The sequence below is a fragment of the Cibotium barometz genome, chromosome 51, assembly GCF_041138505.1.
Source record: "Cibotium barometz isolate CiBa-2024 chromosome 51, ASM4113850v1, whole genome shotgun sequence".
Classification (NCBI taxonomy): domain Eukaryota; kingdom Viridiplantae; phylum Streptophyta; class Polypodiopsida; order Cyatheales; family Cibotiaceae; genus Cibotium; species Cibotium barometz.
In genome coordinates, this window is record NC_141096.1 from 31616231 (window position 1) to 31736679 (window position 120449).

General features: G+C 41.1%; 1 protein-coding gene across 1 annotated transcript; it reads left to right on the plus strand.

Annotated features, from left to right (window-relative positions):
• Positions 1-34981: 34981 nt before the first annotated feature.
• Positions 34982-84797, plus strand: LOC147609532 (uncharacterized). Its single transcript, XM_086787742.1, has 2 exons — positions 34982-35446; positions 84246-84797. Exons 1-2 carry the CDS (start codon positions 35267-35269, stop codon positions 84411-84413), a joined length of 348 nt encoding a protein of 115 aa, XP_086643868.1. The 5' UTR covers positions 34982-35266; the 3' UTR covers positions 84414-84797.
• Positions 84798-120449: the final 35652 nt, after the last annotated feature.

The window sequence follows — 120449 nt, forward strand, 5'->3', positions numbered from 1 at the left end:
GTTTCATACATTTTGTTTTCCCATGGTTCAATATTCATTATGGATACATTATACTACCTATCTAGTCTCGTAGACCCACTAGGTCTTATGCTAATATGTCTTTCTTTCTTTCTTTCTTTCTCCTGCCTTGGAGAGTCTTTCCTGCACCGTCCATTGGAGACATATTGTTGCACATTATTATGTATGGAATGCCAATTTAAAAATGTCTTTGTACTTTTGTTGAAAGTCAAATTCAATGACATAGTGCATAAGATTTGTCATTGATTTGTATATCCTACAAGTCCTATATGGAACCTTAATTTTTAGATAGCAATCAAACCTATGCTCTAGAAGGTTGCAATCCCTGCCTATGGAAGAAGATTCTCAAACCAAGGCTTCTTTATTTGAAACAAATACACTAGCAACAATATGTTGATCTTTATAAAGCCAACCATGAGGGTCTTTATCGATCACCTTCATCATTGTCTCTATATATGGTTAAGACTTATCAATTAAAAAAGAGGTAGGCTGAATATCATTCATTTGTGAGAGGACACCATCATCATTGCAATTCTTTCTTGATTGGATCTTTGGTCATTAGTACACATCATGAACCACAAGGGTTTATTATTCCCATGTTGGTATGGTAAGACAATGGTAGACAAACATGCTTGTCCTATCTATGGTATCTATGAACCTTGAATTATTTTGTGAGAAAGGTAGTAGTATTTGCATCATTCATTGGTATTGATGGTTTATCTTTGTTCTCTTCATGAGGATTATAAGCTTGACAATACAACCCTTACATTGGAAGAATAAGATAAAATGGTATGGTTAGTTTATAATAATAGAAGGACACATTAATATAGATAAAAGTACTAACTATAGTATTTATGGCCCTTGAATTATTTTATGAGAAAGGTAGGTACATTTGTAGCATCCATTGTTTTTGATTAATAAGGATAAAAGGCTTATCTTTACTCTGTACATGCTTGCATGTGTCGGGGTCTTGCCTTAGAGCCACAAGCTGTATCTTTCCTAAGTGGGTGCACGTCCATCGCATCCTCACTCCGTTTGTCACATTGAAATTATTCTTTGCCAATGGGGTGAAGCGAGAGATCTCTATACGTGGATGGAGGCAAAAAGAGATAGTCCTTCGCGATGGTTCTCTCTCACAAAAAGTGGGGAATGAAGACGAAACTAATTCAATAAGACAACCTACAAACAAACCTATTCAAGCAAGCATCAATCTTGCATGCATGAATCCAATAACATACAAGGAAGAAAGAGAAGAGAAGAGAAGAGCTCACAAGTAAACTATTGCAAGGGAATGATTGTGTATTGCTTATTGTCAAATATGACTTAAATACAAATGACTAGTTTTCACACTACGCTACGCAAACTTAAAACTGGTCTAGCATCTATTACTATTCTTAAGCAACTATGTACATGAGCTCCGTAGACTTTCCCTATTTGACATTAAGCAAAAGGTAGGGTTGTTTTATGTGTTTCAGTGTCGTCTTAAAAAGATGAGTGCCCATTCGAGTGGGTAAGATGGTAAAGTGCCTTACGGTAGGTCGGGCGACTGAAACCATGTTAACCTATGTTGTGGTTAACATACCTCCCTTTCTAATGGCGATCACATCCTCATGTTACCTAAGTCGATGGTTGGGGTGGAAAGTCAATGATACACCAAGAAGTATGGTTCGAGACTGATCTGCTAGAGAAGGCAAAGTGGTGGGAAGCTTTGGGTAGCCTTGATGGTAGTAGGCAGCTTGGTGAGGCAGCATAAAAGGTGATAGGAGACGTAGAGGTTATTCATGAGGCATCCATTGGTTGTGTCACATACCATGGGCCAGGCTTATGTCTTCCATGGTCCCCCCTATCTAGAGATGTACCTGATGTGAAGCTTTGGGTAGCCCTAATGGTAGGCGGCTTGGTGAGGCAGCATAAAAGGTAATAGGCGACGTAGAAGTTATTCATGCAAGGCCTCCATTGGTTGCATCATACCATGAGGCCAGGCTTACGTCTACCATGGTCCCCCCATCCAAAGATGTACCTAGAGGATTGGCATTGACAAGGTTAGTTGCAGGTGCGTGAGTTTGTGTGTGTTGTGAGATGTGAGAAATGAAAAATAGTAATGTAATGGTGCCCATAGTGAAATATGCATGTGATGTGCATGGGAAATGGAGAAGGTGTGCTCGTGTGTGTGTGCACTTCTTCGTACTACGAAGGCTTCTCTTATCGAAAGAAAACATACATCACATTGTTCTTGCAAAAACCATGTGTATATCATATGGCCACATCACATAACAAATATCTAGGTAACACATCACTGTCATCTCAATCAATAGAAATCTCCTCGCACCACAACCATGATCCTTAGACTAGGATAGTGCGCATCAATGAGCCCGAACACTCCCGACACCACCATGATAATCAAAGGAGCCCTATAATGTCTCGTATCTACCTTAACACGAATGTCAATAAATCATAGGAGTCACTTCTATTGTTCATCACCTATCCCAAAAGCATGACCACTCCAAGTGAAGCAATCAGGAGCCCTACGATGTCCAGTACCAACATGCATACTTAGCCACCATATACTACTCTATTGGTTTTAGTCTAGAGTTGCTTCATGTCCTCACACCAATCATGCCAAGAGCACAAGAGCACAACCACGTTCGACAAAGAGGGGTCAAGATCTTGGACGACTGCCGTTGTGTAATGCACCTTGCAAAGATGACACCCGCACGGTAATCCATAAACCTGTGTGGTACCTTCACATGCTACACACAAACAAATAATATAGTATTCCAAACAAGTAAAGAGATTTTCAATCAAAACATATCATAATCTCGTTCTAAAGCAGAGTAAACCATTATAAGCTCAATGAGACAATACAACTCTCTAATTAAAACTCAAACAAATGGAATTCCTCCAACCATAATATATCTTGGGGCACTCGTGTGAATGTAGAGGATGATGAGATAGATATCTCTTGAGGGATTCTTCTCTCTCTATATTTTTTGCATCAATATTAAAAAAGAATTATAAGAATTCTAATGGGAAATCTTTAATTGATCTAAGGCCTTCTTTTTTCACCTAATTTTCTCTATCTAAAACCCTAGTCCTAATTTTCTCTCTCTAGATCTAGGATTTACCCTAAAAAGAAATATTATTCAAGAGAAACTTGATTAAAATCATTCTAACCAAATTTCCTTTTGAAGGGGGTCATTTGTACACATTTATGTGCACCATGTGCACATTTATATGCATTCACAAGATACACATTTGTATGCATTCACAAGATACACTAATAAATCTATTTTAATGTACTTCACTAATTCAACCCTAATTAAATTCTAAAAATCAAACCATCTAGTCCCTCCTATCTAAGATACACACTTATGCATGTATTTTAATTTACTTCATTAATTCAACCCTAATTAACTTCTAAAAAACAAACCATCTATTCTCCCCTATCTAAGGTCCAGTCTCATAATTTTTGGAGTATCAATTCCTCTAATTGATGAGCTTTATCCTTAGACTAGGTTTTTATCATAAGATCATTTTAAATAAATTAAACCAAAGGTAGCTCCAATGGTCAAGTAATATTCTGTTTCTAAGGGTAAAGGCAAAAAATATTCCTTTCTCAAGGATTTAATTAATCCTTGTCTATTCAAAGCCTTAGAATCTACATGGTACTCATCTAACTGAATATGAGCAATACGCTTTGGGGCTTGAATTGGACTTGATGTAGATGCCAAATTTGATATAAAAGAGTCATGCACAATACTTGGAAATGCCACCAATTTTTTTGTTCTTCCCTAGGTACTTGCAGTGACAAGGTTTTGGTACATTTAAACAGGTTAAAGGGCTAGAAATGGGACTATACTAGTCTAGGGGGATTACTTGGCACATAAAGCAATAAAATGGACTCACAAACATCAAGAAAAAACTCATGGATTTCTCTTGAGGGAAGGGGGGTATTTATAATAGAAGTTAATAGCTAGAACCATTCACATTCTATTAGTCCTCTTAAGTTAATGTCATGCCACACCTATGATTGCAACTCATGCACACCATAGAAATTGGGGACTAAACTAAACCTTAGACTAACATGCATGCACTTTACCTAGAGTAAACTAATAGAAGGTGCATGACTCTAGTTTTGTATAAACCGTTTACCATAAAGCACCAACTAAATACCATGGGTAGATAAACCACCACCTACCACCCCAATCCACCTTGGTTTTTTCTAGACCATGGTTTTTTAAACTTTAGAAAAAATATCCTTAGTCTAACTAGTATAATTAATGTGCACACACATGGGTATATATATTAATTTAATTTACCTAAGAGGAAACGCTTACAATTTAATACTTGAAAGACTTATCCTGCATCCTTGAATCTCTAGAAATAGATGTTTTACATTCAGAATTTAAGGCGAAATGCACAGCAGAACTAAGATCATGTAGATGAAACATATTAACGTCAACCCTAATGGTAGACTTAAGTCTAGCAATGAATTTTCTTCATTGCTCTTTTTCCTTGACTTTTTCAATCTCTTGAACTTGTAAAGGAAAGTCCCAAAATTTGTCGATGTAGGCTTTGACATTCTCTTTCTCGACCTATCATTGGCGCGCTTTGATCTTATGTTGAGATGGTAGAAAGTCCTTCTTTAAGAGTTTCTAAAAATATTTCCACATTGAAGGTCGATGTTTACCCTGCTTGATCACATTCCACCATAAAGCAACACTTTCGATCAAGTGATTACAAGCACATTTGATCTCATCCTTTTTCGAGAACTTTTTGCCTGAAAAATAGTTATCTAATTAGCTAAGCCATGCAATAAGAACTCGTGCATCCTTCTTGCCATCATAATTCTGGAAAGTGGATGCCTTTCGGCTAATTTATGAATTTTTCTAGGAGGAAAGTGCGCCTAACATGATCACTTTCCTCCTTGTCAGAGTTGGAAGAATCACGTAGAAGAACTTTGTCTCCTTCCTTGAAGATCCTTTTAGACCTCTTGGTGTCAGCATAATGTTTGTCAATCTTGGGCAGCTTTAATATCCTTTTGGATTGCCTTGGTTTGGTCCTCCATCTCTTCGAGCATTTTCCTGGATGCCTCAACTCTTATGGTCGAATCAGAGAAATTTAGAGGGGACAAGCATTCTTGCCCATAGAGTGCTTTGAATGGTGACATTCCTATGCTCCAATGATGAGATGCATTGTAGGCAAATTCTACCAGAGGAAGGTATTGAATCCACCTTCTTGGTTCCCGTCCACAATATGCTCTGAGAATGTCTTCAATTACTTGATTGACTCTCTCAGTCTGGCCATCGGTCTCTGAATGATAAGCTGTGCTAAAGCAAAGTTGAGTTCCCAAGGCTTGAAATAAGGACTACCAGAACTTTGAAGTGAAGTCAAAAACCCGATCACACTTACTATCCTTTTTGGGAGACCATGAAGTTTGAGGACTTCCTTGATGAATATTCGAGCAACATCAGAAGATTTGAAGGTCTTCTTTGCTGGTATAAGGTGAGCTACTTTGGTAAGTAAGTCCGCTACTACTAGAATGGAGTCATATCCTCCTTGAACAGTGGGGAGACTTGTGACAAAATCCATACTAATGCACTCCCACTTCATTTGGGGAATATCCAAAGGTTGAAGTTTTCCAGGCATCTTGACCCTTTCAGCTTTGATCCTTTGGCATGAGAGACATTGCTTCAAGTACCGAAGAACATCATTTTTCAAGCCTACCCAATGAAAGCTCCTTCTTACGGCATTTAATGTTTTTGCATAGCTTGGGTGTCCTGCAGAGCAGGACTATCATGAGCTTCATGGAGGATTAGTTTCTTTAAAGCAGGATCCTTAGGGATACATAGCTTGTGATTGAAGTAGAGGCTTCCTTCATGAGTGGAGTATCCCTTGATTAGATTATTCTCTTTCTGTGAATTTCCCCCTTCTTCTACTAACTTCATCATCCTTTGATAATCTGGATCATGAGATGAGACTTCTTCCACCTTGACCAGTATGGGATTATTTGGCATTGAAATTACACTCAAGAAAGATTTGCAACTAAGTGCATCTGCTACCACTATCTTTCCCAGGGCGGAATTTGATGTCGAAGTCATTTTCTTGTAGAATTTCAATCCATCTTCTTTGCCGCATGTTGAGGTTAGGCTGGGTGAAGATCCACTTTAGACTTTTGTGGTTAGTTACAAGCTGGAATTTGCCCCCCAAGAGATAATGTCTCCATAATTTGAGGCAATGAACAACTGCTAAGAGCTCCAAATCATGGGTGGCATAATTTGCTTCATATTGCTTTAGCTTGCGAGAAGTATAAGCAACTGGTCTTCCTTCTTGGCCTAAGACACCACCAAGTGCTAGACTACTGGCATCAGTATAACCACTTCAAATTCCTTAGTGAAATCAGGAAGTTTCAGGACTAGGGTAGAGTAATAATGATCTTGAGTTGGTCAAAACTGTTTTGATGGATTGGCCACACTATTTTGCAATCCTTCTTAAGAAGATCCGTCAAAGGTGTAGCTACCAAGGCATAATCTTTGATAAAAACCCTATACCATCCCGTGATTCCCAAAAACCCACGAACTTCACGAACTGATTTAGGGGGTGGCCACTTTAGACCTTGGCGGGGTCTACTGAAATGCCATCTTTGGAGACGATAAACCCAAGATACTCAATTTGATGAGTAAAGAAGGTACATTTGCTCTTCTTGGCATAGAGTTTGTGTCTGTGCAACAATTGTAGAACTCTACGCACATGCTCCTCATGCTCTTCCATTGATTTGGAGTAGATTAAGATGTCATCAAAGAAAACAAGCACAAATTCGTCCAAGTAAGGATGGAATATATCTTGCATTAGGCGGTTGAAGGTTGCAGGAGCATTGGTTAACCCGAATGACATTACAGTAAACTCATAGTGGCCATAACGGGTATTGAAGGCTGTCTTGGTTGGGTATATCTGCTTCCTTGACTTTGATCTGATAGTAACCAGACCTCAAATCTATTTTTGAGAAGACTTTGGCCCCATGAAGCCTGTCAAGAATTTCGTCGATGCGAGGGATAGGATACTTATTCTTGACAGTGATGATGACTTGATTCAGCCCTCGATAATCTATGCAAAGGAGGAGAGTTCCATCCTTCTTTTTTTGGAAAAGGATAGGTGCCCCCCAAGGAGAGCTACTCGGGCGTACGAATCCTTGCTCAATGAGTTGGGAAAGTTTCTCTTTAAGTTCAATGGCTTCAGGAAGGGACATTTTATAGGGCGTTTTTGAGACGGGTTGAGCCCCAGGGATCACCTCGATTTCATGATCGACTTCTCGAGGAGGCGGTAGCCCTGTAAGCTCGTCAGGGAAGATGTCGGAGAATTCTTGGAGCCAAGAGGGTTTTGTCTCCTTACTAGGTTCGATGGCTTTATTGAGCTTGACTAAGAAAACTTGCTGACCCTTACGTGTTCCCTTGAGAAGATGTTTTGCCTTGACTACCCTAGATTTAGGTTTTCTTATTATCCCCTGAACGGATATTACTTGGCCATGCTCATTTTCAAAAGTGATACTCCCCTGGTTATTACAATGAATGCTAGCTTTGTTTGTAATTAACCAATCCATCCCAAGGATTCCATCATAAATTCCTAATGGCAAGACTCTAAAGTGGCCATGAGTTCGCTCATTACCCAGCTCAAAATCAAGGTTTCCTATAGAGTGGCGAGATACTACTTCTTTCCCATTGGCTAACTCTACAGTCATTCTTCTAGCTATTTTTTGACCCAAGTTTAATTTTTGCAAACACCTAGGAGAAAGAAATGAATGGGTACTGCCACAATCAATCAAAAGTTGAAATGGCTTACCGTGATGAGTGGCTGGGGTTTGGATTACACCAAATTGTTTATTCAGACCTCGGTGTTCTACTGCCGCATGGACGGTGGCGCGCTCTTCTTCAGCCATTTCCAAGGTCGGTTCTTCACTTATAATACAGGCGGTCCTAGCAACTGCTCCTCCGCGGCCTCTGCCATGCCCACCGCCTCTTGCACCTTGGTGGATAGGGGTTCCACGGCCTTGATTTCCTCTGCCACCTTGGGGAAATGATGTTGCCATCTTGGGACAGTTGACCCTAAAGTGTCGTGGCTCATTGCACTCAAAACACAGAGGGCCTTCTCTGGAAGAAGCAGCATACGAGCGGGGGACAAAAGAGTTGCCTTGTCGCCCTCTATTGTAGTAGGGGAAATTCTGTTGGGGTTTCTTGTAGGGTTGATCTTTAGGATTTGCCTTAGGGGTAAGATCTCTTTTGATGCTTAGGTTTGTCAGTCCTCATTTCTTTCACAAGGGGCTTTGCTCATATGAGAGCATCCTGTAATGTGCTTGGCCTCATTGCTTCAAGGCAGGAATCTAATGGTTCATTTAACCCTTGGCAGAAACAAGCCACTTGCTGGATAAATTCCAGTTGGAATCCACTGGCTATGTTGTTCGGTAAATGTAGTGAGCTGCATGTAAACCGTTAAAGAGAGAAGAAAAAGAGTATTTTTGAAGGTAGACTATAACCAGCCCACCAAAGGCACTATGGCTATGAGTCAAGCTCCAACCTCAATCTAAACAAGCAATTCAATCTTAAGACTATCGGCTAGAGGCACAGTGATAGCGAGAATTGTTTGTAGACTTTCCTTATCCTTATCTAGCTCAGCCAAAAGCTTAACCCAATCATTAAAGAGCAGGAGTTATAGAAGAGAGCCTTGTTGGCAGCACGGCTCTTGTCGAACCAAGGACATGATAATATCCTGTGCTTCTTCGGTCTTGATGCATGCCAAAACTTGCTGGTAGGCCTTTAACAGTGAATGGTCTCATAAGGAATCTCTGCCCCTTTGAAAAGGGGTAAAATCTATGAGACATAAAATAGAGTATTAGTCAAAGGAAAGGTACTATTGAAGCTAGACTTCCTAAAACCAACCAACCTAAGGGCACCACGGTTGTGAGCCAAGCTGCTCCAACCTCAATCAGCATACAATTCAATCTTTAAGACTATCGGCTAAAAGCACAATGATAGCGAGAATTGTATACGGCTGAGGTATAAAGAGTTTGAGTATGAGTATCTAGACTATCTCCGAAGAGAGTAACCCCTATAGCTAGAGTGTGTGTTTTCGTTTTAAACATAATACAATACCCTACACCTAAATACCAAATTCAAAAGACACTCTATACTCAAGATATGAATGGAAACATGATATATTTCATCATCTGTGCAATACATCATGTTTCTGGAGCACTGAGTCTCAAGTAAAACTTCAAGATGAAATTTAGATCTAGTGCGAGAGAAAAAACACAACAAGCCGAGGCAGAGAAACCCTTTTTCACACATGCAATCCAAAGAAGGTGAGTCCTATTACCTGCATCCATACAAACAGACAAACAAATGTGTTAGTTTGGATGTGTCTTGCAGGTGTCAGGGGACTCAGCCACTTGCATCGATGTCACTCAACATTACACATGTCATAGGTCTCTAATGTAGTAAAAAATCCCTAAAAGAAATTATATCAAGAGGCAAGCTATACCAAATCCAACTAGCTAATTATCTAATCAGGGAGTGTTGAGAGAATATCCCAGTAAAAATTTACAACTTCTTTATTATCATGCTAGGTCAAGCCTAGATATGCTGACTTAAATTTTAATTTCAAATGCTTTATAATGGTGTATGGACCAATGAATACCAAAGGTGTAACTGTAAAGTACACACATGCTTCATTTTTGTTAATGAAAAAGAATTTTTATGCTCTATACAAAAATCTGCCAATTGAGGCACAATTACTTTAGTTTTTTCAAAGTTACACTATATACTTCACCAAAAGGATCCAAATCTCAATATGCAAATTTAGACCATTATATGTGAACTCAACAAATGTCCATGAGTTATAATCATAATACTCTATTCATGTTTTTTCATTCCTTCATTATATCCCAAAATCAGTACTACAAAGAACATCACATTAACCCTTAGATTAAAGCATGTAGAGCCTATGTGTAGGCAAAAACTACCCATAATCAAACCAGTCAAGGGATGCCTCTGCTGTGTCAGTAAAAAGCAATATGATTAGGTAAAAAGTCTCATCATATGTCATAGCCCAATATGGAAATTTTCAAAAAAAAAAGCCAAAATCTTCTGGTACCAGTAGAAAAACACAAGCTAATGCCCACTGTATGGATAGAATTTACTCAAGATGATCACCAACTAGGAAAAAACAGAGCATGGGTAGAATCCATGGAGAAAAATTGAGGGTTTAGAGGAAAACCTCTCTATGAGGGTCAAACCAGTTAGAGGCAAGAAGCCCTGAGCCATAGTTTCAAGTCACAACCTTTTCTAGCCTGTAAACTAGTTCAAGAAAACCCTTCATTCAAGAACTCCTCAACATTTCTACTAGTGTATACAGACACCATTAACATTGTTATCTCAAAATGATACCAGGTCTTGTAAAAAGACCACTCCAAAACTACATAGCAAAAAGCAATCAGGTCCCAAGTGGAGTTGGAACCCAAAATAAATACCTCAAAAACTAAACAGAGGATAGAAGGCATCCATACCTAACCAATACAGAAGTTGCAGAGGAGACTTAGAATCTCATAGATAGACAGAGCAAAGGAGAAGTGAGTCTACTTCCCAAACATTGCCAAGACTAGGTGAAAACAACAAAGGAAATTTTTCCAATGCAGTTAGTCAAAAAAAGCCATGATGTGTTCTCTCAAGACCAGTATAATTCAGGTTTTGATCAGAAGGGTAGGCATTCCATACCTCCTAAATTTATTAGTTAAGAAACCTACAGTAGATGTAGAAACCTAAGAAAAACATAATACCTTACACCAAGAACCATTTACTTCACATTTTACAAATCTATAGGCAACAAATGAAAACCATTGATGATCAGAAGGTGACCCAGACAAAAATAGAGCTTAGAGGACTGCAAAATCTCAAGCAAGCATCAAGCCCATGCACTAAATATCCTAACAACAACCAACATCCATCATGCTTCTATCAGACCCAACAGATCATTAGCATCTGCATAATATTGCATCAACTTGCAATGAACCATTTAAAAATGTAAGCCAAGTTACATGAGAACAGAAAAAAGCACCTAGTTGAAAGGTCTCCCACCGCATGCAAGGAGTAGAGTCATGACAGCAAGACAAATGCAGACTAAGTGAGTGAATAGATCACTCACCTTAACTTATATAGGAGATGAAGTTCTTTGAAAGGTTTCCCTCCAGAATGTATGGTAGGATGTATCTACTAAATGCGCCAGTCCACAACCACCACAAAACAGGCCAGAATGTATGGTAGGATGTATCTACTAAATGCGCCAATCCACAACCACCACAAAACAGGCTAGATCAGCAAATCCAAAGCCTCAACCTCCAAGCCATGAAGTGCTAAACACCAAGCAGAGCCCCACACCCAGGACAGGGTATTTGTAGAAAAACCAGATATAGGGGATCCCGACTTCAAACAAGAGAGAAACATAACCACTAGTAGTTAGATAATAAATGACAATCCCAAAATGGTGTTCATATTGCCAACTATAATAGACCCCTCCATCACGGCACTAAATAAGTCATCTCCCCCTTAGTTCGGAGTTTATTTCTTAAAAAAACAAAAAGAACTCAATATGAGAGTTTATTGAAAAAAACAATTTGGGAATATTTAATAAAAAGGATTTTTTAGAAGAGAAATGTGTGTGTGTGTGTGTGTGTGTGTGTGTGTGTGCGTGTGGATTTTTTAGAAGAGAAATTCAAATATACATTGCACCTATGAAGAAGGCGTGCCGATCATAGTAAGCAATAGACCCATGATCAAAACATACCCAAAGGGCTAAGTGAGGGACCTAAGTAAGCAATACACAAGCAGAGTAGTGAATGTGTGCCACTCACCCCAAATTTGTCTTGATTTATAGCAAATCCTCAGTCGAGGCATCTTCATGCATCAGCAGCCCATGTGGCCTCTCATCATTACAGGCATATAGTGGAGCCTTAAATAGAGTAGTCCAAAAGCAAAAATGGCGCCATCATCTTCTCTATCTAGTGTTGCCTGTCTCCTCATTGTAGAGCTAGAGTTAGGTTTAATTTGAGTAACAATAAAGTTACTCAAATTGGGTTAACCAATAAGTTATATTTTGGGACTCCTTCAAGTTAAAGTATATAGCCTAGTGCCCACATTAAAGTAAAAAAAAGGTTATCCCAAGCAATAAATAGAAAAGATTTGACATTATGAGAGGTATGATGTGTGTTTATGTGTGTGTGTGCATTCTATAGCAATAAAAAAGCCAATTTCATTTATGGTCTCCAGATGAAAATCCAAGAGAAGCTAAAAAGAAATCTCAGCTCAGACAAGAAAATGAATGAAACAAAAATTCTAGCCTTTAGTCATTAAAAGTGACCCAATATTGGGTTAAAGAACATGTTCAACAATGCCCAGAAGTTCCCAAAATTCTCAAAGAAACAAAAATTCTAGCCTTTAGTCATTAAGTGACCCAATATTGGGTTAAAGAACATGTTCAAGAATGCCCAGAAGTTCCCAAAATTCTCAGAGAAACATGTTAAAAAATTCAAGGGTCCAATGAAAACCCTTAGTTTAGAGAAATTAGGTAGCAAAATTGTATAAGTTAAGAGAGATGTGTGTGTGTGTGCGTGCGTGTGTGTGTGTGCGTGCGTGCGTGCGTGTGTGTGTGTGTGTGCGTGTGTATGTAGATGTATATATATATATATATATATATATTACATGTATATATATGTGTGTGTATATATATATATATATGTGTGTGTGTGTGTGTGTGTGTGTGTGAATATATGTACACACACACACATACATCTATATATATATATATAAGCTTTTGCTAGATCTTTTCTCCATACAATAATATATATGCTTAAGATCACTCACTAAGCATTTGTTGTGTTTGTCAAATTTTTGTTGTTGACTAGGTCATTCATATAGAGAGCAATGACCATATGCATGCCATGCTCATAAAGACACAACACTTTGCATTTGAACAACTGCAAAAGATTAATACTAAAACAGTAAGCATCAATTTATTGTTATGCACTTGGCCATATTTAAGAACCGTGAATCTTGGTGATTTCTTCACATATACGTCCTCTTTAAGGTTCTGATTGAGGAAACTTAAGAAGGACCATGAATCTTGGGCATATTTAAGAACCATGAATCTTGATGATTGCTCCACATATGGTCCTCCTCAAGGTTCTCATTGATGGAAACTTAATTTTACATCCATTTTATAGGCATGTCCCTCCCCCTCTTTCATCACCAATGCTAACAAAGCTAGGATAGTGCAAACTATGGTCGGTCAAGCTGTAGGAGCAAGTCTCTCAAAAGCCAAATCCTTTGATATGTGCAAATATTAAGTAACAAGTGCCTTTTACTTACTTCAAAGTACCATCATTTTACTTTGTAAGCCTACATAATGATGATGCCTTTATGTTTCAAAGAGAATTCAACAAGACCCTAACTGGCTTTTTAAAATGGAGTCATATTTTTCTTGCATGGTTACCATCAAATTTGAGTTCCCTTGCAGTTTGTCGATGGTTATGAAGTCTTAAATCTTGAGTACCTCTAATAACCTCCTCGATATGCAAACTTCTTGAGCAAGAAAAAAAATCACGACCTTATATGCCATAAATGTACACACACACACACACACACACACACACACACACACACACACACACACACACAAACACACACATGTACATACATACATACCTTTACATGTATATATAATATATATATAATAAATGTACACACACACACACACACAAACACACACACACAAACACATACATACGTATATACTTCTATGTGTGTATATGTATATATAATATATGTACACACACACACACACACAAACACATACATACGTATATACTTCTATGTGTGTATATGTATATATAATATATATTTACACGTACATACATACATTTAATGTACCAAACTTAGAAAAACTTATTGGTTTCCAAGGTGGGTTTTTCCTTTGTAATACTCTTTTCCCCTTTAAAGCCAAATTTGTTCTTGCATTTGCAACATTGGTCAAGCACTTCTTAAAAGGAAAATGGTAAAACATCCTAAGATTTATGCCATGAGAGAGGACCACACACTTCTTAAAAGGTAAAACATCCTAAGATTTATGCCATGAGAGAGGACCACACACTTTGACTAGAAATAATCAAGCTATATATTCACAAGGTAATGGCGGTCTTGGGACCATAATAGTGTTGTGAAGTACACATATGTACTCCGCTGCAATTAAGTAGCGAAATAAAAATTGTAAGGCTACACTTCTCATTGTTGAGGGACAAACCACTTAAGTAATCAATACCGTTGGTGTGCTTTCCCTTTTAATGTAAGAGAGAATGTAAATATTTTTGTTTGGTTGCTAATAGGCCCACAAGTTTTGCATACTACTTCAAATATCTCAAGGTGTTGTATGGGATTCCCATCACTTGAGAATTTATGTGTCAGTCTCACTACATGGTTGAGCTTGACTAGTGTTGCCCTTTGTGGTGTTGGTGTGATACCTAACTCCCTAGCAACCCCCCTACCTATTTCTTCAGCCATTCTTAATAGGTTGGTAGGTGTTGTGACTCCCATATGAAAGGTCACTCTAATTGGCTCCCTTGGTGGGGCCTCATGCACCACCCTTCCTATGGGTTCTCCCCCCCTGCCTCAACCTCTAGTGGCTTCAGCATGTCAGTTTCCATGTATCCCTGGGTTAAGTGGTATTGGAACAACTCCCACGTGTCACATGTTTGTTACCCACATCATGGTGCATCACGAGGAGCCCCACACGCCCCCTATGGTCTTGTCATCGAGCTTTGTATCACCACATCTTGAGCCTTGGGAGGAGCCCACCCACGCCTCACATATCCTCACCATCAAGCAATGTATCTGAGCTCCCTCTTTCTCTTATTGAGGAGGATGTTTCCCCTACCACATCTTTTTTGGGCACACCCTTCACCTATGTGATTACTTGCCACCGTTCAAGGTGTGTGCACCACTTCCATCATCATCCACTACCCTCATGTTGCATGGTTCTCACTCATCACTTGCATTTGCAAGCATACTCGCTCTTAGCACTTACATTTGGGACCCAGGATCCTCAAGTGCAAACACTTTATCCTCACAAAGATTGACTTTTGAGGGGATTCTCACCTCCGCCCTTGTTACAACTTTTTAGGGGGAGCCTCTTCAACCCTTCCATTCCACATCATATTTGGAGACCTTTGCTCCACCTTCCTCCTTAGGCCTTAGTTCACATGGTCACACCATTCATCATTGGCCTTTTCTTGGGCACCTGCCTTGAGATACTTTGTGTGGGATCCTGGATTACTCTACGTTTACTTTCCATGGAACTCATCGATGCCACCTTCTACATCAACATACTTTGTGTGGGATCCTGGATTACTCTACATTTACTTTCCATGGAACTCATCGATGCCACCTTCTACATCAACATACCTTTCTTCTTGGTATTTATTAGCACCAACTCTAGCCTCACACATGTGGGATCTTGACATACACCTTTGGGATCATCTCGAGTTCCCTATTTACATTTGGGATTGTGGCAGATGGGATTAGCTTTTGAGGTGGGGGAGCACCCCTCACCTCCATGATCTACCCCCTTGAGGTGGGGGAGTTTCCCTCGCTTCATTTTTTGGTGCATGGAAGATCCTCTTCATCGACATTTCTTAGGCATGATTCTTCCTTCTTTTTGGGCATCATTGACATCAACTCTACTCCCCCCCTAAATTGTGAGAAATTGGTTGATGTTGTGTGTGTTTGCAGTGGAGTGTTTGTTCTTTTTTTATATGAATGAGCCGGTTGGTGTGTTGTTTTCTTTCTGTTTCAAAAAATCCATAAAAGTCAAAAACATAAGGGACCATTGAAGGTGCCAAGAACTTGCATTTCGTTTTTTAGGAGGGGCACTGTCGATTTGCTATCAATTGGATAAGTATTACGCACCCAAAGTCACCAAATTCGACGCAGGAAGTTTCACGTGAAAGTGCAAGAAAGTTGTTCACGCCGTGAAACGGTTTCCTGCAGTTTCACGTCGCTAATCTCTCACAAAATCACTATCGTAATTAATGCCAAAAATCATGGGATTCCCCTTCCAAAAATAGAAAATCTTGTCCTGACACCTTGCAATCTGCCAAAATTTTTGGGCACATGAAAGTTCAGGAAGGTGTTCACGATGTGAAACAATCTAAAGTTTTCACGGCGTGGAACCCTTACTATTTCATGACATTAAATGATCCGAGACTGTTCACGACGTGAAACCCTTACTGTTTCACGACGTGAAACGATTTTTCTACTGATTCACGAGTAGGCCAAAACCAATGATTGGACAAACCGAGGCCACAAGGGTCAGTTAAGGAAGGTGTATTATACCAAAAAGAGGGAATCCAACCTTAAGGGTACATAAATTTTTAAGCACGTGTGAAAGTGCAGGAGAACGTTCACGACATGAACCAGTTCTGGCAGTTTCACGACGTGAACCACTATCTGCAGTTTCACGGCATCTGAAACAGAGCAATAAAATCAAAAGTAAAATCAAATTAAGTTGCTTATCAAATCATATATACATGCACTTAAGATCCGGAAAACTCATCGGAGACGATCTTACACCTGACAATAGTGCATCGAATCATCTAGGATCTTCCTACTAAAGAAGTGTGGGATCATGACATTTTGCAAGCACACACCTGAGTGTCTAAGAAACCTGACCACCATTGAAACTAGTAGTGAAGAGTCCATGGAAGAAGGGTTGAGATACCCTGGGTTTGGGGAAGAGGAGAAACCACCCTCCCCAACCAGGTCTAGTGGTATCATTGATATCGCCCTGGGGATTTTTTGGTCTCCAAACCAGCCATGAGGAAGAAGTGCAATCTGCGGGCATGGGTCCGTCAACCAGCGTCGGACTTGGTCCACAACAAGAAGTGCCATTCCAATTGTTGAATTCTAGGCTGTCTAAATCGGCACCCCTCAAATAAGACGAGACATGGAAAGTGCGGCTAGGACGGGTCAAATATTATTCCCCACTACCGAGGAAGTAGAGTTAGACCTCAAACGGAGTGAGGTGGAACGACAACTACGAGAGTTGAGCTTAAGGAAACAAGAGCTCGACACTCGTAGGACGAGCTAAGAAGAAGGAAACGGGAAGTCTCAACCCACTTCAATCACAGGAGAAGGAACCAAAAATAGCTATGGGTAGAAGTGAGGGAGAAATTCCAAACTTGGAACCCATAAACGAGGAATCCAGAACATAGGAAGGATTTACAACCATAGAAGAAGAGGGTAACCTGGCAGGCAGGGTAGTTGAAGTAGAGGACCGACTCTGCACCAAAAAGGATATTTAGCAGATGATCAATAATCCTACATTCCTACAAGACATGGAACTCCTGATTCTACAAAGACGTACGGAGGCGACGAATGGGGGGTCATTCCAAGATACCGTGGACCATCCCTTGGACCCGAAATACCTAGAAGGGTCAATACAAGTAGGGGACATGGCCTGGGAAGGGGGGAAGAAATTCCCCAAGGACCTAGACATGGACCTTAATGTAGACACGAGGGCGGATCTACTGAATATGGCAACAAAGATGGGTCGGGGGATGGTCAGAGAACTAGGTACTACTCTTTAATCTCGACCTTCCCAGATGAAACCACATATCATTTCAAAACTTGTCCAAAAGTTCTCTGGGAACGGGGATCCTATCCATGTAGAGATTTTTGAATCCACATGTGAAACCTATGGGCCGGTAAGTGATGTGACCATGATACATGCCTTCTCACTGACCTTGGAAGGAAAAGCTCATGAGTGGTTCCAAACTCTTAAGCGTGAGGATAAAGTTAACTTCACAAGGCTAAAGAATGTCTTTGTGCCAATTTTGCCCGTAGTGGTGAAAGGTGGAGCCCTATGGCACAATTACATAATATTAAACAAAAGGAAGAAGAGTCAATGAGAGACTATGTTTCTCATCTAAAGCACTTAAATTTGAGATGCAAACTTCGGGAAAGGTTAACTGATGATCAGTTGTTGTTACCTTGTTTCCGGAGGAGTTTAAAAACCATAAAATGCACGATTACCTACTCTTGATGCATGCTGCAAATTGGAAATCTAATATGAAGACAATATGTTAGAATTGCCACAGCCAGAAGATGTTAAACATCTTCAGCAACTACGACTTCGCATGTCTCGAGCCACACCAAGAAATCGAAACCTAAAGCAAGCAAGTCGGAAACATGATGGTGGATGAGCTCAGTAATGCCATACTAGAAAAATTGAAAGTCAAGGAGGGAAGAGAAACATCTAGGCATGGGCATAATCACCTTTAACCCCGAGGGAATTGGTGTGGTGCTCTATGTGTAGATTAAATCACACCACCACAGTTGAGGAGCAAGGCCATTACTCTATTGTGCTCACTGTGTAAAATTAGGAAATCATGACACTTCAATGTGTAGATATACAAGGTTTCAAAATGTTACATAGCTATCAGCACACTCAGAGCCCCATTGGCTTTACTAGCACCACTTGTACAGATCACTGCCTAACGGCAGGACAACCCAACTCTTCTTACTTGCCTACTAGGGGAATGTTCCGGACGCAAGACGCTTCACCCTTGTCGCCACCAATTCCACCGCCACCACAACCACCACAGGTTAAGATCAATCAGGTGTTGATTGAAGAGCTGTCAGAAGATGTTGATATGGTGTGGGAAATAGAACTTAACGGAGAGTATTACGAGGATACGACGGAAGTTACACCGGAATACTACGTCCTATAGAATAACACGCCAGTACCTGTGTTTCAAACCACGATACAATGGAAGGCCAAGGACATGAACTCGAATTTTAGAAGGGGACCGCTCCAATGCTTTGGCTGTGGAGGGCTACATCGAGTAGTCGATTGCCCTAACAAGAATATGAGTCATACGCATCAACCACAACAAGTGGCGGTCTCGCCCAATGACATGCCAGTGCTCACCTGTACTAAATGCGGTACTGATCATTTAATCAAAGACTGTCCATATCGAGCAAGTAACCCTGCCCCTACCACCAATCAAACCGCCATCCAGACCATTAGTGTACAACCTAGGAAGATCACACCGCTCAATGTCCTAACAAGAGCTCAAGCTCAACTAGAAGACAAGGGAAAAAATCGAGCGGATGCAACTATTCCCAAAACTGGCCAAAGGAGAAGAGTTAAAAAAGTGGGTAAGGGTGAGACACGAGTCACAATCCAAGATGGATCCGAAGAAGATACAATTGATATCGTATCCACCCAATCGAAGGATGAAGAGGGTCAAAAGATCAATTATAGAGGATCAGATCAAGGGAAGCAAGGAGAGCAACGAACGACTCCTAAGAGGGTCGGTGAATATCCCAATGCCGACGAAGAAATAAGAAAGCTTAAAGATGCCAAGGCCTTAGTCGAAGAATACCAACGGCTTCATGATGCCAAGCTAAGAGCCAACAAGGTAAGGGATACAATTTACCCACGAAACGAGCCAAATCGGGATAGGGTATTGGACGTGCCAACCCCAATTCCAGAAGGAACAGAAGAGGAGTCCCAAGCAGACACAATGTCCAGAATGTTTGAAGAAAATGGGTTAGGGGAGTCCATCCATTCCTTCCCTGTGGTAGAATATGAGACACCTACATGGGAAGAGCCCTATGTCTCCACCAAAGAACCTAGAGATATAGGGAGTCTCGTGGCTGTGCTATCCACGCCTATCCAAATGCCATTGGGGCAACTATTACACAATTCACCAACCTTATGGACAGACGTAAAAGAATGGGTCAAAGGCGGCCTAAGGCCAGCTGATACTATAGATGAGACTCTGCCACCTCTGGCAGAAAGAACCTTGAAGCATATAAGGGAAACTCGAGTCGTCAAGATACTGGTTAACCTACTGGGATGCTACTATGAAAGCGATGACACAAACGCTACCATCCCGATTCATCATAATAGATACCAGGCATTGGCTATCGTGGATGGTGGGGCATGGGTTAGCATCATTACTAAACGTTGCTAGGAAAATTGGGAAAAACTTGATCTAAAAAGAGCAGATTTAATCGTTAAAATGGTTGATGGAACATCTTCAAGACCCATTGGGCTCTTGGAAAATGTTAAATTTAGACTTTTTATGTTTCGCTATCGTCATACATTTGTGGTCATGGACTTCCTACGCCAACCGGATACATATGACATAATATTGGGGAGACCTTTTATGAGGAAATCCAAATTGGTGCATGATTGGGCCTTGGATCATGTATATGTACGTAGGGATTCACAAATCTTGAAGATTGATCTAAGAGCATGGAAAGCACGGCCCATGGAAGGGCATGCTTTCCATGCTCTTAGATCAATCTTCAAGATTTGTGAATCCCTGTATATGTACGTAGGGATTCACAAATCTTGAAGATTGATCTAAGAGCATGGAAAGCACGCCCCATAGAAGGGCAATTGTTTGGCAATGATTCGGTCACAACGGAATGATCTATGTCCATACAAATATGCAAACCTGCAGAGGGGGAATCCAAGGATGAGGAGGAAACGAGAATGTATACGTCACTACCTCCTCTGGACTTCAATGAAAACTAGATGCATGTGTTGGCTACCATTGATGTAATATAGCCCAGGGGAACCCAGTATTTGGAATCTGGAACCGTCCCTACGACCTCTATCTGCATGGTTAATTGGCAGACTATGGATGAGGATTTAGGAGGGGAAACATCAAGTACTGTGGCATGAAGCCGTACCAGTGCTCAACGCCTCAGACGATGGCAGAGACAGAAACGATATATAGCCTGACAAAATGCCCTGCTTACAAAGCAAACCTACGGACACCCAGTGGTAGAGATACCTTGAGGCTACTAAGGTACACGATGAATTCTCAAAGGATTGGGACGAGGAGTTGAGTAAGATATCGTTGGAGGGGAGGCATAAAGAGAAGGTCGTCCTTCAAGTGCCAGACGCACCCAAGCTTACAAAAGCAGGATGCCAAAAACGCAATAAAGCCCTAGCAGATGCAGAACATGAAGCAAAAAAGATCATGGCAGACTTACTTTCGGTGCCTAACCATTTCAAGAACTACACTATTGAACGAGCGTAGGGTGGTCTAACTGACAGCTAACGAGGGTGAAAAAGGATGGGCTATCCGCATTATACGATAGCCTAGCAGAAGTCAAGGAAGTGGATATTGCGGGACCAGGGGAAGGAGCTCGACCCATATACATTGCTAAGGATTTGACTTTGGTAGAGAGAAGGAAGAGCTCATTTCTCTCCTTAAGGAATTTAAAGATTATTTCGCCTGGAATTACAATGAGATGAAGGGGGTACCGCATACGATTCCAATCATGGAAGGTTCGAGACCAACCAGGCAAAAACCATTCCAGATGAATCCTAAGTATGCGTCAATTGTAAAGGAGGAACTTGATAAGCTCACTACTGCGGATTTCATCTATGAATCGAACATACAGATTGGCTGTCACCAATCGTGATAGTGCCTAAAAAGAATGGAAAACTTCGGGTATGCGTTGACCTTAAAAAGGTTAATGCAGCCACTAAGAAGGATCACTACCCCCATTACCTTATACAGAACACATTTTGGAAAGAGTGGGTGGGAGAGAAGCATACAGCTTCTTGGATGGTTTCTCCGACTACAATCAGGTGTCCATAGCACCAGAGGATCAACACAAGACAACTTTCAACACAATGTGGGGGACATCTGCGTACAAAGTTATGCCGTTCGGCCTCACAAATGCCCCAACGAGACCTTTCAACGGTCGATGTGCACAGCTTTCAAGGACTACTTACAAAAGTGGTTGGAAGTATTCATTGACGATCTATGTGTACACTCCCAATGGGTAGACCATTGACTTGCTTAAGGAAAGTGTTCGAGCGATGTCGATTATATCGTATTTCATTGAACCCCTTGAAGTGTCAGTTTTGGGTCAAGCATGGTGTGATATTGGGACACATTGTCTGAAGGAATGGCATATCCACTGATGATAGTAAGGTCAAACTAATATTGAAGCTGCCAGTGCAAAGGTTTATGGGTCATGTGGGGTATTATCAACGCTTCATAATTTTTTATGCTGAAATAGCCAGACCTTTATACAAGCTTCTCATTGTCTTTGAGTGGACTCAGGAAGCTTATGATCATCTAAAGCAAGCATTGGCTAGCGCACCAATTCTACGACCCCCCAATTGGAATCTCGTATTTCACGTGCATATTGATGTATCAAATTTTACAATTAGTTGCGTATTAGCCCAGCTTGGTGAGTTCAAATTGGGCTATCTAGTTTGCTTCGCTAGTTGTCAGTTAAACAATGTAGAAGTGAATTACACCACCACAGAGAGAGAAGGATTGGCCATGGTTTAGGTCGTCACAAGAAATATCGACATTACCTCTTGGTCAACAAATTTATATTTTTCGTGGAACATCAAGCCTTACTATACTTAGTAAATAAACCTTGCACCATGGGGAGAATCACACACGATGGTTGCTATTGTTGTTGGAATTCGACTTTACAGTCACGGTGGTGAGAAAGGGAACACAACATGTGTTAGCCAATCACATGTCAAGAATTCCAAATGGGGAGCCAGCCAACTGGTGTTGATGATGATGATCTTCTTGATGCCTGTTTATTTAAGTTAGACATGGTACCCGAATGGAGTGAAGAAATCTTGGAGTATCTAGCTTATGGGTTTCTGCAGGAAATACCTTCTTTGAACAAAGACAAAATGTGATGGCTTATCAAGCTTGCTGCACCTTATCAATCAAGATTGCATGAGAGCTTTATAAGCTAGGAAAAGATAACGTACTCAAAAGATGCGTTAGAGAGGATGAGTTCGCCACCATATTGGAAGAAGCTCATTTAGGGATAGCTGGCGGGCATTTTGCTGGAGAAATTACAGCTTGAAAAGTTCTTCAAGCAGGACCATGGTGGCCTATGTTATTCAGAGACGCCATAGAATTTGTCAAAAGATGCGAAGAATGTCAACGTTTCACTATCCCACAACAAAGGGACAAGATGTCACTAACCCCCATCATTGTAAGACAACCATTTGAGAAATGGGAGATAGATTTTGTGGGACCTATTAGTCCAGCGGCACATCCATCCCAAGCCTGATATGTAATCGTAGCCAACTGACTATTTCACAAAGTGGGCAGAAGCCAGAGCCTCAAAGAGAAATAATGCACGAACAACAGCAAGATTTATATACGAGCAAATCATCTCGAGGTTCAGATGTCCATTAGAATTAGTCAGTGATTGTGGCTCACACTTTATCAATGAGGTGATTGATCATTTACTTACAGGGTTCCTAGTAATCCATCGAAAATCATCACCATATTACCCATAGGCCAATGGTCAAGCAAAAAGTACAAACAAGATTTTTTGTACTATCTTGACAAAGACATTGGAAGCAAATTGAACAGACTGGGAGCATAAACTAACAGCAGTCCTCTGGGCCTATCGCATATCATATAAGGTAGCGACGGGATATACTCCCTTTCGTCTAGCTTATGGGGTTGAAGCAGTTATGCCCATGGAATACCTAGTCGTCCCAAGCTTAAGAATTGCTATACAAGGGCGTCTAATAGAGAATGCTTTAGCCAAAAGACTAATTGACTTGGAAAAGCTGGATGAGACCAAGTTGATAGCATCACATGGGCTCATGGTTGAAAAACTACGCAGGAAACGTTGGTTCGACAAAAACCTCAAGCAAAAAGAACTGGAAATGGGGGATCTTGTCCTCATGTATGGTGTCGATAGCACCCACGAAACAGAAACTTAAATACTAAGGTCTGGGAGACGGTTCGGAGTGTCGAAAATCACACCTCAAGGATCTGTCCGAATTGAAACAATTGACGGCATCCAAATGGAGGGTTATGTCAATGGAAGAAAACTAAAAAAATATTTTGAACCACTGACTCGAGAGAACAACATTGCTAAGCACAGGTGAGAAGGTCATGTCCATATCCTTATGGAACTCAACAAACAGAGGGGAGCACATCATATCTGATAAAAGAACAACAAGTACACAGGCAACACATCAGGAAACAGCACCAGCACCCGTTCCAAGAAGCTCGTCCACACAACACCCAACATCTAAGGAGGGTATGCAGAATTGGGTGCCTAAGAACCTACTTAAGGGTCAGCCAGTCAAGAAGGACACCATAAATAGTATAAAAACCCAAGGAGGAACCTACACACAGTTCAAAAGTCTGACCTTGCCGACACGAACCAAGTGGAAGGACTTGAAGAAAACCCAAGGATTTCGTAAGCAATGGGTCCAAAAAGACTTATTACAAGCATAAGGCTACTATCGAGGCAATGCAGCAATATGGATACCTAAACCAAATCCATTGGTCAATACAGTTATTAGTTCGAATCATCAACAAGAGGGTGGTAAGAGTGTGCAACACCAACTCCCACCCCAAGTTAGCACCACACCACCTCTTCTGTGGAGGAAAAAGAAGAATCAGCCAATTGGGATGTGGAGGACCAAGGCTAGGACCAAGGCTACAGAAGTACCCACCCTAGCTATAGAGCTGAACAAGGAATTCAAAGATAAAGGCAAGGATGTTCAGCAGGGAGATGTAGATAGGAGCCCAAAGGTTCAGCAGCCAGGGAGATGTAGACAAAAGCCCTCCACAACCAAAAACTGAGGCAACATTGTTCAGTTGGTGCAAGAAACAATAAAAAACTCCCACATGGAACTAAAAAAATTGCATCAACAAATGCCCAACAGAGCCCAGGTGAACCCTTGGTTCTCATGGCAATAAACAAACAGGTATCCAATTTTTGCACAAATGGGTATAAGATAAGCTCTATATCATTCTCTCATCATGTGCATGATTGATTGCTTAAGCATAACAAAAAAAATGAGAAAAAATCGATCTTATGCACTCCAATGTGAAACTACAGAAAATGGTTTCACGCCGAAAAGGTCCAACGTGAAACTGCAGAAAATGGTTTCATGCCGAAAGAGTTCGACGTGAAACTGTAGAAAATGGTTTCACGCCATGAAAAAGTCCAAAACAATTCACGTCATGAAAAAACGGTAATTTTCACGCAGCGCCACGTGGCTTCCTTTAAGGTAGCCGCCCTGTCCGACGGGTGCGTTATAAAATCAAATTCTCTTTCTTCTTTCGTCATTTTATCGTTTGCGATTATCAGTCTTCTACAATCAATTGTGTGCGCATCTTCGAGCTCCCATCTTCCTTTATGATCTCCTCGCCCATTCCCTTCAAGGTGGGAGCTTAACTCTTATTTTCTTTTCTTTTCTTTTTGATTGTTTTTATCAATGGCTTCTATTATATTGTGGAAATCATCATCGTTTTTCATGTCATTCCAAAAACGCATCACATATACATAAGAAAAATCAAACAAGTATAAAGATTCTATTAAAAGATTCACAACCCACCATTTCACGGGTCTGTAATTTCACGAACAACCATTTCACGGCCCACCATTTCATGACCCACCATTTCACGGGTTTGTAATTTCACGAATAGCCATTTCACGGCCCACCATTTCACGGGCCTACAATTTCACAAACAACCATTTCACAAACAACCATTTCATGAACAACCATTTCACGGCCAACCATTTCACGGCCCACCATTTCACGGGTCTGCAATTTCATGAACAACCATTTCACGAGTCTGCAATTTCATGAACAACCATTTCACAGGTCTACATTTTCACAGCTCACCATGTCATCACGAGTGCACTTTCACCACACGGACAACCATTTCATGGCCCACCATTTCACGGGTCTGCACTTTCACGGGTCTATAATTTCACGGCCAACCATTTCACGACCAAACATTTCAAGACCCACCATTTCACGGGTTTGCATTTTCACAAACAACTATTTCACGACCCACCATTTCACGGGTTTGCATTTTCACAAACAACTATTTCACGGCCCACCATTTCACGAGTCTGCACTTTCATGGGTCTACACTTTCACGAGTCAACCCTCTTCACTCCCTGCTCTACTGCTTCACACCATATGCTTACTACTTACTACTAACATAAAATTAATTCTACACTAACGCACTCTCTAACCTATTCCACATCAAAAAATATATCTAAACATATGTATATACAAAAAAAAAGTATCAAGCCCCACCAGTCATGAGACTGATACCTTGTGACTGTACAGATGTCAGCCTCAGAGTCCGAAGCACACGAAACCCTGGCTGCATCACAAGCTACAAGTGCTATGGGATTCTTGCCCAGCCTTTAAATTCCCTTAAGATGGCCATGAGGGTATAGGTAGTCCTTAAACTCCCCTCAAAATGGCCCTGGGGGATAGGTAGGTCATAGTTTACGAGGGCAAACACCATGGTTGTATATCCTAGTATTATCAATTTAATTGGACAAAAGAAAGCACATATAAGTGTTGTGCCAACACAACACTTACATCAAGGTGTCTTCTCATATAGCACTATGATGTGGTCTACCACTTTTCCACATCTTTACCTTGTTTACTTGGTATAAATCTTTCATATGCTTAATTTTTATGCCAAAATAGGCATGGGTGTTTTGAATATTAGGCTTTCTTCAAGCTCACTTTAGGCTTTTAAATTCCTTGAAGATGGTCGTGAGGGTATAGGTAGTCCTTAAACCCCCCTTAAAATGGCCCTGAGGGGATAGGTAGGTCATAGTTTACGAGGGCAAACACCATGGTTGTATATCCTACCAATTCATACTCATATTGCACGACTCTTAGGTAAGAGGAGAAGCCATGGTTTCCCAACAAGGAAGACCCTTCAAGGTAGGCATGTATGCGTGTGTGTGTGTGTGTGTGTGTGTGTGTGTGTTTGTGTTTGTGTTTGTGTGTGTGTGTGTGTTTTAGATATTGAGAGAGAGAGAGAGAGAGAGAGAGAGAGAGGTGCAATGTGTGTGTGTGTGTGTGTGTGTGTGTTTCCATACATGAGAGTTGGATACAGAGGAGGAACGACATAATCATAAAATGATTAATCACAAGAACATTGTAAAGAAAAATTAAAAGAATAATAAAAAATAAGAAAAAAACACATTTTTGGTAAATATATTTTTTTAACTTTTTTACTTTTTTTAAACACTGAAGTTAAAGTGGTTAACACTAACCCTAACCCTAATATAAACGATAACATAAATGATATTTGGTAATCATTTATTTGAGACCTCCTAAACAAGTCATTCTCTCTCTCTCTCTCTTTCTCTCTCTTGCACACATCCCTCTCTATCTCTCTCTCACACACACATCCCTCTCTATCTCTCACACACATCTCTCTCTCTCTCTCTCTTTCTCTCTCTCTCTCTCTCTATCTATCTATCTATCTTTATTATGGAGGCCAAGCTTATTTTCCCCAACAATGAAACACGTGAGATGAGGGTGCCTTTGAGCAATGGCAAAGGCTTTGTGAACAAAGAATTTCTTATTCAAAAATGTTTACCATCACAATTTAAGGGTTTAGAGGCGATCACAATTACATCAAATAAAGAGACACGTGTTGCCCTTGTTTCACTACAAGATATAGAAGGTAAGGACCTCTACCTCCTTGATAACCTCATATCTCTTATATATGATGTATGTGTAAGCTCAAAATCCAATACATTAATTGGGACCTCTAATTATGTGAGCATTGAAAGTTCAACGAATTCTTATGATAGTCCACTACAAAAGACTATACACCCAGTTACCCAACCATGAAGTACTTTCACCCTTGAAAGCAAAAAGCATTGTAGAGTTCTTGTTGAACATGAGGAAGGAGAACACTTTGACAAAGCTGGTGAGACATATACCACGTGTGTTCAAGGTGAATAAGCTACCTAGATTCTATGATGGGGACATAGTATTTGAGTTTCTTGCCCCACCATGGGTTCTGGAGCAGGAATGGATGGCATGGATAATAAGTACAATGGTCACATGTGGACAAAGGCAGCTACATTGAGTGTCAACTTTCTAGGGGTGTGTAGGATAAGGCATTGCATTGGTGAAATGCATTGTTTACACACCACATGCCCTCGGTATTTGAACAATGGCTTCCCTAATGACATTAGTTTCAAAGGGTGCATAAAGAAAACTTATGCAGTTGGTGTCCTAGCCATTAATGATGGAAAGCTCATTTGTCACTATTGCAAAAAGCTAGCTACTTACAAACAATCTTGTGCATGTTATGTGTATTCTGTCATGCCTAGTGATGACAAACTAACACGGCTTCTGATACACACTGAATTCATTCACATGGTGTCCAGGTCAGAATATCAAAGGCATTACTTGATAAGACTAAAGCAATGGTTCAAAGAGTAATTAAAGTTGATGTAGGTGCAGGTCCAAGGAAGGTGCAAATGTGTGTTACTGCCAAGGAGTTGGTGCTTACTTCATTAGTCCGAGAAGCAGATCAAGGACATGAGCTTGGAGATCAAGAATTCAATAATGTACTAGAAGAGCTTGGCCCGCCAGTTATCAGCAAGTGGTAAGTTAAATTAGAGAAGCATTTGTTAAGGCCATATATACAAAGGGATTAAAATTTCATTTCTTGTAGGTTTCAAAGGTCAATAGCTCAGGCACGCCAAGGACAACCTTAGCCATCTTTTGGCTATTATGATGACTTGCCGTTTAAAGAGGGATTACAATTATGACTTCTTCCATGGAAGCCGATTTCCAGGTCAAGGTAATGAAACTAAACGTTGTTTTATTTTTAAGATGTCTACTAAAGAAATAGCCTTAGGTGTCAAACTCATCAATAGAATGAGGCGTTTAGGGAATGGTGACCTAAGAAGATCTCGGCTCCAATTCGACCACACTAGACGCATCATGGATTGGGTAACAATGGCTTGTCACGTTTATGATCCAAGGTAGTAACAATGGCTTGCTAGTAATAAAGGCTTTTGAAAAAATTATTTCTTTATTATTACCTCTTTTAGCATATTGACTTTTAGTTGTAGCTTACAGGAGCTTCTAACTATTGCAACTTGTGAGATGAAAGAGGAGGATAAGACTTGCATAAATAATGTCATGGTGACACATGAAAAGGTAGACTTCTTTGGTTTCATGGGGCAGATGAAGCCCAAGCAAATTGGAATGCCATTAGAGAAGTCTACAATGAAGGACAAGAAATGAAAGGTCGAGAATGCTCATGTTTATTTCATTGGGCGCACAACGCTTAAATATACATTCTGAAAAGTATGTTATAAAGGTCTTCCAAGGCGTGTATAAGAGCATGTGCGAGAAGTGGTGGACCGAGTCAACAAATAAGGCTACACTAGCTCAAGGGTAACTTATTCGATAATGGTTGCATAGTGGAAATGTAAGAGATTCAGATATACATGCCATGGACCTTTGGCTAAGTTGGTGGGAAGTGTGCATTGCACATTGGGGCAATTTAATGATTTTGATAAGTATAAGAACCATTGTCTTAAAAAATTGTGTCTTTAATGATGTTTTTAATATGTCTCTAACTATTGCTTAGGTGGAGAAGAGCGGTGATCAATCATGTACACCACGAACAAACTTGTCAGAGTCTATACGTGGAAGTTGGTTAGCTGGAGAGGGTTTCAAACAAAAAATAACACTCTACAATGCATGTGTATCAGACATGGCTAATGCTTTATTACAGAGTGCAAAGTAAAATTCATACATGATGGGAAAGCATATCGGAGTAGGTCTAAGTCTTGAAAAGCTAATTGAGAGGGAAAATGCACATACTCCAACCCCAACACAAGTTGTGGGAGGATAGTAAAGAGTACCACTTTAGGTACACCCATGTACAAGGCCCCAACTCCTTTGGAGGTGATTGGGAATCAGCCCAACACAAGAGATGACAATGTAATGTAATTGATGTGGATGATGATGCTAGTCATAGACCTGGGTATAACGTGCACGTGAGAGATAGAAAGTCTATTAGACGTCGTAGGAAAATACAATTCATGGATGAAGATATGGACATAAAAAATGAATCGAGTGACAAAATCATAATGGAAGCACCCATACACAAGACATTTTTGGGTAATTAGGAGAACTCCAAAGGGCAACAGAGTAAAGTGTTTGGGTTATATAGGTAGTAGTAAGTGTGGTGCATGATTGTAGGATGTGCAAAAGGAGTACCTGCACCATCATTTTTTTCAACAAGGTCCCATGCTGTTGGGAAGACTAGTCAAATGATGTGGTTTTGCAATAATGACATCATGCATACATGGGCTATGGATAAGAACATTGACCATCCCCCACACAATGTGCTTACTATATGGCCAGTGGGGGCTAAAGGCATAAATCTGACAGTTGAGGAGGTAAACACATTGGTGCTTGTTGCAGGCTACAACTTATACAGTAAGCCATAGGGAAGGGAGAAAGAAACTCCATTGAGCTCAAGTCAACCAAAAGTGCCTAGAGGAGAGAGACAAACACATTCAAAAATATAATGTCACAAGATGATCGTCGCACAAGATACATATGATGCATTTTTGAAGAAGTTGTAAAAAGGATCAAGAAAGCACTAGATATAAATGCACAAGTTACACAAGTGCAGATGTTTCAGATAAGCGAGACAAAAGAGAGAGAGAGAGAGAGAGAGAGAGAGAGAGAGAGAGAGAGATAAAAGAGAGAGAGAAAGGGAAAGAGAGAGAGACAGATAAAGAGAGAGAGAGATAGAGCAATAGACCGAGAGCCCCCCATTATTAAAAACCTGCTCACCATATTTGGGTTTTTGCTCGCCCGAATTTGCTCACCCAAAAAAATCCCCCTAGCTCCCTTATCATTCTATGAATTATAAGCAATAGTAAATATTGAGTCCCAAGAGTTGCATGTCCCTCTAGAGACAACTTCTAATCATGAAGGGGAGGAGTTCTATATACTTGAGGACTCTCTTTCAACCAATTACTCCACAATAGTTGATGCTTCGTTAAACTCAAACCCACAATCAATAGCCAGCTTAGATAGCCCGCCCATGGGACTTCTAACTCGATGTGATGTGATAGATTTATCCAAACCCTTACAAGACAACAACAAAATCGGTGCATCAGCCTCATCCATAGTTGCAAGAGGAGCTGGTAAGAGCATTTTGGAATACCTTTGGAGCATGAAGAAGGGAAACACACTAATAAAGATTTTGTTGAATGCCAAAGAGTTATGTATTACACCATAAATGACTAGAGTTTTCACGTAACGTGTAGGATCTTCTAACAATTGCGACATGTGAAATGAAAGAGGAGGATATGGAGGCCCAATGTCTATTCTAGGAATGCATTAATGAGGTGATGGCAAACCATGGTTGTGAAAGGAAAGATTTCTTTGGTTTCATGGTAGACGAGGCTCAGGCTAACTTACTCTCAAGGTAAGCACATAGGGAGAGAACCAAGCTTGGAGAGACTAAAATAACGGTTGTGAAAGGAAAGATTTCTTTGGTTTCATGGTAGACGAGGCTCAGGCTAACTTACTCTCAAGGTAAGCACATAGGGAGAGGACCAAGCTTGGAGAGACTAAAATAACGGTTGTCTACAAGCCCAGCCCAAGTGGTCCGAATAGTTAATACCCTTCTCACCGGTTATGATAAAGAAAGTGCATGTCACAAGAGACCAGCCACTGTGGTCATTGATATTGATGATGAAACCACGCATCAACCAGAGTATAACTTACATGTACTGTACAAGACTGCAAGTATGCTGGGAGGCCATGGAAGATCATTTTTAAGGAGCAGGATACAAGCAATATTCCAGAAAGAATAGGGAAAGTCACATAGTTCAATGTCATTGAGCACAAGGTGAATGAAGAAATGTGGGCAATTCAAAGGACATGCATTGGCAGTAAGGTCACATGCAAAGGAAGGCCTTGTGGGGGTAAGAGGTATGGGCAACACATAGCCAGATCTATGAAGGGTGTGCTTGCACCATCTTTTGAAGGCTATCGCAAGCACCCTAATGGTCTCATTAGACAATGGATGTGGTTTTGCCCTGACCATGTGCTTCATTACTATATTGTGGACACCAACATAGACCCAAAGCCCAATCCACCACCCAAGATATGGCCAGTTGCTACTCTATAGGAACTAACCTCACAGACAAGGAGGTATATTCATTAGGGAAAGAGGTGGAGCAGAAAAGGTGTTATGCCCACCCCACCTAGTAGTGGTGGGGCTACAAGGTTCTTTACAACTGCAACTTCCAAAGAACCACCATATGGGTCCACTACTAACACAGAGGGAGGTGGCTCAAGCATCTGAAATGGCATAAGAGTCAAGTATCGTACGTCGATATTAGAGGAAGTGGCAAAAAAATAAAGGCCACTTTGAAAATGAAAGCTTTGGTGGTAGAAGAAGTGCAGAGACTAGAGCACAAGTAAGAAGTTTTCAAGATCGAATCGCACGGGGATGATGAACACGTGGAAAAATATGATGTGCATGTGAAAGACTAACCATGTTGTACATGTCTACTAGATTTTGCAGATAGAGAATCTAAGAAGAAGCCGTATCTTCATGCAAGCACTTGTACTTCGTTTATTTATGTGTGCTAGGCTTGAGCCAAAATGAGAATATGTTCATTCACCAACCTATCCTATTGGACTTGAAGATTTATAATGCCTTGTCTCATAGGAGAACCTAGCCTAATTTAGACAATTGAATGCATGGAATATCACTTGTTCTGTAGTATTTTGGGACTTTTGTAACCTCAGTGGAAGCAACCTCATTGTAGATGGTTTGATTGTGCAATATCTTTCTCCCCACCCTCGCTACCTCTTCCACCTCTCGCTATGGGTTGTGCATTTTCAAGCAAGTATGGTATTGTAGAACATGGTCATCTATTGATGAATGGCATTCATGTTATTTGCATTAAATAGTTATAAATCTTAGGGAAATGAGAGGGGAACGATGAGTTAGAGAGAGAAGAGAGAGGAGGTGTTCCACAAAGCTCACAATCCCTTATCTTAAATTGCATGTATTAAAAAAGAATAATACATACTCGTTCTTCCCCAAAAAAGTACAAAAGATGCCTTTATTATTGTGGTGCAAAAATTCAAGGAAAGATGCCTTTATTATTGACATAAAAAAAGACAATATATGTTTTTATTTTGTTTGTTTGCAAAAGTAGAGTACACCTCTCCCACTACTATAAATATAGAGATAAGCTCCATAGCACTTTGTTAATCACCATTTCCAAGAAGCCTTGTTAGTAGAGTACACCATCCTAAACCCTCCTTCGTATTGTTTGTGATGGCCTCATCAAATAATAGCATTGAAGTTGTTGCAGTGCGTATTGCGAGGGAGGCCACCAACGTGGAGGTCAAGTAAAAGACCATAGATGGTGCACAAGCATGGAATCGTCTCACATCCTTTCCACTTCCTAGTAATGATGATGCTATTTCTCAAGTGAAGACCAAAGTGATGGGCTTAATTGCGATATGGCAAGCCCATGGTTTTATTGATGGATCATCTGAGCATGTCTTGCTAGAGGAAGTGCGGAGGAGTATGAACGTTGTTCACTTACTTTGTGCCTTCACCCTGGAGGACAAGTGAGGCCCATAACAGTAAGGATGATGGTTTTCACATTTCTGTATTTGGAAGTTGTACGTGAATGAACTTGGTTTTATTTTCACTTTGAAGCAATAACCTCGATGTAGAGGACATGATGTTATCATGTTTTACTTTATTTTCACTCCCTCTAGCTCTCTCTCGCCCTCTCCCTCTCAAATAATTATATCATAAATCTCTCTCCAACTCTCTTCGCCTTTCTCTGGATGGAGGGAATCTTTTTGGAATCCGCTCGTCTGATTCCGATAAAAGCGTTCACTAGAAAATGCTCACCAGAAAAAATTCCCCCTTTTGGGCATGACATGCTTAATCTTGAGCACTCCCCATGTGTGAGAGGCATGTGGTTGAGAGCTTGAGTGTGTGGTTGCCATCTTCTCGATGCCATGTGTGCTTATCACTTACTTAAGCTTAGGCTTGCGAGTGAGAGGTGGATATGGAGTGAGAGTGTGGTGTGATGGTGTGAGAGTGTGGTGTGATGGTGTGAGTGTTGAGTTGCTTTTCTTTTCCTTTTCCTTTTAGTTAGGTTCATTCATCTTGTTACCCTCTTCCTCTTTCTTAGATTAGCTTATTCATTATATATCCATTCGTCTAGATTACAATGGATATTAGCACAATCATTATTCTTTATTCTTTGCTTGAGGGCTTGGGTGAGAGACAAGCTCTTGAGCGTCTCCCATGGGTATTTCATCAACCTGCGCGCCGGTGGCTTAGAAAAGCTCTATCTACTACTTTAACATGAGAATTCCTCCCATGCTTAAACTTTTTATATTGTGAAGTTTATGGTTCATCGATGACCTTCGATGAAAATTGAGGATGGGCCCATTTCCCTTTGTCCATCTTTGATACACACATATACTACATGCCTATAAAAAAATACATTGAGATGGAAGGGGGTGTATTCAATGTTGCAAATGCGTAAGCAACATTGACGTATGAATGAAAGCTAGAAAATGATATCAAGAACTCCCACTCACCTCGTATTTTTGTTGGCTTAAGCTAATGACTCTTCTTTTACTTGGAATTTGGAACACATCATTTTCATTAGAATTGCCCTATTTCAATAATTGAGTGTACTCCTCGACATGCTACTTGATCCACCAAAACTATTAGGCAGACAGAGAGAAAAATACCTTAGATGGTTTGTAAAAGTGATCCAAACTCAAGGAAGGCAATGTTGGGCAATCAACATGTAGCCTCAAGCCATGCTTGGCAGAGGTGCTATCGTTGGGAGAGGCAACACCCTAACCTTTGCACTTAACAAGAGCATGGGAAATACTTAGTCACCACACATGTCACACGTGGGTATATGTGAGTGGAGCTCCACAAACATAGGTATATATATTGGGCAATACAATCATGATACTTGGGAAATGCTTAGACACCACACATGCTCACAAGGTTTAATCATCAATTAAAAGAAAAAGAAAAAGAGAGGCTGCGATCATCGGGCCAGTAATGTATCCACAAAGCATCCACTGCTCTTGCCTGCGAATGTTTCACCTTTGGATGCTGAACAGTTTTCTAGTTTCTCACGTGCTTCTGTACTATTTTGGGTTCCGATGCACCAGACATTTTGCCAGGGTTTCAGAAGCTGTTGGCATTCTTTAGGTTTCGAGATGATCCGTATAGTATCTTAGGGTTCGCACTAACAGACAGGTTATTAGGGTTTCTCTGGCCATGTCTTTGCGAATCAAGGCCGTGGTTGAGAAGTTCATAAAGGAGCTCAAGGAGGCGCTAGAGGCAGACTTGCAGGATCGCGTGATGAAGGAGCGAGAAATGCAGAGCTACATTGAGGAGAGGGAGCGTGAGGTTGCAGAAAGAGAGGCTGCCTGGAAAGCTGAGCTTGCAAGGAGAGAGGTAATTGTATCTATTTATCTTCATAAAACGGAAAAAAAATCTTATACTTGCAATGCACGAAGGAAACAGTCAAACAAAATCTTTGATGGTACCCAAGTTATGCCATCAAGTGAGCGTCAAATGCATCAGCTACACCACTCAGATGCATGTGTCATGCTAGGCTACAAGTCAGAGTTAGGGTTTTGCACAGGCACCAGCCTATGTTTTGAACCCTAATCAGAAAAGGACAAAAGAGGCTATGTGTGGCGCCTTGCATAGGCTGGAGTTGGCTGTGCACCAAATTGTAAATGCAGTTATTGCAAACAAATTAAGGTGCAAGTTGGCAATCCTGTCTACTTTTGGAGGCTTGCAAGTAGAACCGACTCTATGCATTCTACACATCTTCATAAGCCTTTTGGAATAGCTAGAAAGACCAGTCTTGAAGATCATCATCAACAGCAGCCCGAACTATAGCTGTGAGAATTGGTGAAATGGAAACAAAAACGAAATGGGTTTTGATGATGAGGTGGTTGAGGTCATTGATATACAGACACTCTCAATTGTGACCAGTGGATTCATGATGGAGGCCTCTACAAAATCGCCACTTTCTCCTCGTAGATTCCCTCATCTAACGATCTGACTCTCATATCCATCAACTATTCACTCCTCCTCATGCCTTAGTCTCCGTTGATGAGACCTCTTTGTGGCATTCACGCTTTGGTCATGTATTTGTTTTTGCTTTGCAGAAAATTTCTTCATAGCAATTGGTTCTTGGTTTACCTAAGCTCCAAGAACTACCACATATATACTCGTCTTGCATGATGGGTAACCATCACAGAGATGCTTTTCCAAAGGAGGCTACACATCGGGCTACATGAAAGCTCGAGCTTATACATGCAAACTTGGCTGGACCTATGGAGGTTGAGTCCCTTGGAGGGGGGGCTAACTACTTCATGCTTTTGGTGGATGATTTTACTTGGAAAGTGTGGGTATGTTTCTTTGCTCAGAAGTCTGATGCTTTTGCCAATTTTAGGACTTGGATAGCCATGGTTGAGAATCAGTCTCACTCTACAATTTCATTCTTGCGGACTGACAAAGGACCCTTTGATGAGTTTCTTACATCGAAAGGTATTCAACGACAGACAACAGTAGGCCATTGGTCGGGTGCCCGTCATCAAGTCTAGGATAAATGTGTAGTCCTAGTGTGTGAATCCTTTTCTTAAGGTACTAACAACACCATATTCTTGGGGCCATGGGTAAAAATCACCCATTGGGGCCATGGGTAAAAATCACCCATTTGGGCCATTTCTAGCCGATATTGGAGAGTTTTCTTATCTACCACAACAAGCTTCTTCTCTTGCAATGATTTTGATGTCTTTAGCACCAATTCAGCCCGTTGTACCCTTTGTTTCAGCCCTTGTGTCTCCTGTGTCCAGCCACTTATTAGAGTTGGATTGCCTCTTGCATCTTCTCGATGAGTATCTGAAGCCTCTCCATTATCTTCTCAACATTTGGTTGCATCTTCTTCATCCATTGCTGTCCTAGATGCATCCATTTTTGCAGCAGTATCTTCTTCTTTCATATTTGAGAGGAGTTATGGTCCACCCCCGTGGGTCCAAAAGTGTCACATGCAGAAGCTCTGGGAGTCTTCTTTCAGCCCTAAACACCATCTGAGAACATGCTGATGCAAAATGCATGCAGGAGAGAGAGAGAGAAGAGAGAGAGAGAGAGAGAGCAGAGTATTCAGGATATTCATATATGTACAAAGCAAGATCACCGTAGTGAAACGTTTCACTGCTAAAACGAAATGTTGTTGAAATGATTTATTTTGGAACGAAACGTTTCAACGCCGAGTAGGTGGACAATGAAACGATAGACCGAAATGATTATATACATAAAATTTGAAGGTTGGTGACCCAAATCCGAAATTTCACATTTGGGCCTTCAATTGGAGAGGAAAAGTGCAATTTTCTCCTCCAATTTAGGAAAAATTTCAGATTTGGGCACTTTTGCCCTCCAATTTGGGGACCTGAATCTGAAGTTCCAAACTTGGGCCCGCCAAAATGTGAAATTGCAGATTTGGGCCTTCAATTGGAGGGCGAAAGTGCAATTTTTTCCTCCAATTTAGGGGCCCAAAAATGAAATTTCAAATTTGGGCCTTCAAACTTATTTACAATTTTACTTCAATACTTCCATACAGGAAAACAATAGTACCAAAATCTAGTAGCAAATTGTCAGAATATGCAGCGGAAATGATAACCAAACTTGGGTAGACAAGAGCAAGTAGAATGCAGAAAATAGACAGCACAAGAAACACAGAGAGATAGGTGTGTAAACTCTTCTCTATACACAAGATCCCGCAGAAAACTGAATGAGGAAGCGGTGGGGGCATGGGGCCTATTTATATGCCCCTATGAGAGCAGTCGGCCAACACTGAAGGGCTCCCACGACTGCATGAGCAGTCGGCCAGTAGTGAAAAGGTCCACGATTGCATATGTCCAGTCGGCCAGCAATGCAGAAGCCCACAACTGATGTGTGAGCAGTCGGCCAGCCCACAGGACTGCAGTTGGGACAGTTGGCCAGCCCTGAAGTGCTCCTGCCAATCTCTGGCATCCCTCCCCACCATTGGAAAAAATGGAAAAAAATAGGGAAAAATACGGGGAGTGAGGAAAAATGATAAAACACCTTATACAGGGCGGGCACACCCACAACAGAGGCCCTGGTGTATAAATATAGACAGGAGATGACTACTAACACCCCCTCTCAGCTCTTGGCTGTGAAACCAACCCAAGGGAGCTGGAGTGCCGCCCGAGCGTAGCCTGAGGTAGAGACTTCGTGAAGAGGTCCGCCGCATTGTTCTCCGTCGAACAATAAAGTAGCAAGATGTCACCAGCCAAGATCTTCTCACGTACACAGTGATACTGTATCTCTATATGCTTGGTCCGGGCATGGAAAACCGGGTTCCGAGCAATAGCTATACAACTCTGGTTATCGCATTGGATGACTGTGGGCTCCCTCTATGGAAACCTAATCTTGCCTAGCAGCCTCCGCAGCCACACACCTCACAAGCAACACCACAAGCAGCCCGGTACTCTGCCTATGTCAAAGAAAGGGCAATAGTTGGCTGCCTCTTGCTGCTCCAAGAAACTGCTCCTGAGCCGAGGGTAAAACTGTATCCTGAAGTAGATCTCCTCGTGTCTGGATCTCCTCCCCAATCTGAGTCACTCCAACCTTGGAGCCTGACTCCATTCCCTCCTGTGTAAAAGAGTCCCAGATCCTTCATACTCTGCAGATACCGCAAGATCTGCAATCCTGCGTCCCAATGAGACTTCAATGGCGTCTGCATTAAAGAGCTCAACAGCCCCACGGAGAAGCTCAAGTCCAATCTGGTGTTCAGCAACCAGATCAATGAACCAACCAACTTTCGGTACTGCGAGGCATCAACTGGCTCACAAGGCTTTGTAACGGTTAACTTTGTGTTCGGGTCCATCGGCGAAGTAATAGGCTTGCAGTTCTCCATCCCAAAGGCCTCAAGCAACTCATGAACATACCGCTGCTGAGAGACGAAAAACCCCCTCTGGGTCTGCCAGATCTCCAATCCCAAAAAGAAGTAGAGTAAGCCTAAGTCGGTCATCTCAAACTCCTTTGACAAGGCAGCCTTCGTCACTCTAATGTGCTCCACATGACCGCCGGTGAGAATGAGATCATCCACATAAAGGATGATAAGCGTGACCATGCCATGTTTCCGAAAGAGATACAGGTTCGGATTTGCAACCGATCTCTGAAATCCAGTCCGAATGAAGAAGGAATCAATCTTCTGATTCCAAGCCCTGGGAGCCTGGTTAAGACCATACAAGGCCTTACGTAACCTGTAAACCATCCCTTCAGATCCTGGAACAATAAAGCCTGGAGGCTGTTCAACGTACACCTCCTCGTGCAGGTCACCATTAAGGAACGCAGATTTTACATCCATTTGATACACGGGCCACCTCTGAGAAGAAGCAAGGGCAAGAACGGTCCGAATCGTGGTCGTCCGTGCTGTCGGTGCAAAGGTATCCTCGTAGTTGATGCCTGGCCACTGAGCATAACCTTTAGCCACAAGTCTGGCTTTGTGTTTGTCCACCGACCCATCAGATGCATTTGGTCTTAAAGACCCATTTGACACCAATGACAGACCGCATCGACGGCCTCGGTACCAACTCCCAAGTGTGGTTCTTCTCGATGGCATCAAGTTCCACTTGCATGACTTTCCTCCAAGTATCCTGTGAAAGGGCTTCCTTTACGGAAGTGGGCTCTTTGTCCCGCATGATACGAGACATCAAAGCATAGTTCACCTGAAGAAGCTCCGCTGTGTTGCTTTTATCTCGGACTCTATGTGATCTTCGAGGGCCGTCCTCTGCTCAGAAAAACTCCCAAGATCTATCTCGAGCCTAGGGCTCTGATACCATGTCAGAATATGCAGCGGAAATGATAACCAAACTTGGGTAGACAAGAGCAAGTAGAATGCAGAAAATAGACAGCACAAGAAACACAGAGAGATAGGTGTGTAAACTCTTCTCTATACACAAGATCCCACAGAAAACTGAATGAGGAAGTGGTGGGGGCATGGGGCCTATTTATATGCCCCTATGAGAGCAGTCGGCCAGCACTGAAGGGCTCCCACGACTGCATGAGCAGTCGGCCAGCAGTGAAAAGGTCCACGATTGCATATGTCGAGTCGGCCAGCAATGCAGAAGCCCACGACTGATGTGTGAGCAGTCGGCCAGTCACAGGACTGCAGTTGGGACAGGCGGCCAGCCCTGAAGTGCTCCTGCCAACCTCTGGCATCCCTCCCCACCACTGGAAAAAATGGGAAAAAACAGGGAAAAATACGGGGAGTGAGGAAAAATGATAAAACACCTTATATAGGGCGGGCACACCCACAACAGAGGCCCTGGTGTATAAATATAGACAGGAGATGACTTCTAACACAAATAACCAAACAAAGTTTAAAACTACGATGCATTGTTGATTGTATCTATGGACAATTTTGAGCGATTTCTGTTAGAATTTATGCGTCTTAGTGTTTTGGGGTTGTACTTATTTTAGGGTATTTTATATATTTTTATCCTATTTATTTGTCATGTGCCAGTCGGCTAGCCCTAGAGGCAATCGGCCAGCTCTCACATGGACTATATAAAGAGTTTCCCCCATTATTCACTATTCCATTCATTCCCTTGCACAAGTTTAAACATTCTCTTGTTGGCCTATTGCCATTGTAAAGCTTCAAGCTAATATAAAAGCTGATCTTGTCCACAAGCTCTCTCTACTCTCTCTCGTCTTGTTTATGCTTCCACCTGTGCTCCACAAGCTCTCTCCTCTCTCTCTCGTCTTGTTTATGCTTCCACCTGTGCATTGCTGGTTTTCTCCCACAGAGGCAAGCCGGCTTGGTTTCTTGGCTGCGTTTTCTTCTACAGAGGCAAGCATTGGAGTTTTTTGGCTGCAAATTCTGCTCTGGCATTAGATTTGGTGAGTTCTCTTGCATGCGGAGTTGCTAGACAAGTGGCTGTACATTGCCTTCTTCCTCCACAAGTCCTTGCCCTTGCGGTAGGAGGTTCCCGGTGGTTTCTTGGATTGTTTTGCTGCCGTCCAGTCTCCTCCTCTCTCAGGTTTGAGAGGGGGCTGATTGGTTTTGGAGCCTCGCTTTGTTGGAAAGCACTTGAGAGAAGTGTTTGAGAGCTGAGATTTGTTCCTTGTTGCTGTGGATATGGCTCCCCCTGTACGAACAAGGATGACAAGTTAAAAGGACCCAACTATGCCCATTGGAAGCTTCAGATGCGGATCTGGCTCATCCACAAGGGTTCGTGGGATATTGTTCAGGGTACTGAAAGGAAGCCCGTGCGTCCTCAAAACTCTAAGAGGTGGACTCGGGGATCAGGAGGATGAATTTGCTGCGGAATTACAAGACTGAGAGAATTGGAACTCGAAGGCGCATTTTGTGCTTGTGCGGACCATCACAGAGGAGGTCTCATTGGCAGTGCAAACTCTCACCAGAGCTCATCAGGTATGGTCTAAATTGGAGGATCTCTTTGCTCGACATTCGCTGATGAGGGCAGTTACTTTGCAAGGGCAGCTCTACGGTTTGTTATTCCCTGAAGGCAGTTCCATGCAATCGTTGGATTTTGATGATCTTAGATTCCTATCTCAACACTCCAAGGACTTCCATCGCGAAGACTTCTGCTATCATCGACTCTACTTGCAATTGGTAAGCTTTAATGCTTAAATATGGAATGTGGACTAGATGGATAGATCTTCATCAGAGTTAGAGTGAATTTGGAGACCGGGCTGGGTGATCAGTGAAAAGGTTGCCCCAATAGGAAGGATGACAAAGAAACCCTGGGAATAGAATGGACAGTCATCCAAGAAACATATTGGAATCCCGTCATCAAGTTTAGCAAAGGGGGATGTCATGTGCAAGACATGCACAAGCATACCTCAACGCTAGTCCTGAAGAGGCAACAAGATAAAGACAGAGCAAAAAAAAATGTTTGAGCAACATTTTGCTGATTTGGCAAGGGATATCTAATGTAGGACCTTGGGTTTGCTGTCGGCCAATTTATGAGAGTAGGAGGACCAGTCGGCTGCAGCATATGAAGTGAATTCTTGTCCTGGACATGGCCAACCAGCAGTCAGCCACTCCATGTGGTTATTCCCAAGCCTATAAAAGGCATTGTTGTTCATCGTTTTCAATATTCAGCCCTAGCTTGGGGCTGGGTCTAGACATAGGCTTAGAGTAGGTTTACACCTTTTCATTGAAGGCAGCCAAGGGCTGCAAAACAGACTACCTTTTTGTACATATATGAATATACTAAATACTTAGCTCTCTCCCTTCATCAGAGTTAGAGTGGATTTGGAGACCAGGCCGGGTGTTCAGTGAAAAGGCTACCAGAGTAGGAAGGATGACAGAGGGGACTCCGAAAATAGAATGGGATGATGACAGTCATCCAAGAAACAGATTGGAATCTCGTCATCAAGCTTAGCAAAGGGGGATGTCATGTGCAAGACATGCACTGGCTAATCCCAAGCTAATCCTAAAGAGGCAACAAGATAAAGAATAAAGATCAGAACCAAATTTTGGAGCAGATACTGTTGTTATTAGCAGAAGTACCTTGTGGAAGGACACAGAGGGCTGTCGGCCAGTCATGACTAGGAAATATCCCTGTCGGCTGCAACATATTATGGATTTGTTTGTCCAAGAGCTGGCCGACAGTAGGTCGACCAGTTCATGAGAGATTCTAGGGGCTATATAAAGCATATGTGCTCATCGTTTAAGGTATTCAACCCTAGCTTGGGGCTGGATCTAGCCATAGGCTTACACTAGGTGTTATACCTTTTCATGGAAGGCAACCAAGGGCTGCAAGGACAGTTGTACCTTTTTGTACCATGGTCACCATGAAACGTGTTTCGTTGCTACTGAAACATGAAACGCATTTCACTATTGGAAGTTTCATGTCATGAACGTGAAAGAATGGGTACTATGCTGAGATACCCACTCTGAAATGCTGCAAGAACTGTAAAACACTGTATATGGACAGCAAGCATAAAGGAGAAAAGAAGATCACTGTTGAATATCACCAGAAAAGGTAGTACATCATGTGGAGCAGCATGAGGGAGGTCCCGTAGATGCTGCCTATCACTGCAGAAGCTGAAAAATGAGATGATATGAGGGAAAAGGGAGCCAGCCCTTGTATAGTACCTCAGTATGCTGGTCGGCCAACTGTAGCAGGCCAACAGCATGGCTGTAGCAAAAAAATGCCTAAAAAATACCAAAAAATGATAGAAAAAATGCTGAATAATCTCTGCTAAGATATGCCAACGCAGGGCTTCATATGGAGCCAGATACAAGCATCATAGTCACAAGGGAACGTCGTTCCAAGCTCTTGGAACGGGGGAACGCGTTCCATAGAGATAGCCGTTCCCGTTCCCGTTCCAAAATGGCACCGCAGACCATGTAAGAAATATAAGTGAACTATGTATCATGTAGAACACATCTATGCATTATCATGGCCACTACTAAGATGGTTTGAGGTTCTTTCTTTACTATGCCTCTTTCCAAAGCATTTACAGATATATAAAGTAAATTTATAAACACATTTATGCAATGATGTGGCGTTCCCGATTCCGTTCCCTTTTATTCAAGCTTTTCGTTCCCGTTCCAAACAGTTATCCGTTCCCCAAAACGTTCCCGTTCCCTTGTGACTATGACAAGCATGAATATGCATGGGAAGGTCCATCTGGGGATGAAATAATTTCCAACACCTCCTCTTCAGCACCAGATGGGTGGACCAACTACGACACGCTGCAAAAAATCCTCCAAAGAGTTTGAAGGAACAACCTCCTTATAAAAGGCACAAAGCTTGCGAAGATATGGTACATCTGAATACTGAGAAGGTCTCCGGAAGAAGCCACGAGAAGATCGAGAAGATATCGAAGACAAAACACGAGGATCAATCTGGAGAGAGAAGCCCTTAGGAGATGGAACCATAGATGACTCCGACAAATGTGGTACCTCCTCTGCATCTGCAACAAGTATCGGGACTGAAGTAGAAGCCTCCTCTAAAGAGAAGAAATTGAAACAACCACTGGAAAAAACTGATCATCAGTGATAGCTGAATTTGCCAGGTTCGAAGTAGGAACAGGCTCCAAGATAGTGGAAGATGCCTCCTTTGAAACATAAGAAGGAGAAGCAACTGCCAGGAGAGAAGCCGCCAAAGTAGGAAGCTCCAGACTATGTGAGGATATCTCAACAAAATCATCCACCTGCTCTGTAGAAGAACCACTATCCTCCTCTGAAAGAGAGGAGAGAAAATCTCCAATAATAGCATCAGCATGTAACAACACAAGAGAAGGAAGATCCTCATCCAAAGGTATTAGAGGAACTGATGAGGTCTCTGTCAAAAACACCTGTAAATAATCTTCTAGGGCACTGACTTTTGAATCAGAAGTCTCCTGTGTGACTACCAGGATGGACTCATCCTGCTCCTGTGAAGATGAAAGAACAAGGGGATCATAGACAGCAAGAAAAGCCATCTTAGCATGAGACTTCGTACTCTCCTCTGTCGTTGGTGAAGTGGGTGAAGTGTCTGAGCCATCGGAGGAGGACTCCTGCTTTCCTTTAGCTTTGCAGGAAGCAACCTGTTGGGAAAAACATTTGGCCTCTGAATGACCAAGTCGGCCACAAAACTTACGAGAATCCTTCATCCTAGAACCCTTGATGCTATGAGAATTGTAAGAATGGTCGTCGTCAAAAGATGACTTTGTGGTCACTTTCTGCTTGTTGTTGTTGGAGTTCCCTTTTCCGCCTTCGCCTTTGCCCTTGGCCTTGTTAGAGGCAACAAAAGCAGACTCCGACTTGCCTTTTCCGCGAAGCATGCACTTGTCGTGAAGATAACTCACGACTTCCTCAATAGGGGGGAGAGGATCACGGAAATAAATATTATCCCTCAAAGAATCAAAGGAAGCAGGCAACTTACCAAGAAGTTTATGGATGGGATAGTTGATGGTGCTCCCGTACTCCTCAAGTTGTAGCTTGATATGGGAAAACTCTCCAATCTTCTCAATCAAGTTATCTGACTCAGTGATGGTAAGCTTCTCGAGATCTGACTCCAATTTGGCAATCTTCACTGTCGAAACTCTCCAATACCTCCTCTGGATCTCTGTCCACATCTGATGAGCATTGCTCCGAGAGGACACAAACTGTGCCTATATGGATGGAGGAACTGACAAGGTCTTTGTCAGAAACACCTCTACATAATCCTCTAGGGCACTGACTTTTGAATCAAAAATCTCCTGTGTGACCACCAGGATGGACTCATCCTGCTCCTGAGAAGATGAAAGAACACGGGGATCATAAACAACAAGAAAAGCCATCTTAGCATGAGACTTCATACTCTCCTCTGTCGTTGGTGAAGTATCTGAGCCATCTGTCGTGGGTGAAGTGTCTGAGCCATCAGAGGAGGACTCCTGCTTTGCTTTAGCAGGAAGAAGCCTGTCTGACAAAACATTTGGCCTCTGAATGACCGAGTCAGCCACAAAACTCACAAGAATCCTTCATCCTGGAACCCTTGATGCTGTGAATTGTCAGAATCGTCGTCGTCAAAAGATGACTTTGTGGTGACTTTCTGCTTCTTGTTATTGGAGTTCCCTTTTTCGCCTTTGCCTTTGCTCTTGCCCTTGTTAGAGGCACTAAAAGCAGACTCCGACTTGCCTTTTCAGCAAAGCATGCACTTGTCGTGGAGATAACTCACAACTTCCTCAAAAGGGGAGAGAGGATCACGGAAATAAATATTATCCCTCAAAGAATCAAAGGAAGCAGGCAACTTACCAAGAAGTTTATGGATGGAATTGTTGATGGTGAGGGTGACAGCATGGCTGTAGCAAAAAAAATGCTATAAAATGCCTTAAAAATACCAAAAAATGGTAGAAAAAATGCTGAATAATCTCTGCTAAGATATGCCAATGCAGGGCTTCATATGGAGCCAAATACAAGCATGAATATGCATGGGAAAGTCCATCTGGGGATGAAATAATTTCCAACAGGACGTTTCGTCCAACGTTTCAGGGCAGCTGAAAAGTTGAGAAGGAAGAAATAAAAATGTTCAATATTGAACATGATTGCAATTTGTGCTTGCGGCTCCACCAATTATGAAGCATGTTATTTTTTGTTTATATGGTAACATGTATACAGTATAACTCAAAATGAGAAAATTGATTGAGAATGCACAGGCAGAAGCATAAACAAGACGAGAGAGAGTAGAGAGAGCTTGTGGACAAGATCACCTTTTATATTAGCTTGAAGCTTTACAATGGCAATAGGCCAGCAAGAGAATGTTGAACTTGTGCAAGGGAATGGATGGAATAGTAAATAATGGGGGAAATCCTTATGAAGTCCATGTGCCGACTGGCACACGACAAATAAATAGGTGAAAAATATATATAATACCCTAAAATAGGTACAACCCCAAAACTCTGAGATGCATAAATTCTAACACCCACTCTACAGCTCATAGTGTGTAAGAGTCGAAAGAAGATAAGCTGATGAAGATGCAACCATGGACCCTCCAGCACCGCGAATACTGGAATCACCTCGGAGAGAGCATCCACCAACCTGTTTCCTCGAAACAAAATGCCACCACGAACAACAAGGAACTTTGCTTGGCCACGAATTCCTATGTAAGTGTGCAGTGAACTCCAAGAATAGATGATCAGCTACTGGACACACCATGCCCATAATCCCCAATGGTGGACGATGAACACATCACGTAAGATCCAGTTCATATTCTCTGCTATACAAAAGATAACCATGTCCTACCAGATGTCTAATGCTTGGAACTCCGAATCACGGTCCCCATGCACCAGTAAGTGGAGCTGTAATCAGCCCCTCCCGTCCACAAGCCTCCTTTGGCTGAAAGCACATGGGAGGGAAATGCATGTGTACTAGAGAAGTACACCATCTGTGTTCTCTTGAGCTGGAAGCAACCTGGGAGCCCTGGAAGTGGTACTAGAATATGTATCACTATCATGTGTCTTTGCCCTTTCTCTTAGATGAAGCCTTGCCCTTGGTGTTGTCCTTCTTCTCGGACAATCAATCCTTGGACAGATGTCCTCTCTTCCTGCAAGAGAAGCAGCGACTCCGACCTTTCTTCTGAACTGAGGAAAGTGCCTAGTCAGAACTATTTGAGCTTGAGCTTCCACTGTACTATGATGCTTCCCTCCTTTTTAAAATACTCCATATCTGGAATTGGAAATACCTAAGTTTATATGTATTTTTTTTAAAACACCGTATTTTATCGTACGATAAGAATTTTTTTATATCGTACCGTATTTTCCCATATGGTATCGTACTTGACAACTATGCCTTCAACTTACCCTGTGAGATGAGAACGGACGACACCTCCAAAAGTACTTCGATTTGTCACCTTTCTTCGCGACAAAAGTCTTCAAAAGGATGAAGGGAACCTTGGAAAAGCTTCCCCTATGGTTCAGCTTGAGAAAGGAGGGCTGAAATTAGGGTTTTCAGCAAAAAGACCAAAAATTACAGCAGTAAAGAGAGCTGTTTTGTTGAATTTCAGTCATTGGGAGTGTGTAGGAGAGTGATTAGCATCCGGAATCACTCTTGGAAGCTTGAAAATCACCTTAGCAAGCTTGGAAATGGAGTTGGGAAGGAGAATGTGCATAAAATGCAGCCCAACAGTCCTCATGAAGGAGGCGCCAATCTCTAGAGAGAGGAGAGAGGTGGTGAGTTGTCCAGTGTAGGTGGCAGGCAAGTGCTTTGTGGAGCAAACTAGAGTGGACACATGGCTGGTTACTCCCTTTGTACAAAGGGAATGTGGACATTGGGTTATGTCCACCTAGGGACATCAGTGTGTGTGAACACCGGGCTGGTCATAATTTATAAGTGAGTTTTGGTTGCCCAAAACTTAATGAAGTGTGTAGACACTCGCTTATAAATTAGTGCTAACTCCTAAGGCTAGGTTTATGACCAATACTTACCACCCCTATGGTTCAGCTTGAGAAAGGAGGGCTGAAATTAGGGTTTTCAGCAAAAAGACCAAAAATTACAGCAATAAAGAGAGCTGTTTTGTTGAATTTCAGTCATTGGGAGTGTGTAGGAGAGTGATTAGCATCGGGAATCACTCTTGGAAGCTTGAAAATCACCTTAGCAAGCTTGGAAATGGAGTTGGGAAGGAGAATGTGCAGAAAATGCAGCCCAACAGTCCTCATGAAGGAGGCGCCAATCTCTAGAGAGAGGAGGAGAGAGGTGGTGAGTTGTCCAGTGTAGGTGGCAGGCAGGTGCTTTGTGGAGCAAGCTAGAGTGGACACATGGCTGGTTACTTCCTTTGTACAAAGGGAATAAGGTCTGGGCGGTGGACATTGGGTTATGTCCACCTCGGGACATCAGTGTGTAAACACCGGGCTGGTCATAATTTATAAGTGAGTTTTGGTTGCCCAAAACTTAATGAAGTGTGTAGACACTCGCTTATAAATTAGTGCTAACTCCTAAGGCTAGGTTTATGACCAATACTTACCACCTGTCACATGCCACATAACCATGTCAGCAGACAGTTTCACACGCACGGTTCGCGGGCGGGCGTCCCCTTACCTGGAACTACACATTGGTCAAGCAAGCATGAAAACATCATGCAATTTCAATTGCAAGTAAACACATAAAGATGCTATGCAATGCAGCATTGGTATGGATAATCCCCGTTCATGAGACTATACCAAAATAGACGTGCTTCACGCAAGTACACGAGGTACCAGACCCAATGGAACACCAATCCACCAAGCATTTTCGGGCATGTACACAGAGGCACAAGTCCACAGTATCACGAGTGGCATCAATCCCCGGCATATACAAGTGCCATGGACACGAGTCCAATGTACATACATGATAAGAAAGCATGGGTGGACCAATTGGGTGGCCAAATGGTGACATCCCCCCTCGCTTCTAAACAATTGTCCGTAATTGAAAAGCATCCAAATATGTTTGAAGCACATGCGGGCAATCTCTGAAGAACTCTTCATCTACCCATTCAGCATTAATGGGAGGATAGTTCTTAAACTTCACAAGGTAACGCCTCACAACTTTGCCTGCAGAGCAGCAAGCTTGCGTTCCTTGTGATACACAATCTGCTCTGGTTGCAAGATCTCCTCAAGCTCATCCACTTCTGGTGGATCCTCAATGACCATCTCACTGGGCTCCCGCCCTACATACTTGCGAAGGAGACTCACATGAAAAGCATTGTGTATGTGTCAATGACTAGGTAATGCCAATCTGAAAGCCACTTCATTGATCTTCTCGATCACTCGAAAAGGCCCATAGTACTTGGTTGCAAGCTTAGGATATGCACCCTCTTTGCAAGGCCTCTTTGCAAGTCTTGCTTTGTCAAATTTCAGCAATATCCAATGATTCTCTTTAACATCCAATTGCCTTCTATGCTTGTCGGCAGCCCTTTTATGCTTGTCTTGTGACCTTGCAATGGCTGTCCGCACTTGAGCAAAAGCAATATCCAAGTCTCTTACATACTCATCATCTGCAAATATCTCATCCTTTGTACGAAGGATGGGTGGTAAAACCACCTTACCATAAACAATCTCAAACGGGGCCTTTCCTGTAGATGCATGCACCGTGTTGTTGTATGCAAATTTCACAAGCGGTAAGTACTTCTCCCAAGAAGACTTCTGATCTACCACATAACATTTCAAGAGATCCAACACGGTTGAATTTGCAGCCTCACTTTGTCCATCCATTTGAGGGTGATAAACTGATGAGAAGTCCAATTTGGTGCCCATATTATCAAATAAGGTCCGCCAAAAGAGACTTGTAGTCCTGGGATCTCTATCCCCCACAATGGACTTCAGCATTCCATGATGTTTGAACACTTGTGCAAGATATATTTTAACCATATGCTGGGCTCTGATGGTCTTTTTGACTGGCAAGAAATGAGCTTGCTTGCTAAACCTGTCCATAATTGTCCAAATTGCATCATTACCCTGTTGGGTCCTTGGCAAGTCCATAATGAAATCCATTGTAATACTTTTCCATGGCTGCGTGGAAATAGGCAATGGTTGAATCAAACCTGGTGCCTTTTGCCTATCAAATTTCACCTTTTGATAGGTAATACATGCACGTACATGTGTCTCTATGTCCTTCCGTATACCTGGCCAAGAGAAATACCTCTCAATCATGTGCGTAGTAGGCATTTTGCCTCTATGACCAGCATATGGAGGAGCATGGCACTCATCCAAAACCTTTTGCCTCATGTTAGACATCACACATAGGCAATTATCTTTCATGAGATAACCCTCTTTGATCACATATGAGGCATATGCGTGACCAGTCATCAAATCAACCCAAATAGTGGCAAAATCAGCATCCGTATGATACAAATCACGCATGGTAGACAAGTCTCCATGAGAGGCAACCGAGATAGCTGCTACATATGGCTTTCGTGACAATGTATCGGCCACTTCTTTCCCGGGGTGTGCAAGATCTGAAAATGAAACATAGAGAGGAAATTGGCCATCCTCATATGCTTCTCTGACAACTTAGTTTGGATAAGAAAATACCTCAAACTCTGGTGATCTGTCTTCACATTGAAATCAACCCCAAGAAGGTAATGTTTCCATATAGTAAGTGCATGAATTACAGCTAAGAGCTCTTTCTCATAAATGCCAAGAGATAGCTCTGCATCATGTAATCTACGGCTCTCACGGCATGTCCCTCTTGATTAAGAACAGCTCCTATGCAATTTCCAGATGCATCACATTCCACACAAAAAGGCTTTTGCAAATCTGGAATGATCAACACTGGACCATGAGTAGTTGCATCTTTCAATTTGAGGAATGCATCCCTCTCTACATTAGTCCATTTGAACACGGCCTTCTTCTTTGTCAAATCATGCAAAGGAGAAGCAATCCATGCAAGGTGCTGAAGGAACCTGCGACAGTAAGAGCATAATCCAAGAAAACTACGGATCTCATGCACCGAACTCAATTCGGGCCAATTCCGAATTGCATCAATATTTGCAGGATCCATCCGCACTCCATCTTTGGACACAATATGCCCAAGATATTGTATCTCTGACAAGAAGAACTCACTCTTCTTTGCATTTATGAAGAGTTTATGCTTACGGAGTTCTTCAAAAACAATGGCCAAATGAGCTCTATGCTCTTCTTCGGTCTTCGAGAAGACTAGGATGTTATCAAAGAAGACACCTGTAAATTTCTTGTACCCACGGAATATGCGATCCATCATTCTATTGAATGTAGCCGGGGCATTTGTAAGACCAAAAGGCATAACAAGATACTCATAAAGCCCAAATATTGTCCTGAAAGCAGTTTTGTGTACATCCTCAGGCACTACATGCACTTGATGATATCCACTCTTGAGATAAATTCGGCTAAAGCATGCCGATCCATCCAACTCGTCAAGGATGTCGTCTATGCGTGGAATCGGAAACCGATTCTTGATGGTAAGCTTATTCAAAGCTTTATAATCCACACACATACGAAAGGATCCATCCTTCTTTTGAACCAAGAGGACGAGTGAGCAATATGGGGAAGAGCTTGGCCGAACCAAACCCTTCTCAAGAAGCTCATTCACCTGCTTCATGATCTCCTCTTTTTGGGATGCACTTACACGATAGGCTGGCCTATTAGGCGGTGAGCTACCCGGCACAAGATCAATGCGATGATCTTCCGGTCGTACGGGTGGCAACTCATTTGGTAACTCATCAGCAAAACTATCATTGTGCTCTTGCAAAAATTTCAGCCTATCATTACTAAGAGTGTAAACATGTACATTATTTTCCTCAACATGATCTCGTATAAAAATCAAGTACGTAAAAACGCTCTTTTTCATTACTTTCTTAATTTGTACATGAGATACAAGGGGAATGGTATCACCTTCTTCACCAGCATCAATTACATGCTCTCGGCCTTTATGCATGAAGGTAATCGTGTTGGTCTTGTAAGCCTTGCACGGATCAATACGTGTATGCCAAGGCTTTCCAAGCAATACATCATAGCCATTCAAAGGTGCCACAAGAAAATCCTCATGATTCACATAGCCTTGAATGTGTATGCACAACTTGCCAAAAATAGGCATGACCTGCACTTCTCTACCAACAAAGGCAGCCCCTGCTTCAATTTGAGGACCCATGTCCTCCACTTCATTACCCAAAGCAGCTACCATCTGTGTGGATATGAAATTTTCAGATGCACAATCATCAAACATGAACAAAGCGGGCTGATCCTTGAGCTGTCCCCAAGCTTTACATGCAACCTGTCTTTGCTATCATGTGAAGTGTTGCCCTGCACATCCGGAACCATATGCACATTAGGCTTTGATGCATTTGCATTATCACGCTTCTTCTTGTTTGGGCATGCCTTTGCAATATGCTCGGTGCTACCACAGGTAAAGCATTTCCCCTCACTCATATATTGCCTTTTCTGTTCCGGAGTGAGACCATAGCCTCTCAGTTTGAAGGGACGCTTCTTGTTGGTAGTGTTATTCAGCCTTTGGACCATTTTTACCTTGGTTTTGGTCCTTTTTCGGTGGCTGTCCATCATTTTGCAGGTTTTGGACAATCCTCTCTTTGCCTTGAAATGAGGGTTTAGCCTTATTGGATCGACTCAATTTGAGTTCCAATTGCTCGGTGGCGGTGGCGGTTGCGATTAGTTGGTGTAGGGTATGACCAAGATACATTTGTAGTCCCACTTTGTGGGTGGACTTTTTCATCAGTCGTGGGCACTACATCTGCTGGCCGACTGCCCTTCCTGGGATGTATATATAGCCCCTCAGCCCCCACCACTTTCTCATTCAGTTTTCTCGGGATCTTGTGTATAGAGAAGAGTTTACACACCTATCTCTCTGTGTTTCTTGGGCTGTTTATTTTCTGCAGTCTACTTGCTCTTGTCTACCCACGTTTGGTTATCATTTCCGTTGCATATTCTGACATGGTATCAGAGCCCTAGGCTCTAGACAGATCTTGGGCGTTTTTCTGAGCAAGAGGGGGAGCGTTAGGCTGCTGATTGGTGGACTGTTTTGGGCTGAACGGGAAGAGAAGGTGCAAGAGGAAGGCGGGCCAAGGTGCTGGACAGCCACTTGCAGGTTTTCAGATTTTATTTATTTTTTTCCCCACCCACCCACTCTTTCAGGTTACTCTCCGCGATGGCAGATTTACTAGAGATGGCTGAGAAGCACGTGAAGGTTCCGACTCTCCCCACGTTCCCAGTGGATCGTCAGTTGGACGGGTCCAATTACGGCATATGGAAGGTCATGATGCGGGAACACATCAACAAGCTGCAGGCCCTTCAGCAGGAAGTCCTCCAAGCTGGGAAAGAGATATCATCTGAAGATATGGCCATCACTTTGCTTTCCCACTTGCCTGGTCAGTATTCTGCTTTCTATTCCTCGTTGATCACGAGTGGCAGGTGTCAGGTAAAAATCTGAAAGATGTTTTGGGTCTGTGTACATATGGGTTGCGTGGTTTGTGAATAAGCTTTGCCCTGAATGCCCTGGCAAATGTATAGAGCGGGTGGTTTTGCAGTGAGCTGGTACGCGTGTTATTTTTTTTGGGAGCAGATGCTGGAGATTTGGAAGTTTTTATTGCAACAGTGTGGTGTGCGGGTGGTTACCAAATGCAGGGCACCGACTGTGATGGTCATGTTTGGTAAGTTGATGCTGCTGACTATAAGCTGTGGGCAGATATTGCATCTGTTTTGGAAGGAAAGTGTGGGCGCAGTATGTCCAGGTGAAATGGTAATGAGAGGATGAATGCGGCCATCTAATGGAAGCTTCAAAATAAATAAAAAATATAATACATGTGTCCAGTTTGGAGACCACGTGGAAGGTTAGGCTTCCACGTGGCCAGTTTGGAGACCACGTGGAAGCCTAACCTTTCTGCCAGCGTGCCGCCTCTAGAAGATAGACGGGCTGGCGAGTCGGTTTCGTGAAAGTAGACGCCTTGGGTTAAAGTGTTGCGGCCTTGTACGTGAGGAGTGCGCGGATGATTCTACAGAGGGTGCAGGCGAAGGGAGCTAGCCGCCTCTCTGGTGAAGGACGCCTGGCGGGTAAGCATGTTGGAGTAGGGCTGGGGATTCTGCAGACACAGACCTCGGGTAAGTGAAGGTTGCTGTTTGGAGCTGGGCTCGCGGCTGTGCAGAGCTGGAAAAGAAAGGTGGCCGCTGCCTTGTGGAAGGCCTTATCTGGTGACAACTGCAGAGGAAGTTGAAGAGTTGGATGGGCCGCGTGAGAAGGGAACCGTGGTGGCGACTGGGGAGCATTGTATAGGTAGCCGCCTTGTGTACAGGGACGTGGGTCTGCTGATAGGCGCAAAAGAGAGGGCTGCTGCTGGCAGTGACTGAAGTGGTGGGTGATGTGGCTTGCGCTGGTGTTTGGTTGGTGACGGGAGAGACAGCGCAGAGCATAGTAGCAGGGGAACCCCGTTTCCCCCCATTGGGAACGGTGGAACGCGTTCCCCCATCGCGTGGACCAGTGGAACGCTGGAAACGTATGGTGGAACGTGGAGGTGGTCGAAAAAAGGTGGAACGGCATGGAACGTTGGTGGAACGGGCGAGGGAACGCTAGCCTGCCGTTCCCCCACGTGGGAACGTGCAGATGACGTGGATTTTTTTTATAAAAATGAAGCCCGTAAGCCTTGCGCTAGGCGCTTTTCGGAAATTCGCACAAGTCCGTACGCCTTTCGCCGCCCGTCGCTTTTCGGAGTTCACGCCGTTGCTGTCCACGACTCCACGAGTACAGCCGCCAGCGCCCGTACTGTCCTGCCTGTACAGCAGCGCCCGTACTGTCCTGCCCGTACAGCAGCTGTTCTAACTTCTGAGTCCTGACATTCTGTACTGCATAGTACAGTCGCCCCAGCCACTCGCAGCCAGGCCCCCAGCCCTTGCACTGTGCAGACTACAGTCATCTAAAAGGCAAGGCAGCAAGAAGCTTTTCTCTTTCTTCTCTCTCTCTTTTTTTGTTTGAACTTTGAACTTTTGGTGTTTTAAAAATTACCTATGGTGAATCACAATCTGGACTGCACACTGCACACTGCACAGTCTCTCCCCATTAAACAGAAGAAAAAAAAGGACTCATTTCTCTGGAATGGTTAACTTTGAAAGCCTTTTCAACTTTTTGCCCGAATTTGCAGACATCATGGCTTACTCGGGTTCAAAGCGATCAGCTTCGAATGCTACTTGGTGGGACGAGGTTAAAAGGCTAGAAAGGTATTCATCTAAGGGAGGTGCAACACAATGGAAATGCAAGCAATGTAACAAAGAGAAGTCAGGAGGAGCAAACCGTGTGAGAGCACATCTATGCCATGTGAACAATGAAAAAGCACAAGTGAACAAATGCCCAGGGACAACACCTGAAATGCGTAGAGAGCTTTTGGCAAAGTACCCAAGTGAAGAGGAGAAAGCATGTGCACGAAAGAAACCGGCAATTGATGCATCTTACTTCAGTAGACAAGGGGAAGATGTACACTTGGGAGATGGACAACAGTATGGAGGACTTGGGAGCTTTGCATTTTCCCAAGATTCGCAGTCTATGGGTGCAAGTTCCGGCAAGCAGCAAACCTTGGGAGCAGCTTGGGATCCCCGCAAGAAAGAGAGGGTAGATGCAGCTGTTGCAAGGTTCTTTTATCATGATCATGTAGCATTCAATGTTGCCAGGTCTCCATATTTCATTGAAATGGTCCAGGAGATTGCACGGTATGGCCCAACATACAAGCCTCCTTCATATGAGACCATACGCACCACCTTGTTGCAAAAGGAGAAAGCTGCAATTGAATGTGCTTTAGAGTCTGTGCATGAAAGTTGGGCAAAGAATGGTGTGTCACTTATTGCAGATGGTTGGAGTGACACTCGAAAAAGGTCCATTCATGGCATGGTTGCTTATTCTCGAGGAAGAATGCAATTCATTTCCTCACATGATGCTTCTGGGACTGGAAAAACTGCAGATCAGCTTGTGGAAGAGTGGGCCGAAGGTATTGAGAAAGTTGGACCAGAGAATGTTATTCAGTTCTTAGCTGATGGTGAGGCAACAAATAGAGCAGCTGGTCTTAAGCTTGAAGACAGGTATCCGCATATCACATTCAGTCCATGCTTTGCTCATTGTTTGAGCAACTTATTGAAGGATGTTGGCAGCTTGCCATGGGTTGATCCACACATTCAAAAAGGCAAGGAGATAATAAGCTTCATTCAAAACCATCAATTTATTTTGAATGAATTCCGCAAGAGATCGGCCAAAAAGGATCTCTTGAAGTACTCAGAGACACGCTTTGGTTATAACTTTCTCATGATGAAGAGGTTATCCAAAGTGCAATTGCCTTTGAAGCAGTTGGTTGTATGCAATGAGTGGATGGGATGGGCACTTCCTCGCTCAAGAGCCGGCATAGAGGTTGCAAGAACCATACAAGACTTCACATTTTGGGATGAAGTCAATACTATCAATGCTATGATGAAGCCGATCATGCGCTTGATGCGGATTGCAGATGGACGGGAGCCATGCATTGGCAAGGTTTATGAGGGGGCTGACCGAATGATCGAGAAAATAGGGGAAATGGGCTTGTCTGATGAGAAATATGCAGAGGTTCGAGAATTATGTGAAGCACGATGGAATGGTTATCATTCTCCTATGCATGCTGCAGCGTATGTCTTGGATCCCGAGTTCCAAGGATGTGGACAAGAGGCCGATGATGAGGTGATGGATGGTTGGGAGACGGTGCTTTCTAGGCAGGTTCGTGATGCAGATAAACGAAGGTTGGTGAAAGACCAACTTGGATTTTATCGCAGCAAGTTGGGAAGGTTTGGATCGGCTGATGCTCAGAGAGATAGGTTTAAGATAGGGGCTGCTTTATGGTGGGAGGATTATGGGGCTCGTACACCACGGTTTCAATCATTGGCAGTAAGGATCTTGTCTCAAGGTGCAAGCTCCTCTCCGATTGAGCAGCTATGGAGTGTGTTCGGCCATGTTGCATCCAAGAAGAGGAACAAATTTGGGACAAAACAAGTCAATGACTTGATTTTTGTAAGTGCTAATTTGCGCTTGCTTGGTGATATGGCATCTCCCAAACCAGAGAAGTTTATATTGCTTGATGAGGAGTCCTCGGATGATGAGGAGACACATGGACTTGCAGATCCTGGTCAGGATGGGATTGAAGATTTGGATGCTGCAGATGTTGGTCTTGATGATATGGCTTTCTTGGATGACATAGATGATAGTCTCCTTGATGGCATCACTGGCAGTAGCCATGCATGATATCTCCTTACTATTTGCAATGTGCATGTCACCTTGAGGCTTGGACTTTGGACTTGGATTGTTTCTTTTATCTAGGCTGTGCCATGTGGGCCACATTTTGTGCTTTTTGTCACTTATGTCACGTATGATGTGGGCTAATTTATTTTGACTTGTGAGATCTGTTCAGTGTTAGTATCTAGCCATGCAAATTATGGTGCACTAGACTTTAGTGTGTCTCTGATTTGGTTATATAAATGAGCATTGTATGTTAAGATTTATCGACATTTCTAGGAATTATCTAGGTCGTTCCCTGTTTCCGTTCCCCCTCGTTCCCGTTCCCCCTTTTTCTCGTTCCCGTTCCCCTGGTGGTGCTTTCCTTTCGTTCCCGTTCCCGTTCCGTTGCTACTATGGCGCAGAGGCTCTGTGGTTGGCACAGCTGCTGGTCACGACACACAGAGAGTGAGAGCTGCTGAAGTTGAGGGTTTGCTGGTGGGGCGCCCTCTGAAGAGAGGAGTTGTTGGTTTTGTGTGGGCGACAACTGCAGGTAGAGAGTGGATGCTGACCAGAGAGAGAGCCTTGGTTTTTTGTGTGTTGGCTGCAGTAGAGGTGCTTTTGTGTGGGCTGGAGACAGTGGGGCACGCCTACGACACTTGGCAGGTAGCAGCTAGACAGAGAGTAGCCGGGCTACAGAGGAAGTGAAGAAGGGTTGTTGGTGGGGCACCCTCTGGAGAGTGCAGAGACCGGGAGACAGAGGCTTGGTTGTCAGACGCAAGGGTGTAATTCCCTTGGCAGTAAATCCTGGCCAGAGTCCTGGTTTTTGGTGTATTTGTTGAGTTTGTTGAAATGTGGATGGTGCTGTGTATGTTTTTTGCTGAATGATAATCTGTTTATCGTGGTTTGAGCTATCTTTCTGGTGTGGGTGGGTGGTGAAGTGTGAGAAGTGTTCCAGCCGGTGGCTGGTGGTGCCCCCGTTCGTGTTGTTGTATCCAAGTTTGGGAGGTGAAGGGCTATAGAGGCAGTGGTTCTTTTCTTTTTTTTTCACCTGCCATCCTTCTGGTGCCCCCACTGAGGATCGAACTCAAGGATTTCTCTTACGAGGGTGTATGCCCCAGAGTAAGAGATTGAAGGAAGGTGTTTCCGGTGTTTTTCTTGGGATTTGAAAGTGAAGCTTGGGGATTAAAATGATGTCGTATCCGGAGTTTTTTGGTGGTCCTAATGAAGGTGTGGAAGATTTTCTGGAAAGGATGGAGGTTGCATGCATAAGCAACCACATCAATGAGCCAGCACAGGTATTGCGGTTGCTGAGTATATGTTTGAAGGGAGATGCGAGGGCATGGTCCAGAGCTTATGAGAAGTCGTTAAAGGATGCTGAGCTACGCATTCTGATGACTGAGGATGGATTGAAGACTGCACTTTTGAACAGGTTTAAGAAGATTGAGGATCCAGATAGAGTTTGGCATGAAGTGCAGGGGTTGATACAGGGTGAATTGGAGCCAATTGATGATTATGTGAAGAAATTTTCTTTGCTGTGGGAGACTTTGTGCAGGGCTTTGGGGGAAGATCAGGTACCTCTGGACATGATGAAGAAGGATCGTTTTATTGCAGGATTGAAGGGAGGCATTCGTTGGAAAGTTGAACTAAAGAAGCCCAGGTCTTATGAGGATGCAGTGGAGATAGCCAAATCAAAGGATTGGAAATTGCAACGGATGAACCAGCTGGGGATGGTTCCAGTAGCAGTGAGGCCTGATATGAGAAGGGTAGAAGCGGTACCGATGAGAACCATGCTGGACAGAGTGCAACCGATAGAAGCTCAGGTGAATAATGTCACACCACAGGGGACAAAGGTAGCACCCACAGCTGTTACAGCCTCTGATGAAAGGCTTCAACAGGACATGAGGCAAATGGTGGATTGTATGAAGAATCTGAGTTTGAAAATGATGGAGAACACAGGTGGTGGACGTGGCCGAGGCAGAGGCTATAATCAGGAAGGAATTGAAGGTCAGACAGGCTATGGAAGTGGCCGTGGTTTTGGCAGGGGTAGACGGTTCATTCCTACATGTTGGAATTGTGGTGAAGTTGGACATCTAAGTACAGATTGTGATAAGCCTCAGCGAATGGGGGGTGATATGTATCCCTTACTCTCTCAGATTCCCAATAGGGCAAATGATTATGGAATTGAAATCAAAGGTGAAGCAGGAACCAGTGGATTGACAAATGAGGAGAAAGGTAAAACTAAGGTGATAGATGTTGAGAAGACAAAGGAGGCAAAAGCAGATGTGATGCCTTTGGGGAAACGGATGCCACAGGAAAGGGAAAGCAGGGATGTTGTAGGGCCTAGCAAGAAGAAAGGTAAAGTGAAGGAAGGAGGGGATGTAAAGGTAAAGCAGAAGCGGAAGTCTCGCAGGAAGTTTTAGGTGACTGATTTTCCACTAGGGGTTGGGCAGGATAGCTACAATTTACAGGAGGACATGGTTGGAAGGAAAGCTAATATTACTTTTGGGCAATTGATAGAGTTAGCTCCCAAATTGAAGCGTCAGTGGAAAGGACTTGTGAATCCGAGAGAGAAGGAGCCTGCCAAAGGGATAGTGACTGTTCTATCTGTTCAGGAGTTGCCTGATATATGTCCTGTGGTGAATGTATGGTACAAAGGAAAGAATCTGGGAGAGGCATACATAGATGGTGATGCACAAATTTGTGTAATCACTCTAGCAGCTGTGGAGAGGCTTGGTCTTAATTTTACTAAAGCGTCTGGATTCCGTATTCGACTGGCCAATCACCAGAAGGTCAAATGCTTAGGTATGATCAAGGAATTAGAATTGCAGGCTTTTGATGTAAAGGTGCTTGTGGATTGTCATGTTATGCCGGCAGGAATGGGTGCATTCCCCATCATTTTGGGAAGACCATGGCTGAGAGCGGTGAAGGCTGTTCAAAATTGGAGGAAAGGGGTCATTACTCTGTATGACAGGAGAGGGGATAAAAAGCAGTTTAATATGGATAATTAGAAGCCTGTTGGTGATGAAAGGGAAAGTGAAGCTAATTCGAGTGTTGATGATACGACCAGTAGCACCACTACTAGTGAGGAAACAGAAGACACTTCATCCAGTGAAGAGGATGCAGACATGGATGCCCTGGTTATTGATGAGGAAATGCTGGTGATGAGGTTGCTCAACAAGAAGAGGCCATACAAGAAGAATGCGAGGAGGTACAAGTGAATCATGAGCAAAGGTATGCATGTGATGTGAAAGAGTCTGCTTTAAAGTCTTTGGATGATGTACCTTTGTGGGATGAGTGGGATATAGAAAGTCTGTAGGATGATGAACCTGAGTTGGAGTTGGATGATTAGATGTGCATTAATGTTAAGAAAGCCACAAGCAGAATTGATGCTATGAAGAAGGAGCAACACCAGAAGGCTATGAATGATATTGATGCTATGGATGAGAATATGGATGCTGTGATAGATGAATTTCTTATTGGCCTTGATGAAGATGAGCATGCAGGAACTGAGGTGGATGCTTTGGCAATGGTGCCTTTTGAAGGGGAGTTTGTTTTGCCTGTAGTGGTTGGCTTTGATGATGATCCTTCTTATGCTGATGGACAAGAAAGTGTTATGGCACAGCAGGTCTTTCTTGATGAAGCTTTCATCAGTTTTTACCCTCAGCAGGAGTTGCTTCACTGGTTCTCCAATATTGGTGTTGATCATATCAGTGATTTTGGGATTGAAATGAGGCAGGATGGTATGTATGTCAGAAGTTTTGTTTCCAGAAGTTCTTATGATATGTTGTGGGATGTGGGATGGTAAATTATGCCTGTGGAAGATGACAGAGTTTCTTTGATCACCTGGAATAGAGATGTTTTGGTTACATTGTATGATGCTCAAAGGATTGATGGAGGGAAACGTGGTCATATGCTTTCTGTTGATCATAAATGATTTAGCAGGCTAGGGGTTGGGCAAAGTATGTCAGGTAAAAATCTGAAAGATGTTTTGGGTCTGTGTACATATGGGTTGCGTGGTTTGTGAATAAGCTTTGCCCTGAATGCCCTGGCAAATGTATAGAGCGGGTGGTTTTGCAGTGAGCTGGTACGCGTGTTATTTTTTTTGGGAGCAGATGCTGGAGATTTGGAAGTTTTTATTGCAACAGTGTGGTGTGCGGGTGGTTACCAAATGCAGGGCACCGACTGTGATGGTCATGTTTGGTAAGTTGATGCTGCTGACTATAAGCTGTGGGCAGATATTGCATCTGTTTTGGAAGGAAAGTGTGGGCGCCGTATATCCAGGTGAAATGGTAATGAGAGGATGAATGTGGCCATCTAATGGAAGCTTCAAAATAAATAAAAAATATAATACTTGTGGCCAGTTTGGAGACCACGTGGAAGCCTAACCTTTCTGCCAGCGTGCCGCCTCTAGAAGATAGACGGGCTAGCGAGTCAGTTTCGTGAAAGTAGCCGCCTTGGGTTAAAGTGTTGCGGCCTTGTACGTGAGGAGTGCGCGGATGATTCTACAGAGGGTGTAGGCGAAGGGAGCTAGCCGCCTCTCTGGTGAAGGACGCCTGGCGGGTAAGCGTGTTGGAGCAGGGCTGGGGATTCTGCAGACACAGACCTCGGGTAAGTGAAGGTTGCCGTTTGGAGCTGGGCTCGCGGCTGTGCAGAGCTGGAAAAGAAAGGTGGCCGCCGCCTTGTGGAAGGCCTTGTCTGGTGACAGCTACAGAGGAAGTTGAAAAGTTGGATGGGCCGCGTGAGAAGGGAACCGTGGTGGCGACTGGGGAGCATTGTACAGGTAGCCGCCTTGTGTACAGGGACGTGGGTCTGCTGATAGGCGCAAAAGAGAGGGCTGCTGCTGGCAGCGACTGAAGTGGTGGGTGATGTGGCTTGGGCTGGTGTTTGGTTGGTGACGGGAGAGACAGCGCAGAGGCTCTGTGGTTGGCACAGCTGCTGGTCACGACACACAGAGAGTGAGAGCTGCTGAAGTTGAGGGTTTGCTGGTGGGGCGCCCTCTGAAGAGAGGAGTAGCTGGTTTTGTGTGGGCGACGACTGCAGGCAGAGAGTGGATGCTGACCAGAGAGAGAGCCTTGGTTTTTTGTGTGTTGGCTGCAGTAGAGGTGCTTTTGTGTGGGCTGGAGACAGTGGGGCACGCCTACGACACTTGGCAGGTAGCAGCTAGACAGAGAGTAGCCGGGCTACAGAGGAAGTGAAGAAGGGTTGCTGGTGGGGCGCTCTCTGGAGAGTGCGAGCGAGGAGGCAGTTGGCTTCATTGCGAAGGATACTCGGGAATGGATTCTCGACAGTGGTGCTTCCAGGCACATGACTCCATCCCGTGACTTTCTTCTGGATCTGAAACGGCAGTCAGGTCGTATCTTTATTGGCGATAACTCCACTATTCCGATACATAGTGAGGGCCGGATGGAGATTATTCTCGACGGAAAGGGAGGCAAGCATGCTTCCCGTGTTCTTTATATCCTTGCTCTGGGTTTTCATCTTCTGTCAGTGCATGAGGTATGCAAGACTGGCTTTTGGGTGGAATTTGAGGAGCATTCAGTTGCTCTAAGGGACCGTGAGACGGGCAAAGTTGTTTGGAAAGGCGGTGTGGAGAATGGCATCTACAAGCTCTCTGCACTCTCCTCATTGATAGGCTCTCAGGTCGGAGATTTGTGGCACTTTCGTTTTGGCCACTTGAATGTGGATGCTTTGCGGCGCGCCTTCCGGGACCAGATGGTGGTTGGCTTGTCAGATGTTGGTAGTAGGCAAGGACGCTGCAGTTCTTGCATACGTGGTAAGCAGCACAGGGAATCCTTTCCGAAGCAGGCTTCCAGGCGGGCTTCGAAACCATTGGAGTTGATTCACACTGACTTGTGTGGACCACAGCAGATACCATCCTTGGGAGGATCTCTCTACTTCATGCTGCTTGTTGATGATTGTACCAGATTCACGTGGGTCTACTTTTATTCCCAGAAGGACCAGGCTTTTGCTCGGTTCAAGGATTGGCACGTGATGGTGGAGAAAGAGTCTGGATATCAGGTTAAGACTCTCAGGGCTGATAAAGGAGGTGAATTCTCCTCGACTGTATTTTTCAGGTTTTGTGCAGATCATGGCATCAAAAGGGAATTGGCCAATACCGGATCGCCTTCGGAGAATGGAGTTGTTGAACGTAAGAACAGGACTGTGGTGGAGATGGCGAGGACCATGCTGGAGCATTGTGATCTTCCTCGTCCACTTTGGGGTGAGGCTGTGGCAACGGCTGTCCATACCATTAACCGCTCTCCGACGACTTCTGTACCCCATATGACTCCATTTGAGGCATATTTTGGCAGGAAACCCGATGTCTCGCACTTCCGTGTCTTTGGGAGTGACGCGTATGTACATGTTCCGAAGAAGCAGAGGGGGAAGCTTGACTCCAAATCCCGCAAGCTGGTATTTGTGGGGTATAACTCTCTTTCCAAGGGATACAGGTTGTATGATCCAGAGAGGAATGAGATTGTTGTCAGCCGGGATGTGGTCTTTGACGAGCATGTTCCAGCATCCACTGTCGAGGAGCCGCCACTTCTTGGAGATCCAGAGGAGTCTGATGATGATTCCGAGTCTTACATTCCAGTTGATCCACCTCAGTCATCACAGGAGGTTGAGCCCGTAGTTGGAGTTGAGCCCCCGCGATCACAGGAGGCTCCACGATCTGTTCGAGTACCTAGGTGGTTGTTAGACACCCTTCGGGAGTCAGGTGTCACGGAGCTACCCTCCGAGTGGACCACAGAGGACGGCCCTCGAAGATCACATCGAGTCCAAGATAAAAGCAACACGGCGGAGCTTCTTCAGGTGAACTATGCCTTGATGTCTCGTATCATGCGGGACAAAGAGCCCACTTCCGTAAAGGAAGCCCTTTCACAGGATACTTGGAGGAAAGCCATGCAGGTGGAACTCGATGCCATCGAGAAGAACAACACTTGGGAGTTGGTACCGAGGCCGTCGAAGCGGTCAGTCATTGGTGTCAAATGGGTCTTTAAGACCAAATACGCGTCTGATGGGTCGGTGGACAAACACAAAGCCAGGCTTGTGGCCAAAGGTTATGCTCAGCGGCCAGGCATCGACTACGAGGATACCTTTGCACCGACAGCGTGGATGACCACGATTCGGACCGTTCTTGCCCTTGCTTCTTCTCAGAGGTGGCCCGTGTATCAGATGGATGTAAAATCTGCGTTCCTTAATGGTGACCTGGAGGAGGAGGTGTACGTTGAGCAGCCTCCAGGCTTTATTGTTCCAGGATCGGAAGGGATGGTTTACAGGTTACGTAAGGCCTTGTATGGTCTTAAGTAGGCTCCTAGGGCTTGGAATCAGAAGATTGATTCCTTCTTTATTTGGACTGGATTTCAGAGATCGGTTGCAGATCCGAACCTGTATCTCTTTCGGGAACGCGGCATGGTCACGCTTATCATCCTTTATGTGGATGATCTCATTCTCACCGGCGGTCATGTGGAGCACATTGGAGCGACGAAGGCTGCCTTGTCAAAGGAGTTTGAGATGACCGACTTAGGCTTACTCCACTTCTTCTTGGGATTGGAGATCTGGCAGACCCAGAGGGGGTTTTTCGTCTCTCAGCAGCGGTATGATCATGAGTTGCTTGAGGCCTTTGGGATGGAGAACTGCAAGCCTATTTCTTCGCCGATGGACCCGAACACAAAGTTAACCGTTACAGATCCTTGTGAGCCAGTTGATGCCTCGCAGTACCGGAAGTTGGTTGGTTCATTGATCTGGTTGCTGAACACCAGATTGGACTTGAGCTTCTCTGTGGGGCTGTTGAGCTCTTTTATGCAGACGCCATTAAGACTCATTGGGACGCAGGATTGCGGATCTGGGACTCTTGTACACAGGAGGGAATGGAGTCAAGCTCCAAGGTTGGAGTGACTCAGATTGGGGAGGAGATCCAGACACGAGGAGATCTACTTTAGGATACAGTTTTACCCTCGGCTCAGGAGCAGTTTCTTGGAGCAGCAAGAGGCAGCCAACTATTGCCCTTTCTTCGACAGAGGCAGAGTATCGGGCTGCTTGTGGTGCTGCTTGTGAGGTTGTATGGCTGCGGAGGCTGCTAGGCGAGATTGGGTTTCCACAGAGGGAGCCCACAGTCATCCAGTGCGATCGCCAGAGTTGTATAGCTATTGCTCGGAACCCGGTTTACAGTATCATTTGTACGTGAGAAGATCTTGGCTGGTGACATCTTGCTACTTTATTGTTCGACGGAGGACAATGCGGCGGACCTCTTCATGATGTCTCTACCTCAGGCTACGCTCAGCGGCACTCCTTCTCCCTTGGGTTGGTTTCACAGCCAGGAGCTAAGAGGGGGTGTTAGAAGTCATCTCCTGTCTATTTTTATACACCAGGGTCTTTGTTGTGGGTGTGCCCGCCCTTATGAGGTGTTTTATCATTTTTCCACACTCCCCGTATTTTTTCCCTATTTTTTCCCATTTTTCCTAGTGGTGGGAGGGTTGCCAGAGGATACCAGGTGCACTCCAGTGCTGGCCGACTGGATGTTCATCAGTCGTGGGCTACTGGGCTGCTGGCCGACTGGATTTTCATCAGTCGTGGGCATCTGTTTGCTGGCCGACTGCATTTATGCAGTCGTGGGACTTTTTCATCAGTCGTGGGCACTACATCTGCTGGCCGACTGCCCTTCCTGGGATGTATATATAGCCCCTCAGCCCCCACCACTTTCTCATTCAGTTTTCTCGGGATCTTGTGTATAGAGAAGAGTTTACACACCTATCTCTCTGTGTTTCTTGGGCTGTTTATTTTCTGCAGTCTACTTGCTCTTGTCTACCCAAGTTTGGTTATCATTTCCGCTGCATATTCTGACAGAGGCATGGCTGGCTCCTCAACATGCATTGATACGTTTTCAGCCATAGCTTCTCCCTCACGAGCACACTCGAAGGCATGAGTGGCATGAGAGATACGCGGAATACCTGCACCAATAGAAAATTACAGCCCATGATGCATGTGTTGTGCATGCACATTTTCAGCCGGCAATGGCATTTGACATACATTTAGACCACTGCCATAAACATTGTATCCTTCATGGGCTACATGAGGTGTTCCTGCATGGCGTGAAGTCGCTGATTGTTCCTCTTCCATAGCATGGAGATTCATCCTCTTAGATATAAGTTCTTGTTCGGGCACCTGTGGGGATCCCAAGACATGTGGGATGGTTGCCTTTTCTGCATAGGCATCCTCGGTACGAGCCAAGTATGCACGTGCTGCATCCCTCGGTTGCATGTGCAACTCTTGAGCAATCATTGCTATTGCATGATCCATATAAGATTCAGCTTTCTTGGCCTTCAAACGGTTATGTACCAATGGATTCTCGCGGCGGTAGAGGTTCAATTCTTCTTGTTGTGCATGGAGAAGAGCCCGTATACGAGTAAGTTCAGCCCTCAAGACTATGGACTCTTCTTCTTGCATCTTCTTCATGTTCCCTATTGTGCACCATATGAGTTTGCTCATTCTATAAAGCATTGAAGGCATGCATTTCATTGTCCCTGCCTCTTGTGTTAGCATCTCCAACATTCATTGTATGGCTGTCCATAATGTTCTAAGTGTAGAGATAGCTAGTGTTCACGGTGATTGTCTCTCACGATAGAAGTGAAAGAGAACCGTATGCTCTGATACCAATGTAACTTGGTTGAACACAATGCTAATCAATACACTTAAATACACTAAGATTTGATGGACACTTGCTCAAATACAAGAAGTAAATTGCTGAATTGACAAGAGACACACAATGAGCCGGAACGGCCGACCCCTCCCTCAAATAAAGTATATTGATCTTGGGAGAATCAAGTACATAGTGTCATGGGCATTTCTGACCAGATTTCCATACCAATGCATATGAATACAGTATTGCAAACAAGTGGTTGTCGTTGTAGACTTGCAATCCACACTACCCTCTGAAGTGTCCATGTTCCCTACCATCTGCTCTCTATTGTTCCACCAACACATGGTATCAACAATCTGCAAGGGAGCACGTAGGACAAGAGAACACTACAGAGGGTATGTGATCTTGTAATCCGGTTCCTCCCTCCTGCTACTTGCTTCCATATTTAAGCATTAAAGCTTACCAATTGCAAGTAGAGTCGATGACAGCTGAAGTCTTCGCAATGGAAGTCCTTGGAGTGTTGAGATCTTCGATTTGTCACCTTTCTTCACAACAAGAGTCTTCAAGAGGATGAAGGGAACCTTGGGAAAGCTTCCCCTATGGTTCAGCTTGAGAAAGGAGGGCTGAAATTAGGGTTTTCAGTAAAAAGACCAGAAATTACAGCAATAAAGAGAGCTGTTTTGCTGAATTTCAGTCATTGGGAGTGTGTAGGAGAGTGATTAGCATCCGGAATCACTCTTGGAAGCTTGAAAATCACCTTAGCAAGCTTGGAAATGGAGTTGGGAAGGAGAATGTGCAGAAAATGCAGCCCAACAGTCCTCATGAAGGAGGTGCCAATCTCTAGAGAGAGGAGGAGGAGAGAGGTGGTGAGTTGTCCAGTGTAGGTGGCAGGCAGGTGGTTTGTGGAGCAAGCTAGAGTGGACACATGGCTGGTTACTCCCTTTGTACAAAGGGGATAAGGTCTGTGGACGTTGGGTTATGTCCACCTGGGGACATCAGTGTGCGCGAACACGGGCTGGTCATAATTTATAAGTGAGTTTTGGTCGCCCAAAACTTGATGAAGTGTGTACACACTCACTTATAAATTAGTGCTAACTCCTAAGGCTAGGTTTATGACCAATACTTACCACCTGTCACATGCCACATAACCATGTCAACAGACAGTTTCACACGCACGGTTCGCGGGCGGGCGTCCCCTTACTCGGAACTACACATTGGTCAAGCAAGCATGAAAACAGCATGCAATTTCAATTGCAAGCAAACACATAAAGATGCTATGCAATGCAGCATTGGTATGGACAATCCTCGTTCATGAGACTATACAAAAATAGACGTGCTCCAGGCAAGTACACGAGGTACCAGACCCAATGGAACACCAATCCACCAAGCATTTCTAGGCATGTACACGGAGGCAGAAGTCCCAACAACGGAAAGCCAAGCCCACAGTATCTTGTCATTTTTGTATCATTCTCGGGATCTTCTTGTGTATATAGAGCAGAGTTACACGCCTCTACCATTCTCTCTCTTGTGCTGTTATTTTTCTGCATTATGTTTTGCTATTGTGTTCCCAGATCTGGTCATCATCTCCGCTACGTATTCTGACATGGTATTAGAGCCTAGGCTCTAGATAGTTCTTGGGATTTGTATGAGCAAGAGGGGGACTGTTGTGTTGTTGATTGGTGGACTGTTCGGGAAGAGGAGAAGCAAGAGGACGGCGGACTGATCTGTTGGACAGCCACTTGCAGGTGTTAGTTCTTCTTTGTTCCCACCCACCCACCCTTTTCAGAGTACATCCCCGCAATGGCAGATCTGTTTGAGATGGCTGAGAGGCATGTGAAGATCCCGACACTCCCCACGTTCCTGGTGGACCGTCAGTTGGACGGGAACAACTACGGCATATGGAAGGTTATGATGGAATCTATTCTGGAGTCTTACGACCTCGTTGATTTCGTCGTTGTTGGGGTTCCACGGCCGGAAGTAGAGGAAGGGGAGTTTTCGTCGATCCGAAAGGATCGGGAGGCTCAGACACAGATGTGGATCGTGTCCACGCCAGGGTCCGTTCATTTATCTTTCTGAATTGTACACCACAGGTAATCAATCATGTAAAGCATATGACACTGGGCAGAGGTATATGGCAGAATTTGGCCTCTCTTTACAACAAGGTATCACCCATGAAGAGGATTTCTATGGAAGTATAGATGCGGGTTATGAGCCCTGCAAAGTCGTTGACGATGCGGGAGCATATTAACAAGCTACAGGCTCTTCAGCAGGAAGTTCTTCAGGCTGGGAAGGAGATATCGTCAGAGGGCATGGCCATAACGTTGCTGTCACACTTGCCCTCTCAGTACTCAGCATTTTACTCGTCTTTGATTACCAGTGGTGGCAGGCTCAGCACCATCACGTGGGAGGAGCTTGTGCCCATGGTCTTGGACCAGGAGGAACGATTCACGAACCCTCCTCAGGGTGGAGGTTCGGAGACCTTAACTGGCCAACGGTCAAAAGGCCGTAACACGGGCAAAGGGAAGGCTTCCTCGGAGAAGTCTTCTGAGAACAAGTCCGACGCTGACCGCGAGAAACTAAAGGCAGAGAGGACTTGTAATAATTGTGGCGAGAAAGGCCACTATTGGAGGCAGTGTCCCAAGTGGAAGACCGAGAAGGGTGAAGATTCCTCAGCAGCAATCATGAAAACTCTGGCTTTTGTGCACCTGGAGGTGATGGACACCGATGTTTCATTTTCTTCAGGCAGGGAGGAGATTGGAGGATTCTCCGCAACGGATACTCGGGAGTGGATTCTAGATAGTGGTGCTTCCAGGCACATGACTCCTTCCCGTTCTGATTTACAGGATCTGTGCAAGTATTCTGGTCACATTCTTACTGGGGATACACCCACTATCCTAGTTCACAGTGAGGGCAGGATGGAGATAGTTCCCGATGGCAGAGGGGGGAAGCATTCCTCCCAGGTGTTGTATGTTCCATCGCTTGGTTTTCATCTGTTGTCAGTGCATCAGGTTTGCAAGACTGGCATACGGGTGGAGTTTGATGAGCATTTTGTTGCTCTCTGGGACAAAGCAAGAGGCCAGGTGGTTTGGGAAGGCGGAGTGGAGAATGGAGTTTACAAGCTTTCAGCACTCTCTCTCCCAGGTCCTCAGGTTTGTGATGAGTGGCAGTCTGGTAATGGCCACTTAAGTGTGGATACGCTGCAGGTACAGACTAGATGGTGGATAGCTTGCTAGTAGATGGCAGTAGTTGGCAGGAACTCTCCGGTACTGATGTTGGTAGTTCTTGTGTTCGTCAGTCAGAGGAAATTGAACAGGTAACTTATGCTCTGATGTCTCGTAGTATTCGGAACAAAGAACCTCCTGTAGATGAGGATGTTCTTTCCACGGGGACTTTTCGGAAAGCCAGGCAGGTGGTAGTTGATTACTTGCAGAAGGAGGTGTATACTCCAGGCTTTGTGGTTCCGGATTCAGAGGGGGTGGTTGACAGGTTTCAGAAGGCCTTGCATGGTCTTCAGCAGGTTTCCAGGACTAGGCTTTGCACCGTAATAGGTGTTGATCCTTGTGAGCAGTGTGATGCCTCTTTGACTCAAAAGCAGAATAGTTCATTGATCTGGTTGATGGACACCAGATTGGACGTGAGCTTCCTGATGAGGCTGTTGAGCTCATGGTTGCAGATGACTCTTTGGGAGGCAGGATTGCGTATCCTGTGGTTTTTGCGGCATGCGAAGGATCATGGACTCTTTTACAAAGGAGGGGGATTGATTGATGGAATCCGACTCCACGGTTGGAGTGACTCAGTGTGGGGAGGAGATCCGGACACGAGAAGATCTACTTCAGGCCCAGGAGCAATTTTACGGAGCAGTAAGAGGCAGTCGTCTTTTGCCTTGTCGACGACAGAGGCAGAGTACCGGGCTGCTTGTGATGCTGCTTGTGAGGTGGTGAGGATGCAGAGGTTGCATTGCAGGATTGGGCTTCCACTGGAGGAACCCATGGTCATCCAGAGGCACTTTGTTCATGAACAAATCGTTGCTGATGACATCTTGCTAGAGTTCTGTTCGACGAAGGACAGTACGGTAGACCTCTTCACGAAGTCGCTATCTCAGAATTTGCTCATGCGGCAGCCCAACTCCCTGTGGTTGGTTTCACAGCCAGGAGCTGAGAGGGGGTGTTAGAAGTCATCTCTTGTCTATACATATACACCAGGGCCTTTGTTGTGGGTGTGCCCGCCCTTATTAGGTGTTTTCTCATTTTTCCCCACTCTCCGTATTTTTCCCCCATTTTTTCCCGATTTTTCTTGGCTTGGGTGGTTGCCCTGTGGTGGCAGGAGGATCATGTTGTTGGCCGACTGCATCAGTGTACATACTGGAGGTGGCCGACTGATTTGCATGAGTCGTGGACTTCATAGATGCTGGCCGACTGTACACATCAGCAAGTCGTGGAGCTTTTTGTGTCCTGTCGGCTGCCCTATAGTAGGCCGACTGCTGTTGGGGGGCCATATAAAATGGCCCCCAGCCCCCTTGTCATTTTTGTATCATTCTCGGGATCTTCTTGTGTATATAGGGCAGAGTTACATGCCTCTACCATTCTCTCTCTTGTGCTGTTATTTTTTTGCATTGCGTTCTGCTCTCGTGTTCCCAGATCTGGTCATCATCTCCGCTGCGTATTTTGAGAGGCGTCCCCTTACCCGGAACTACACATTGGTCAAGCAAGCATGAAAACAACATGCAATTTCAATTGCAAGCAAACACACAAAGATGCTATGCAATGCAGCATTGGTATGGACAATCCTCGTTCATGAGACTATACCAAAATAGACGTGCTCCAAGCAAGTACACGAGGTACCAGACCCAATGGAACACCAATCCACCAAGCATTTCCGGGCATGTACACGGAGGCACAAGTCCCAATGGAAAGCCAAGTCCACAGTATCACATGAGTGGCGTCAATCCCCGGCATATACAATGGACACCAGTCCAATGTACATACATGATACGAAAGCAGGGGTGGGTGGCCAAATGGTGACCAAAACCCCACAACATGAAATATGTGAGTGAATATATATAAAAGGGTGAGTGCAGATATGCACAAGAGCCCTCATATGAGAGGTGACTCTAAGCAGAAAGAAGACCAGTGCTGAAGCAGAGAAGACATCGGAGCTGAAGCACGGTCGATGACGAAGGCTCGCGTTGATGTGAGGCAAAGCACTCCGAGGTGATAGTGGCAGTGGAAAAAGGTAACGTCGATGACGATGATGGTGGTGCAGTCTCTGATGACATGGGTGTTGCATACCTAAAGCAGAGAGGGTTGCCGTCCCGAGTGGTGCAAGCTCTGGTGACACGGGTTCTGCGTACCTGAAGCAGAGAGGGCTGCCGTCCCGATGTGTAGCAGAGAGGGCTGCTGTCCCAAAGTAGCAGAGAGGGCTGCTGTCCCAAGGGTTGTGCCAAAACGCACAAGATATGCTGGATGTGAGCCCTGATGTATGCGCTGAAGAAGGCTGAGATAAACGCTGATATAAACCCTAACGTAAGCCTGATGTTAGCGCAAATGTGGGCTGATGTGAGCGCAGCAAAATGCAGATGTCTGCTGAAGCAAAACGCTGATGTATGCTCTGATGTAGGCGCTGACATATGTTGAGGTGAAACGCAAATGTGAGTAGAAGAAGGCCTGATGTAAGCGCCAGAATACAGCCTGATGTTGGCTGATGTAAGCCATGAAGTAGGCGGCCTGGACCAGCAGAGGAAAAAGCAGATGAGAGCCTCTGCTTGTAGGTGGCCAGATGGTACCTGATATGGCTATGAAGTGGTACACTGGATGATGAGGTATGGGCAAAGCTATTTATAGTAAAGGGGGGTGTTGGTCGGTCACCATAAAGGTGTAGGCCAACAGCCAAGACAAAAACCCCCAAAAAATAAAATATAAAATAACTAGAAACTCCCTTTTTAGGGCTAGTAAAGTGCTGTTTCTTCACACCTCTCAGGCCAAAAAGGGGACCATGAGAGAAGATGAAGTATGCTAGGGTCCCACACAAACACAATGGTAGAAGGAATGTATCCCCCTCTGGAAACAAGATCTGATAAAGTCGGAGAGGGCGATCGTGATGGCAAAGGTGGTGCGGATGAGGTGATGTGCATGGGTTGTGTCACAAATCCCTATATTCTAGGGACATGCGGATGCGTGTCAGGCCTAGAAACATGCGGATGCATGTATGTATTATACCTGAGCATGTGTATGGATCATATGAGTGGATGCATATGAGTCCAAGGACATGGCAGGACATTTGTGGACTTTCGGGCGGTGCCCGTGTGGATTCCGGCCATGCACACATGGTGTGTTATGATGGCAGGCGGAATATTTTCAAGTACAAGAATGATGATAGGTGGTTCTCCAAGTTTACATGTGCACAACGCATAAATGATGCATGCCATAACTTTATTTTACTTTGTGTGACATTGTCTTGCTGCCTGGACAATGCTTGTTATTTTGGCTTGTGAAGTCCGAGGAACCGGGGACGCCCGGGCACCTTGTGGACGCGTGTGTGCACTCCTGTTTTGGCCTAAAATTGTGGGCTTATGGGTTTTGCAGGTGGTAAGTGCGTCCACACTCAATTTACAGCTTATTTCATTTACTACTAAAGTTTATTGGTTTGCAGGTCCACACTCATTAATAAGTGGCCGGACAACTTATAATGCGTTCGCATTTGGTTGGACCAAAATTAATGAAGTCCGGACAACTTATGGCCATTTCCCATTTGGTTGGACCTAAACTTATACAAACAGGACAAATGGAACACTATGGGCTGGACACCTACCTGGACACCTTATGGGGACACTTGTCAGCCTGTTTGTGTACCCACCAAGCCCCTTAGGTGGCACTGGAGAAAGGCGCCTCCTTCAAGAGGCCATTTGGGCTGTTTTATTCATTATTCAACACATTGGAGAGCTGATTGAAGCTTTGGGAGTTGCTACAGGGCTGGTTGCTTGCTTCCCGGACTCACACAAGCTTGGATAATGATCCCCACACTCTTCTAAAAGGCTGGTTGGTAAATTTCAGACCTGTATTTTCTGGTTATTGCGAGTTTTGGGCTGGTTACAGGTGTCCAAAGTCAACTTGGACAATACAGGACAGCTCTAGGGACCTCCACAGGGCTGTAGGACCCTTTACAGGTGGAATTCTCGCGATGGAAAGTTGCTGTTTTGGACTGGTTATTGCATAAAACAGGCCGGACAGCAATGGAATATGTGAGCATGGATGTGTCTCAAGGATTCCTGGTGTAACAGGTGTTTAGGGTAAGCATTGGGGACACTTGCTCGCGGAGAACACAGGTTTCTGGATTAGTTTCTCGCGTGGAAACAGGGCCTAAAGATCCATTTACATCTTGTGCAGGGCGGAGTACCTGTGAGGATTGTGATACTCTTGTGCAGGGTGGATGTACCTGTGAAGAGGCTTGTGCAGGGCGGATGTACCTGTGTGTAGGGCGGATGTACCTACAGATTCTCTTGTTTGAAATGTATTCATTCATGATGTATTTGGAAGAATCAGGTGCAGGCTGGTGGTGAATCCCCAGGCACCCGTAATCTTGTACTTTGCAGACTCTTTTGGTAATATAACCTAAAGGGGGGGGGTCAGCCTATCATCGGCCCCTTTATGTGGTGTACTGTCATTTTCAGCTTTGTGGTTGTAATGCTCAATTGTTAAGTGCTCAGAATCTTGTTCACATTTATACGATTCCAATACACGCGTCCGCCTCCCGTTACAGGTTGACTGTCTCCCAAAGTATGATCTTGAATAGGATCCTCCACTGAGTAAGAAATCCCAATCTCTATGTTGTCCAGATCAGAGTTTGGAGAAGCATCTTCTGTTGAGTGCGGGTAGACGATCCATGTTGTGTGTTCTCGAGGTCTTCAATCCCTTTGCTCACGATAGCTCTAATACCATGTGAGGGCAAAAGAGACCAAAGGACCAAATATTTGAAAGATCAGAGCAAAACACACAGCATGCAATGGTGATATGTATATAAAAGATGAAGTCCAGTACAAGAGCTCTATGTGAGACTCCGAACAAGTAGAGAGGGCTGCTGTCCCAAAAACGCAGATGTCAATCCCGAAGTAAGCCTGATGTGAGCGCCTAGAAGTAAGCACTAATGTATCTCTGAAGTAGAACGCAGATGTATGCACCATGGACCAACAGCAGCAACATGTGAAAAACACTAAAGAACAAAACTACAGAAGAACACGTTCAGTTCAGCAGCAGGGACGGGTTCCGCCAGTTTGTAGGCGGCCTGTTCCAACGCCAACAGATGGTACAGAAGCACGCTGTAGTGTTGTCTTGAAGTGGGCGATCAATCCAGCAGAGAAAGGGGGGTAAAACACGGATGAGCAGTGGATGCCCAGTCGATGAGTGATCGTTGGTCGATGGAGAGGAATAGGAGGCGCCTCATATTTATATGAGGGCAGGGTGCTGGTCAGCCAGCATAAGCAGTCGGCCAGCAGATAAATATTATAAAAAAGTGGCCCTTTTTGGGCTGTGTTAAATACCCTTTTTGGGTATATTTTCACACAACTCCTACCAATAACAATAGTATCTGCTCCAAAATCTGGTTATGATCTTTATTCTTTATCTTTTTGTCTCTTCAGGATTAGCCTGGGATTAGCTAGTGCATGTCTTGCACATGACAAAAAATTATTACAGGATTGGCCTTTCTGATAGCCAGTTGCATTCTCAGGCATCTGCTACGTCATCCGGACCTCAGAGATCTTCACCGCTTGCTTCTTCCGATCATACCGTGAATTATGCTCTTATGAGCACCTTACAAGGTATTGATGAGCCAAGACTCTCGAGGAGGCCCGTAGTGGCGAACAGGCTACAGAAGCAAAGATGTCTTCTCTCGAGCGGAACAAAACTTGGGAGTTAGTTCACGCCCATTACATTGGAAGGTCATCTATGTTGTCAAATGGATTTTCAAAGTCAAGTTTCATTCTGATGGTACTTTGGATAAGTACAAAGCTCACCTAGTTGCTCGTGGTTAAACTCAAAAAGCTCGCAAGGACTTTGATGAGATATTTGCATCTACAGCCAGGTATACTACCATTCAGATTGTTTTAGTCTTGGTTGCTCATTTTGGATGGCTTGTCTTTTAGATGGATGTTAAATCAGCTTTTTCGAATGGAGATTTACAGGAGGAGGTATATGTTGAGCAACCTCCAGGATTTGAGATTTAGGGACACACAAATCATGTTTATTTATTGCGGAAAGCTCTATATGGTCTCAAACAGGCACCTCGTGCTCAGTATTAGAAGATTGATGTCTTCTTGATTTCACTTGGCTTTGAGAGAGTTTATCCAGATTCAAACCTTTATGTCTTTCTCTCTGATGGTGATATTTGTATCATCGTGTTATATGTGGATGATCTCATCCTTACAGGATTTGCTTCACAATTGGTCATCATGGTCAGTCTCAGCTGTTACAACAGTTTGAGATGACTGATCTTGGATTCATTACTTTCTTGGTTTCGAAGTATGGCAATGTGATGATTGCCTCAGGAGAAGTATGTGCGCAAATTGCTCACAATTTCATGGACTCCCAGAGTGCTATTGCTTTGGCATAGAACTCAGTGATTCATGGTCAATCCAAACATATCGAAGTGGATTATCATTTTGTTTGAACTTGGTCTTCTTCACTTGGTGTATTGTTCTACCAAAGACAACCTTGCAGACCTCTTCACCAAACCGTTTCCTTGAGCTTCTTTGGAGGTCTTACTTCAGCGTGCCGGCGTTAGTCTGCCCATCTAACGCTGAAGAGGTGTTGGAAATATTGTTCATCCCCAAATGGACTCCTTGCATGCTTGTATCTAGCCCATTTATAAGGCTCTACACTGCATATTTTACCATTTTTGGGAGCCTTTTTTTAGCATTTTATGGACTTATGTCCCGACTCTTGGTCGGTCTCTAGGACCTGACCGACCAGCTCTAGAGGATCTATATAATAGGTGCCTCAGTCCTCTTCATCATTATTATCTCTCATTTCAGCCCTGATTTGTACATACCAGCACTCATGGGCCTCCCTTGTGATGTACCTTCAATCGTATTGAGGTTCTTGATCATCTGCAATCTACTGCCTACACATATATGCTGTTTTATTCTCTGTTTTCAGATTTACAGCAGTAGCACATACATCTCACAGATCTGAGTGCCCGGGGGCCGGGATCCCAATTCCGTGCTTTCGGATGTGCCAGATTTGTGCCCGGAAATGCCAATGCTGTACTTGTTCCACACCCGGGAGATTTGCTCATAATAAAGTGCACATGCACACATGTTTGCATGCTTGAAACTATTTTTGCGTGAACTGTTTTTGTGTGTTAGCCTGCTATGAATGTCTAGTTCATGGGCCTAGGATGCCTACCTGTGAACCGTGCGATTGCCTTGTATTCTGACGTGTTTTGTGGCTTGTGAACAAGTGGCAAGTGCACTCAAAAACTCGTATTAGTTATTAAAAAGCTCTATAATGTTTATAACCTTTGCAGGTTCACAATCATTTAAAATACTCTACTAAGCTTTCTATTTGATCCCACTATGTCGGGATTTGTTTGTGCAAACGCGGTGTGATTCCATATTTTTTTGTGGTGTAAATCTGTTTTTTTCAGCTAGAGCAGCAATGTTTTCATACACACTTTCAGAAGCCTAGCACTAAGGCTTGGTTTTTTGATACATTGGTGACACCTGCAGTATTGTATGGAGCATCATTTTTGGGACAGATTTGGGGGAGAATGACTGGAGGCTGGAGAGGCCACAAGTACCACAAGTAATGATGCTCTCATGTATGATTTAGAGTAAGCCGTTAGTTCCTCATTTAAAGAGTTTGGAGCAGAACCCCTTGTAGTCCATGCACTCTCTGGCAGCGCACAATCAAGGTACCCTAGGAGTACCGTAGGATCTCAAGATGGTTCACTCACATGGACTTCACATGACCCACTTGCCACCATTCCACTATCGTCTGGATGCACAACTTTTACCCCTCACCAAGCAGGATACTGATTGACTCATATTCGTCGCAAATGGCTAGAACCACTAGACCTTCCCCACGAAGCTCCAATTCTATTGACAGCACTTCTTGAGGATAACAGATGATGGCTTCATCATAAACCAGAAGCCCAGCTACCTTTACACACCATGCAGATAGCGATTGGGCAATCTGAATTTAGTTGCACCACCTGTGAGTGGAGACTAGGAGAGAGGAGCGCCTTGTAAGTTATGCTCCACCTTGGAGGTTGAGACCAAGGGGCGCTATCTTTTCAGATGCTCGGTGTACTATGAGATACGAGGGAGATTCCATTGTCTCCTCATGGGCTGTTTTGGCCCACTTTCCCAAGTTCTTGATTTCCTGTACCATTATTGCTTGGGACCCTTCTTGCTGGAGTTGCCCGATATGGAGCCATCCTCTATAGAGAGTCTTCATACCTAGGTCCTCACCTCACAGCCATCCATCACTGGTTTCTCTTACCAGCATATATTTGGAGGTGCTATGGCGCCCGCGGCGCACCCCGATAGCACCAGCGCAGCCATGGCTACCACACCACTCCACAGTCACACTAGAAAGGGCACTTCAGCTACAGCATGCCAAAATCCGAGGGCTAGACACCTCACAGCCATCCATCACTAGTTTCTTTCGGCAGCACATTTGGAGGTACTATAGTGCCGATGCACTCTGTTAGCAAGCACCGTTGTCACTAACCCACTCAACCTTTGTTGGTGTGTCACTAACGTCTGCAAAAGAAGAAGTATCTGTGATCACGAGGAAAGTATCTTGTGGAGAGGTAGGGGGAGAATCTGTAACTGCCATGTATGCCACTTTGGCATTGTCCTCGTCCTTCACCTTTTCCTTGCCTTTGTTCTTATTAGAATTCTTGTCAGAATCTTGAGATGAATCTTTGGCTTTGTATTTGGCTTTGGTTGCCCGAGAATTGTCACGTCGAGCAAAGCACCGTTCCTTCGTATGGCCTGATTTGCCACAAAAAGAACGCTCCAAGGTTTTTTTTACCGTTCGCCTCTTTAGCATCCTTCTTGCCTTTTCCTTGGGGAGCTTTGTTTTTGTTGTTGTTGGTGTTGTTGTCTCCTCGTCCTTCTTTGTTATTGTCCTTACCTTGGGCAACAAAAGCAGATTCCGACTTTCCTTTGTCTCTCATCAAACACTTGTCATGCAAATAACTCACAACTTCTTCAAAAGATGTAAGAGGTTGGTGAACGTAAATATGATCTTTGAAGGAATCAAAAGAGGGAGGCAATTTACCAAGCGGCTTGTGGATTGGGTTGTTGATTGCGCTCCCATATTCTTCAAGTTGCCGCTTGATGCGAGTAAAGTCTCCAATCTTATCAGTGATGGTGAGATTCACTAATGGAAATCTTCTCAAGATCTACCTCGAGCTTAGCAATCTCCACAGAAGAAACAGCACAAAACCTCCTCTGAATCTCAAGCCACATCCGTCGGACGTTACTCCTTGTAGAAATAGGTTGTGCCTATATGGCAGGAGTCATGCAATGAATGATGATGAGGCGTGCACGAGCATCCAAAACTCCCCGAAAAGTTGGATCCACCAAGGCAGGTGTCATAACTGATGTCCATACACCAACACCTTCAAGAAGCAAGTGGGTATAAAAAGACCAAGTATGATAATTGGTGGCTGTAAGCTTCATGGAATCTCTGAATTGGGGAGGAGTGTAGGATGGAACATGAGAGAAAGAAGGGGAGAGGTTCTGTGGGAGGGGAGAAACAAGAGAAGAAGGAAAAGATGGGGGGATCACCAAAGGGGTGGAGGGAGAGGGTACCAATGAAGTGGTAGGATGAGAAGTAGGGGAGAGGATTACCTGGGAGGAGAAAAGAAGTCCAAAGAAGTTAGAATATTGATCTCCATAAGCCATATCCTCCAGACGCAAAATCCTCCTGTTCAACTAGGGCTAGAAGCAGCTAGACCTGATCACAGTTAGTACGAGGATGAAGCAGAAGGAATGCAAGGTGGGAGGGTTGGAAAAGAACCAGAAGGGTAGAAAAGAAATGGTTCTTTTAATGGCACCAGAGATGTTGAAAACACAGCTCTGTGAAGAAAAACGCAGCCTGATTGAAGAAAACACAGCACCTCTGAGAAAAAACGCAGCTCTCAGATGAAAACGCAGGTCTTTATGTGCTGAAATCTGTAAACAACAGGTTCATGAAGAAACATGCAGGTCCTAGAGCAGATCTAGGCTCTGAAACCTTGTGAGATTTATGTGCTACTGCTGTAAATCTGAAATCAGATAATAAAACAGCATATATGTGTAGATAGTAGACTGTAGATGATCAAGAACCTGAATAGGAGTGAAGGTACAGCACGACGGAGGCCCGAGTGCTGGTATGTACAAATCAGGGCTGAAATGAGAGAGAATGATGAAGAGGACTGAAAAACCTATCATATAGATCCTCTAGAGCTGGTCGACCAGGTCCCTACAAGCTGACCAAGACAAAATTCCATAAAATGCTAACAATGCTAAAAAAAAGTACCAAAAATGGTGCAAAAAATAGCAAAAAAATATGCAGTGCACTGTGCAAGGCCTTATCAATGGGCCAGATACAAGCATGGAGGGAGTCCATATGGGGATGAACAGGCCATTTAAAGGCGTGAGGAACTGGGATTCCGGACACTCGAATCGACAAACTGGACACACATGGGCACAAGAAAGTGGAGAGAACCATTTGGGTGGCCAAATGGTGGCTTAGGTGGGAAAGCATGGGAGAGCCCTATTTGGCCACCAGCATTCATAGTTGGCCAACACTATCATGTGGGCCAACAGCATTCACAGTTAGCCAGCAACATCCAATCAGCCAGCAGCATGTGGTGGCCACATAGTCACATGTGTGAAAGGTGTGTGCATAAGCGTAAAATTCAGCATGTCATCGGCAGTTTACACCAGGCCAACTTGCATTCATATGGCGGACCAACATTTTTTTTGTCCTCCTAAACAGCCCGAGAGCATAAGGTATGTTGACTTGTAGTAGGGGTGTCATGTGCAAGACATGTGCTGGCTAATCCTTGAAGGGGCAACATATAAAGATCAGAATTAGGACTAGAGTTCGGAGCTACAGCAGCCAGCCATGAGTAGGGAAGACATTGGAAATGCCTAGGAGGCTGTCAGCCAGTTTTCAGTATGATATCTATGTCGGCTGCAGCATATGTGGGATATTTTTCCAAGGACCTAGCCGAGAGTAGGTCGGCCAGTCCAAGTGGTCTTCAAAGGCTTATAAATAGTGATTGGCTGAGCTCTTGTTGGTCATTCAGCCCTTCAACAAGCTAAGTCACTAATCTAGGGTTTCTGCATGTTCCTAAAAGGTGAATTTGGGCATGTTCTTGGATTCAACTAGGTATATATTAGATTACGGTTTCTACCTTTTCATGAAGGCAGCCAAGGGCTGCAAGACTTCTACATCCTTTTTGTACCATATGAATATACTGAATACTCAGCTCTCTCTCTCTCTCTCTCTCTCTTCTCTCTCTTTTGCATGCATTTTGCATTAGCATGTTCCAGGATGGTGTTTAGGGCTGAAAGAAAACTTCCAGAGCTTTCGGATGTGACATTGGTATCAGAGCTTCAGGCTGATTTTGGGATATTTTTGTTGCCCATGTTCCACCCACCCTTATTGCATCACGCACGGATGAAACCATCGCACGTGTCTTGATTTTTTGGTGGTGTGGGGACCAGGCAACATTTTCTCAACATGAAGCTCAGCAAGGCTAAATAGTGATTCAGTCCCAAATGAAGGTTTGGAGGTCTAAGGTACAGGAAAGTGCATAGGTACGAGGCCCAAGGAAAGAAACACAAGACATGGAAGAATTCCCAAGAGGGAGGTTGGTTGGTGGTGTTCTACAAAAACCAAGGGAATCGCAGTTGTGTGCCACTTGGGGCACACCAGGAAAGGCTTTAGGCAATGGTTTCGGAGGAGGATGATCCTCCAAGGGGTGGAGTGAGAGTGCCGGACTCGATACTCAAGAAAGAAGACCAAAGACAGTGTTCAAGGACAGGGCAGGAATGGAAAGGGGATAAGATGGAACAGATGCATAGATCTTCATCAGAGTTTAGATTTGGAGATCGGGCAGGGTTTTCAGTGAAAAGGTTGCTAGAGGGAAGGATGACAGGGGGACTCTAGGAATAGATAATGGGATGATGACAGTCATCCAAGGATGCAGATTGGAATCCCGTCATCAAACATGCACTGGCTAATCCCAGGGATAATCCTGAAGAGGCAACAAATAAAAGAACTAGATAAGAACCTGATTTTGGAGCATGTGCTGCTTGAGTGGGTAGGGAAAGACTTGTGGAGGACACTAGAAGGTTGTTGGCCAGTGTTGGAAGGAGACACTTGTCGGCTACAGTATTTTTGGGAATATGTGTCCAGGACCTGGCCGACTAGCAGGCGGCCAGTCCACTGACTTCCCAAGGCCAAGGCACAAGTTGCTCATTATTTAGATCATTCAGTCTAGCCTGGACTGAGTCCTAGACTTCGGCATAGAATAGGGTTTTTACCTTTTCAAGAAGGCAACCTATGGTTGTAAAGATTGTATGTACCTTTTTGTACTATAGAATATATTGAATACTCAGCTCTCTCTCTCTCTCTCTCTCTCTCTTCTCTCTCTTCTGCATGCTTTTTGCATCAGCATGTTCCAAGATGGTGTTTAGGGCTGAAAGAAGACTCCTAGAGCTTCCGCATGTGACAAGGAGTCCTATATAAGGCACCCTTCAGCCCATTCATTTAATCATCTCACTCTTGCATAAATCAGTAGTGAACGAAGCAATTATAATGTGTGCTTGAGCCTTCTGACTTGTGTAGGGTGTGCATGTTGTCTCCCAAAGTGGCTTCTAAGTTGTCTACAGAGTGTATGATGGTTTAGCCGAAGTTTCGTCGACCTTTCCTTGTGTTTGGCATTCCACAGTCAACCATCGTCAGGAAGTTCTTGGAAAAGTCTGCATTGTAAGGAAGTTCTCCAAAGTAATAAAAGCAAATACTCCTGTTTGCGGGAGGGGGCCCTTAAGTGGGTAGTTGGGACCCCATCTTGCAACATGCGGAAGCTCTCTGTCTTCTTTCAGCCCTAAACACCTTTCCAGGAACATATAGGTGCAAAATGCAAAGAGAAGATAGAGAGAGGAGAAATAGCTGTGTTTTCAGTATATTCATAATGTACAAAAAGGGTACAACTCTTGGCAAGCCCTCGGCTGCTTCATAAAAGGTGATCTTGACTCTAAAGAATCCTATCCTACTGATCCAATCCCTAAAGGAATGTCTACTCTAATGGTTCTGTGACTAAGCCCTTTTATAGGCAAGGAAGGTCTCCATCTGCTGGCTGACTACTATGTCGGCCAGCATCTGTGGACATTAATTCCACAAATGTAGCTGACCAGCCCAGTAGTCCCTTGAGAACCTTGTTAGCCAGATGTTGATCCAAGAGAATCTAATCGGATGTCCTCCTTTGCCCCTATTTTTCTGCTGCCCTTCATGGATTAGCTCTTGGATTAGCATGTCCATGTGCATGCACATGACATTCCCTTCTACTAAACTTGATGATGGGGCACCCATAGTTTGACCAGGAGCTGGGCATGTTGTAGTGCCATACAGCCTCTTCAAGTCCTTTCACATGTGCAAAAGCAGCTGGCAATGCTTCTACAACCACCTCCATACAGCCTATTGCTCCTCTGCCTGCTGTCTGTGAACAGAAATCAGCCATCCGTACAACCTAGGGGTCTCTCTTTGGAGCTGTTCGTACAGTCTCAACTTTCTGCCTGTTGCATTGCAAGCAACCTGACATACAGTCCTGCCTGTCAAGCAGCATGTTCCCACATGCACACATAATAATGGTACGCTGCTGTACCTGGACATATTTTCACCTGCACGTTTGACGCATCTCAGCTACCATCTTCATCCTTGCATGGACTTCTGAGCAGATGCCTGTACAACGTGCTGCTGATGCAACCACTTCTCATCTCTTTCCTCCACCCATGCGTGTTAATCTGAGAGCCTTGCTTTTTCTCACTGGCCAAAACTGGGGGCCTGGTTCTAAGATCCTGTGCTTAATATAATAACCTGTCACATAATAAAGCTAAAAAACACTGGTTTATAAAATACATTTTTTTGGGGGTTTTTTTGTTGCTTTTTTGTTATTTGCTGAAATCAAACAAGAGTGGACTCAAAAAGATTTTCTCTTTGAGCTCTTTTTCTTTAAAGTGATTTTCCTTGTGAATTACTTAATTTGTCAGTACATAAAATGAGCTCTTTGTGGGCATTTTAGGTGTGGTACAGCCTTCTTTGTTCCACCCTAGCTCAGTGCCTGTGTTTGCATGGTTGACCAAATTTTCTGATCAGAAGTGCATCTGTAAACATATGCAGAGCGAGATCGCAAAGCAGGAGGCGAGGTTGAAGATAGAGCGAGAAAATCTTGAGAAAGAGAAGAGCGTGCTTATGGGCACAGCATCAGATAATCAAGATGGTGCTTTGGAGATAACTGTAAGTGGTGAGAAGTACCGATGCCTAAGATTCTCAAAAGCCAAAAAGTAGACTGGTGGTGGAGATTCACGTAAGTTAATTTGCAAAATTGAGGAGTCCCTATGCATTGAAAGTGCCATTTAGAGAAGTGATGGTGGTGAGAAGCACCACTATGTGGGAAAATTAGCTCCCCAAAGTTGGAATGCCAATCTTTACAAGCTGTGTAAATTGATCTAAGAGAGGGGTTTCGCGCAAATAAGTTGTTCTTAATTTACTTTGTCATTGCCATTGTATACAGAAGACTTGGATTGGAATCTGGATCTCATTATTTGCAAAATTTACCTGAGCTTGATCCGGATTTTTTCAAGAGGATACTTGTTAGGCTATCTTTTGGAAGGGTTTTCATGTTGGGTATATCTTTCTGCCATATTAGCAAACATGCTTATTTCTTTTTAAGTCTCTATCCAAGTTGCACCAGCTGGTTTATGCTAAAGTTCTCTCTATCCAAAGTGGTACAACTGCCCGACCACTGCATGTGTGTGCTCTTTAGTGCTAGCCTTCATCATGGCTGGGTTTGTCACCCATCTCCAGGGAGTTGATGAAAACTCGGCAAGGCGGTTCATCTATGAAGATTTCTCCACTTATTCAGGGACATCTTCATGCATGAAGCTGCACCTACTCTTTGGCGCTGATGACATGCTGCCTTAGCATGTAGTCTATGCTATGCACGATGGAGTCAATGATTTGAAGCTGTGTGAGTAGATACTTATGGAGTCAAGGTTGCACTTGTTTATGGTTTAGAAATAACCTGAACTTCCCAATCCCCACCTAAATTGTATATATACGATGGTGCAATGGAGGGATTAGCTTTACATGACTTAATAATGTGTTCATACCAAGTTTTGCACGAAGTGGAGACAAGTGGAGCCCTATAGCTCAACTATATAATATTAAGCAAAAAGAGCACAAATCTATGAGAGATTACATCTCATGTCTAAAAAACTTGAATTCAAGGTATGAACCAAAGAAAGGTTAACATATGAGCACTTGTTGCCTTGCTTCCGTAGGGGAGTAAGAGGCATGATTACATCTCATGTCTAAAAAACTTGAATTCAGGGTATGAACCAAAGAAAGGTTAACATATGAGCACTTGTTGCCTTGCTTCCGTAGGGGAGTAAGAGGCATAAGAATGCATGACTATTTGTTAACATTGCTTGATGATTGTTGTCAATAAGCCATTGACTTTGAGGATAACATGCTCAAATTGTCTCAACTTGATGACGCCAAATCCATCACTTCGGTAGTTCTATTGCATGTGTTGAGTTGAGTAAGCATGACAACCTCGGAGAGAAAAATTAAGGATATGACCTTAGATGAGCGAAGTACTATATACTTACAACCAGGTGAGCACAAAACTAGACTATCCAATATGTTTTACAAGGCGACAGCTTAATGAAGCTCAACGGAGAGGGAAGGATTAGCCAGGCGTCAATGGGTATTACCAAGTTAAGTCCATGGATGTACAACAACAAAGTGTAGATAGAGAGATAAAGGGAGAGTGTGAAAGTTTGAATTTGGATACCACAATCTAGAACTGTATTGAGCAGATAGACTTAGTTGCCTTCTATATGAATATAATCCATGTGAGGTCCCTATCCTCACCGCGCAACAAATTCAGGCGTTCTAGCAGCAGAAGTAGCACTTCTTGCGCGCAAGTTGCGCGCAAGGCAGGGTCACACTCAGGGCCTCACCCACACGGATATCCGGACAAGAGACTAATCCATCGGTTCTTTCAAAACCGATCGCGGAAAAACTTCCCTTGCCTGGAAAGCATGGGCGATTCCTCCAGGATAACTTAACGTAGTCAAAAGCCTTAACTAACTGAACTGATCTGACCGAACCCGTAAGTCCCAATCAGATCAGGGAAAAGATTGCACTTGGATCATAGAGACCAATGCTTTTTTCCTCATTGAGAGGCATAGCTGTTGATTCTTTTCCATAGAACAATTTTTGTCCGGGACTTCATCCATCATACCATAACAAAATTAAGTCTCAATTTAAGGATCCATCAGTCCAGCCTAACCCCATCCAGTCCCGTGGGTTAGCCAACTGCCCAACCACTGTAGTGATGGGATCCAATTAAGAATTTGGTTAGGTTTTGTCTCGGGTACTAGGGAAAAGAGTTCCCAGACTCCCTAGTCGGATATTCATGCAAACTTAAAACTAGTCACACCGCTTACACCCCCAATATGAAATTGTCTTTTTCTCAGCATCAGCTATCTTTAAAATAATCATTTAATGAAACCATTGTTTCACTGATCACAATCCTCAAAATCTCCGGTTGAATCCTTATTTCCAATCATTCCTTCATCGGTGTACCTATGGCATCATTGGCAACCAGAACGCTCACCACATGTTCACTCAGGGGCCTTTTTGATAGTTCCTAGCTCATAGTAACTGGCAATATATTCACATATCAAAATGGAATCTCTGTTGAAGATCAGCAAGATCAACCAACGGATCCATATAAAAGAGCCATGGACTCATCCATTGAGGACCAGCAAGGTCAACCAACAAGATCCATGTCCGAATTCAGAAAACAACTCTTACTCCTTGTTCCAATATCTTCCCCGATGTATGTGTGGGTATCTTCGGTGACCCACAGCCCGAGCACCGTATGGTCAGCACCCTCTCTAGGATCCTTCGCAGGTCACCTAGCGCTTCACTCATAGGCCGCTGCCTTGGTCCCTCTTCCACTGTACCGGAAGCTCACCATTTAAATCAAATCGAGGCTGATCAAGACCTCGGCCGACCGTGCTACGTGAGACGTCCTCCGTTGACTCTCCGTTTAGCAGTTGCAACTTTAACAGATAGGTCTCCATGACCTCATTCACAAGACGATCAAAATGCTTCCCCAGCATTCTTGACATAAAACAATCATTTAAAAACAGATTTCACATACAAATACAGTTCCAACAATATTTCCATTTTTTCTCATCACTCCACATCCTTTCACATTAGTCCCCATCTTTTCTCATCTTCCCACAAATTTTTTTTTTTTCATTGATCCCTATCACATCACATCATTCCCACATCAAATCACATCCAATCGCATCATCCACACATCAATCCACATCATCCACACCAATCCACATCATCCATACATCCATCCACATCAATCCACATTATCCACACATCAATCCACATCATCCATACATCCATTCATGTCAATCCACATTCATTCATGTCAATCCACATTCATTTCATAAGTATTCCCATTCTCATCTAATCACATCTTTTTCTATCTCATCACTTATTCCCTCATTTATCCTCATCAGATCACATCTACTTGCATCTACCCATACATCTCATCACTTCACATACATTAACATCTATCCGATTTACATCGCATCTTATCACATCCATTTCACATCACATCTCATTCATTCACATCCCAATTCACATGCTAACACATTCATTCACATCCCTTATCGTTCATTCACATCCCGATTCACATGTTATCACATTCATTCACATCCTATATCATTCATTTACATCCTGATTCACATGTTATCACATTTATACCATTCATTTACATCCCGATTCACATAACATCACATCTGATTCGCATCACATATCATCACATCTATTTACCTTTCATTCTCATCACATCCATCCATCCATTCTTTCCCATCTATCTGATTTGCATTACATCTCATCACATCTATTCACCTCAAATTCTCGTCACTCCTATTCTCATCGCATCTCATCCATCCATCCATTCATTTCCATCTATTTGATTTGCATTACATCTCATCACATCTATTCACCTCACATTCTCGTCTTTCCTATTCTCATCGCATCCATCCATCCATTCATTCCCATCTATCTGATTCGCATCACATATCATCACATCTATTTACCTCTCATTCTCAATACTTCTATTCTCATCACATCCATCCATCCATTCTTTCCCATCTATCTAATTCGCATCCCATCTCATCACATCTATTTACCTCTCATTCTCATCACTTCTATTCTCATCACATCCATCCATCTTTTCATTCCCATCTATCTAATTCGCATCCCATCTCATCACATCTATTTACCTCTCATTCTCATCACTTCTATCCATCCTTTCATTCCCATCTATCTGATTCGCATTCCATCTCATCACATCTATTTACCTCTCATTCTCATCACTTCTATTCTCACCACATCCATCCATCCATTCATTCCCATCTATCTGATTTGTATCCTATCTCGTCACATCTATTTACCTCTCATTCTCATCACTTCTATTCTCATCACATCCATCCTCTATTCATTCTCATCTATCTGATTCATATCACATCTTATCACATCCATTTCAAATCACATCTCATTCATTCACATCCCGATTCACATGCTAACACATTCATTCACGTCTCTTATCGTTCTCATTCACATCCCTTATTGTTCATTCACATCCCGATTCACATGTTATCACATTCATTCACATCCTATATCATTCATTTACATCATGATTCACATGTTATCACATTCATTCACATCCTATATCATTCATTTACATCATGATTCAGATGTTATCACATTCATTCACATCCTATATCATTCATTTATATCCTGATTCGCATGACATCACATCTCATCTATTTATAGAATGTAAAAGATTTTTTTTTATATATAAAGATTCTTTACGCATCTATTTATGCATAAAGAACAACTTCAGTGGAAAATAACACTTTTATAAAAATCTGTTTATGCATAAATTCAATTTTAAGGAGAATAACACTTTCAAAATAAAAACAAATTTATTTATGCATCTTTCTATGCATAAAATCAAAATTGATGAGAATAACTCTTTTAAAATAAAAATAAATTTCTTTATGCATCTTTCTATGCATAAAATCAAAATTGATGAGAATAACTCTTTTGAAATAAAAATAAATTTCTTTATGCATCTTTCTATGCATAACATCAAAATTGATGAGAATAACTCTTTTGAAATAAAAATAAACTTCTTTATGCATCTTTCTATGCATAAAATCAAAATTTGAGGAAAGTAAAGCTTTTATAAGAAAATTATTTTATGCATCTATTTATGCATAAATTCAGTTTTAATGAAAGTAACACTTTTATAATAAATAAATAAAAATTATGCATAAAAATCAATTTTGATGAAAGTAACACTTTGATAATAATAAAAATCTTTTATGCATCTATTTATGCATAAAAATTAATTTTGATGAAAGTAACACTTTTATAATAATCAAAATATTCTCAATCTGCATCTTTTTATGCATAGAAATTAATTCTAATGAAAATAACACTTTTATTATAAAAATATTTCTAATATGCATTTTTGTATGCAGAGAATAAAAATACCACTTTTAGAATACACAAGCAGTGGGGGATTATTCTTTTTGAATAATAAAAGATAAAACTTATTTTACAAAATTTAAGAAAATTTTACCATAGCCTCCTTTGTATGGCTAACCATTTTTCAATTTTTTTCATTCTCAAGCTACTTAGAAATTATCCCAAATGGTTTAAAGCATTCTAAACTAATCAAATTCCACTTTTTAAAGAGAAACAATATGAAAAGTTTAATTCCAACAATTTGATTACACATCTAGGATAAAGAAAGGCTGAATTCAAGAATGAAGAGACGGGGAAAGACTTTCCAACAAGGCATATCATTTTTCATTTTAAAGAAAACAAAAATTAGAAAACCATTAAATGGAATAAAGAAAAAGTAGGATTTCTAGCTTACATGAATTTTTGTGAGCTTTCCTTTGGCTTGATGGTTTGAGGGATCTACTCTTGTTTGCAACAAGAGTGGCCACCAATTCTTTTGAAGAGGAAAATGGTCAAAAACTAATGAATTATCGATAAATTCACTGTTTTTGGCTCTGAGGGAGGAGTAGAGTAACATTGCATAAAACACTATTAACCATTTACAAAGGGGGAGGCTTCATTTATAGGAAAAAGTGAGCCTCTAACCAAGCAAACTGATTCTAGAATTTTCCAGATCAGTCTGGTCAATTTTTTACCATTTTTAGGTCAGTTTAGCTTACTTTTTGGATCTAGTTAAAACAGGAGAGAGGAGAGATGAAAATATCTCATTATTTGTGAGTTTAAAACTCAACCACACATGTGAAATAGGCACCTCCTTCATGAGGAAAATTCCTCCACACTGAGGTGTTAAAAATGCATCATTTCTTCGAAATATCTCTTCTTTTTTAACTAATAACCTTGTCCTTAGTCAACTCTTCATCTTATGTGAGTATTTACTCATTTTTTGGAGGATTTCTTTTTATTCTTCAATTTATCTCCTCCCTACATTTGGATTAATCTAATTGGTCCATAGGAACCTTAATTCAAAAATTTTAAAAAATCTGGATCCTTAGGCTAAGGTCCTTTTTACCTGATTTCAATTTATTCCAATTTGCACATTGAAAATTTCTTTTTGAATATCTGTTTCAGGGGAACCATTTTAGACACTAGGAGGATTTTTATATCCAAAAATATCTCAATTTTGAATTTTCTCTCTCTAGATATTTTCTCTCTCTAGACCAAAACAAGATAAAACAAAATCTTTCTTTTATTTCAGAGAGGGGAATAATTATAAGATCAGAAGGGGAGGTTTTTACACCTGCACACCTGAAAAGCCAGAGGGAGGAATCTTAAATCCTACCCCACTTAAAAAACGCGAGATGTCCTCATCTCGTAAAATTAGACGAAAACTCTTTTCCTTATCCAACGAATTCTGGGGTTCCTTATAGTCTGGTGAACCCAACAAAATCCTGGGATAAAGATCCCTTATATAAAACTCATCATCAGATAATAATTCACTCAGATCGTATCATTCAAATCCTTATCACAATAATGATCCATTAGGCTGAATTTTCTAGTCCATGGAAATTTTTAATTATACAGATTTTTAATTTAACATCCCTTAACTTGATTCACTAGGTCAAATGTTAACAGCAACAATCTGCCAGCACAATCCACTAATCTCATAGTGATTTGCTGAAGTCATTAACGTCATTCCGGCTATGAACATCATCACAGGGACTCGTCCCATTCATCATTATTGTGGTTTTACTTAGTTTATTACATTTCAACCAAAATTCAAGAATTTTTATTTTTCAATCAGAATCCAAATCAACTCATCAGTTCTCAACCATAATTTAAAATCATATCAACCACATTCGAATTCATCATCTGGATAGTATTAATGCTTATAATTTCAAGTCTTAGATTTACTCGTATATACTGCCACTAAAGAGCTGCAGTTATACCCTCGGTATATACGGATAGTCACGATCCTTGGAACTATAAGGTAAATACCATCATGTCTAGGCCTCAAGCAAGTCAGGGATTCCATACAATTGCGGTACTTCCATCTGAAGACCCAATTACCAATTTACGAATTTCAGTTTGAATATCAATTCGTATGAATTTTTTCACACAATTACAACCTTTTACTGCTTCTTTATAAATTTTTTACATTTTTTGCTTCTCGGTTGATCCTCATTAGCCAATTCGCTCTGATACCAACTATGAGGTCCCTATCCCCACCGCGCAACGAATTCAGGGGTTCTAGCAGCGGAAGTAGCACTTCTTGCACAAGGCAGGGCCTCATACTACTCAGGGCCTCGCCCACACAGATATCCAGACAAGAGACTAATCCATCGGTTCTTCCAAAACCGATCCCGAAAAAATTTCCCTTGCCAAGCACGCGTGACTCCTCTAGGATAACTTTTCTCTAACGTAGTCAAAAGCCTTAACTAACTGAACAGATCTGACCAAACCCATAAGTCCCAATCAGATCAGGGAAAAGATTGCACTTGGATCATAGAGACCAACGCTTTTTTCCTCATTGGAGGAGGCACAGCCGTTGATTCTTTTCCATAGAACAATTTTTATCCAGGAATTACTTCATCCATTGTACCATAACAGAATTGAGTCTCAATTTAAGGATCCATCAGTCCAGCCTAACCCCATCCAGTCCCGTGGGTTAGCCAACCGCCCAACCACTGTAGTGATGGGATCCAATTAAGAATTTGGTTAGGTTTTGTCCCAGGTACCAGGGAAAAGAGTTCCCAGACCCCCTAGCCAGATATTCATGCAAACTTAAAACTAGTCACACCACTTACACACCCAATATGAAATTACCTTTTTCTCAGCATCAGCTATCTTTTTAAAACAATCATTTAATGAAACCATTGTGTCATTGATCACAATCCTCCAAATCTCCAGTTGAATCCTTATTTCCAATCATTCCTTCATCTGGCATCATTGGCAACCAGAACGCTCACCACCTGTTCACTCAGGGGTCTTTTCGATATTTCCTAGCTCATAGTAACCAGTAACATATTCACATATCAAAATGGAAACTCCATTGAAGATCAGCAAGATCAACCAATGGATCCATATAAAAGAGCCATGGACTCATCCGTTGAGGACCAACAAGGTCAACCAACCAGATCCATGCCCGAATTCAGAAAACAACTCTTACTCCTTGTTCCAATATCTTCCCCGACGTACGTGTGGGTATCTTCGGCGACCCAGAGCCCGAGCACCGTATGGTCAGCACCCTCCAGGATCCTTCGCAGGAGGTCACCTAGCGCTTCACTCGTAGTAGGCCGCTTCTTTGGTCCCTCATCCACTGTACCAGAAGCTCACCATTTAAATCAAACCGAGGCTGTCAAGACCTCGGTCGACCTTGCTACGCGAGACGTCCTCCGTTGACTCTCCGTTTAGCACTGGCAACTTTAACAGATAGGTCTCCACGACCTCATTCACAAGACGGTCAAAATGCTTCCCCAGTAGTCTTAACATAAAGCAGTCATTTAAAAACAGATTTCACATACAAATACAATTCCAACAATATTTCCATTTTTTCTCATCACTCCACATTCTTTCACATTAGTCTCCATCTTTTCTCATCTTCCCACAAATTTTTTTTTCATCGATCCCTAAGTGATGAGATGTATGGGTAGATGCAAGTAGATGTGATCTGATGAGGATAAATGAAGAAATAAGTGATGAGATAGAAAAAGATGTGATTAGATAAGAATGGGAATACTTATGAAATGAATGTGGATTGATATGGATTGATGTGTGAGTAATGTGGATTGACGTGAATAGATATTGTGGATTGATGTGGATAATGTGGATTGATGTGGATGGATGTATGGATGATGTGGATTGGTGTGGATGATGTGGATGGATGTATGGATGATGTGGATTGATGTGTGGATGATGCGATTAGATGTGATTTAATGTGGGAATGATGTGATGTGATAGCACATACATTAACATCTATCCAGTTTATATCATATCTTATCACATCCATTTCACATCACATCTCATTCATTCACATCCCGATTCACATGCTAATACATTCATTCACGTCCCGATTCACATGCTAACACATTCATTCACGTCCCTTATCGTTCATTCACATCCCAATTCACATGTTATCACATTCATTCACATCCTATATCATTCATTTACATCCTGATTCACATATTATCACATTCATTCACATCCTATATCATTCATTTACATCCTGATTCACATGACATCACATCTCATCTATTCATTCACATTTATCTGATTCACATCACATATCATCACATCTATTTACCTTTCATTCTCATCACTTCTATTCTCATCACATCCATCCATCCATTCTTTCCCATCTATCTGATTTGCATTACATCTCATCACATCTATTCACCTCACATTCTCGTCACTCCTATTCTCATCGCATCCATCCTTCCATTCATTCCTATCTATCTAATTCGCATCACATCTATTTACCTCTCATTCTCATCACATCCATCCATCCTTTCATTCCCATCTATCTGATTCGCATCCCACCTCATCACATCTATTTGCCTCTCATTCTCATCACTTCTATTCTCATCACATCCATCCATCCTTTCATTCCCATCTATCTGATTCGCATCCCATCTCATCACATCTATTTACCTCTCATTCTCATCACTTCTATTCTCATCACATCCATCCATCCATTCATTCCCATCTATCTGATTCGCATCCTATCTTATCACATCTATTTACCTCTCATTCTCATCACTTCTATTATCATCACATCCATCCTCTATTCATTCTCATCTATCTGATTCATATCACATCCATTTCACATCACACCTCATTCATTCACATCCCAATTCATATATGCTAACACATTCATTCACGTTCTTTATCGTTCATTCATATCCCTTATCGTTCATTCACATCCCGATTCACATGTTATCACATTCATTCACATCCTATATCATTCATTTACATCCTAATTCACATGTTATCGCATTCATTCACATCCTATATCATTCATTTACATCTTGATTCACATGACATCACATCTCATCTATTTATAGAATATAAGAGAATTCTTATTCTTTACGTATCTATTTATGCATAAGAACAACTTCAGTGAAAAATAACACTCTTATAAAAATTCGTTTATGCATCAATTTATGCATAAATTCAATTTTAAGGAGAATAACACTTTCGAAATAAAAAAAATCTTTTATACATCTTTCTACGCATAAATTCAATTTTAATAAGAATAACTCTTTTGAAATAAAAATAAATTTTTTTATGCATCTTTCTATGCATAAAATCAAAATTGATGAGAATAACTCTTTTGAAATAAAAATAAATTTCTTTATACATCTTTCTATGCATAAAATCAAAATTGATCAGAATAACTCTTTTGAAATAAAAATAAATTTCTTTATGCATCTTTCTATGCATAACATCAAAATTGATGAGAATAACTCTTTTGAAATAAAAATAAATTTCTTTATGCATCTTTCTATGCATAAAATCAAAATTTGATGAAAGTAACGCTTTTATAAAAAAATATTTTATGCATCTATTAATGCATAAACTCAATTTTAATGAAAGTAACACTTTTATAATAAAAAAATTCTTTTATGCATCTATTTATGCATAAAAATCAATTTTGATGAAAGTAACACTTTTATAATAAAAAAAATTTGTTTATGCATAAAAATCAATTTTGATGAAAGTAACACTTTTATAATCAAAATATTCCCAATATGCATCTTTCTATGCATAGAAATTAATTCTAATGAAAATAACACCTTTATTATAAAAATATTTCTAATATGCATTTTTCTATGCATAGAATAAAAATAACACTTTTAGAATACACAAGCAGTGGGGATTACTCTTTTTGAATAATAAAAGATAAAACTTATTTCACAAAATTTAAGAAAATTTTGCTATAACCTCCTTTGTATGGCTGACCATTTTTTAATTTTTTTCATTCTCAAGCTACTTAGAAATTATCCCAGCATTCTAAACTAATCAAATTCTACTTTTTAAAGAGAAACAATATGAAAAATTTAATTCTAACAATTTGATTACACATCTAGGATAAAGAAAGGCTGAATTCAAGAATGAAGAGACGGGGAAAGACTTTCCAACAAGGCATATCATTTTTTATTTTAAAGAAAATAAAATTTAGAAAACCATTAAATGGAATAAAGAAAAAGTAAGATTTCTAGCTTACATGAATTTTTGTGAGCTTTCCTTTGGCTTAATGGTTTGAGGGATCTACTCTTGTTTGCAACAAGAGTGGCCACCAATTCTTTTGAAGAGGAAAATGGTCAAAAACTAATGAATTATCAATAAATTCACTGTTTTTGGCTCTGAGGGAGGAGTAGAGTAACAGTGCATAAAACACTATTAACCATTTACAAAGGAGGAGGCTTCATTTATAGAAAAAAGTGAGCCTCTAACCAAGCAAACTTATTCTAGAATTTTCCGGATCAGTTTGGTCAATTTTTGACCATTTTTAGGTCAATTTAGCTTACTTTTTGGATCTAGTTAAAGTAGGAGAGAGGAGAGGTGAAAATATCTCATTATTTGTGAGTTTAAAACTCAACCACACATGTGAAATAGGCGCCTCCTTGATGAGGAAAATTTTCCCACACACTGAGGTGTCAAAAATGCATCATTTCTTCGAAATATCTCTTCTTTTTTAACTAATAACCTTGTCCTTAGTCAACTCTTCATCTTATGTGAGTATTTACTCATTTTTGGAGAGATTTTATTTTATTCTTTAATTTATCTCCTCCCTACATTTGGATTAATCTAATTGGTCCATAGAAACCTTAATTTAAAAATTTCAAAAAATCTGGAACCTTAGTCTAAGGTCCTTTTTACCTGATTTCAATTTATTCCAATTGCACATTGAAAATTTCTTTTTGAATATCTGTTTCAAGGGAAACCATTTTAGACACTAGGAGGATTTTTATATCTAAAAATATTTTAATTTTGAATTTTCTCTCTCTAGATATTTTCTCTCTCTAGGCCAAAACAGGGTAAAACAAGATCTTTCTTTTATTTCAGAGGGAAATAATTATAAGATCAGAAGGGGAGGTTTTACACCTGCACACCTCAAAAGTCGGAGAGAGGAATCTTACAATCGAGAGGAGTTCTATGTGCTATTTGACTTGCTTATATTTTGGAAAGTTTATAGTCTACTATGTTATTCTATATATCGGGCCTCTTGAGAATTTTTTATAATACGCATACTTATGAACTCTCTGTGTGTGTGTGCTTAATGTGTGTTTCGTACTTCCATCTCTCATCTCATCTTTCTCTCATTAGCATAGTCCAAATGTTGTTTAGACTCTAGTCCATATATAAGGAAGCTGATTGAGATAGCTCCTATATAGTTGGTGTGTCCACCACCACCTTATTGCCTTGGGCATAGTTAGATAGCATAGTTGGAAGATGTCGGCTAGGTGATCCAAAACTACTGAAGTGTGAGGTTTGACTGGACACAATGACACTTCACTTTAAGAAATCCTGCTAAGGAAAGTAACGCCAGGAGAGAGGAAGTTGGGAAATAAAGAAAGGTGGTAGTATTTGCATGCATGGGGGGGGGCTACATGATTTTGGGTAGATAAATAGTTTACCTTTGTTAACCAAGCATTCTATTGTCATGAATCTCATTTAGTCTTAGAAGATGTGAAACCGATTGCTAGGAAGATTGCTATATAGTATTCTAACCTTGTGTATAAGTGGATACTCTTTGTGGATACATATTTAACATCGTACATCAATGAGTATCTGAGTTACCTACTTGTCATTTAACTAGTGACATGAGTGCATGTTTTAAAAGTTGGGAATCATAGTATAGGTCCGGGGGTAGCATTCATGGAGGCTACATGGAAGATGGTAGACTCTCAACAAGGGCACAACATTACCAAGCGCAGGCAACTAGAACAAGTTGACGATGGGGATGGGTTGCATAGTCCTATCCCAAACAATATGCTAGGAGAGCAAGTGCCTCTATAACAACCACCACTAGTGGAAAGAGAGATTGCAATGGTAGCTCAACCCCAAGGTCAAGAAAATCATAATCTTAAGTAAGAAACTAGTGAAGAAGAACTGAAAGAACAACAAAGAAGACAAGAAAGGGTTAAAATTAGTCCCTTAAGAAGAGCCAAAAGATATGCCATGGATTTGAAGTACCCAAATTTCAGAGGTAAGAGCAATGAAGATCCAGATATACACGTGTTCTCCTTTGATATGCCATGGATTTGAAGTACCCAAATTTCAGAGGTAAGAGCAATGAAGATCCAGATATACACGTGTTCTCCTTTGAAACCAATTTCTTAGCCAACCAGAGCTCCATTCCCACAAAAGATAAAATCCTTGCCCACAACATTGGGAGGAAAAGCAACAAGCTGGTATACACAATATGACCTAGATTACTTCCAAACCTTGGAGATACTAAAGGATGCTTTCCTAAAGAGATTCTAGAAGGATAAGACGACCACCCAAGTGATGGAAAATTTCAAGAGACTAACTAAAAAAAAACTACTAGTAAAATATTATACCTTGGAGTTAAGAGATTTGCTGATGAGGTTGGATGAACCTAACTAACTGTAATAGCCACTTTGAATCAATGAGAGGACTAAGGTCGACACTTTGACAATAAGTAATGACATCCACAAAATTGGACACATTGACATTCGAACAAATGGTGACAATAACTGTCAGAACAAAGAGAGTATTAAGGAAAGATTCCAAGAAGAAGAAGAGAGCTCAAAAAGAAAAAGGAAGAGAGGAATCTTCCTCAAAAATGGATTCTAGAGGAGACAATTCAAGTAGAGACCCCAGCTCAAGTATAGAAACCAATGAAGAGTGGAAGACCCAAAAGAATCTTCCTCAAAAACGGATTCTAGAGAAGACAATTCAAGTAGAGACCCCACAGCAAAAGTAGAATCCGTTTTTGAAGAATCTTCCTCAAAAACGGATTCTAGAGAAGACAATTCAAGTAGAGACCCCAGCTCAAGTATAGAAACCAATGAAGAGTGGAAGACCCAAAAGAAGAAAGATAGAAAGCAAGTAGATATTCACGAAGAATTGAAATGGACATTTAGTGCATAAAGTGTAAGAATCAAGATTACACCAAGGGAGAATGCAAGATGCCCCTTCCTCAACAATGTGTCATCTATGATAGAACAAATCACACAATGGATAAATGCTACTACAATATGAGAAACAAGAATCCAAGATTAACTAAAAGGCAACAAAGACAAGTCCCATTGTTGGATGATGTAAATCAAGTGGCCACCAGCACCTCAAAATGCTCGCCAATATAGACAAGGAGTATGTGGCACATTTTGACCAATATAGACAAGAAGTATGTGGCAGATTTTAATTTGGTATTACTATAATGCATCCAGACACAAAAGGGTTGACTATCTAGTTTGGCAGCAAAAACATCAATATAGTAGGAGCTTCAAGCCACAATACGACAAGGTGATGCTACCCAAGGAGAACAAGCACTTGCAGTAAACATCGTGAGAATGGAAACTATGCCTGGAAAAGTGCATGGGAAACACTGGAGGACAAGTCATCAGAAGCAGAAAGGTTGAAGCTGGAAGAATGTGTTGGAATTAGGGTTGCATGAAAGCACACAAAGCTTAGAGAAGAAGAAGCAAGAATGCACACAGCACACAGTGTATTAGGTTGTGTCAATGTACAAAGATAAGTTAGTCCTAGAATGATGGGCGTATATACAAGCCGAGGGAAAAAACCTCCTAAAGAGGAAAAAAGTACCCCGACGGTCCTAAGTGTGTTCACACACCACTGCCTATATATATGGCAACAAATCTCCCCTGGGAGTGATGGTATGAACAAGAGCTGACACTCATGTATAGGGAAGTGCCATGCCCAAAGTAGATTAGTCCACAAAGGGGAGCAAGCCCAAAACTTTGTAGAAAGCTTCGAACTTCTCTCTCACGAGAAAGTGCCTTTGTGAAAAGATCGACGAGGTTGTCCTGTGTTGGCACATAGGCCAAGCTGATCTCTCCTGCTGAGAGTCTCTCCCTGACATAATGATAATGCACCTCAATGTGCTTTGTGCGAGCATGAAAAACTGGGTTTCTCGTAACTCCAATGCGCTCTGACTGTCAGTATAGATAGAGGTGGCAGACTCCTGTCCAACACCCAAGTCAACCCCATAAGTCGTCTGAGCCACACACACTCAACCATAGCTATGAAAGCCGCCCTGTACTCAGCTTCACAACTAGAAGTGGCCACAGTAGGTTGCTTCTTGCTCAACCAAGATGATATGCATGAGCTACTGAGCATGAAACAAAAACCACTTTGTGGACACTCTTGTGTCATAGCAACCAAAAAAAGCATGTAAATGGCGACAACGATCCCCCCTTGGGATAAAACAACCCAAGATATATGGTGCCACTCCAGGTAGCGAAAGATACGTTTAACTGCCTTTTCCAATGCTGAGACCCTGGGCTATGCATAAACCTGCTCACCTGTGAGACTGAAAACTGAATGTCCGGCCTCGTAATGCATACATAAATGAGGCACCCAACAGCTGTCTGATAGAGTGTGACATCAAAGTGATCTCTAGCATCATGAAGACTCGACTTCAAACCTGTCTCCATTGAAGTAGCAATAGGCTTGCAGTCTTCAAGGCCAAATCTCTGTAATAATGTCTCAATATACTTTGTCTGACACAAAGCAATACCTCCATCACACTGCTTAAATTATATTCCCAAATAATGATGCAAATGCCCCAAATCTGACATCTCAAAAGAGGCATTCAAATCAGCCTTAAAATCAGCAATATGACTCTCATTTGGTCCTGTGAGTAGCATGTCATCAACATAGAGAGCAATGATTAGATGTACATCATCCACACATTTAACATAAAAAGTACTTTTTGTTGGACTATTCTGAAAACCATGTACAGTCAAATATGCATGTATCTTTTCATACCAAGCTCGTGGAGCTTGCTTTAAACCATATAAAGCCTTTTTCAACCTGCACACTTTGTTTTCCTGCCCTCTTTGAACAAAACCACGAGGCTGCGATACATACACCTCCTCATGCAAATCTCCATTCAAGAACGCAGTCTTTATGTCCAAATGATGTACATTTCAACCATTATGAGCTGCCAATGCACAAATGCTACGAATGGTAGTCATACAACAAGTGGGAGCAAAGGTCTCATCAAAATCAATGCCCTTTTTTCTTGAACCCTTTGCAACAAGTCTAGCCTTATAGGCGATCAACACTACCATCTGGCTTTCGTTTCAACTTAAAAACCCACTTACATCCAATGACCTTTTTACCAATAGGCAAATCACACAAAGACCATGTACCATTCTTCATTATAGCATCATATTCACTTTGCATTGCAGCTAACCAATTTTCTAATTTTTGTGCCTCATCAAATGAAAGAGGTTCTTCCTCTTCACACATACTAGACACAGTCAAAGCATAACAATCTGATGCATAAGAGGCATACTGAAAACCTGAACGAGCACGACTAGACATAGGTGCATCAATTTTACTGTCACGCAAGGTTTGCACCAACCATTTAGGCATACCTCTAGCCTGCTCATTTTCAGCCCTATCCTCATAAATTACATCCTGTAAATCTGCATCAGAAATAGGCTGATCTATGATGTCGTTTGAAATCTGCATAGGCTGAATATTTACCTCATTAGGACTTACATTTGAATTCCCACCTGTAAAACAGAGGCAACAACGTAAATACATCCCGTGAGCTCACACCTGTCTCTTTGGTATATGATAACAACGTAAATACATCCCGTGAGCTCACACCTGTCTCTTTGGTATATGATAACAAAGGTTGCACAGCATCTTCCACAAAAACATCTCAACTAATCAAGATACGCTTTGACTGCGGATGATACAATCTGTAACCCTTGCTCTCAGCACTGTAACCAACAAAAATGCATTTGACAACCTTATCATCCAATTTTCTACGTTATTGCACAGGCACTAAAGCATAGGCCAAGCAACCAAAGACACGCAAGTGACCAATAGAAGGCTTCCTGCCATGCCAAGCTTCATATGGAGTAAGAGACTGCAAGGCCTTAGTGGGACACCTATTGAGTACATATGCAGCACACATGATAGCCTCAAGCAACCAAAACGCATGTGGCAAAGCTTGGCTCTTGACCATACATCGTGCCATCTCCATAAGTGACCTGTTTTTCGTCTCAGCGACACCATTTTGCTGAGGGGTATACAACACTATACATTGGTGTTTTATCCCACGACTAGCCAGAAATGCATCAAACTCTTTAGACATGTACTCTCCCCCTCGATCAGAACGGAGGGTGCCCACAGTACAATTGGATACATTTTCAACCATAAGCAAAAACTGTTTGAAGCACAAAAACACTTCGGACTTTGCCTTCAGTGGATATACCCATGCATGCCTTGAGTAATCATCAATGAAAGTCACGAAGTACAAGTATTTACCAAATGACGAAGTTTGCATAGGCCCACATACATCACTATGCACAATGGCCCTCACAGAACCATACTTTGAAAATGCAGAACGCTGCATTTTGCCCAAAATATAGCCTTCACAAACATGTTTCAATGGTGCCTCAAGAGGGGGCAATGAAGCAACCATATCAAATTTGTGCAAACGCAGCAAACTAGCAAAGTTCAGATGACCAAAACGAGCATGCCATAGTTTTGCATCTGAAACTGTCTTTTCATCAGAAACTGCATTTGCTGAATCTTCCATACACTTGTCATAAGAATTGAGCCACGAAACAAGGTGCCAGATGCAATAATCATATCACCAGAAGTCAAATCATAAACAGTACATTTGTCATCCACAAATTTGGCTCTACAAGTCCAAGTCTAGCAAGCGCAGAGAACAGACAATAGATTCTTCTTTATCCCTGGCACATACAAAGCATCTGAGAGTGTGAAAGCGCTGCCATTTGCAGCAGTAAGCATAATTTTACCAACGCCCTTCACTGGGTAAGAAGCATTATTGGCACATGTGACAGTATTCCCATTAGACAGCCTCAAGACAAGTGAACATATCACGATGCGAGGTAATGTGACAGTATTCCCATTAGACAGCCTCAAGACAAGTGAACATATCACGATGCGAGGTAATGTGCTTTGTAGCACCACTGTCAAAATACCATACATCAGAGTCAACAGAAACTGCCAAACATGCATCATGTACAGATGGATCATAGTGGCAATACACGCTAAACGCCCATTCTGTATCCTGCACAACATTTGCAGAATTTGCATTTGTAGAAGCATCCGCTATTGTGGTTGCATTTGACTCTTTCTTCTTTGCCTCTTTAGCCTTTAGCTTAGGGCAATTCTTAATGACATGATCAGTTGCCTTACAATAGTTGCACCTGATCTTTTTCTTGCCTCCTTTATCAAGAGCCTTCTCAGACCTATTGTTGCTACCTGTGGAAGGAGAAGAAGTTGCAGACCTACTAATAGGAGAAGAAACAGTGGAAGGGGGTGCCTTACCACTTCTTCTCTGCTAGGCAGCAACAAATGCCTGATCAACTGCATGCTGCCTAGCCCTATTTTGCCTGGACTGCGCTTCTTGCAAGAGCTTGTTGACTAAAGTATCATACTTGACAACATCAGGTCTGTCCTCAGTAACAAGTCTCCACGTGGAAGCAAAAGTCTGATATGACTCAGCATCAAGAACAGTCTGCACCAGAGAATGATCAGGAATAATCTCACCTGCAAAAATCAACTGTTCCTTGAGATCTTTAATTTCAGTAAGAAAAACATTCATGTCATCATCTTCCTGCATAATCTTCGATTCTAGCTCTTTTACGACGCAGGTAAGAGATTTTTACCTCGTTATACGACTTGCATACAAACCAGCTAAAATATCCCAAGCCTGTTTTGCTGTTTTAGCTGAACGAATATATGGAGTGATGTTACGTTTGACAGAAAGTGCAATCAAGGCATGAGCTTGCGCATCTTTACCATCCCAACGAGCTTGTTCAGCAGTGGGTAAAATAGCAGCAACAGTAGAGCTGCTAGAACCTGCAACCTTCTCAACAGATCCTACATCCATAGAACCTGGACGTACATCTATACCCTGCACAATGTTTCACACTCCTTTTGCAACCAAAACATGCTGCATCATGTATGTCCAAAGTGGATAGTTGCTGTCTCCATCCAGTTTGTCTCATCAAGAGACAACATGTGAAATACATCATTGCTGTTTTATCAGCCATGGCCACTGACTGAAACTGATGCAAAAGCTACCCGTAATGGAGCAAATACAGAACAGAAAACAACTCATGCTATGTAGCACGGTCCACAATAGAATACGTATGCTTGTTTTACAGAAAACTGCACTATCAAAATTTCTGCTCAAAATGACGAAAACATCTGTACATAACTTGTAATGTAAAAACGGAGCCCGAAACGACCTCAGATGCAATTTTTGAGAACGCAAATCCCAACGGGCATATCTACGGAGTATAGGGACCTGCAATCGCTCATGAAAGCTCAGGAGAACGTGAGAGAGTCGGAGGGTGCTAGCAACGTAGCCCTGGGAGCCGATGCCTGCTCTGATACTAATTGTTGGAATTAGGGTTGCAGGAAAGCACACAAAGCTTGGAGAAGAAGAAGCAAGAATGCACACAACACACAGTGTATTGGAATGCACACAACACACAGTGTATTAGTGTTGTGTCAATGTACAAAGATAAGTTAGCCCTAGAATGATGGACGTATATACAAGCCGGGGGAAAAAACCTCCTAAAGGGAAAAAGTACCCCGACGGTCCTAAGTATGTTCACACACATCACTGCCTATATATATGGCAACAAAATGGACGATGCATTATAGAGTCAGAAAACAGGTTACCAAGTTAGTGAAAGAAGCCTAAGGAGTGACTATGTAAGAAAGAGGGTACCACCCAGAGCCAACTAGAAATAATTTGGAGCAAGATCTCAGGGATCCATAGTTTCATGTATAGAATCCTTAAGAACTATACTTTCTAGCATAAGATCTTTACTACTAGATGAGCCTCCAATCGTGTTAATTATAGTATATCCATTTGTATGTATCATTACTCCATGAGAGAGACTTGATCATTGATAATCAGAAGGCCTTCTTTATTATACTCAAATAAAAATTTTGGAATAAAATATATTGCTTTGCAAAAATCTTTTTTTGAGTAATGATGTGGAAATTAAAAATGGAGTATGGCCCAAAATGTATCTTCTACCTTGGAAGAACAAGTCATCTAAGTTGCATTTGTATAGTGATAGAGCAATGTCTGCACCTTTTTATCTCAATGCATTTGAGCACTTGGTCAATAATAAAGTAATATCTACACCATTTCATCTCAATGGCATAGAATATCACTTTGGACAACCTTATCAGCACCTATTTATGTGTGGCATCACAAATGAAACGAGAATAAAGAGAAATAGACTATCTTTAGCACCTATTATTATGATAGAAATAGACTATCTTTAGCACCTATTATTATGATAGACATAGACTATCTTCCATAATATACCTCGAATTTGAGCTTATCTATGATTATGGAAAGTATAAATTTTATAAAGGAATATAGGATTTGTGTGATAAAAGCCTCTTTATCCTAGATGAATATAAAACCAAGCATAATCATCTCAATCTTCTATAGAAATTTTGTTATTATAAGTCTATACCATTATTTTTAACTTTTTGGATACCCAAATTGTTACTTTTCTCTAGCGATGTAATTAAATTTGAAAGAAATAAACAAAGTAATTTTCTTGTCTTTAATTAATCTTGTTGCTTAATTATTACAAAGATTGTGGTTCAAGAAGATTCTTTTCTTTCAAAAGAAATCATGAGACACAAATGTCAAGTGTAAAATGTTGTACCTGAAGTAGAGACATTGAATAATGATGTCAAAGAGGTAGATCTCAATCGGGGTCATTCTGAAGTGAAGGAGGTAACAGTCTCTTAAAGAAGCAGTTTTAAACTAGACGGATTCCACGGACTAAATATTTTAACATCGTAGGGTACAGTGATCCAAAAAAAAGATGGCTCTTGCCCAGTTCAAGATACCTGGTACTACCCAAAATAAATGGAGAAATTTTATTAAGTCTAATCATTTGAATCAAGATAAACTCAAATAAGTAGACACGAAAACATACCTCTAACAAAGGGTTAGTGAAGAATAGTTGAATCTCTACTACTAACAAAAATATGTTTACCTCCACCACAACCAAGGAATCCATCTTCATCTACTATTTCAAGCTACAAAAAGAGAAAATATAATTCACACAACAAAAATAAAAACTTAAAGCAAATAAATTCTTAATTTATTCTTATAAATACATTTTTGTTTTCTTCAATAAGTTGCCTATCCTCCCACAAGTGTAAAGAGATCGCTCCTTCTGAGCATGGTGTCTTTGGTGAATTTCTTTCCATATTAGAAATTCCCATGCTTTCTTGAATAGCTTCAAACTCTTCTTTTGTTGTTGGGAGAGTTTTTTCTTCTTCTTCAACCTTTTTAAGATCCCTTGGTATATTAATGAAATTGCTTCTTACTTCTGTATATCAAGCATTGAAAACTCATCAATCTTATTTAGATCTATAAAGTCTGAAAGCAACTTCACAAACATCTGCTATTAATCCAAGGCAATAGTCTTCTCTTAAAATCATGAGCTTCTAGATATCTCTAAGTATAAAATGTTTATTATTCTTAAGTGGGAAGGATAGTAGACATGGGAGAGCGATCTTCTCTGATTTTCAAGGATAGTAGGCATGGGATAGTAGGAATTTTGATTTTCAAGTATGTAAAAACAAGTATTAAATGGAATCATCCAAACGATACTGAGCAAAACAAAATGGCACACTAGGCATGTCTAACATTACACTAAAGAGATATATATATATATATATATACTTAATATATGCTTACATGGCTTTAGATTAATATGTTTATGCTTGTAACATACATGTAAGAGTTTATTTATTGGAGCGAGTCCAAACAATTTCATATCCCAATGATAGTAATTAGTTGTGAGAGTACAATTTCTTGCTACATGTTAGTTTGGTAAAAGATTCTAAGATTTTGTTGAGTGATTCCAATTTTAGAAAAGTACTCTATTAATGGCTCTAACAGCTATTTTCAATAATATGATTTAAATATCCCATATAGGAGAAGAAGCCACAGAGAGAGAGAGAGAGAGAGAGAGAGAGAGAGAGAGAGAGAGAGAGAGAGAGAGAGAGAGAGAGAGAGAGAGATTGCTCTTAATCTTGTGTTTTTTATTATTATCTGATGTGTTTATTTATGCTTATTGTAAATTTTAATATTATGTTCATAGTATTTACATGCTTATATATTATTGGTTAATATGGACAAGATAACTCTCCATATACAAGATCCTTTGATAGTGGTATTAGAGTGATTATAATACTTCTGATAAAAGAAACGCTCTGTTGTAGTGCATATTCTTATTATGAGAATGTATTTTAAGCCCTCTTAAAGATAATATTCTACCCTTAGATAATCTAGGAATGCCTGGATTATCTTTGCATCATGCCAAATTATGTTAATATCATAGGTTACCATTTTAAATATTAATACATTTGGTGCCCATTGACATATGCTTGCAACTTTCTGTTTTTGTTACAGTTGGTTTGTATGGCAAGGTGAATCTTGGAGTATTTACATCTGATCAATGTATGTAGTGATGGTTTATATGTCTATGAAATAATTATTACCAATTTATTAATCATATTTCTGCTATTGATAGTGAAGCATTTGAAGCTATGAAAGAGACATGCAAATGAACCAAATTTCTCTGATGTTTGGATTAGTAAAGCACAATAATGATTGAAACCTTAAAGGTAATTTTTCTCATCATGAAGGTTATCTCTTTAAAGAATGTGTCTAATGCAATCATTTACATGTATGGTCCTGGAAGAGATGCACCAATCTCCACTCTTCAAGTTGTGTGGCAAAGAATTTTATTAGCCTTCTATAAAGAAAGATATTGCTCAATTTGTAGCTAAATGTAAGGTATACCAAAAGATTAAGAGCTACAAGTGCAAGACTCAATAGCTTTTAATGCCTTTACATACCTAGTGAATCTTGGGAGTAAAAATATCTATAGATTTTATTATAGACCTGCCTACCACAACTGATCAAAATGATATTATTTGGACTATAGTGAATCGCCTAAGTAAGCAAGCCTATTTTATTCCACATAAGAAGATTTTATCATCCTAAAAAGCTACAAATATGTTCATTAAACACACATTTATACATCACGCCTTACAAAAAAAGTGATCATATTTGATAGAGATTCTAAATTTTGTAGTCACTTTTGGATGCTTTGTTTGAGCATTTAAGCACTAAGTTGAATTTCACAACTTTCGAAGCCAATGGTAGGACCAATGGTTAAATTGAAGTGACCCATAGTACCATATTAGATTTTCTTAGAGAGTCAATACATCATCTCAACCAAAACTTTGGGATCATTACATTCTACTTCTACACTTTGCTTATAATAGCAACTATAAAAGGTTTTCTTATAATAGCAAACTGTACATTCACCTTCTATAGTTTGCTTATAATAGCACATCTTACACAGCCACTGGGTAAGTATCATTTATGATTGTTTATGAAAAATCCTTGCCCATTTTAACTGAGGCTTTCACATAGGATGAGACTTCACTATTAATTGTAACTCTATTATTCAAGATATGTGTGGTTATTCATTTTGCACAAGAGCATTATGTAAACAAGTAAAAAAGAAACATAAAGACATATCTTTTAAAGAAGGTGACTATGGAGTTATGAGGATTGAAAAGAGATACTTACAAAACGTAGAGAAACATCCATTTATAAAATTGACACAAAGATTTTATAAACCATTTAAGATATTTAAAAAATATTAATAAACTTGCTTATTAATTAGATTTGCCATCACATGAACGATTCATAACTCTTCACACATTAGTTTTCTTAGATCTTTCAAAGGACCTTTACCTTTCCATCCACCTTATAAAAAACCTCCTTTACTTTCTTGATGATGAGTAAGAACTTATTCCAAATTAAATCATTAACCTACCATAAGAATAGAGAATGTATATACCAAGTGCCTTATGACTTTTAAGAACCATCTAATTGAGGATACTAGGTGATTTGCTTGAGCAATTTTTCTATCAATATCCAAATCTTATCTGCTCATATCAGTCGTCCCACTCATATGATTGTTATGATTCATGTTATTTGATGGACGATAGTCATGCTCATTTATTATTTGATGGTAGAGACGCCCGAATATTTTTACTAGTCAGTAATAATGGATGGATTTCCATGTGTGGGTCGACTCCCACGTGTATTTGGTGACATTTTGATATTTGATTTATATTTTTTTATGATGATGCCTTTATCCTCAAGCCTTTTAAGGTTTGTACAATTTTCTAATACAATAATCTAAGTTGTGCACATATGCACATTGCAAAATAAATCAACTAGTGCTCGCACGCACACTATACAATAAATTGACGCGTGTTGTGCACACATTATAATGATGTCAAAATAATATCAAACGCCATCACACGACCACAAAATATCATAAATATAATAATAAGATCTATCCACACGCCACGGCTCAATCCACCATCCATGCGACACCTAAATCGATACCCTCGTACTGTGTAACACCTAAGTCGATACCTAAGTCAATACCTCATCACGTAAACTCAAACATAAACTATGTCAATAACAATCAATTACTGTTATGACCCATGCTATTTGATGGACAATAGGCATGCTCATTTATTATTTGAGGGAATGCTCGAGTATTTTTACTATTTAGTAATAGGTGGTGGGTAGACTCCCACGTGTATTTGGTGACATTTTGGTATTTGATTTATATTTTTTTATAATGATACCTATTTCTCATAATCGCGTTAGGATTGATTGATGCGATGTCAATTAATTATTTTTTACTGACGTGGTTTATGTTTATGAGTTTAGGTGATGAGATGTGCAAGGGTACCAACTTAGGTATTGCATAGTGCGAGGATACCGATTTAGGTGTTGCACGGATAGTGGATTGAGTCGTGGCATGTGGACAAATCTCATTATTATATTCACAATATTTTATAACCGTATGATGATGTTTGATATTATTTTGACATCATTATGATGTGTAGGCACGCGTCAATTTATTGTACAATGTACGTGCAAGCACTAGTTGATTTATTTTGTAATGTGCACAAGTTAGATTATTGTATTAGAAAATTATGCAAACCTTAAAAGGCTTGAGGACAAAGGCTAATTTAATGAAAAGTCCAAATATGGGTATGTACTCTATTTTTAGCTCAAGGCCTACTTTTGGAATATCACAAATACCCACGCGCGAGAAGAAGCCACTCACGTTGAAGAGGAAGATTGCACCCAATCTTGTGTTCTTGATCTTTCATGCTTTTGATTCATACTCTTGATTTATGCTATGATGTTATGATTTAATCTCCTTTATTATTGAATTTATCAAATAATTTAATCTCCATGTACCATGGTCCTATAACAAAGGTTGTGCATCATAATAGTAATCTGAGATGACTTGTTACAGATATATATTTATTCATATTTTTGATCCATTAATAATCTTATAAAATTATATTTAATTTAATTTATGTAAGATTTAATTTAATGAAATATACAAATGGACACGAAATTAATTACACACATAATCATAGATGTAAATTGTGCACATCATTTTATGTAAAAAGGTCCACTAGCAATTTTAGTTGGACAAGGTTTATTTTATTTTGATGAAACGCTTTAAAAGAATTGGACTAAGGTTCAAAATTATAAATAGCTCTATTTTGAAAAAACTATGTTATTAATGGCTCCAAGGACTAAATTTAGGAATATGATTAAAATATCGCGTGTGGAAGTGGAGCCACACGTTGAGGGAAGATTGCACCCACCAGTCTGATGTTCTTCTTTGTGTGGTACTCTCTATCATAACCTTTAATGATGTTGCTATTTTATGTATTTAATTTTTCTTTGTTTACTGATAATAAGTCACGTTAATTGATTTTTAATTCAATTTCAAGTCTCTCTTTTAATAATTGATGTATATTTGTAAGGATTTAATTATTTCTTTAAGATGTACAAAAAAAATCCCCGTAACAGTGGTATCAAAGCTTGGGTGTACATTCTTGAAGAAGATTAAATCCTGAGAAAACAAAGAATAAAAGAGAAAAAACTCACAAGAAACCAAAGGATAAAAGAGAGAGAACATAGAAGACCTTTGGGCAAAAGATTGAATGGTTATGGGATTTGTATAGACCCTTTGATGGAGATAAAAATCAATTGCTAAGAATTAATGTCACCTTTCTTGCAAACACCACTACTGTGTGAAGAAAATCACGTATGGTTTCAGGAAAGTGATTTTGAGAATTTGATTTTGATTTTAAGATCTTTCTTTATAGATGTGAAGACCAAGACATGAGTAGCACTCTTCTATCCTCAGAATTCTGAGTAGAGGCCAAGAGGAGAATTCTATAATGGACGGAGTGAAAAAAAAGCTTTATGGAGAATTGTGTTGCTACAAATTAAGGAAGAAGGGCGATGTTGATTAGCGACTTAGCACAAGTTAGGATTAATCTCGATGTAATCACTTGCACTGAATGAAGCGATTGATAAATTAAGCTTTAAAAACACGACTAGACACAACCATCTTTATATATATATAATATATATATAGTTATAGTTCTCCTTCCTTCCTTCCTTGGACAACAACGAGCGTAGCAAATTGAGGCGAGAGGAGAAAAAATTATTGTTATTATTATTTTTTAATGTTTCTTACCCGTGTGCGAGAATCCTTAGAGAAACAGACACCTTTGAATTAAGGCTTATTACACACACACACACACACACACACACACACACACACACACACACACACACACACACATACATATGTATGTATGTATGTATGTATGTGTTGATGTATTTCTTTTATCTCCCTCCTTTATTACGAGCGTTGTACATTCGAAGAAGAAGGCGACGACAGCGTAGAATTCTGCAATGGAGTGTAGGCCAAAATAAATATATTATTCTTCCTTGCACTAGCTATCCAAGATTATCTTTTTATTTTCCTCCTCCCAAAAATAACGATGCACGTTAGTTGAGCCGTCTAGTTGCAGGCTATATAATTCACTTTATTTATAAAGCCTTAATAACCTTATTAAATAAGCTCAATATAATATAAGCTTATATATATATATATATATATATATATATATATATATATATATATATATAAGCTTATATTATATTGAGCTTATTTAATATATATATATATATATATATTGAGCTTATTTAATATATATATATATATATATACTTAAAAGCTTAAAGGTTAATATTGAATCTTCTTTATTTAATTTTTTTTAAATCTTGGATGTATACATGCATATATAAATATATATTAGAGCTGAAACCTTTAAGCATTTATTTTCAAAGCTTTGTAAGCTTTTATTAATAAAGCTTATTTGATTAAGAGCTTTATTAAGCTTTTGATAATAAAGCTTGATAAGCTCATATATAACAAGCCATATATATATATATATATATATATATATATATATATATATATATATATATATATATACCTTTTTGAAGACCGATTACTGATCTGAAGCCCTTGATTAAAACTAGAAGTCTCACCGAGGCTTATACACGAGACAGCAAAGTGTGGTGAACCAACCAAATACTCACATTAAATCCTAGCAATAATAAAATGTATTCTTGTCATCAAATCAGCTTTTATTTTCTCATTGCAAGGATATGAGGTTGTCATGAAAGCTTATCTAAAAGGATTGAAAGCTTTGATTAAAACTTTTCTTTTATCTTTGTAAAGCTTTAATTAAAGTTTTTTTATTAAAACCTTATCTTCTATTATTTCCCAGCCAGTGCACAGCAGCAAGATAACTTAATTAAGCATTAATTAATGCTTAATATTTGATTATCTATGTATATATATAATTAATATTTTTAAAATATATATATTTTTTATTTTTCACAATCCTCAAGAATTTTTAGATGGCCAGTTCTTTGGAGCAATGACAAGAAACGTTACTTCATCACCATCGAGACTCGGCTTCATGAGCTAAGTCTTCATTACGATTACTCTTTACCAGTTATAAATTAATTAAATTATTGCATGCACATTTTGTGTTGTCCAATCAACTAGTTTACAGCCAACCGACACAATATCTAAGCTAGGTATTTACTATCCTCTCTCTCCCATAGTGTGTGTGTGTGTGTGTGTGTGTGATAAAAGAGGACCCTTGCACTACCTTTCTACACCACCCACAAGTGGAACAAATTAGCTAGTGCGAGGACCCTTATAAATGCCATGATGCACCCGAGTTCGTCCCACCATTGGTCGTATATGCCCTCGTGTTGCATTCTATCGACGTTAATACCTCTCTCTCTCTCTCTCTCTCTCTCTCTCTCTCTCTCTCTCTCTCTCTCTTTATATTTTTATTTCAAATATTCAAGCATTTTAAGAGTATTGTTTACAATTAAACCTTAATATATTATTTCTTGATTCTTTAAATTTGTTTAAAAATTATCAAATAGTATCCTTGTAAATCAAAATAAATTTTATAAGTCATTGTTTAGATTATCACTTTTTCTTTGAATTATTATTTCATTTGCATGTGCAAAATTAATTATTTCAATGTTTATTTTCTAGTTTTTAATTAAAATTATTTAAAAAATATAGTTTGCATACTTAAAAAATCCATAAAAAGAATATGGAAGCTTTGTTGAAAACCTCAAAAAACTTTAGCCTTTTGGAGTAATACCTTAGATCATAGAGACCAAAAATTTTCTCCAATATCTTTTTCCAAGACTTAGAAGAGACCTTAAATTTTCTTTGTTCAAGCCTATTCATTTTTGTGATACAGAGATTACAATATTTTCAAGTTATCAATAATTAAGTGCAAATTGTTTGAGAGTTTTCCTATTGTTAAGATATTTGAGCACCACTGTTATTGTTTATTCTCAAATCATCACATCTAGAGATAATTTTTCTTATTTGTGATTTTTAATTGTATTAGATATATCTTTATTTGTTTATCTAGCATTTTACCATGTAGATGTGCTTTCCCAACATCATGCAAGTTATAATTTTAATCTCTTTAATCCTCTCTAATTTTAAAATTAATTCATTAATTTTTACTATTTTAAATTAATTATTTTATTCAAGTTTCATTATAAATGGTTGAAATTTCATTTTTGAAGTTAGAAAATTTTGTAAGCATTTATTTTATTATCTTTTATATATTTAAGTTTTAAGAATTAATCATTAATTATTTTCAAAGTCAAATTAATTATTTATTTCATTTCTTTCAATTAATTCTCTTTATTCTGAAATGATTCTAAAATTTTAAAAATTAAGTGTATTATTAGTCATTCATTGAGACCTAGGAAGAAAACTTTAGAGCACCCTACTTTCTAAAAACCAATTTAAGATGCCAAGAAATCACTCAATTCATAATATCAAGAATAAGAAAAACTTATACTAGTAGATCACTCGAATGGATTATTACGACTAAGAGAAGATATGCTAAATTTAATGAGACAGCTAGTTGGTATCTAGCAAGTATTAGTTCAAGTGACGAGTAATTGCTAGTAGATAAAGACAAGTTCTCCATTAAGTTATTGAAAAAGTACTCTGAAAATCAAGTTTTCTATCACTCGATCGTACCATGAATGGTAAGATAAGATTAAAAGTAACCATCAAGTCAAGACTACGAATCAAAGAATCAATCACAAGAGAGTATAGTCATAATTTTTCACAAGATACAAGTACAAGATCTATTCAAGCTTAAGAGAAAGTTTTATTTTAGTACAAGAGACGTTCAGACCAAAACTTTAATCAAGTACAAGATTCCTAAAAATTACAGATTTCTTATTCAAAAACAAAGATTTGTTCAAGTCTACAAACATCAATTGTAAACAAGACCTCTTTCAAGATTTAAAATCCCTGAAAACCATATTAGACTGAGCAGCTTAGTATGTTGTGTAGAAAATCTAAGTTTAATATAGTATCATACCAAGATCAGTAATAATTATTAACCTTTTATCTTTTTCTTACAGACAAGTTAGAAATAATCTGTTGACCCAAGTGGCTTTCACGACACCATCTTCAAGACCGAGCAAAAAATCGAGATTCCTACCTTAAACACATGCTTATTGAAATCATCATTGAAATAAGATGACAAGTGCGAGGATACCGAATGAGATGTCACAGCAATACAACATTGTGAGAGTACCGAACGAGGGACACGAGAGATGCGTGCGAGGATACCAAATGAGGTGTCACACCAGTGCAAGATTGCGTGAGGATATCAAACGAGGTCACATGAGAGATGCGTGCAAGGATACCGAATGAGGTGTCGCACCAATGAAAGATTGTGAGGATACTGAACAAGGTGTGACACGAGAGATATATGCGAGGATAGCGAATGAGGTGTCACACAGATGAGGATTAGTATGAAAGTCATCGAACGAGGTATCACACTATGTGAGGATCCCCGACGGAGGTGTCGCACCATACAAGGATACTGAATGAGATGTATGGATCCTCACAAGTCATACCATACTAGTAATTACGTATCGTCCCCAATAAATACTAATCATCTAGTATTATTGATGTATGTAGTACTGCCAAGAAATAATGATTAAACTATGTTTAATTATTTGAGTTAACCTTGTTAGGTTGTTAATCATTTGACACAATTAAAGACAATTGCTTCCCCAAACAAGAACTATTACAAGTATATATTTATTCATATTTTTGATGTATTAATAATCTTATAAAATTATGTTTAATTTAATTTATGCAAGATTCAATTTAATGAAATATGCAAATGGACACGAAATTAATTGCGCACATAATCATAGATGTAAATTGTACACATCATCATAGATGTAAATTGTGCACAACATCATTTTATGTTGAACAAGGTTTATTTTATTTTGATGAAATGCTTGAAAAGCCTTGAACTAAGGTTCAAATTTGTAAATAGCTCTATTTTAAAAAATCTATGCTATTAATGACTCCAAGGGCTAAATTTATGAATATGATTAAAATACCACGTGTGGAAGTAAAGCCACACGTCAAGAACAGAAGATTGCACCGAGTCTGTTGTTCTTTGTGTGGTACTCTCTATCATATCCTTTGATGATGTTGATATTTTATGTATTTAATTTTTCTTTGTTTAATGATAACAAGTCATGTTATTTGATTTTTAATTCAATTTCAAGTCTTTTAATAATTGATGTATATTTGTGAGGATTTAATTATTTCTTTAAGATGTACAAAAAGGATCCACATAACATGACTACACATGCACATCAATTAACAATCGAGACATAGTGGCTATTGACTTCTCATGATGGGGTGTTGTAACACATCAATCCCCTCAACGTTAGGAGTCATATACATATGAATGTATGTATATGTATTTAAATATATTTTTAAGGTCCAAAGATAAAGAAGGGAGGTGTAGAAGGAAAATGTTTCCTCCTTTGCCATAACGCAAAAATGGCTACAAGAGGAGAAAGGCTTTGAACCTAAAATGAGAAAATGCAATATCTTTGTGAAACGATTTAGATCCACTAATGCAATCCACATGGCTTCCTTACGATGAATTTTTATTCTAGTTTATAATTTAATGAAGATAATGGAGCTCAATGATGCACTATTTCAAGATAACATCAAAACCTAATGAAGATATTTTTCTACAACTTAGTTTTTGTGTTCTCTAGATTTCACTCACTTTGTGTAACAGTCCTTTGCATAAGAATATACGTATCTTAACTTATGGGTGCTCTTCTTAAGATAATTAGTAACTTATACAAAGGTCAAGCTATGTGAATATAAAGAACAATGAATCATCTATAATAACCAAGGTGTCTCATGCATTAGTCACCTTGTATTGGGTAGTAGTAGTTCTAGAATGCGTTTGATCTTGTTGTGATCTTTAGAATCCCAAGATTACGTGTTTGAACCAAAATTGGTATTTCAATGGGTTTAAAAACACTTTGTATAAAGGACTTTCTTCAACATGACAAATGGCCTCACATTGAAATGAAACAAAGATCATCCATGAAAGCTTCAAAGAAGTCGCAAAGGTACACTTTATAAGTTATCCACAAGTCTTTAGAATGTTCTAAGTGTAGATCAAAGATATAGCCTTCCAAAAAATAAGGTACTTTCAATACTCAAGGAAAAAATTAAAAAATTTTATAATTTTGCATGAAAATTCTACATGCATGGTTTAAAAGCTAATGTCAGTGTGCTACTTTTGGCAATTTTTACTAGTGACAAATAAGCATGCTTATCCAATTTCATAAATTTAACAACCAAATCAAATTCTATAAATGTGTGTTGAACCTATCAAAAACTTAGAAGAATATCATATTCAATCAATGTACGCACCACTTCTCGATTCTAAGGACTTGAAAAAATACATCTCTTAACAACGAATTGATGGAGAGGAATAATAATTGAGACAAGCTCAAGTGCAAAATAACACCCCTATGTATGCTTGGGGTGGCAAAACTCCTTTAGTCTACGAAAACAACAAACATTATTAAAAACATTTTTCCAACCAAAAGTGACAACTCACCTAACATGTCCAAATCTCCAAGTGAGGTTCCTACAAAAAATAACTTGCAATGGCTACACTATTTTACATCCATAGATGCATATAAGGATTTTTCTCTTCGACTTCAATGGAATAAAATTTATCATAATTGACAAAGAGATTAAGTATGACCGCTTGAGTAGTTGCTTCAAGTTATTATGTTCTAACATAAATACAATAAAGGATAGCAAAGAACGCTCAACAAAGCTCAAAAAGAAGAAATGCACATACAAGAGGATTTTTGGTAAGTGCTAAAATGGTTTACATCTTTAACTATTACTGATCGGTGTGTTTTTATAGAAAGAGCTAACAAAACTCCTTGGGGTGCGCCTACTTATTCCTATGATGGCAAATTAGTAAATTTGGCAAGACCTGCTAAGAACCCAAATTTTGTATTTATTACCAAGGACTTGTAGCCAAGCAAGTTGAGTTTGGTAGTATTTTGACATGATAAACTCCAAGTCCCACTAGAAATAAAAAATATATATAATTCTCTTTTAGGACATAATCGATAAAATAATATCCTTACTCCATCAATTCTATAAGGAAATTTATGCTTATTAGTATAGAATTTATCTATCATATTAAGCATATTATTTAGGTATATCCATCAAGATTAAGCCCAAAAAACCAAAAAATAGTATGGAAAGTATATATCTATTAGCTCAAGCATTTTGCTTACTCTTATAGCTTTCCAATAACTAATGAGTATAACATACAAGAATCGTCTCTAAAAAGTCGTTAAGGTTTTTCATTATTAATCTTTGTGCTAACTTCCTTTCAAATAGAATACTTTGCCAATTTATAAAATGCCACTTTATACATTGAAATGTCCATTTTGGATTAAACACGAAGAGACCTTGGAAAACATTATCTTAAAGAATAGTGTTTCCATTAATGAAAACAAGACTAGATTGATATTAGAGTTAATCACCTCTAACCAATCATAAATAAGTGTAATGCTTCATGGAATATATGAATTATTATTAAATAATAATAATCTTGTATATTACCTTGCACATCATTAAAAAAGTTATTGATAAAGCTTTTGACATACTCAACATTAATGCACTTATATTACGAGCCACAAGATGCAATACTACTAGAGCAACTCACAACTTTGTCCTACAAGACATCATGCCAAAACCTAATCCCAACCCAAGCTTGTGTGCCTTAGTTTGATACTAAGATCAAATATTATATTAATCTTTTCTTTTCACATTAGAAATAATCCCTTGAAAAGAATTTTTTATGTTATATACCAAATTAATGCATGAGGAGATATTGATTATAAGAGGATGGAATGGCAAATATAAAAACCAAAGCCAATGGGAGGAAGATCAATCAAGTCCTTCGAAACTAATGAGATCAATATTCATAGAATGGTATGTGGACCAGCCATTTACATATCCTTACAACACCCAAGTTTGAGACTAAGGCCTTGCTACTACCAACCACTTGCATACCTTCTACCATCCATAGAAGTCACCTCCAAGTTTTGAACCTTGAAGTTACCCTCCCATAACCCAAAAGGTACAAGTTTACTATTACAAAAGTTTAAAAAGGTGAATCCTTAAGAAGCTACTTGATGCTCAACAATTCTTTAGCAACAATTCTTTAGAAGGAAGAGGTCCATGTGGATTCCCATCACTAAGCAAAACCAAACATTAAAAGTTGGTATTAGTGCCAATCCAATGCTCCCATAATTTTATTTTTAACAAATTATAATACTTCATTGTACAAGGTGGCACAACCAAGCCTCTTATGCTTTCGCATTGCAACCTCTGCTCAGGCAAATTGGTAGCCATTTTATCTTCTCCCACAATGCACATGCACTAGTATCACTAGATATCCATTATATCAACATACATACTCAAGAGGTTAATTGTCCATCCATTTTCATGTAAAGTTTAACACATAGAAGCATATATTTAGATAAATAGTTTATATAAAACACCCATCTATGTTTGCCATAGAATTACAACTCATTGGTAATAGATTAGAAACCATATTTAAATAAGCGTCTTATGAGCATGGGAAAGAGAAGATCATATGTTGTGCCACTACAGCAAAAAACCAAATTGAAAAGGCAAATTGAAAGGAGGCAATGAGGAATGCTCTCTCCAAGTCCTCAACATATGATTTGCAAAGAACATCCCTGCTTGCCTCTTGGGAGTTGACTCCAAGGATTCTTTAAACACCTACGTATGTTGTACGCTTACAACATACATACTTAGCTAGGGGTTGAAAAAATCCTACAAGTCCTCAACATAGGCCTTGTATGATCCTTTCAACACCTAGGTAAGGGTGCATGTTGTAACTAAAGCTCTTATTTTGCAAATGAGTGTAGAAAGAAGTAAGTGGCTTTAATAGACCTACAATAATTCAAATGGTATTAAATAAGAGTATCTTCTCTTTAAGCCAAAATTTTCCAACGTACAAAGAAGCCTTGCAAAGGAAACCTTTTACACAAGTATTTAATAACTCCCACTTTAGAGTTGTAATTCTTTTCAACATAACCTGTTTCACCTCACCTCTCTCTCTCTCTCTCTCTCTTTCTCTATAAGCCTTCGATTCAATCCACTTAACTCGGCCACTACCGATAAATTGTTAAACTCAAGTTCGATGTTCATCTCCCACTTACACTTGTTTACCTTTTACCTAGTTCAATTGCACACCAACCAAAATTACCCACCCTTTAGTTGATCAACCAACACTAGCCACTCTTTAGCTCCTCTCCAACTCAATGTAATTCATCACCAACATGACCCTACGAGACACCACCATTACAATCAACACAACTCCATCTTGATTGCACAATTGCTCAACTACACAAAAAATGATTAACTTGTGCTCTACTAGAGTTTACATGCCACTTTGAGACTAGGTCCACACTAAATTCAAGCACATTTATATCTTTCTTTATGGGTGATTAAGTATATTAAAACAAAGAGTGGTGTATGTACATGCTTGAATAAATCAACAAACTCAACTCCAAGAAACACAAATGAACAAACT

Bases quoted from the DNA above. Each gene is read 5' to 3' on its own strand.
- LOC147609532 (XM_086787742.1), top strand. From the start codon at position 35,267: ATGTCTTTGCGAATCAAGGCCGTGGTTGAGAAGTTCATAAAGGAGCTC. The intron at 35,447-84,245 runs GTAATTGTATCT...AAACATATGCAG, and splicing joins CTGAGCTTGCAAGGAGAGAG to AGCGAGATCGCAAAGCAGGA.